This window comes from Haliotis rubra, unplaced genomic scaffold, assembly GCF_003918875.1.
Source record: "Haliotis rubra isolate DU_JTF1 unplaced genomic scaffold, ASM391887v1 Scf410, whole genome shotgun sequence".
NCBI lineage: Eukaryota > Metazoa > Mollusca > Gastropoda > Lepetellida > Haliotidae > Haliotis > Haliotis rubra.
Window position 1 is genome coordinate 508006 of NW_025767092.1, and position 144179 is coordinate 652184.

At 39.3% G+C, this 144179-nt stretch overlaps 3 protein-coding genes across 3 annotated transcripts; 2 read left to right on the top strand and 1 right to left on the bottom strand.

Moving 5' to 3' along the window:
- Positions 1-3224: 3224 nt before the first annotated feature.
- Positions 3225-3680, top strand: LOC124288060. The gene has a single exon (XM_046724629.1). It carries the CDS (start codon positions 3225-3227, stop codon positions 3678-3680), a length of 456 nt encoding a protein of 151 aa, XP_046580585.1.
- A 6211-nt stretch (positions 3681-9891) lies between these two features.
- LOC124288061 lies at positions 9892-10581 on the top strand. Its single transcript, XM_046724630.1, has one exon. The coding sequence runs from the start codon at positions 9892-9894 to the stop codon at positions 10579-10581; it is 690 nt and encodes a 229-aa protein (XP_046580586.1).
- A 21637-nt stretch (positions 10582-32218) lies between these two features.
- LOC124288063 (non-symbiotic hemoglobin 1-like) lies at positions 32219-94021 on the bottom strand. The gene is made up of 3 exons (XM_046724632.1): positions 92938-94021; positions 45287-45512; positions 32219-33723 (listed from the first exon to the last, which is right to left on the bottom strand). The coding sequence occupies exons 1-3, from the start codon at positions 93180-93182 to the stop codon at positions 33592-33594; spliced, it is 603 nt and encodes a 200-aa protein (XP_046580588.1). The 5' UTR covers positions 93183-94021; the 3' UTR covers positions 32219-33591.
- Positions 94022-144179: the final 50158 nt, after the last annotated feature.

Here is a 144179-nt window from a genome sequence, read left to right on the forward strand (position 1 = left end):
CTGTAAATGCAATGCACACTCGTGAAAGCTTGCTGCTCATTGACGGGAGATCCCGACGATCTGTGTCAATGGAAAAATTAAACCCACGTCGTTTCGTTCCTCCAATGTCATTTTATGTTATTGAGAATTTATGTGTCTATGGTGGTTTTGGTGGCGCTGGTGGTGATGCACATATGAAAGGATAGGAGTGGAGTTATGTCCATGTATACTCTATATATGTTCCTTTGACAGATATTGCTTTTAAATTCAGTTGACATATCGTGTTCCCAGGCTGTGAAGGAGCGGTGGGGTAGCCTACTGTTAAGGCGTTCGCTCGTTACGCCAAAGACCTGGGTTCGATTCCCCACATTGGTACAGTGTTGATGCCAATTTCTGGTGTCTCTTGTCGTAATATTGCTGGAATATTGTCAAAAGCGGGGTAAAACTAAACACACTCACTCTCAGGCTGCTATGTTAAAATTTATTCGTCCAAGTTTGACATTGTTGTCATGATTGTTGTAATAATTTCACTGCGATAGTCAAATGAAATTTGGCTAGTATCATTTTGAAATTCGTTCCAATGTCAGAGCATCCAGTACAATGTGAGAGTGAGAGCGTCAACCCTGCGCCATGTACTACATAATGGAAATATTGCAATATAATGCAATGTAACCCTCGCATGGATATGAATGATTAAAACCTAAATAAAGAATTTTATTTAATTGGTTTTGAATAATCAAAGACAATTACTTATCAAAGCCAGCTAATTGTTCCATGCCGTGTTCCGGAGCTATAAACCTCCACAATACTGCAAGTGATAGGATTACATTCCAACCAATTCCGAAAAGTGAGACAAAGACCTTAATTAAATACCAGTGTGGCCAAATTACATGAATACAGGAGTATGTTTCTGAGCCTGTCCATTTTCTCTGCTGTGTTGTGTCTATCTCGTACAAACTGTTGGTGTAACGAATACGTCCAAAGTGTTATTGTATCCAACTCGTCCAGGCTGTTGTTGTATCTGACACGTCCAAAGTGTTATTGTATCCAACTCGTCCAGGCTGTTGTTGTATCTGACACGTCCAAAGTGTTATTGTATCCAACTCGTCCAGGCTGTCGTTGTGTCTGACATGTCCAAAGTGTTATTGTATTCAACTCGTCCAGGCTGTCGTTGTATCTGACATGTCCAAAGTGTTATTGTATCCAACTTGTCCAGGCTGTTGTTGTGTCTGACATGTCCAAAGTGTTATTGTATCCAACTCGTCCAGGCTGTTGTTGTGTCTGGCATGTCCAAAGTGTTATTGTATCCAACTCGTCCAGGCTGTTGTTGTTGTGTCTGACATGTCCAAAGTGTTATTGCATCCAACTCGTCCAGGCTGTTGTTGTGTCTGACATGTCCAAAGTGTTATTGTATCCAACTCGTCCAGGCTGTTGTTGTGTCGGACATGTCCAAAGTGTTATTGTATCCAACTCGTCCAGGCTGTTGTTGTGTCTGACATGTCCAAAGTGTTATTGTATCCAACTCGTCCAGGCTGTCGTTGTATCGGACATGTCCAAAGTGTTATTGCATCCAACTCGTCCAGGCTGTTGTTGTGTCTGACATGTCCAAAGTGTTATTGTATCCAACTCGTCCAGGCTGTTGGTTGTTGTGTCTGACATGTCCAAAGTGTTATTGTCCAACTCGTCCAGGCTGTTGTGTTGTATTGTCCAGGCTGTTGTTGTGTCCACACTCCAAAGTGTTATTGTATCCAACTCGTCCAGGCTGTTGTTGTATCTGACATGTCCAAAGTGTTATTGTATCCAACTCGTCCAGGCTGTTGTTGTGTCTGACATGTCCAAAGTGTTATTGTATCCAACTCGTCCAGGCTGTTGTTGTATCTGACATGTCCAAAGTGTTATTGTATCCAACTCGTCCAGGCTGTGTATCTGAACAAAGTGTCCAGGCTGTTGTATCTGACATGTCCAAAGTGTTATTGTATCCAACTCGTCCAGGCTGTTGTAGATTCTGACATGTCCAAAGTGTTATTGCATCCAACTCGTCCAGGCTGTTGTTGTGTCTGACATGTCCAAAGTGTTATTGCATCCAACTCGTCCAGGCTGTTGTTGTGTCTGACATGTCCAAAGTGTTATTGTATCCAACTCGTCCAGGCTGTCGTTGTGTCTGACATGTCCAAAGTGTTATTGTATCCAACTCGTCCAGGCTGTTGTTGTATCTGACATGTCCAAAGTGTTATTGTATCCAACTCGTCCAGGCTGTTGTTGTGTCTGACATGTCCAAAGTGTTATTGTATCCAACTCGTCCAGGCTGTTGTTGTGTCTGACATGTCCAAAGTGTTATTGTATCCAACTCGTCCAGGCTGTTGTTGTGTCTGACATGTCCAAAGTGTTATTGCATCCAACTCGTCCAGGCTGTCGTTGTATCTGACATGTCCAAAGTGTTATTGCATCCAACTCGTCCAGGCTGTTGTTGTGTCTGACATGTCCAAAGTGTTGTTGATCTGGTAAAACTACCAGCGTGTTATGGCGACTAACATATATCGAGCGTGTTGTAGTGTCTCGTAAAGTATGAGATGCGGATACCTTGCGATTAAAGTGTTGCTGTGTCTATTAGGTCCTCTATGCTGTTGTGACAAACGCGTTCGGCGTGTTGTTGTTTCTAACACATGACAGCAGTGTTGTGTCTTGCTGACACCTTTCTCGTCTTTTCTGACTCGTAAAAAGTGAAAGTAACGCCATATGCATTGTCCTATTTGAAAAAATTAGTCCGAACCTATTCGATTTTGTCGTCAACAATCACTAACGTAAGATCCCAGATATCGTTAATATGCATTCGCTTTAAGACTTCACCGACATATATTACACATTGATATACGAGTAAACATGATCAACAACATACCCAACATTGTAGATGTGAATTTCCATTGTTGATATAGTGTATATGTATATTACTGATACAAATATACCGATCATTATTATCCACATCAATTGTATAAAAGTTTAGGATTGTCCAATAGATATAGAATATACATATTTAATTATTACCGAAAACTATCGGGCTTCATATTTTTCATACGATGCCCTAGGGCAAAATATCAGTTTGTCATGGTGACGTGACGTCGTGACAATGCCATGACGTCACGTTTCTTCTATGACGTTGCGTTCTGGTGGGTAGCCAGCCTATGTTTGAAAGTAGATCTCTATTTGGGTTTATTTTTCTCAATTTGCGACTTCGGTAATGAAGAATAATGAATTTCACTAAATACAATGAATACCCTTCCCCCTTTGTCAACCAGACCATCAACAACACCCTCGACCCAACAACCAAACCGCCCCGACAACAAACAGCCCCCTTCACCATCAGTCTCCCGTACATAGGATCAACTAGCCATCACAACCGACGACTCTTGAAGCAGCAAGTTGATATACACGTCACCTTCCAAAGAGGCAACAGCATCCAGAACCTCTTGCAGGCCACAGGAAGACCTAGGTCGTCCCAGAAGCAAGACCCCTCAGGTGTGGTCTACCACATAGAATGTGACTGTGGTGACTCCTATGTTGGAGAAACATCAAGGCCACTCACCCTCAGGATCAAGGAACACCAGGCTTCAGTTAGGAAAAATGATTCTAAATCAGCCATTGCCGACCACATCAAAGCCCATCCTAACCACACCATCAATGGGACAAGACCAAAACCATTGTAAAGAACCAGTCAGACTACAAAATTCGTAAACTTTTGGAAGCATTACATCATCAAGAAGATAGGACCCGCCCTCAACTGAGATGAAGGATACTACATTCCCAATGCCTACCATCACTTGATAAAGTAATCAATATATTTCTTGTGTACATTACCTGTTTCATTCCAACTATGTACATCAACCCCATCCATTGTATAAACATCCACCTGGCTTCCTATCAGTTGTATAAGCTCTAATTTAGTCCTTGTATGTCACCCTACTGGCTTCCTATCAATTTACTCAATCTCTCATACAAACGTTGTACATCAACCTCATCTATTGTATAAACAACTCATTCCTATCTACTGTAACAACAACTCCTGTATATATTCTCTCAATATGTTACTCATGTATCACTTGCTTGACAACGACATTAGAACCTATGTCGAAACGTCGCCTCCACAGAATAAAAGAAGTTGTATATCCATAATAATTGTCATTATTCTTCATCAACTCAGCTTCTAAACTGCCCATCAAAGAAGACTTCGGTAATAAATAGAATGTCAAATTCGTGCCCATATCATACTACGTTTACGACATTCGTGCCGAGATATCGGATATCCCTCGCTCTCCCTCGGGAAATACCAAGGTTTACCGACTCGTGTCGTAAACATAGTATGACATTGGCACTCATATAATACTCTCTATTACCGGCGATAGTGATGTAGTATCTTGTGGGCATTACCAACATAATGCTGATGTTCTCCGTTGTCGTTGGCGTAACCATTGCTGATGCTGTACGTCAATGTTTCATATTGGCATCAGGTCGTGTTAAACGTAATACAGTAAACTTCGGTTATAACGAACTCATAAGGTCCACTAATTATTCTATACAGTATATATTATAACCGCAGTTCGTTATGTACATTTCGACTAAAATATAAAAGTGGCTGGGATCCAAGATTGACTGAGTGAAAGTCACATGGGCAGTATTTCAGCCATATTGTGACTATGAAAGTTGTAGATTTGTAAAGTTATAAAAGGAAATAAAAACAAACGTATATACCTACCTGTCTGCAATGAACAGTAACATAACTAGTCTATCACAGATTTATACTTAAAACTAGCATATAACCATAAAACGCTATTTCTAACGGTACAATATAAAAATGGGCTATAGGTCGCCAACAACTGAAGGTAGATCACCATACCAGAGACTATGGGAACTTACAGCGCTTTTGCTACCTGCATGAACCCTAGCTGGATTTACATCAACCCTTGGCGATTGTATTACAGTATAGCCAAACATTAAAAAAAACATATATATTACGATTAAAACTGGGATCCAAGAGGCACTTCGTTATATCAGTGAGTTCGTTATATCTTCTAAATCGTATTCGTTATAAACGAAGACTGCTGTATAGTGGAGCTACCTTCATCATGGATTTCTGTGTACATGTATGTTTTCAATATAATTTATGTTTGCTGTTTGTCGTACGTCGGCATTTCTCATTCACATTTCTCTTTTCAACTGGCATATTGAGACATCGCTGTATTGATATTTAGTTTACGATGATCAAGGGAAAGCAGTTTATGATGTCATAAAGTGTCCGTGTCGTTTGAAAGACTTCTTTTCGTTGAAATGTCTTATTTTGTCCAAACGTCTTTCTCCCCAATAACCTGATTTAATGCTACTTTCACAAAACCAGATTAAACCCCAAAAGACTAGGTCAGGTCAACATTGTGCGGATAAAAGGAGACACCATGTAGTCTTCAATCTTATGCACTGTTATGAGCGCCTTGGGCACCGAAAGGGAGCCATTGATCTATGAAAGTGTAAGAAACTGTTGCCTGCCTTCAAACATAGTGAAGCATCACTGAACTGGGATGAGATGAACCGCTATAATATGATATAAAGATAAATAAAAACCATGGACAATAACTTTACTAATTACCCGTTGAATGCTACTTTCAGCCCATGTTTCGTAATGGAAGACGTATATGTCAATAAAAGCTGATGTTTCGCTCATGTCAAATACGGGAAAAACAACTGGCCAAAGAAAACTCCAATAAGTTCATTACTGTGCCTGAAAATAGGTTAGCTTGCATCGCCAGTTTCGGATCCTTCCGCCACTATGGGTTTTAATCACAAAACGTCAGTTGAACATTTATTTAAATTCTAAAATAAATTTTGTTTGGAAAATTGAAAATATACAAAAGTGGCACAACGTTTCAACTGGAAAATTGTGAAGTTTTGAAATAGAGTGAATGATCCTTATGAACACCTTGTTACATCCGATAAAACATATTGTCCATTCTAAAATAGAAAACATAATAATGTACATGCTCAGAGAAAGTCTTCAGAGCCAACAACAAAACGGTGTGTTGCCTGTTCTTCACGCTCAACTATATTACAACCTTTTGGCGGCGGCCTGTAAATATTCTTATGGTCGTAGAATTATATTACTTTGTCAAACCCCTCGAGCCATGATAAAGTGTGGACAAACCAAGGATCACAATGGGTAATCTGCGGGTCCTGGTAGGTGAGTGATGCTACTGTATAGTGAAATACTGGGCATAGATTTTCCGAAGCTCTCTTAGCGCTAAGATAGTCGTAAGTGTCATACATTAACACTAACCTACGACTATCTTAGCGCTAAGAGAGCTTCGAAAATCTAGACCCTGGGCCTTGAACAAATTTCATGAAAATGAATTGTTACGTACGTGTATGACCGTATCTTGTTTCTTTCAGTCGGTGAAGACTTTTATTGCTATGAAATTAAACAAGTAGAGGATATAAGTGAAACAGTGTCACGACTATTGATATTTTATATGTGAAGTGAGAAAAATAGTTTTACAGTTTCACGGGGACATCTGACTGAAAATTGGATTTTGTTAGATAATATGCCTAAACGGCCTACTTTCACGTTATTTACCATGAAAGGTGAAACTAATTAATATCGCGGGAATCCGTCTGTATTCTTAAGGCAATCCTGAATTCAGCGAGGCATGCGCCTAATCAAACGTCCAATGTCAACATGGTTCATTCCATCCCATTCTTCCTGCAGGGCAACTCCAAACTCTTTCAGAGTAGTCTGTGGTTGTTGCCGGTGAGGTATGCTCCGCAGAATCATATTCCGGACATGTTCGATGGGCGACAAGGCAGATGTCTGATATAACAGGTATACTTTTCTAAGAGGAGTCGGACACAAATCACCAACTCATTCCAATTAAATCAGGTGCAATTGTATATTTGTCAAGACTCGGGGCAAATGATGTTCCCATTCTGTGTTTTCGTATAATGGAAATGACAATGGCCATTGCTGCAACAGTTTGTGAAGGTACCCGGTTAAAAAGCAGCAACATTTATTTAATACAGGAAGACTCGATTACGCAGAGCCATATATTTTTGAACATTTGCTTCTCTTGTGTGTCATCATCAAGGTGGATGGGGGCGGCGGGGTGTGTGGGTGTATGTGTTTGTGTGGGGGAGGTGGTGTGTGGTGGTGTGTGGTGTGGTGTGTATTGAATTCATAGAGTTCATGTTATCTAACACTTTGTCTACTTTCCCTCCATTAATTCCACATGGTACAACCCTAACACACAATCTCGAAACTTGAAACTCATCGTTGAAAGCTTCACGAGACGAACACAGTTTAAATAGCTTTGTTTTAGATGGGCGGATAAGAACCATACCAAAACAGAAATACGAACTTTACATTATAGTACTTAAATTTACCATGAGATAGAAATAGTACAATATTGGTATATCAGATGCGTTAAACACATATGCAAAAGGAAATAATTTAAAAAGAAAGGAAACGATCAGGAAATAAACATACTGCGTTGAAACATCAGAGGTACATAACGAAATTATAATAGCTCAGCGAGTCTAAATATGATTTAAAACCGAACGCGTAGCGTGAAAAAAAATGAATCACAATCCAGTATGATTTTCCAACACAGTTATGTTAATCTCCATTCTACCATAAACTGTTTTATAAAGATTTTTTTTTAAATACACTATGTTGGAAAATCAGAGGTATGTAACGTGGTTATATACCCTTGAATGACTTTAATCAACCAATCACAATCTAGTATTTACTGAAGTCATGGTAGAACTCTTCATGTACTGAACTAGTAATTTCGTTGGAACAGTGACCAGGATACCTGCAGCTGTGCAGGTCTTCAGCAACCTATGCTTGTCCTAAGAGGCGACTAACACACGTCAATCAACAGCTTCATTCTCTTCCTATTGACATAACTGCGCTTTTCACAACCCGCGGCTTTTCCGTAGTTGTACTTCCTAATTGTATATTCGGAATTCCTATGTACATGTCGGTATTGTTTGGTGTTCTGAAGAGACGATAAACAAAAGTGCATGGGGAATGTAAAAATGCAGAAACATGTATGAAACATGAAGTATCATCAAGCATGCAACGTGAAGCATAATATTAACATGAAACAAGAAGCTTTATCATTAAGTATATGAAACACGTAGCACATAGTTGAAACAGTAAACATAAAGCACACAGTTTATAGCATGTAACATGAAGCATATGTATTACCATGAAATGTGAAAGTTTATCATTAAATATGAAACACGTAGCACATAGTTAAAAATACGAAACATAAAGCACATAATTTATGGTGAGTGAGTGAGTATGGGTTTACGTCACCTTAAGCAATATTCCAGCAATATCACAGCAGCGAACAACAGAAATGGGCTTCACACATTGTGCTATGTGGGGAATCGAACTGCGGTTTCAGCGTGACGACCGAACGCTTCAACCACTAGGCTTCCCAACCGCCCACATAGTTTATAACATGCAACATGAAGCACTAATTTTAACATGAACAAAAAGTTTTATCATTAGATATGAAACACGAGGCACATAATGTAAAACACGAAACATGAAGTTTCATCATCAAGCATGAAACATGAGGCATAAAGTTTTAAACATAAAACATGATTCATTAAACAGGACGCATACGTCCATCGCATAACAGAAATATGAATACCTATTGTCATACTTTATGGAAATGAAAGCTTTCATCAGCATGCTGTTTTCCCGGTACAGCATCTGACTTTATGGTTCAATGAATGTCTAATTCGCTCCCTGGCTGTGTCCCTAATGTACTGTTAATGAGTATCTGGGAGTATACATGTATTTCCAACCGATGGCAATGAGAGGTATAAACTAAGCTGTCGTGAGAGGTACGACCATGCCAATTTCTTAATGGGGCATACAAATAGACAAAGAGCAGAAACCACCTCGCTGGCATGATGACTCACACTTCTACACAAATGTACGCGCACAAGGCATCTATCGCGAATGAAAATATTTCCCTCTTTCGTTCAACAAATGGATGTTAGTTATGTGTAATGGTGGGTTGTATTGGATCTATATTCACAAATGGACTAAGCCGCCAAGGCTAATGTCCTTTTTACTGTTATCTTAACGTGTCCCTGATGGTGCAGAGGCATGGGATACTCACACATAAACACGTTGCAATATGAGCAGGTTATTTGATCAGCCGCTCATTACAAGCGCAATAACACAGTCGGTACAACACGGGCAGGGTTGACTACATTACTGTTACGGTAATGATGACTGTCATGCAAAGACAAACCGATATGCTTGAGACCGACGTTAATGTGTGTATGTACATACTTTGGTTGGGGAAGGTCGTGTCTGTGAAAAGTAGGAAACGTGCATTTATTCATGGCATAATTATCATTCTGTGTTGCGGCCTCTTGAGTAGGATCACAGTCGTTATGTAACGACCGAGAGACCAGCACGATACCACTGTTAAGGGATTTGTCTAGGGTATGATGGATGTGAAGTTAATTGTGTATGGTCACTATGACATTGGCTCAGCATATTGTATGACAGTGTTTGTAATTATAGAGGATACTCAATGATATAATATGAATAGAGCAATCGATACGGTTTAGCTGATATATGTTACGAACATGTAAAGAATGGAGTGGCGTATGTATTGCCTATGTAGATACATAAATCACTGTAAGCATCACTGATATAGCAACCTAATCTCTTTCGCAGGCCGATTTAAGGGAACCACCTTGATCTTTGTCCATGGAGATATTTCAACCCTCTTCCTCTTCTCCATCCCTCATTTCCTGTAACCACACAAAATCCTCCCCCAATCCGATGACCCAAACGTCCTTCTCCAACACCTGAACGCCCAACATCCCCGTATGCAGTTCACCATGGAATCAGAAGCTGACAACAAACTCCCCTTCCTAGATGCCCTGGTCCAGAGAGAAGGACACAGGCTCAACACCAGCGTGTACCGCAAGCCAACCCACACCGACCAATATATCCATTCCTCCTCCTGTCATCCTATTCATGTCAAGAGAGTTGTCATCGCGACCCTAACCCGACGAGCCAAGAATATCTGTTCAACACCCCAATCTCTTAGTGCCGAGCTGGACCACCTCAGATATGTTTTCACTAAATACAATGAATACCCTTCCCCCTTTGTCAACCAGACCATCAACAACACCCTCGACCCAACAACCAAACCGCCCCGACAACAAACAGCCCCCTTCACCATCAGTCTCCGGTACATAGGATCAACTAGCCATCACATCCGACGACTCTTGAAGCAGCAAGCTGACATAGACGTCACCTTCCAAAGAGGCAACAGCATCCAGAACCTCTTGCAGGCCACAGGAAGACCTAGGTCGTCCCAGAAGCAAGACCCCTCAGGTGTGGTCTACCACATAGAATGTGACTGTGGTGACTCCTTTGTTGGAGAAACATCAAGGCCACTCACCCTCAGGATCAAGGAACACCAGGCTTCAGTTAGGAAAAATGATTCTAAATCAGCCATTGCCGACCACATCAAAGCCCATCCTAACCACACCATCAATGGAACAAGACCAAAACCATTGTAAAGAACCAGTCAGACTACAAAATTCGTAAACTTTTGGAAGCATTACACATCAAGAAGATAGGACCCGCCCTCAACTGAGATGAAGGATACTACATTCCCAATGCCTACCATCACTTGATAAAGTAATCAATATATTTCTTGTGTACATTACCTGTTTCATTCCAACTATGTACATCAACCCCATCCATTGTATAAACATCCCCCTGGCTTCCTATAAAAAGTTGTATAAGCTCTAATTTAGTCCTTGTATGTCACCCTACTGGCTTCCTATCAATTTACTCAATCTCTCATACAAACGTTGTACATCAAGCTCGTCTATTGTATAAACAACTCATTCCTATCTACTGTAACAACAACTCCTGTATATATTCTCTCAATATGTTACTCATGTATCACTTGCTTGACAACGACATTAGAACCTATGTACCAAAACGTCGCCTCCACAGAATAAAAGAAGTTGTATATCCATAATAATTGTCATTATTCTTCATCAACTCAGCTTCTAAACTGCCCATCAAAGAAGACTTCGGTAATAAATAGAATGTCAAATTCGTGCCCATATCATACTACGTTTACGACATTCGTGCCGAGATATCGGATATCCCTCGCTCTCCCTCGGGAAATACCAAGGTTTACCGACTCGTGTCGTAAACATAGTATGACATTGGCACTCATATAATACTCTCTATTACCGGCGATAGTGATGCAGTATCTTGTGGGCATTATGCTGATGTTCTCCGTTGTCGTTGGTGTAACCATTGCTGATGCTGTACGTCAATGTTTCATATTGGCATCAGGTCGTGTTAAACGTAATACAGTAAACTTCGGTTATAACGAACTCATAAGGTCCACTAATTATACTATACAGTATATATTATAACCGCAGTTCGTTATGTACATTTCGACTAAAATATAAAAGTGGCTGGGGTCCAAGATTGACTGAGTGAAAGTCACATCGGTAGTATTTCAGCCATATCGTGACTATGAAAGTTGTAGATTTGTAAAGTTATAAAAGGAAATAAAAACAAACGTATATACCTACCTGTCTGCAATGAACAGTAACATAACTAGTCTATCACAGATTTATACTTAAAACTAGCATATAACCATAAAACGCTATTTCTAACGGTACAATATAAAAATGGGCTATAGGTCGCCAACAACTGAAGGTAGATCACCATACCAGAGACTATGGGAACTTACAGCGCTTTTGCTACCTGCATGAACCCTAGCTGGATTTACATCAACCCTTGGCGATTGTATTACAGTATAGCCAAACATTAAAAAAGCATATACATTACGATTAAAACTGGGATCCAAGAGGCACTTCGTTATATCAGTGAGTTCGTTATATCTTCTAAATCGTATTCGTTATAAACGAAGACTGCTGTATAGTGGAGCTACCTTCATCATGGATTTCTGTGTACATGTATGTTTTCAATATAATTTATGTTTGCTGTTTGTCGTACGTCGGCATTTCTCATTCACATTTCTCTTTTCAACTGGCATATTGAGACATCGCTGTATTGATATTTAGTTTACGATGATCAAGGGAAAGCAGTTTATGATGTCATAAAATGTCCGTGTCGTTTGAAAGACTTCTTTTTGTTGAAATGTCTTATTTTGTCCAAACGTCTTTCTCCCCAATAACCTGATTTTGAATTAATGCTACTTTCACAAAACCAGATTAAACCCCAAAAGACTAGGTCAGGTCAACATTGTGCGGATAAAAGGAGACACCATGTAGTCTTCAATCTTATGCACTGTTATGAGCGCCTTGGGCACCGAAAGGGAGCCATTGATCTATGAAAGTGTAAGAAACTGTTGCCTGCCTTCCAACATAGTAAAGCATCACTGAACTGGGATGAGATGAACCGCTATAATATGATATAAAAATAAATGAAAACCATGGACAATAACTTTACTAATTACCCGTTGAATGCTACTTTCAGCCCATGTTTCGTAATGGGAGACGTGTATGTCAATAAAAGCTGATGTTTCGCTCATGTCAAATACGGGAAAAACAACTGGCCAAAGAAAACTCCAATAAGTTCATTACTGTGCCTGAAAATAGGTTAGCTTGCATCGCCAGTTTCGGATCCTTCCGCCACTATGGGTTTTAATCACAAAACCTCAGTTGAACATTTATTTAAATTCTAAAATAAATTTTGTTTGGAAAATTGAAAATATACAAAAGTGGCACAACGTTTCAACTGGAAAATTGTGAAGTTTTGAAATAGAGTGAATGATCCTTATGAACACCTTGTTACATCCGATAAAACATATTGTCCATTCTAAAATAGAAAACATAATAATGTACATGCTCAGAGAAAGTCTTCAGAGCCAACAACAAAACGGTGTGTTGCCTGTTCTTCACGCTCAACTATATTACAACCTTTTGGCGGCGGCCTGTAAATATTCTTATGGTCGTAGAATTATATTACTTTGTCAAACCCCTCGAGCCATGATAAAGTGTGGACAAACCAAGGATCACAATGGGTAATCTGCGGGTCCTGGTAGGTGAGTGATGCTACTGTATAGTGAAATACTGGGCATAGATTTTCGAAGCTCTCTTAGCGCTAAGATAGTCGTAAGTGTCATACATTAACACTAACCTACGACTATCTTAGCGCTAAGAGAGCTTCGAAAATCTAGGCCCTGGGCCTTGAACAAATTTCATGAAAATGAATTGTTACGTACGTGTATGACCGTATCTTGTTTCTTTCAGTCGGTGAAGTCTTTTATTGCTATGAAATTAAACAAGTAGAGGATATAAGTGAAACAGTGTCACGACTATTGATATTTTATATGTGAAGTGAGAAAAATAGTTTTACAGTTTCACGGGGACATCTGACTGAAAATTGGATTTTGTTAGATAATATGCCTAAACGGCCTACTTTCACGTTATTTACCATGAAAGGTGAAACTAATTAATATCGCGGGAATCCGTCTGTATTCTTAAGGCAATCCTGAATTCAGCGAGGCATGCGCCTAATCAAACGTCCAATGTCAACATGGTTCATTCCATCCCATTCTTCCTGCAGGGCAACTCCAAACTCTTTCAGAGTAGTCTGTGGTTGTTGCCGGTGATATGGTATGCTCCGCAGAATCATATTCCGGACATGTTCGATGGGTGACAAGGCTGATGTCTGATGTAACAGGTATACTTTTCTAAGAGGAGTCGGACACAAATCACCAACTCATTCCAATTAAATCAGGTGCAATTGTATATTTGTCAAGACTCGGGGCAAATGATGTTCCCTTTCTGTGTTTTCGTATCATGAAATGACAATGTCCATTGCTGCAACAGTTTGTGAAGGTACCCGATTAAACAGCAGCAACATTTATTTAATACAGGAAGGCTCGATTACGCAGAGCTATATATCTTTGAACGTTTGCTTCTCTTTTATGTCATCATCAAGGTGGATGGGGGCGGCGGGGTGTGTGGGTGTATGTGTTTGTGTGTGTGGTGGGGTGGTGGTGGGGTGTTGTGTGGTGTGGTGTGTATTGAATCCATAGAGGTAATGTTATCTAACACTTTGTCTACTTTCCCTACATTAATAACACAGCCCTAACACACAATCTCGAAACTTGAAACTCATCGTTGAAAGCTTCACGAGACGAACTACAGTTTAAATAGCTTTGTTTTAGATGGGCGGATAAGAACCATACCAAAACAGAAATACGAACTTTACATTAAATTTACTTAAATTTACCATGAGATAGAAATAGTACAATATTGGTATATCAGATGCGTTAAACACATTTGCAAATGGAAACAATTTAAAAAGAAAGGAAACGATTAGGAGATAAACATACTGCGTTGGAACATCAGAGGTACATAACGAAATTATAATAGCTCAGCGAGTCTAAATATGATTTAAAACCGAACGCGTAGCGTGAAAAAAAATGAATCACAATCCAGTATGATTTTCCAACACAGTATGTTAATCTCCATTCTACCATAAACTGTCTTATAAAGATTTTTTCTAAAATACACTATGTTGGAAAATCAGAGGTATGTAACGTGGTTATGTACCCTTGCATGACTTTAATCAGCCAATCACAATCTAGTATTTACTGCAGTCATGGTAGAACTCTTCATGTACTGAAGACCGCCTCCGTGGTGTAGTGGTTAGAGCGTCCGCCCAGACAGCGGAAGGTCGTGGGTTCGATCTCCGACCGCTACATACCAAAATACGTTAAAATATGGTACTTGTTGGTCCCTGCCTGGCGCTCGGCATGAATGGGTACAACAAGGACTGGTCGGCTTGTAGTCTGTATAATGTGTCTGAGTGGGGTATTCTATAAGGCACTATAAAACCAGCTTCAGTCTGGGCTAGTACAAGCAGCCGCACATACACATACACACGCATGCATGTCGTCATATAAGCCAAATATTCTCAAGTACGACGTTAAACCCAATTTTACCTCACCTCATGTACTGAACTGGTAATTTCGTTGGAACAGTGACCAGGATACCTGTTAAGGTCTTCAGCAACTTATGCTTGTCCTAAGAGGCGACTAACACACGTCAATCAACAGCTCCATTCTCTTCCTATTGACATAACTGCGCTTTTCACAGCCCGCGGCTTTTCCGTAGTTGTACTTCCCTAATTGTATATTCGGAATTCCTATGTACATGTCGGTATTGTTTGGTGTTCTGAAGAGACGATAAACGAAAGTGCATGAGGAATGCAAAAATGCAGAAACATGTATGGAACATTAAGTATCATCAAGCATGCAACGTGAAGCATAAATATTAACATGAAACAAGAAGCTTTATCATTAAATATGAAATACGTAGCACATAGTTAAAACAGTAAACATAAAGCACACAGTTTACAGCATGTAACATGAAGCATATGTATTACCATGAAATGAGAAAGTTTATCATTAAATGTGAAACACAAAGCACATAGTTAAAAGTACGAAACATAAAGCACATATTTTATTGTGAGTATAGGTTTACGCCATCGATATCTTTAACAATATTCCAGCAATATCACAGCAGCGAACAACAGAAATGGGCTTCACACATTGTGCTATGTGGGGAATCATACTGCGGTTTCAGCGTGACGAGCGAACGCTTCAACCACTAGGCTTCCCCAACCGCCCACATAGTTTATAACATGCAACATGAAGCACTAATTTTAACATGAACAAAAAGTTTTATCATTAGATATGAAACACGAAGCACATAATGTAAAACACGAAACATGAAGTTTCATCATCAAGCATGAAACATGAGGCATAAAGTTTTAAACATAAAACATGATTCATTAAACAGGACGCATACGTCCATCGCATAACAGAAATATGAATACCTATTGTCATACTTTATGGAAATGAAAGCTTTCATCAGCATGCTGTTTTCCCGGTACAGCATCTGGCTTTATGGTTCAATGAATATCTAATTGGCTCCATGGCTGTGTCCCTAATGTACTGTTAATGAGTATCTGGGAGTATACATGTATTTCCAACCGATGACAATCGACTGAAAACGAAGCTGTCGTGAGAGGTATGACCATGCCAATTTCTTAATGGGGCATACAAATAGACAAAGAGCTGAAACCACCTCGCTGGCATGATGACTCACACTTCTACACAAATGTACGCGCACAAGGCATCTATCGCGAATGAAAATATTTCCCTCTTTCGTTCAACAAATGGATGTTAGTTATGTGTAATGGTGGGTTGTATTGGATCTATATTGACAAATGGACTAAGCCGCCAAGGCTTATGTCCTTTTTACTGTTATCTTAACGTGTCCCTGATGGTGTAGAGGCATGGGGTACTCACACATAAACACGTTGCAATATGAGCAGGTTATTTGATCAGCCGCTCATTACAAGCGCAATAACACAGTCGGTACAACACGGGCAGGGTTGACTACATTACTGTTACGGTAATGATGACTGTCATGCAAAGACAAACCGATATGCTTGAGACCGACGTTAATGTGTGTATGTACATACTTTGGTTGGGGAAGGTCGTGTCTGTGAAAAGTAGGAAACGTGCATTTATTCATGGCATAATTATCGTTCTGTGTGGCGGGCTCTTGAGTAGGATCACAGTCGTTATGTAACGACCGAGAGACCAGCACGATACCACTGTTAAGGGATTTGTCTTGGGTATGATGGATGTGAAGTTAATTGTACATTGTCACTATGACATTGGCTCAGCATATTGTATGACCGTGTTTGTAATTATAGAGGATACTCAATGATATAATATGAATAGAGCAATCGATGCAGTTTAGCTGATATATGTTACGAACATGTAAAGAATGGAGTGGCGTATGTATTGCCTATGTAGATACACAAATCACTGTAAGCATCACTGACATAGCAACCTAATCTCTTTGACACATTCGCAGGCCGATTTAAGGGAACCACCTTGATCTTTGTCCATGGAGATATCTCAACTCTCTTCCTCTTCTCCATCCTTCATTTCCTGTAACCACACAAAATAATGCTGATAGTAATGGCAAGCTCTCTGTAAATACAAATCTTTAGATATATTTGTTAAAATGCGAGAATCCACACTTAATTGCGCTATGATTTTCTTTGTTACTGGAATTTAATTAGAATGCATATTGCAGATGAATCATACCGTTTCAGAGGATTAATTTTGTCATCTCAAGGTCACTCGATATGCTCAAGGTCACTTCAATATGTTCACGATCATAATAGTTCTAATTCAATTCATGATTTCCTCAAATTATAATATCTCTCTCCTTATTCCATTCTTCATAATACTCAAGAAAGTTCAAGTTCATTTTCAATCCTAAATTTTCCAAAAGACAGAGACAGTTTCCCCAAATACTGAAAGTCTAAGTCCCAAGTTCTAATTTCTTTCCAAAACAGTCAGTTTTACTTCTAATTTCTTCTTAAAAACTACCAGATTAACTTAAACAAAATAAACGGTGACTTTGAGTTAAATTCACCACTTCTAAAAATACCAAAGAGAACAATAAAATTTAATTTACTGAGAAAATTACAAATGATAAATTCTGAAAAACAAAGTATTTGAAATTAATATCTTAACCCCCCCCCCGAAAACACTATTAATAATTCATTTGGATATACACATATATCGAATAACCTGATTCACGTTACGGGTTAAAAACCTTAAGTAATGACTTCCATTTCTGAAACATGAAATGCTTATTCATTTAAAAAGCAGTAGGTTAAGATGATAGAACGTTAAAATGATTTAAGATCATAGAACAAAATCTGTCTAAGCCACTTGAGAGCCTGTCTAGATAACATCATATTTTCCAGATGACATGGTCCAAAACACAACAATTAGAGTTACCCACCGATGGCTATAAAGTCTAATAAAACCTGTATAGAAACAAAGAGATGTGGGTTCAAACCCATGTATGGAAACGAAATTTTGTAAATTTACTTGTTTACTAAATAAAATATTCTAGAAATTAAAACTGAAACTAAAACTGGAGATAAAATTTACGAACAAAAATAAAACAACTTTTCCATTACATATTGAGTAAGCTGACCTACATTTCTACAGCAATTAATACAATTAATTCAATTTTATATTTAATAAATTCATTTAAGTGAATTAATGGGCGGTCAGGCTATTTGGCAAGAGTTGCCTCGTGATCAAACCCGCAGAGGTGAAATGACCTGTGAGTAGGCTAAGGACATGGTTGGTTTGTGGCATCACTAAGTGCAGTACCCTTGGTTGTCACATTTGCTATTGCCATACGATTTGTACTTCACTTGGTGCAGTACCCCTTGGTTGTCACAATCATTGCTGCTTGATTACTATATTTGATTTGTGGCATCACTTGGTGCAGTACCCCTTGGGTGCAGCAATCATTGCTGATTGATTCTCGAATGATATGTGCAAAAACCCTGTCATAAGAGACCTGAACTGCCATTACCTTAAGGGTCGGCGTTCAAAAGCTTCTCTCGATTTCCGCCTCTGTAATATTAAGTAATAAAGCTGCGCCCATTAATGCCATCAGAAGTATTTTGTTATATTTTCTTTGTGTGCCAGAAATTTCACTTAAAGGAACGTAAGCCAAAGGCGAAAGTATACTGCACGAAAAGCAACCTTCAAGTTAGTGGTCAATGGAGCGGAAGATCTGTAGATAGATGGTCTAAAAGAAACATTCCCATTGGCTAGTCAAGAGACTGAATGTGACAACCTAAGGTAGATTTCTATGGACTAAATTCCATACCTGTGATTCATTAGCTATCTCCTCCGACAGCGGCCTAACCCGAAGTGAAAAAGAAGCCAGTCACACGGAATTAATGAGAAAGTGAATTTCGAGGCCATAATCGCTAGACAAAGCCACACATCTGTTCAGATAGTTAATTAAGGACCATGAAAGCTCTCTTATAAAGTAGATCATGTGGCAAACAAAGGGTCAACCTTTGTAATCTTTAGTAGCAAAAAGTATTAAACAGTGCCTACAACTGGACAAATAAACGTCATCCATCAGAACACAATGCTATCACACCTCATAAAACAAATGTAACGAGTATGGAATACTTGTAACATAAAACATGTTACACGAAAATGATCTATGTCAGTACTGTTAAATGACACATGAATGAGCTCCATTATGGCGTTCATTGCCATCGTAAGATTTGTACACAATGCTATCACACTTCATAAAACAAATGTAACGAGTATGGAATACTTGTCGTAACATAAAACATGTTACACGAAAATGATCTATGTCAGTACTGTTAAATGACAAATGAATGAGCTCCATTATGGCGTTCATTGCCATCGTAAGATTTGTACGATTTCTGCTGATCCATGGCTGTCATTGTATATTGTATATGTATCTTAATTGTTTATTGTATGTTTTCCTTCAGCACTCCTCAGACTTCAAATGTCAGGTGTGGTTAACATGTCGTGTGGATGTTTCTATAAACTGATTTCTCCAAATTGCAGGCCATTATAAGTATTCCCGAAAAGAGATTCTTGTGTGTACTGATATTTCGAGAACATAATAATGAACGAGCTTCGATCAAGCAATAGCAGGACAAATTATGTTTCTTTTTATTTACGAGACTACTTGTACAAACTATTGGTTTGGCAATGAACCAAGATAGGTTAATGGTGGCTCGGAAAATTGACAATTTCTACAACAGGTGGAAGATTGAAGCACTAAGATCAACAGGTTGTATGACCGTATCCCGTCGGGTTTTGAAAGAATGCTGTTCAAAATATTGTTGTGCTCTTCGACTCATAGTTACTTTGTGTCTCTGAAACAGCTGACAATGAAAGTATACTTAGTCAAAAAAGAAACTTCACATTCTTTCTCCAGGGCACTAGAAAAGAACAAGAGATGGTAAGATGGTTAAATTGTTATTATTTCATTGCTGAGATCTGTGTGATGTACTCGATACACTGACAGTGCCATAATCAGTTCCATTAGGCTACACCGCCGTTCCAAAACATGGGTATACAGAATGTCAAGTCACAAGAACAAAAATGCGAAATTTCTCAGTTCAATATCGTGTATGGCCGCCCCACTGCCAAACACCGTCTCCTCATGGACTGCCTGATGCTTGTGAACACGTGGTTGGGAATTCTGCGCCATTGCTCTTACAAGGCAGCGCCAAGTTCCTGCAAATGCTGAGGTTGGTTCCTAAGACCACGAAGCCTTCTCCCAAGTGCATCCCAAACGTGCTCTATTGGATTAAGGTCAGGGGACCTCGATGGCCAGTCCATGACGTTGATTCCAGCGTTTTGAAGGAAATTTCGTGTCAACATCGCGGTATGCGGCCGAGCATTATCATGCTGGAACTGTAGACCTGGGCCATGAGCCGCCATGATAGGAACGAGTTCAGCTGTGAGCACCTGGTCGCGGTAAGCAGTAGCTGTGAGGTTCCACGGATGACCACAAGTCGGGAACGGTTGTTCCCACAGAAAGCACCCCACACCATGCAACTTCCGCCCCCGAATCTGTCGACTTCCTGTACACAACATTAGGCATACCGTTCACGACGTCGTCTCCAGACTCTGTGCCTGCCGTCCGCGAATCTGAGGGTAAACCTGGATTCATCGCTAAAGACGACTCGATTCCAGTCTCTCTGGGTCCATCGGAGGTGACGTTGGGCCCACAGCAGACGTTGACGTTGATGAAACGGCGTCAATATTGGCCCACGATATGGACGTCGAGAATGGAGATTGGCAGCCCGCAACCGATTTCGAATGGTCTGTGAGGACAGTCGACCTCTAAACATCTCAGCCCTGGTTCGTTTAGCCGGCAGAAATCTGTCACGTAGGTGACGTAGGACGATTTGACGGTCTTCTGCTCGTGACGTCACACGTGGACGACCCGACCTTGGGCGATCAGAAGTGGTGCCAGTTTGTTGTAGACGACCTCGCAAGTCATACACAGTACGACGGCTGCATCCCATTGCTCTTGCCACGTCAATAACTGATCTTCCCGCTTGCAACATGCCAACGGCACGTTCACGTTGCACATTTGACAATCGTGGCATTTCCAGTACCGTTAGAACTGTGGTTTAAAAGTGTTTTTTTCAATTCTTGAGGCCAATGCAAACACGTGCATATGAAGAAAACTTCGATGCGAAGATCACGTGATCGACTGCACGTGCAAAACCTGATTTGGCACTAATGTCATTTGCACGACGAATGGATGGGTTTGAGTGGGTTTTGCTAAGGTTTTTCTAGAGTCGAAAGATAGGGATCCCATTTCGGATACATAGATGTATCATCAGAGAAAAATTATTCATTATTTTTCAAATTACATTGTGTGAAGTTTCTTTTTTGACTCAGTATATATCTGATCACTGCGATGCACCATACTTTCTTCAGCTATTGCACTTTACTCTTATATGTCAACGCCTATGCCTCTTCTTGTTCTTGTTGAAGACGGAGATAAATGACGCAGTTTGACATGGCTACCACACTGTGATACATTATACTGACTCCGAGCCAACCAATCCTCATATTCCTTTAATGCCAAATGCCAGGGAGGCTAACAACAAGGACCAACAACTAAATCCTTTTTTGTGTGAAAACCATATGGATACTGACTTTCAAACGTTCACGTTCTGGGCGGAATTCTATCCAGTAAATGTTTATCATGTTTTCAGAACACCGAGTGTCTAACACATTGCGTCCTTATTTTCTCAGGTAATGCTGTGTGGTATGCGATTCCATCCGATCACAAACCGCAGCCTCTGAAGTCTCCTTTGACTGCCTAGTCTGCATTACGATTAGTACATAATTCGGTCAGCACCGACTTTCCTCCTCACCTCCTGGCGAGTATTGTGGAGGAGCCAGTTAAAAGGCTGAAGTAGCTTTAACTCAAGTTGAGAATGTTATCCGCGAAAGAACCATTTCTTGATCTTACCGCACGTCTCCCCACGGCCGTTTGTGTGATATGAGGACAAAACCGCCCTTTGCACAAGACCAATCGGGATAATTGTGCGATGGAAATTAAAACAAAGCAATATATTAGAGTGGAGTGGTGTGATATGTCAGTGGTCTTGTCTTGTTACCATTTCTTTGTTTCCCAGATAACAGAAAAGTAATGTAACTTCATAAAATCTTCTCATCGTTTCTGTGCGCCACCTTTCCCGAATCGTTAATTTCATAATGATAATTGGAGATGCGTGTAAAGTAGAAATGCTTAAGACACACATCTATTCGAATGAACAGTGAGTGAATGAGTTTAGTTTTACGCAGCTTTTAGCAATATTCCAGCAATATCACGGCGGGGGACACCAGAATTGAGCTTCACACAATGTACCCATGTGGAGAATCGAACCCGGGTTTTCGGCGTAACGAGCGAACGCTTTAACCACTAGGCTACCCCTCCGCCCTCGAATGAACAGAGTTTGTCAGAAGAATATGTCCTCTTATTTTGATAAAAGAAACAGAAAATTCAGAATTTTCACTCTCACATGATAAAAAGCCGTACTCCATGAATCTGCATTCTATACATCTTACATTTATGTTTGGAACATGCAATCTATATACGTGTATATGTTACAGTAAATATGTATAATCAGTAAATGTGTATCCTGATTTTTTTCAGTGATTATGTATATTTACTGATCCCGTCAGGGATTAGGTGTATTTACTGACATTTTCAGGAAATATACCTATTTACTGAAATCTACACTGATTCATTATATATTTACTGAAATGATGTTCAGCTCAAGAATGAAATGTAAACCAAGATTTGTTTGCTTGTTCACTTTATTAATGTCTCATTGGTAACTAAAGGGACTGGTCAGTTACATTCAGCACATCAGTTTTTAGTTTTACAGCCCAAGCTGGAATGGCCAGGTACCTAGAGTTACAAAGAGCTTTGAAACACCTTTCACTGCCAGCACAGTTACATCTCAAGAAACCCTGACAACCACAATTTGACTCACCTTAAACTGCAGCTTTGAGAGAAAATATCAGCACACGTGTCAGTGATGGAGTAAAGTTGAGTTGCACACAGATCAAATTGATAACCCCGGGCCCACTGAATATACAACGAAAAGAATTCAGTGAATATTCATTACTTTTATAAAAAAAGGACAAAGTCAGATTTGTTGGCTTGATTACCGATGAATACAAGCCTAATGGAAAGGATTTTATAATTGTCATTTTCCATTCCGCCCTCCCATGATAATTGATAAATATGGCGACAAAGTTGAAGAAAGAGCTCTTTTGGTGACATCTATTATCCCACATTATTCACCATGTGAATGTGTCATCGCTCTGAATTTCTTCCAATCAGCACGACCAAACGTATATGGTTCACGCGCATTTCTGAACCGTCCAGCAGTATAGTGCCATCAACACTAACATTGCGTTTATGTCCAATATCATTGGGAGTAGTAGTAGTAGTAGTAGTAGTAGTAGTAGTAGTAGCAGTAGCAGTAGCAGTAGCAGTAGCAGTAGCAGTAGCAGTAAAGAGACCAATGTGGAATATAAATCTTCGAAGACTATCATATAGGATGACTTCATTAAAATAAGATTTTTCCGATACCACCAGAGAAGAAGCATCAGATAAACTTTCTAATTACACGAAATATCCTGATCAATGTCTAAGCATTCAGTAAACCATATTTCATTTCTGTGTCTCGTTTGCGAATGTCATAGGGGAGATTATAATCCAAAGGATTCTACATTGTTGTTGATATTCTGATGAGGTGTTATAAAATCCAGAGAGGTATTGTATCGAGGTAAACGACCTGATTACAACCATACTAAGTCCAATATTACAAATATTGACTACTGATATTTCTTTGTCAACAGTGAAACTTCATCAGAAAGTAATACAATGTATCTCATACTAGGAGCAGTCTTTACATTACATGCACCTTATTGGTTGAATATATGTCATTCATTTTGAAAGAAGCCGGTATTCCGCTACATATAGGTGACTTTTCTGTTAAATCCAAACATCTGCCACCTTGACAACCAGTCTCGGAAACTGTAATCTAACTTTGTTATCCCAAGGCTAAAATGCATTGTAGCAAAGATAATGTCGTCCAGCGTTTGCCTGCAGTAACACGCTGAGTGCCATTACAATAAGAAGTTGTAACTCTAATTACACATATAATGTCCTTTCTGTGGAACTCCGTTCATTCCCGAAAAGCCGATGAGTAGGGCGAGTGGTGACGAAGGAAAAGGAAGTGGGTGCTCAGGCAAAAATATACTGGCAAATATGTTGTTAAAATCTCCTGATTTCCCATGTCTCCAAGGTGGGCTTTTTTGTTCTTGAGGAACGGTGGGGTAGCCTTGTGGCTAAAGCGTTCGCTCGTCACACCCAAAACCGAGGTTCGATTCCCTACGTGGGTACAAAATGTCAACCCCATTTCTGGTGTTACTTGCAGTGATACAGCTGGAATATTTTATTTTTGTTCTTGAAAATTATTCTTTTGCTTGCAGTAATATCTGCTTTACCCATGTTATGGTTGACACAAATGAAACAGTATTTTGTTATATACAGCTGTAATCCCAGTTCACACAAACGGGGCCTGTCTGAGTATGGTCCTTCGTTGCTTTCACCAATATTCTAGCATCGTAACTCTAGAAAACGCCAGAAATGGGCTTTACACTCCACCAGTGTGGAGTCAAACTCAGGAATCAGGTTTGATTAACAAACCTTATATATCAACCACTAAGATACCCGACTGCACCAATTCAGTTTTGTAAATAACACAGAAAGGCATATATGAAGAATATATGAGATTTTATTCCAAGTGTTGGCCATGATTAATATACAAATATAAACATTGTAGATTTACTATAATCACCTGGGCATTCTACTACAGTGATACAAAAGCCAATTCACAACAAGCGGAAACTTTTTTCGGGTATTTCGCATACAATATACTCCCATCAGAACGCTTCATAGTTGAGGGTTCGTGTCTCTCCAGGAAACGAACGACTATTCGATACATTACGATTGCTACGAGGACCTGCTGTACATATGAATTTGAACTCATATTCATAACACAAACCAATCATTATCTGTTCCCGAAACCACGAAATGGTTGCATGGACAACTTAAATGGCCTGATATATTTATGATAGTTTTGCTAAGTATCTCTTGAGCATGTGACATCGCAACAACAGGCAACAACATGAAAATTGAACCGGACATAAAGGTATATGGTCAGTACTCTATGGCATTCATTCATTATGTCTTAACAGTTTGCACTCAGTAACGCCACATAAAAGGTTTACAACAAATGGATATACGGTGAAGCCTTATTTTACGTTTTGACATGTATATATAGGATATTTTTGCAGTGTATGTATAAATGAATAGGATAATTGCTCTTAGCCATTGGTCTGTTACACATTTCGACAGGATCAGTATAACACTGTCTGGATGGTATTGTTTTTCAGCGTGTTCCAGTAATGGGCATTTGTTGACGTCAGATACCAGCGAGTCCTTTAATGATCACGCAGTTCTATTACTCAGTGTGTAATAGCATCGCGTGTGGACGGGATTGTCTTTTGTAAAATCCTTTGTCATCTACTGATCATTCGGATGAAGGTGTGGGTAGGAGTTTACTCATCTCCCAGACGGATGATCTGCTTCCGATAGTAATTACACATTTTCACGAAACTCGAGGGCTGCAGAGACATAAATTGCATACATCTGAATATTTGCTGTATTATTGGCTTGTTTTCTTAGAGCGTGTCTGGTAGGTTTTTTTTGCAGCAGTCAACGATCTTTTGCAGCAGTTGCGAAAAATATACATTTGAAAAACAGCAAGTGTATAGGTTCACACTTTTGTTCGCAGTATTTCAGGAATCGTGGCGTCATGGAGATCTAGAGTATCGCTAAAAAGAAGACGTGTATATCGGAGCATCATCACAGTGTTCTCAGTCGCGTCTAAGTACAACCTTGAACGTTTTGCAAGCGAGAATATAGTATTACCCATATGTCCAAGTGGACAGTCAGTGCAAATGTCATTCTCATGTCAACAAGATGCTTTTCGTCGCAAATCTTTCGTGCACCGTTATCGATGTTGCTTTACGGTAATTACAATCAATTTCATATTAACATAAAAACTACCTGCTCACTCGTATGGAATCGCATAGCTAACATGAAATGACTGATTGTACCGATGAGTCGATAGTCTCTTGGGATTCCTTCGCCTACACTGAACCGAGTTTTACATTATGAATCTGGTTTCGTTTGTCAAATTTCAGAATCTGCTTATTATCTTTTCTTACAATCGATCTCGGTGGACACTGTGCACTTGATTGATTGAAACATATTTTATTCCATTAAGAAACGGATTGGGCACAAGTTATCCAACTTAAATAAGCCCTCTCCACATAGTTACAAGTGTATATTACAAAAAAGTTCAACAAGAGGCAGACAAAGGGTATAGATATGTACAGACAGAGTTATTTAAATCGTTTAGTGTTATGGATGTAGATATGTACACTTTTAAAAACATTCTGATTTTCACTAAGCGAGAGACCTGCATTGCCATTTAAGATGAGATTAATATCAATACATGCTCAATTATTCACTATATTTTCTAAAGAGGTTAACATTTGTTCTCTTTGAATTATATATAATGGACATTCAAGAAAATATTGAAAAGCATTTTCACAATTATGGCCACACTGACAAAGTGCATCATTTCTAACATTAATTCTGATTAAATCATAATTAAGTGTACTTGTCATAGATCTTAATCTTGTATGCAAAACATTTAGTTTCCTTTTCCCATATGAGAAATATACGGGTGCACATTTTTGTTTCACATGAACTGCAGTTTTAAAAGACACAACAGATTTACAGTTTCTGATAGCTAAGGGGATGTTATTCCACAGTTTAATTGTTTATGGAAAAAAGGATAGAGTCGAATATCGTAGTCTTGTACAGGGTTGAGTGTAATTACTGGAGTTTCTTAATTCATAATTTGTTCGACTACCTACTACAGGAGGGAGTAAATCATAAAGAAAACTTGGAGCAAGGCCTGTATGTATCTTATAAAATAACGATAATTTTTTTCACCCTTCTTCTCTCAGATAGTAAATCCCATCCCGTTTCAAAGTATAATGATCTAGAAGAAGCATATCTCTGCAGACCAGTAACTATACGAGCCGCTTCAAGTTGTAACTTTTCTAATCTAGTAGATTCTTCAATAGAATACCCGTCCCATACTTCAGATGCGTACTCGAAATGTGGTCTTATGAATACAGTATATATGCTTGACAATGTTGTTCTATGCAGGAGAAACTTTAACTTTCGAAATGCTCCAATCATTTTAGAAGTCTTTTTAACAATACTTTCAATATGATGGTGCCAACCCCCATTACATGAAAATGTTAGTCCCAAATGTTTATGAAAGTCAACTGGTTATACATGACAATTGTCAAATTTCAAATTAATGTCTGTTTGGCCATCTTTTGTCGTAAATAGCATAGCTTCCGTTTTGTCCGGATTATAAGAAATTAGCCAGTCCTTTGCCCAATTACATAATATTTGTAGATTTTCATTCATTATTCTTTCCATCAACTGCTTTTCTTTTGACAAAGTTCCCAGTGACGTGTCGTCAGCGAAAAGCCGAGTTATACAATGTAGTTTATCTGCTATCTCATTTACATACACAATGAAAAGAAAGGTACCTAAAACTGATCCCTTCGAACTCCTGCTTTTAAAACCAAAGGCTTAGATAACGAGCCATGAACAGAAACTGATTGATTGCGACCACTTACATAACTATCAAACCAATCAAGTAACTTTCCATTTACTCCGTACCTCTCCAATTTAAGCATAAGCCCTCTGTGCCAAACTCTATCAAAGGCCTTAGATACATCGCAAAAGACCATACAATAGTGTTCTTTGTTATCGAGTGATATACATATTTGGTTATAAATTTCAACAAGTTGTTGTACAGTAGAGTGGCCTCTCCGGAATCCACATTGATATTTATATAACAAATCATTTGACACGAAGTAATTGTAAATATGTTTAAATACAACTCTTTCAAACAGCTTTCCAACACAACTTATAAATGAAATAGGGCGATAATTGACAGGTGCACCTTTCGGTAACAGTCCAAGGTCAAAACATCACTTTCAGATGTTGCATTCAAATGTCATGACCTGTAGTCCAGCAAGGCGTCTTATTTAACACAGAGTTTAGATAATGTGCAAGAAGGAAATGAATGAAGAAAGAATATATTCGTATCATGGTCCAGGAGAACCGCTCCGCATGTCCCAAAATGGCTGTCTAAAACAGAAGTGTGGACATCTTGTTGCCAAACGTGTCAGAGCTTAACTGTGTCACCCACACTCAAACAACGCAACTTGTCAGAGCTTAATTTGTGTCATCCACACTCAAGCAACGCATCGCATCAGAGCGATTTTGTGTTACCAACACCCAAATTTGTCAACGTATCAACGTAACGTTTTCTTTTTCTCACCTACACTCAAGCAACGCAACATATCAGAGCGGTTTTATAACCGAACTTCAGAGTGCGTTTTTGTTACCCTAACACAAGAAAACCAGCATCGATGTATTTCTTAAAATTCGAAATTGAAGTGAAGTTGTTTGATGTTTATATTTCATATTTGGGGAATGTTATTCACAGAAGAACAGCTGAAATTGATAAGGCAAAATATTCGTCAATGAACGTATCTCTATCGGAGAAGACAAATGACATTTACACTCAATCTGTTTGTTGAAATTACAAAGGAACAAAGGATGTAAACTGGAAACCAAGAAGTGTAAATTGAATCTTCGCAAGAATTGTGTTCTGCACTAAGGTATATGCTGTTTGATATAATTCCAAAGTCATACAGCGTAACGGCATGTATATAACATTAAAATGTACAGTTATCCTTGCAGCTTCAAACACATGACTGAGGGACTGCGATATATTAGCTCGTGGAGATTCAATGTTGTGTTAACAAGGGTATTTTTCACCTATAGAAGAAAACTTTTGTTGCGAGCAGCGTCAGTGTGTGGTTTTAAAATAGCACCACGATTGTTTCACTGCCGAGGCACTTCTAAGCGAGGCTTCAGTGAGAGTCCTCCACTAAAAATAACTCCATCACAAGGATCTCGTGATAACGAGGTTTCACGGTCAGTGTCTGCAGTTATGTCATGCGCAAGATTGACTTCGTATGTATTTATTGTACATGGACATAAAGATACATCACATAATTGTACACTTTTACAAAGGTTTATCGGTTTCAGTACATTACAATAATGTTTTAAATCACATGACTTAAATGAAGCATAGTGACTGCACTGGCGAGTGTAGATGTTACTTTGTTACAATGTCCTTCATCTACCTGATAAATCACACTATTTAACTATTTCAATGTTCACTTTCAACATAGGTCGGTTATTCTCACTATCATACAGATCTTGTCGTTTGTCTCATCCAATTGACTTCAAAAGAGTGTCATCTGTATCTGAATTTTGTAAATATCGTTAATACCGGACAAAAGAAAGCATACACGTGTAAACTTGATTTGGCCAAAAAAGACTACCAACATAATCACATTTTTATGGGCCGAAACAGTCGTCAAAGTACTTGACACTTAAGGTCTCAAACACATCTGTGAATTATGTATCAAATACAGACCCGTAGAATTTCATTTGTTTATGTTTTCATTTTAGACGTAAAATAACATGTGTGTATACTTTCCTCTGCCCGGTAGTTTACAAGAATCATTTATCTCCGAGGTACCATATGACTCGATCGATATTCAACAGCATATCTTCTTATCCAGATCTTTCAAAGGGTTCTCCTGCCATTAGCGCAACGATTTGTCATAATTCCACTGCACACCTCTGTCGTGATGTGGGTTTTTACTTTTACCCACCTGACGCTTATACAAATTTATATCACCTTCTCTGGCGTGCTCTTGTAGACGACCCTGATTGCCTGGGCCAGTGATTAAACCTAACTGAAACCTAATTGTGAAACTACGTGCCTCAGCCGTTTGGTGGTCTACTGGACATACGTTCTGAACTTCGATCCTCCAGTTCCTGATCCTTGACATGTCATCACATATATGATCACTTGATTAATACAAGGGGTAAGTGTTTGCGAACAAGGTCATTTATTGTGTTTTCTTTTATTCGTTGACATTAATTCCCTCCATATAACTGCAACACTAGTTTAGATGGCGTTAAAACCAACTACATCACTCTCACTGATGGACGTGTCACATTTTACAGGCAAATTGTTATACAAAGATGCGTTCCTTTGATCAATTTGAAACCTCAACAGGCATCTTGAATTGGGTTTTATGTGTTTGTGTGAGTTTGGTTTTACGCCGCTTTTAGCAATGTTCAAGCAATTTGAATTGGGTTGATTACGACACTTAAGTCATAGGTTAACAAACATTAGCACGCTTTCAGCAAGACAGCCAACCATCTCAGAGGTTAATAAATCTAAAGACCGAAAAATGTTTTGATGCATGCATCGCAAAGATTCTACAAAGGGTCAGTGATGGTGTTGTAAAACCGAGAATACCGCCAACATCTCCAATTAATGGGATCTATTCAAAGCAGGGAAAACGTCCAGTGGAATACAAGATTGATACAATGTTTAACTGAAGAGATAGCCTGATCTTGCAAAGGTCTGTATCTCGAAGAAATATGTCTGGATGTGTGGTTGATTGAGTGGCCATTCAATCAGTTTCACCACTTTCAGGCCAGGGTGATGTATGTTATCATCACGGATCAGCATATGGTTAAAGTAATATGTCTCCCGTAATTAGAGGTAGCGTCAATCAACGGACATACTGCAAAGTGGATATAGCCCTTAAGACTACCAGATAACATGCTACGTTCACATGGTACGTTCGTTTACCTCAATGTATTGGCTGATTCTATGCAAGCTCGTGTACAGGATTAAGAACCATTCATTTAGCATCTTGTCAACAACACGAACAGTGGCATATGTGAAAACAAAGAATCCTTGTTTGTTCATCAAATGGATCTGTTAGTGATGGTAATGAATAAATTGTTAACATTTTCAAATTTCCGAAATTACATGAAAACTAAAATAGCATGGGTTTTTATAAAAATTAATCATTCACGGGGTCAGTTTTGTTGTTCCTAAACAACCACATCACACACAATTTAATACAATTTGCCCTCCATTAGCAGAAGCAAATGTGCAAATTTGTTGTAGATGGAAGTCAATATGCTACAGTTTTCTTCAGTAATTGACTTGTTATGATAACAGATTAACCTTTCTGGGGGAAGTTTGAATAAGCAGCCTTAAACGTCGTTTAGTACGCGTCCTTCAACCCATGCTATGTTATATTCTTTTATCCACTAGACACAGAAAATTGGACAATATTTCGTATTTAAGGAAGCTATTTGGTTATCAAATATTTGTTTGTATCTGTTAACCTTTGAACGCATATCTTGACCCAATTACTTCAGTATGACAATCCTGGATTGACTTGATTATTTACAGACCACTGTCACATAGCAGGAATGTTGCTTGGAGCGGCGTTTGAAAACGAACCAACAAGCAAACAAACAGAATGATAATTCTGATGACGACATCCGCATATACTGACGGAAAAACAAGGTTTATATTTAAAGTGTAGCTGGAGCCAAACGCAGATCGTACTCCGTTACGAGCTTACTGGGACGACTTTTGGGTGTATCGCGTTTCGAATATTCCAGGAATGACATCTGGCGTTAACGAGCCTCTTATCACTGATATGAAGACTGCATATTACTACAAGTTCATTTGTGTTACAGAGACAGATATAACGGGCTTCAGTTCTCTTTGTCAATCACGGCTCTTGTTTGCTTATTGTGAAGTGGTTGTTGAGAACGTGATCTCCTTCCAGCGTAGTGCGACGTTTGAGAGTGTATGACTCGGTTTATTGTTCAGGAAGTCACGATCTGTCGTGGGCTCTTCAACAATATGGCGTCGGTTCAGGCACCATATATGACTTAAGCTGATAATTATCCATTTGAATCCTCGACTTTAAACTTTTTTACAAGTAACTTCGATATTTTAACATTAAATTAGAATAACTTTGAAGCTTCTTACAATTTCCGAACCGTTATAACTGTCATATGTTCGACTTCATGGCTAGTACATGTATAATTCTATAGTTAATTGTTATAGTTAAAATCAGTAGATTTTGATGTTTATATTTCATATTTAGGGAATGTTATTCACAGAAGAACAGCTGAAATTGGTAAGGCAAAATATTCGTCAATGCACGTATCTCTATCAGAGAAGACAAATGACATTTACACTCAATCTATTTGTTGCAGTTACAAAGGAACAAAGGATGTAAAATGGAAACCAAGAAGTGTAAACTGAATTTTTGCAGGAATTGTGTTCTTCTGCATTAAGGCATATGATGTTTGATGTAATTCTAAAGTCATACAGCGTAACAGCATGTATATAACTTTACAATTTACAGTTATCTTGCCACTTGCAGCTTCAAACACATGACTGAGGGAGTGCGAAATATTAGCTTCAACTCGTGAAGATTCAATGTTGTGTTACCAAGAGTTTTTTCACCCATACAAGAAAAGTTGTATTTTTTTGCCACGTCAGAGTGTGCTTTTAAAATAACACCACAATTGTTTCACTGCCGACGCGCTTCGCAGCAATGCTTCAGCGTGGGTTCTCTACTCAAAATAAAGTCCATCCCAAGGATCTCGTGATAACGAGGTTTTACGGTATCAGTGTCTTGACTTCGCATGTATTCATGGCACATAGATATATAGATACATTACATAATTATACACTCTTACAAAGGTTTATCTATTCCAATGCATTACAATAATGTTTTATATCACATGGCTTAAATGAAGCATAGTGACTCTACTGGCGAGGGTAGATGTTTGTTTTTTACAATGTCCTTATACGTACCTGATGAATCACACTATTTCACTGGCAAGATTCATATATAGAGGCAAAATAGACCCAAAACATTTCACGCCGTTTGCAAAGTTCATTACCAACATAGGTCGGCTATTCTCACTATCACATAGATCTTGTCGTTTGTCTCAGCTAATCGACATCAAAAGAGTGTCATCTGTATCCGAATTTTGTAAATAACGTTAAATACATTATCGGGCAAAAGAAAGCATACAAGTGTTAGCTTGATTTGCCTAAAAGACTACAAACATTATCACATTTTTATAGGCTGAAACAGTCGTCAAAAATACTTGACACTTAAGGTCTCAAACACATCTATGAAATCAAATACAGACCCGTAGAATAACATTTCTTTATGTTTTCATTTTAGACGTAAAATAACATGTGTGTATACTTTCCTCTGCCCGGTAGTTTGCAAGAATCATTTATCTCCGAGGTACCATATGACTCGATCGATATTCAACAGCATATCTTCTTATCCAGATTTTTCAAAGGGCTCTCCTGTCATTAGCGCAACGAGTTGTCATAATTCCACTGCACACCTCTGTCGTGATGTGGGTTTTTGTGTGTAGTCAAAGGACGAATATCCTGTATCCGTGTCTTACACCGTTCGTACATGTGAACCTTCACAGCAACATAGCCTCCTTGATAATGTGGGAAATGAGCTTGAAAAGGTCGGACCATGCTTGCTCAATCTCCGGTGTCCAACTCCCCTTCATGGCAGGTTGTATCGCCCACAGGAACTGAGGGCCAATCAGCTGGAAAAATGAGTTACATAATTAACATAAGCTTGTTATATATCAGCACGCTGAATAGGAAAACAGTCACGACCAAAAAAGCACGATAACAGTCACTCGACAGTTTTCCAACTACATGGCAGCGGTCTGTGATCGAGCAATAACAATCCAGTCTTGTCCAGACAGGCCAGTGATTGATATCATAAGAATCGACCTGAGCAATAGGGACACGATGACACGCATCAGCAAAGTCAGCGAGTTTGACCGTAAGCCGCCTCTTAGGACATTATGGTTGTTGGAAATCAATTCTAACCTGGTATCTTCCATGAAATATGAACGCGAAGATAGGTAATCAATGGTTATATTACTCTTTCAATCATCACTAACGTCAATGTGTCAGTAACTAGATTCCTTAATTGACTTTACTTTTACCCACCTGGCGCTTAGACAAATTTATATTACCTTCACTGACGAGCTGTGCCAGACGTTCATGATTGCCTGGCCCAGTGATTAAAACCTAACTGAAAACTAACTGTGAAACTACGTCTCTCAGCAATACGTCCCTCTGAACTACGATCCTCCAGTTCCTGATCCTTGACATGTCATCACATATATGATCACTTGATTAATACAAGGGGTAAGTGTTTGCGAAGAAAGTCATTTGTTGTGTTTTCTTTTATTCGTTGACATTAATTCCCTCCATGTAACTGTAACACTAGTTTAGATGGCGTTAAAACTAACTCCATCACTCTCACTGATGGACCGTGTTACATTTTACAGGCAAATTGGTATACAAAGATACGTTCCTTTCATGAATTTGAAACCTCAGCTGGCATTTTGAATTGGTTGATTACGACACTGAAGTCACTGGTTAACAAACATAAACACGCTTTCAGCAAGACAGCCAACCATCTCAGAGGTTAATAAATCTAAAGACCGAAAAATGTTTTGATACATGCATCGCAAAGATTCTATAAAGGGTCAGTGATGGTGTTGTAAATCCGAGAATACCGCCAACATCTCCTATTAATGGGATCTATTTAAAGCAGGGAAAAAGTCCAGTGGAATACAAGATTGATACAATGTATAACTGAAGAGATAGCCTGATCTTGCAAAGGTCTGTATCTCGAAGAAATATGTCTGGATGTGTGGTTGATTGAGTGGCCACTCAATCAGTTTCACCACTTTCAGGCCAGGGTGATGTATGTTATCATCACGGATCAGCATATGGTTAAAGTAATCTGTCTCCCGTAATTAGAGGTAGCGTCAATCAACGGGTATATTGTAAAGTGGATATAGCCCTTAAGACAACCAGATAACATGTTATGTTCACATGGTACGTTCGTTTACCTCAATGTATTGGCTGATTCTATGCAAGCTCGCGATCGTATACAGGTTTGATAGGATTAAGAACCATTCATTAAGCATCTTGTCAACAACACGAACAGTGGCATATGTGAAAACAAAGAATCCTTGTTTGTTCATCAAATGGATCTGTTAGTGTTGGTAATGAAATGTTAACATTTTCAAATTTCTGAAATTAAAACAGCTTGGGGTTTTAAAAAATGAATCCTTCGTGGGGTCACACACAGAATTTAAAACCATTTGCCCTCCATTAGCAGAAGCAAATGTGCAAATTTGTTGTAGATAGAGGTCAATATGCAACAGTTTTCTTCAGTAATTGACTGTTATCAGTTATGATAACAGGGGGAATATAGAATTAGCAGCATTAAACGTCGATCACTACGCATCCTTCAACCCATGCTATGTTATATTCTTTTATCCATAAGACATAGCAAACTTGGACAATATTTCGTGTTTACGGAAGCTATTTCGTTATCAAATATTTGTTTGTATGTGTTAACCATTGAACTCATATCTTGACCCAATCACTTATGTATAACACTGCTGGATTGACTCGTGCTCCAGACTTGATTACTTTACGGACCACAGACATATAGCAGGAATATTTCTTGGAGCGGCGTTTCAAAACGAACCAACAAGCAAACAAACAGAATGATAATTCTAATGACGACATCCGGGTACACTGACAGAACAAACAAGGTTTATATATAAACTGCAGCTGGAGCCGAACGCAGATCGTACTCCGTTACGAGCTAACTGACACGACTTTGGGTGCATCGCGTTTCGAATATTCCAGGAATGACATCTGCAATTCACACCAGCGCAATGCTTATCTCTGTCACTCAAATGCCGTCAACGAGCCTCTTATCACTGATATGAAGACTGCATATTAATACAAGTTCATTGTGTTACAGAGACAGATATAACGGGCTTCAGTTCTCGTTGTGAATCACGGCTCTTGTTTGCTTATTGTGAAATGGTTGTTGAGAACGTGATCTCCTTCCATTGTAGTGCGACGTTTGAGAGTGTATGACTCGGTTTATTGTTCAGGAAGTCACGATCTGTCGTGGGCTCTTCAACAATATGGCGTCGGTTCAGGCACACTATATGACTTTAGCTGATACTTATCCATTTTAATCCTCGACTTCAAAGATATTTTTAAAAAAACACCATTTTAACATTAAATCAATTTATAATATCTTTGAAGCTTCTTACAATTTTCGAACCGTTATTACTGTCATATGTTCGACTTAATGGCTAATACATCAATAATTCTATAGTTAATTGTTATAGTTAAAGTCAGTAGATACGTTTTCACATTCGCAAGGACATACATACTCACCTATTCAAATTCTGGTATCATGTATATCTGGGAGGGACATTATGGTATTTTTTTCGGCACTCAGCAATATGTCAAGGGAACCTGTAATAATCGAGCCTGGACCGACAAACAAGTGACCGCGAACATGGTTAAGTCGGGATACAATGACACACATTTAAGCAAGTCACCCAAACCAGATTCAATACGTTGATATGAAGATGTGAACGTATTTGGGAACATTGTTTAAGAGTTTTTATTGACAGTCGATTGAAACAACTGCTGTTTTTAAAGGATATGTTTTCTGATAACTTCAGATGAAGGTTTCAGAGTGAGTGAGTTTAGTTTTACACCGCATTTAGCCATATTCCAACAATATCACCAGAAATGGGCTTCGCACATCTACCCATATGAGCAATCGAACCCAGGTCTTCGAGCGAACGCTTTAACCACTTGGCTACCCCATCGCCCCTGTAGGCTTCAGATGTGTGTGTTCATTCCAAGGTGTTACAGTATGTCTATGTATCTGTGAATACGATTCCGATTATTTGAAAAGTTTTGCATGAATTATTATGCAAATGAACAATTTTTGGATTAACGAATCAACATTAACACCCATTATAATCAAATAACGTCATACCAGAAACACCCGGGGTATTGACACTCCGTTCTTACGAGGTTTCACAGTATCACTATAGTTCGGCATGAAATGCATGTGGACCCGGTTTTTGTAAATATCTCTTCATCCAATGACCCAATCGATCTCAAACTGTGCAAGTGGATGTTTTGTCAGACAACCTAATCACATTGTAAATCACCGATTTTATGCATTTGTATTAAAGAATCTGTCTATGTAACTGTCAACAAAATAAACAGCAGACCGCAGACTGCTTGCAGAGGGAGGGAGCCAATGACCTGTAACAGCGGCAGTGTTGGGTCATAAAGGTAAATGCACGTGCAGTTCATGATAGTTACCTGTGCACTGCACAGTGATAGACCGTTTGGATCATTCACATTGACTACTTCTAGCTGTCATCATGAAAGCTTATGCAGATGATGCTAAACGTTTAATTAGAAATGTGTTGAATTTTTTAAAAAAAGAGAGCAAACGTAGCAAACCAATTTATAAGGTGTCGGATTACATGAAACGTACATAGCTGACCTACATTGACGAACGTTGACCTTTATGACCCAACACTGCCGCTGTTACAGGTCATTGGCTCCCTCCCTCTGCAAGCAGTCTGCGGTCTGCTGTTTATTTTGTTGACAGTTACATAGACAGATTCTTTAATACAAATGCATAAAATCGGTGATTTACAATGTGATTAGGTTGTCTGACAAAACATCCACTTGCACAGTTTGAGATCGATTGGGTCATTGGATGAAGAGATATTTACAAAAAACCGGGTCCACATGCATTTCATGCCAAACTATAACTGCCTTGAACATGTTGCCAGCTGATGCAGTAAAGGTTTGTTGTTGGTGTTTTTAATTTTCTTTTCATTCTTTTGTTTTCTTCGGTTTCGACAAAAACGAAAGTAATCTGATCAAACATAAAACACACAGATATGTAAAAACAGACAGAGCCAAGACGATAAAGGAGACTGGTTTGTATATACGTCGCCTATTCCATGACATTGTAATTGTATTTATGGAGGTGGATCACATGAATACACAACCAAGTATCTATAAATGTATAAACTATTTCAAGAAGCAAGATTTTACGACATTTATTATTATCAATGTATACTCAATGTCTGGGAAATGTCTATTAGTTTAAAAAATAGCAACGTATTTTTGTAATTCTGCTGCCATTCTGAATGTTTTATCGCATTCTCATTACTTGGAATAACGCCTTTTTTAAGACATGACGTAATGATCATGAATCAGTGGCCTGAAACGGCACGTGCGGTTAAGCTATCTACCTGACAGACCTGGGCCATTACTCATAAGTCAGAATCTTTTCATTCAACGATAAAGGCTTGAAATGGTATGAAATAAGCCTTCTCGTAGTTCGCTTGTTTGTGGTTAACTTTCATCTTAATTAAAACATAGTCATTGTTTCCTTGTATCATAATTAAACGTGTATGGTAATATATAGTTATATCAGCAATGTATATAATGTGCGATCCGTTTCAGTACTTTGAACCATTGAAACATCTGCATTCCGTTTACATTCTAATTCGAAGCAATAAAAATAATTCTAAACGGGATAATAATAATAATGAGAAGAAGAAGAAGAGGAATAATAATAAGAAGAAGAAAAAACTGTTATGGTAAGTAGTGTTGGATGTTCAGTGACAAGCTGCTCAGAAAGGAGGTTAAAAAACTTTGATCATGGAGAACAGGTTGATGGGTGGCCTTGTTTAGCATATTGACTCCTCTGGACGTCTGTGTTCCTATACAAGAAAACACAGGTTAGACAAGGACTTAGGAAGTTACCTATGTTTAGCCAGCACTGAATGGGTACCCGGTAGAAAGAGATGGAACCGAGGGTCACCCATCGATCTACACTCCGTTGCAAATATTTGGCATGGACTCTTTGGGGCTATGTAGACAATGTTGCTCATACAGAGATACAATTTGCCTAATGAAATCTGCCAGTGACATTTTTCGGAGCTCGTACCCTATATAACAAAGCGAAATTCTCTGTAAACTGAAGATAGATATTTTTCTTTTCAGAGAGTAAGGTGATTTGACGGTCTCACTGACAATTAACTCTTTTCTTTCGACGGCCAGTTTTAGGTTTCGTCCCAACAGAACAAGCTGCACAATCTCAGTCTGCCAATAACGAGATCTGTCACCTGCAAATAGCGACCGTGCCTTCGACATGAAAGTACACGGATGCCGACATTTACGAAATCTGACGAGTGATTAAACTGGCATATCATAGAAAGAAGTTCCAAGAAGCAAGTGTCCTCTGCACGCTGTAGGTACTGGGAATATACGTTTTTTATGACACCTTTTTAAGTAATATCCTAGCATGATCACAGCCGGTGACACTAAGAATAGATACATCCCACAAAGACAGCTACTGAGTGTACCTGTACACAAACGTAAAGGAAGTAGGGCTCAAATAAAAAAAACAGATGTATCTGTTTCGTGAGGCTAAAGTAGATCATGGTGTCTACAATCAGAATGATAACGCCGATTGTAGCAGCGTTTCTTGCAGAGATCGAGGAGGTTGCTTACAGAGTACAGTTTAAGGAAAGAAAGCACTTGATTGGGGTAAATCTGAAATAATCTACAACAATTATACCGAGCACATATGAGAAGCAGATTTGCAAAATAATGGATCTGATTTTTTCATCCATATGATGGACAAAGGGTTCAGGCAAACGTGAAATTAATACCACTGTTAAGGATATGTGGTCTCCAGATTATCTTGTGTAAAACATTCAGCATTTCAATTATCTGAAGTTATTGTGATTATGTACGATCGATGCAAACCTTTTAACCTGTTCCCCAGGAACATGGTTGATTGATAGCCCACCGAGAATTGGCTAGGTATAAATGTAAGATACATGAGAAGAAATGTAATAATGATGAACAATGTACGTCAAAAGAAGTTTATCATCACAATTAACACAAGAGCAAATGCATAGCTTCTTTCTGTCGTAGCATTTCTACATGACACTGAAACGGCTTTAACAGGTACTATATAGTTTCCGTCAAATATCTTAGGTCCGACACTCTTTGGACCCAAGAAATCTTGAAGCGATTGATTTGGTCTTAACTTGGCTTTGAATGAGGGAGAATGTTTTACGCCATTTTCAGACATACCTTTTAAACTGTATAATATCACCATCAGGGATATTAATGGGTTTCACACAATCATTGTTCGTATACCCTTGCTGGAGAATCGAGACCTGAACATTCGGCGTGCCGAGTAAATGCTTTAACTGCAAGCCTATCCCACCAACCCAACATTATGTCAAGTTGTGACGTTATATGAGCATATTGTGGATGGGAACAGACGTATAACATTTCGGTGAATCCGTCAAGCATACGTATTCTAAGGACAATTTACCATAATCTTCAGAACGTATCTGGCATCAGAACCCATGCATAGAAAATGTATACGAGGTACCTTGGATCACTCTATTGAATTGAGTGAGGGAGTCAGATTTTACGCCGCTTTTAGCAGTATCAGAGCAATGTCACTACGGGGACACCAGATATTGGCTTCACATATATATGAAGGCATATTGGGAATCGAACCCTGATCTCCGGTGTAACGAGCGAACGATTTAACCACAAGGCTACCCAATGCCTCTCGCTGGGTTGAGTTTGGTTGTGTGTAGATCTTGACAGTTGTGCACTTAAAGACAATAATTTAACCTGAGTTAAAAACATTACCAACACCTTTACTCAGTAAACTTTAGACGAAAAATCTGAACTGGGACAGCCGTAACGATCAGGGTTCGCTTCAATTGGAAATAATGTAATAACAATACCGTAGCCCTTACGACTGGTTTGAAACATGGCTTTGTTTGCTTGTCGTATAAAACCAAAATGAACCAACGTTCGGATGTACCAATATATTATGATTGAGCATTCAAAACATTTCATGGCAAAGCAAATGTAATTATATGAAAGATAATTCAAAGAAAATCATCGTAAAGTCCTGATAACAGAGACCACCCGTCAGTATACGAAACGTCTTTGTCCTCCATTTCTTTTCACTTCTTTGCCCTGGCTTCGTCTAAATACCTTTCCACTTTCCGTGGACATTAATAACCACAGGAGTGAAGATACATTAGGAAATGGAATAATTCAATGGCAAAACATTGAATAGGAATTGACGTCGGCTACAAATACATGAAATTGTACATGATGGCTTCCGAACCATCTTCATAATTACCGTTAGAGCCGTTCCTATTAGAGGAATTCAAGGTGCCAGTCTCAACCTGATGTGAACTATGGTGAGTGGACCTTGCGCGTAATAAGGCTGTTTGTTAATAGCGAATAGATGGCTTGTCTCTAAAAGGGTTGAGTCGTTATCCCGAAGTCTTCCCGGAGCTATTAATCTTCATTTAACGGAACTCAGATAATAATGTCTGTTTCCAGGCATAAAGTCCAGCCTCAAGGGAGAGACATTTTGCCCACTTCCCATGTAGAGCCATTGAGAAAATTACTGTCGACGATATAGCTTATTGTCTCAATCACTCGCCATCAGAAAGCATATCGGCAGACCTGTGGTATTTCTTTATGGATATTACATCACGCTGATTGCTTTATATGCCATGGGTCTTTGTTCCTAGCGTGCACGTAATCAATTTAGGACATTTGCTTTTCAAATAACTCTTTGGAAATGCAAAGATACGTTAATAAATGTTATCAAAAATACGGGAATAAAAGCTTGTGATTCGGATATTATTTAAACAATCCCTAAGAGCGATGTTTTATCTTTGGAAAGGGAAGTAAACACAATTGTCGCTAATTAACTTTGAACGCCAGCGCCTTTGGCCATTCCACGGGGATGCGATGAAATGCTGTTGAGGCTTAGAATCGAGTACTCTCCGGTAGCTGCAGGTGCGAGCATCATTTGGGAATATCAACCCAGAGATGAACACTATGTCAGAGTATTCTTACCACTCCAACCTTGACACCAAGTCCTCTGTCACTTCGATATCAAATGCCAACCCGAGGCTTATATCGGGGCAATCTTTAAATCATTTCAGACTAATAAGAGTTTGGCATTTAAACTGAAGTTGGTGGTGTCCATAGGCTTTACGGCCATAACGTTTGAGAATGCCAGGAGTGAAACTGCCCAGGAAGAGATTAATATGGTAAGAAGTAACGCGGATGTAGTCACAAATATAGTCTTACCAACGAACAAAGCAAAAATCACCATCGGGAGAATCTAGCAATCAAGGGACAGGTGAACGTTTTTGCATGTGTTTGTGACGGGCTCTGAAGGTTGGGGTATGCTCACCTTTTCGCGAACATCTAGGTCCATCCGTCTTAGAACATCAGTGATTCTTTACTCGAATAGTCTATACTATTTTTATCATTGTTTGATCTAATATGTATCTGTCTGTAGATGTAATTTGCTATTTTCAGATGTGTCTAATGAACCTGTAGTCGATATTGTAGGTAGTGTTTTTCAGGAGAATGGTTTTGCTGCATGACGCTTAATGATCTTGATTTCCTGTTTACCAAGGTCAAGTTGGTTTGCGATGAAATAAATGAGATATGTTCTGTATGAATAACAACTTAGAAATGGATCGATGTCCCATCATTAATAATTATGATAATAATGTGTACTTCTATAGCACTAAATTTCATACACCAAGTGCATGCTCAAAGACTGCTGGGTGAACAGAGGCAATGTTGAACAAAGTCACTTGCCTAAGGTGAGACCACACGTATCACAAGTGCTTCGTTGTGGGGCAGGACCGAAGTCCTAGAAACTGTCAGGAGTCAAGCTGCCGAACAAGGTCACCAATCGTTGTTTAACGTGAACTGATATGTGACCTGAGCTCAATGCACAGGACCACACACCGCGACGGGGAATGACGACTTTCATATGGAGTATATTTGCATGTTATGTCTATTCAAAAGGTTTGCATGAACTCATGTGAACATATGCCTGTGCGTGTGGACTTGGATAAGTCAAAGTATTTACAAAGGTACCGTCAACTTCGACACAACGCCGTTTTACTGTAGTAATCTTCCATTTCACATCTACTAGGAAGGGAACTGTTGTATGTTTAACTGCTTTGTCATTCGTTCACCATGATCACATGGGTGGAATGTGTCCCCAGCATCCATTGCTGGTCGTGAAAGACGACTATATTGGAAACCTTTAGGGATTGCGGTTCAACTTGGCCATTAGCAGGAACATATAGGGGTCGTAAGAGGCGACTTAATGGGGTGGTCTGGTTCGGTGACTTGCAGTTGGTTGATGGTGTGTGAACGTATTCCGATGCCGCGGGTCGTAGCTCATAAAACCAATCCATTTAATATATTTACTTAAGACTTTGATACCTAACAATCCAGTTCTAGTTATTGTCAATGAATAAAGACAAATACCACCACGCCTTAAATCCTCAATGGTTGTAACGTCTCATGTTGCACTGAAACCAGGCCTATTTTTAAACAGACACGCCCTCTCTATCCCTCTTTCTTTTCTGTTTGCATTCTCTCACTAAATATTGCCTAATGTCATAGTGAAGAATATTGGACATGTGCTGGTACAGACAGTGATGGCAGCATCTGTCGCTAAAAAAGAAATGAACGAAGAACGTGCGTGACAATGCACTTAATAAATGATGTTAATGTTTATGTAACAATTAATGGTTCTCATCTGACTTGAGCTACATTTACTAATGCGATCAAAGTTTCTAAATCATCGATGAACATGACGGCTTACCAACCTATAAATGTTTGCCTACCATTTGCATGTAAACACGTGTGTCGAACCTGCTGACATTAGATACATGGAGACAAAAGGATATGACATTAACTCTCTCTGTTGATGGGTGGGGGCGGTTGAGTAGGCTCATGAAGACCCGGGTTCCATTCCCCACATGGGTACAATTTGGCTAAAAACGGCGTAAAGTCATACTCACCCACTCACTCACTCAGTTCAGTCTGTGCTTATGTGTTCGTTCACTTACGAGGAAACTGTCACTAAGGGAACAGTCATTATGTTATGTCAGCTGTAATGAGCACATGTGCATTTGTGGTCTAATACTTTCTGCTCCAGTGTCACGAGTGCTACAGGTAGTGTATCATAAGACGGAGCGACCAATATTGAGATGGCTGAGCCATTGCGTGGGATAGCATCACGCCCAAGTACAGGACAGATCTCATCCGTCATCGTAATCGACTCAAAGGGATTCATTATGGGGATAAGGCTATCAGGACAGTCGTGTGACATAGCCTATACGCGACGTCAGCGTCAATAGAACGTCCGGTCATCGGAACATGCACGTGCTCCACTGTCCAGCTGACAGTCCTGATCTCAGCAACAATGAACACCAGGTGGACAGAGACTGGAAGTCGTGTGGGCCCGGTGCACGGAATGTGTACCAACCTTTGAAGCTCTGCAAGAAGAGTGACTGCGAAGGCCAAGTGCTAACACCGGATTGATAGATTTAGTATGATTTTAGGCCGCTTTTAGCAATATTCCAGCAATATCACGGCGGGGCACACCAGAAATGGGCTTCACACATTGTACCAATTTGGGGAATCGAACACGGGTCTTCAGCGTGACGAACGGACGCCTTAACCATTAGGCTAGCACCGACCCTGCTACCACCGGAAGTATGGGCCAAAATGAGCAGATAGTGTCAAGCAGTCCGGCCCATTGTGCCAGCCATATTAAACCGGCAAAAGTATGCATTAGCACAAGTACCAAATCCATCAAGTGCAATTAACAGTAAGTCACATATACCATAATCATCACCCAATGTTTTACCCTTGATATTCCATATAATTCAGGCGACCACCAATTTCTTTCCAAAAGCATACTATAAGAAAACATCCCTTGCACCCTCAAGGTATCTCAGAGGTTTTCGTTCGCTGCGTACTGATTTATTTCACATAAGAAACACGTATGGTCTAAACTCCTCCGTGCACACTTCCTAAATATCGTAGCTCATATCCAATTATTGTTGTTTGTTTGTTTGTTTGTTATTTAACGTCACGTTCAGCAATACTCCTGCTAAATGGCGGCGGTCCGTAAATTATCGAGTCTGGACCAGACAATCCATTCAGTGAGCATCGTCCTACGCAACTGGGATACGATGACATGTGTCAACCACCTCAGCGAGCCTGGCCACCCGATCCCGTTAGTTGCCTCTTACGACATGCATCGGTTGGTGAAGACCAATTCTAACCCGGATCATCACGGGTCATACCTAAATATATATCAACAACAGTTATACTCACATCTATATAATCAACCCTAGCATTATACAGGACGTGTTTGGCGCCAAGGTCATGCAGGAGTTCTTCCATCTTTTTAGGCTCATTGATCCTGGCTAGGCACTTCTCGACGGTCCCCATCACACGGAGAGCATGGGCCTTCAGCTGGGCGCTGTGGCTGAGGTCTTCTTTTGATTTCCCCTTGAAAGGCATGAACACCTCTTGGACGTCAGGGTGTGTCTCGAAAAGCCTGTGCATAGAATAAATTCAAAACGTTAACAAAAGTATCAAAAATAAGTCAACGTATTTTCTTAACCCTTTAAATTGTAGTCAAATGTTGTGTGATGTTTGGTCACTGTTGATGGGTGAGGTGATTTGTGGCTGATATTTGATAGGGGCACATATGGCCATGGCGACGCTATTCGCTTTGTATCACTTCGGGCTTTCCATCCACATTAAGCTGACGCGCAGTGATATAAGTGAAATATTGTTCAAATAGAGTTGTGCATCGTCCGTTCCACTCAGTACCTTTTGTGAAAATAGCTGATAAATCTGGTACACAGTTGCTAAATGGCCGTGACAAAGTTCTTCCGTTGTATTCGTTTTGCTGTGAAAATCATTGACGGTTTTATGTACCATGATGATGGTAATATAATAGAATGCCATTTTATAAGTCTGTCATAACAAGTGGTTTGAGTTAGGTCACCGTTTTCCTCTGCTTTTGTGCACTGACACATTGAAGAAACGTAACCTGTTCTTTGGGTTAGGTTATTTGAAGTGATTAAAACGCCATCGTTGCATAATTTGATCGTCATGTCCTCCACGATAACGTCGTTCAAATGTAGTTTCGATTGTCTTCAGGAAGACATGAAGATTCTCGCTTCAGCACACACAGACCTTCTCCGGTGTCATTCGATCCATAGCAGTGAAATAATAACAATTACTGTGGAACAAGAACGTTTGTTCTGGTATTGAGTCGTTCGTCCTGATATGAGATCAATTGTTCTTACACTGAATCATTTGTTTTTGACGTGGATTAAATCACCTGTCATTTGTCTTTCATGATATAGCAAATAGAGAGCATTCGTTTTGATTCCGGAACTATCCTGAATGAAATTGAAACATTGCACAGATGTTACTACCACTATCTGTTACGATTCGGAATTCAATTTAGTTGTCATGGCAACAATACTGAAGCTATTAATGGCACATACAATGTTTGACATGTTGCTACTATTGGTAGGCAACGTAACATTTACGTTCCCAGCGCATCCTATTCATTAAAGTGTAAATGCAGAAAATCGTGAGATCAGTGTGTGTGTGTGTGTGTGCGTGATTATATGTGTGTGTTTTTGTGAGTGCGTGATTGTGATTGCATGTGTGTGCGTGTGTTTGTGTGTGTGCGTGCTTGCACTAAGTCGGATAAATGTCGGTGGAATAGTGCTTGCAATATGAGTTTTCAAGGTCCAGCCGGTCTTAAGCGCCGGGCGCCAGACAAGGTATTAATAACAACTGCCATCTTTTAATGTATTGTAATGTGACGTATTGTAAAGTCCTTCCACTGTGTTAAAATGAGGCGCTCTTCATGATGTTTTATCCACGGAACCGGTCAGGTGAGCTACCGTGTTTAGGATGCTACACATATAACGTACCCACATATTGTGATGAAGTGACTGTATATAAACACCTATTATCCTACCATGTGTTTTTGTTACCATCTAAAGAAATGTAACGAACGGACGATGCACAAACTAATTGCCGTCTGGATCATCAACACGGTGGTCTGAAAGCGGATATGAAGACTTTCTATGCGTCCGAACAATTGGCAGTTAAACATTTATAGGTACTATGGGGTTCATTTTCTTGAAAAGAACAACACATAAAAGACCGCATTATTTGCTTTCAAATACGAAACCCCGTGGTTTAAGACGACTCCTTCCAACGTTTATAATTACCACGGCCTGCAAGACCAACAAGCTGCTGACAAATTCCAACCTCACGCAATGTCAGTAAATGTATAAAAAGTAATGCATATGTTAGAACACGTCCTAAAACCCGATTGAGAGTATTAACAATAGTTAATGCAATATTAAACTTATAAAAGGAACACACAACGGGTGCATAAAAAGTACTGCGTATGTTAGGACACGTTGCAAAATCCCATTTAGAATCTTAAGAATAGTTAATGCAATAATAAACCTTATACGTGGAACCCACAACGGACGTCCACGAACCTTAATTGTCAATTTATGCTACCGAAGCATTGGTGACTCATAGTAAGAGAAACACGATCATAGATAAACAATATGCTTCAAACGCTGAATGGACCTTCCCCATGTATATATTCAATGACGTTATTCCCTACTCTGCTTGTTATCCTACAGCCACAATGACTAGTGTATGCGGTTGAGTATCTATCCTGATTCCATCACGAGGATGAATAGTGTCTATCTGTAGAACTGTCTATAGAGGCATGCATGGTATGGCGCCGGCTGTGAATAATCTTGAATAAATTACTCTGTTGTGACCCCGCAAATGCAACTTTCAGATCATCCAGCGTATGTACTCTGTCACAACAAGTTGTTATCTCACATCTAGCTACCTAGTATGAAATGTTTGACCCAATCAGACTATCTTAGTTGGTCGATTTGTTGTTTAACGCCACACTCAGCAATATTTCAGCTATATGGCAGCGGTCTGTAAATAATCGAGTCTGGTCCAGACAATCCAGTGATCAACATCATGAGCATCGATCTACGCAACTGGGAATCGATGACATGTGTCAACCAAGGCAGCGAGCCTGACCACCTGATCTCGTTATTCGCCTCTTACGACAAGCTTTGGTTACTAAAGACCAATTCTAACCCGTAGCTTCACGGGTTTTAACATCTGAAATGTACGGAAAGTTGTGCAACCTTTAAGAACTAAAGAACTGCTTCAAAGACCGATCCGATATCTCATAGCCATGTTTAACAGACCCCATGCCTAACTTCATTTTGCGGTTTCGAATAATTTTCTGATTCTTCTCGAATGAATTTGTAATCTTGTTTCGCAAATGCATTTGTTTTGATTTGGAGAGATGAGAAAGAAATGTTGTTTCTGCATATAATCGGTGTATATATTGGATACCATCGTAGCGTTAGTTCATAGCCATAGAGTATTAAGAACGTTTCTGATAGAACGCAGCAAGACGTAAAATGATGATAATTGAAGAACGTTAATGTTCAAAAAATATGTCGAGAGTAGATGAGTTCTTTATAAAATGTTCAATTATACATGGGGTTGGGGACGGAATGGGGTGTGTCTCTTATCGATGACAGATGACGCAGAGAGAGCCAATGTGCTTTAATAAAGCAGCACTGATGCAAGCACAGCCGGTAACAGTACTTTAAGTTCTCAGTTATGTCAATTTTATTAGAAATGATTGGCAGACAATTAAGGTTTGCACCTGAAATATGGTTTAAGATTCTTCGTTAAGAAAAAAGAAACGCGTATTTGAAAAAAACCAGACTTTTACCTAATTCTCATATGAATGTTCAATCAACCACCCCATCAAGCAGTATATTAAAGCTGGGAATTGCTTTAGGTGACACAGTCAAACAGTTGGAAAGTAATGAAATCAGGGTTTGTCAGATCGTTGACAGTTCACCATTTTATTGTTTTTGTTATCTAACTGCATTATATTTCAAATCTCGAAACACTGAAGTACAGTTTCTTGTCTCATCTCATTTGACAGGTGATTAATTTGTTGTGTCCACAATCGCTGCTTCGGTGTTCAAATTTCAAATTATTGTATCTCGCGATATCATTATTAGCGGAGAATTTGAATAGTTTTAGCAGTTGAGATGAATGAGCAAAAGAACAATGGTACCTGCATGTATAACAACAACGCAGCTAAAGCCACTGATAATAAGACGTGGGACGGTGCGATAGCATAGTAGTCAAAGCGCTCGCTCATCACGCCGAAGACCTGGGTTCGATTCCCCACATAGTAAAATGTGTGAAGCAGATTTCTGGTGTCCGCCGCAGTGATATTGCTGATATATTGCTAAAAGCAGTCTAAAACTAAACCCACTCACTGATAATATGACGTACATCGACACAAGAAAGTGGTCAACCAGCAGCATAATCTCCAGGATATAACCTTCAATGCTGAATAATAGACAATAAAAAAACAGACATATGCTCAAAAAGGTTGGGAATGAATATTTATGGTTTTGCAACGGAGACAGTGGTTCTTTGTACAGTTCGGAATTACAAATATTGCAGGATCCAAACCTTTTTGTCAAATATACATTGTGTAATGGAGATATAACCACTGGAAGTATGACGTGGTAGCCAAGTGGTTTAGGCGTTTGCTTGTCATGTCGAATTCCCTAGTTCGATGCCTGCTACTATGAAGTCTTTTTGCAGTGTCCCTCGCCTTGATATGGTTGGGATTTTGTTAACAACAACGTTAAACCGAACTCACCCACTCACTCACACACAAACTCATTTATCAACATACATAAACTCTGTCCTTTCTCTTAAAGCATCATTTTACAATTTGAGGTTTAATTAGTGTTGTTGTTACTTCGTTACACGAGCATACTGGGACACATATGACTGATGTGATATTAAACATATTTCATCGATTTCTACGTTTCAATTTCCGCTAACGGGAATAAATTTGTCCGGATATTTGCTTAATGATAAAACTGAAAGCAAACATTGCATATTTCCGAGAAGTGCCATATCAGGATCCTCGTAACAGTTGGCAGCACTCTCTAAAACGTTGGATGGTAACAGCTGCCCTGTTGCAGTCACCTGCAGTCATATGCACATATTGGGCCATTAAATAATATCCTGTTTCACCTGACGGTATAGATCTATCATTTATATTTCACCTCATGTAGAGATCACAGGTCGTGGCCTAATGGATAGAGTGTCTGTCTGGAGATCGAGAAGGCTGATGGTTCGATCCAAGGCAGAGTAATACCAAAACACTTTTAAAGATCGTACTTATTGCTACCAGGTATGGAACTCAAGGGGATAACCCAAGGACCAGGGGGTTTTGGTTAGTATAGAGTGACGAGTGGGGTATCTATGTTAAGTGCCGTATATGTATCTTGCGCTACAGCCGTCATTCGTCCAAACAGACCAAAGCACATACTGTGACGTTCAAAGCTATTTCACCCCACGTGTTCCTAAAGTTAACTCTCCTGGTTATAAACTGTTTACTCTTCTGGTTATATATTGTTAACTTTCCGGTTATTGACTGTTAACTCTACTGGTTATGTATTCTCTCATGGTAATAAAACGTCAACTTCCTTTTCAAAAAACTCTGCTTAAACAGTTATCTATGTTAAATATTAACTGTCTTGGTTGTAAACTGTTAACTCTCCTGGTTATATATTGTTAACTCCCCTGGTTATACATTGTTAACTCCCCTGGTTATATATTGTTAACTCTCCTGGTAATATATTAACTCTCCTGGTTATATTTTGTTGACTCTCCTTATATTATTAACTCTCCTGATTATATATTGTTAACTCTCATGTTATATGTTGTTAACTCTCCTCGTTATATATTGGTAACTCTCATGGTAATAAAACGTCAACTCTCCTTGTCAAAAACTGTTAACTCTGCTGGTTATTAACAGTTAACTCATGTAGTTAAATATTAACTGTCTTGGTTGTAAACTGTTAACTCTCCTGGTTATATAGTGTTAACTCCCTGGTTATATATTGTTAACTCCCCTGGATATATATTGTTACTCTCCTGTTATATATTGTTAACTCCTGATATATATTGTTAACTCCACTGGTTATATATTGTTGACTCTCCTGGTTATATATTGTTAACTCTCATGGTTATATATTAACTCCCTGTTATATATTTGTTGACTCCTGGTTATATATTGTTAACTCCCTGGTTATATATTGTTAACTCACCTGGTTATATATTGTTAACTCTCCTGGTTATATATTGTTAACTCTCCTGGTTATATATTGTTAACTCCTGGTTATATATTGTTAACTCTCCTGGTTATATATTGTTAACTCTCCTGTTATATATTGTTAACTCTCCTGTTATATATGGTTTACTCTCCTCGTTATATATTGTTATAAATCAACTCTCCTTGTCAAAACTGTTAACTCTGCTGGTTATAAACAGTTAACTCATGTAGATAAATATTAACTGTCTTGGTTGTAAACTGTTAACTCTCCTGGTTATATATTGTTAACTCCCCTGGTTATACATTGTTAACTCCCCTGGTTATATATTGTTAACTCTCCTGGTAATATATTAACTCTCCTGGTTATATTTTGTTGACTCTCCTGGTTATATATTATTAACTCTCCTGATTATATATTGTTAACTCTCATGTTATATGTTGTTAACTCTCCTCGTTATATATTGGTAACTCTCATGGTAATAAAACGTCAACTCTCCTTGTCAAAAACTGTTAACTCTGCTGGTTATTAACAGTTAACTCATGTAGTTAAATATTAACTGTCTTGGTTGTAAACTGTTAACTCTCCTGGTTATATAGTGTTAACTCCCTGGTTATATATTGTTAACTCCCCTGGATATATATTGTTACTCTCCTGTTATATATTGTTAACTCCTGATATATATTGTTAACTCCACTGGTTATATATTGTTGACTCTCCTGGTTATATATTGTTAACTCTCATGGTTATATATTAACTCCCCCTGTTATATTTTGTTGACTCCTGGTTATATATTGTTAACCCCTGGTTATATATTGTTAACTCACCTGGTTATATATTGTTAACTCTCCTGGTTATATATTGTTGACTCTCCTGATTATATATTATTAACTCCCCTGGTTATATATTGTTAACTCTCCTGGTTATATATTGTTAACTCTCCTGTTATATGTTGTTAACTCTCCTCGTTATATATTGGTAACTCTCATGGTAATAAAACGTCAACTCTCCTTGTCAAAAACTGTTAACTCTGCTGGTTATAAACAGTTAACTCATGTAGTTAAATATTAACTGTCTTGGTTGTAAACTGTTAACTCCCCTGGTTATATATTGTTAACTCTCCTGGTTATATATTGTTTACTCCCCTGGATATATATTGTTACTCTCCTGTTATATATTGTTAACTCCTGGTTATATATTGTTAACTCCACTGGTTATATATTGTTAACTCTCCTGGTTATATATTGTTACTCTCCTGTTATATATTGTTAACTCCTGTTATATATTGTTAACTCCACTGGTTCTATATTGTTAACTCCACTGGTTATACATTGTTACCTCTCCTGGTATATATACATAACATGACAATAGTATGACGAAAATGGAGTCACATCATGGTCATCATATCACAAAAATGTCATGCACAAACCGTTCGATTGATTCTCAGTCTCCATAGCTTATGGACATAACTTTCCCATTTCTCACAAGCAGCATAATATCAGTTAATGCCAGTTATCAACAATCTGAAACAATATCTCACTGGACCCATTGCAGGATGAATATATAATTAAGGGGGGAGTGTTAAGTAAAGGTCTTGGTCTAAATCAATTACCTCGAATATTGTGCAGAGGTAATTGACGTCTATTCATCGACATGCTGCCAATGTATCCTGCAATTGAAGAACTCTTTCGCGACGGCGAGGGTAAAATTATTTCGGACCATGGTATTCCTCTTTTCATGGCCATCACATCCATGGTAGCACAGCAACAAAGAAGGCAATTGGGAAGGACACAGGGTGACTGGGTCATTATAACTGGCCTTGAAAGGAGCTTACACTTTCTTGGCCATCAATCATCACACTATTCACGAGCTAGGAATTCCCTAAGCCACGTGTATAAAGGTGGGGCCTTGAGGGATGGCAATGTCATCAGGCAGACAATGCCTCTGATAAGGAGGTCCTCACTGTATACATGCGTGGTAGGGACCTCCGATTGTCATTACGCTCGAGTGTGGGCATTCACTGGACAGAACGTTGCTACATTGCACAGACTTACACTACCGTAGTTTCATATTAAGTCTGCATTTTGACTTAATTGGTTTTATTGAACCGGTTCCCTCCGTCTTGAATGTACATGACCCTTTAGTATCAGTATCACTACGTAGAATACATTATCTTTGTCGTATAATTTTAACCTCTGTGAATGGTATTGGATAATATCTATCCAAGAGTTCCGCCAGATCCAGCATTGATGATGGCGCCTGTGGAGATGTACGTAGCGAAGATTCTTTAGGTGTGAGCTCTCATTCCCTACATATTCCAGCTTAATGACTATTGGAAAAAAAGAAACCGATATCGTTAATTTCACCAAAGTCGTTCTACTCTCCTAAAATTACCAGGGCTCGTCTTTGGCTAGCCCTTATCGTGACATTTTAGAAATGGCTGCCGGAAGCAATAATCTAAGCTGTCAACCAGAGCTATAACACTGCAACGATCTCATGCGATTCACGTGATTCGGGAGCAACCGTCTAACAACGAGCCTGGGGATGGTTAATTTTGTCTACTTCTTAATGAAGCGGCTCCTAACATTTTGGTTCAAGTGATTTTAATTGACCAGTTGTCCCGAATTTAAGCCCTAAGATCGATTCTAATTCTCTAGTGTAGACTTCATGGCATATAATCTACGTAATGGCATGAGAAGGATTGGCTTTATCGCCCGGGTGCTCTAATCTTGACCCACGTGGATGGTATGGAAGCTGCCACTTGAGAACTCCCTCACCACAACACTATCATTTCTCCATCTGTTGATTCACCTCATTATTACACCTAATGACAAGACTCTATACTGCGTGGGCGTCTAACTATCACATGGCATATTTTTATCAATATCCATAATCACTTTGTGTCACTATCCTACATGTATCAGTAACAATACCTGCAACTGTCATTGATTTCATATTTGTATCCTACTGATGTTTCGCCCTAAATAGGAAAATGTATCACGTTACGCAACTCACCAGACACAAGCTTAAAGAATATATCCCCTTGTCGTTAGGTTCCTGCTTCCAAATAGGAAGTTGGAACTTTGTCATAATTAGTAACCGGAGAATACAGTGGGTTCTCTTGGGTTGATCGATGGCTTGCAGGAAAAATATTGTGATGACGTCAAGAATTATCGCTGGCGCCATGGACCCTTTCAGTACTCGGCTTGTATGACATTGCTCTTCCAAGATGTGGTGATCGTGTTTTCTCGCATGACTTTATATGATGAATGGTTCACCTCACTGTCAATGTATATGAGTAAGTGAGTACAATTTTACGCCGCTTTTGACCTTTGCAATATTCCATCAAGATCACGGCGAGGGACACCTTAAATGGGCTTCACACATTGCACCCATGTGAGAAATCGAACCGGTGTTCGGCGTGACGAGAAAACGCTTTAACCACTAGGCTACCCTACCTCCCAATGTAATTGTTAAGCAGGTGAGGGGCGGTGGGGTAGCCTAATGGTTAAAGTGTTGGCTCGTCACGCCGAAGACCCGGGTTCGAATCCCCACATGGGTACAATGTGTTAAGCCCATTTCTGGCGTCCCCCGCCGTGATGTTGCTGGAATATTGCTAAAAGCGGCGTAAAACCAAACTCAGTCAGTCAGTCAGTCAGTCAGTTAAGCAGGTGTGGTAAGACATGCTGCTGAATGATTATCTTCAGGTTCTACAATATTAAATGGCTCATCCCTGTTTCCGCCCAGGCGGAATAGAACACTAATTTCAAATTACATGTATTGGAATATGTAATTAGCCCCGAATACCAAGAATATGACTCTAACCAAACCCGAAGTGATTTGGAAACTAACCCCCTGACAGTAACACAATAGGAAAGTAACCACCTCATGGGAAGAAACAGTAGACTAAAACCCGCACTCCATCCAGTACGAAGAGACAATTAAGGTCCAATAAGACATCCCGTAGAAATAGGAAATTAACTTCCGTATGTCATCAACTCGGAACAGTTAACTTGTCCACGAAACTTCCGTATGTCATCAACTTGGAACAGTTAACTTGTCCACGAATACCACCAAGCAAGAACAGGAAACTATAATCCTTATATACTTGGTAGGAATAGTAAATTAAACCTAAACTCTTTATACGAGTTGTTTTTACAGTAGTAGAAGTAGTGAACTAAACCCATTATCAACCGAGGAGGTATACAAACTGATAACTTTAGGTCGTCTAGCATAAAAACGAAACTAATAACCGTATGGCACCAACCAGAAATATGAAGTTATATATACGCGATTTGCTTTCTTCTTGTCCAATAACCATGGCGCATTCAAGCACCGCCATTTCTCCGTAGGTTATAACCTTCAAGGTATGCAAGGACAACCATGGTCTAAGCATCGCACAGTTCGGATAACGCGCTTCGCTTTCTACAATGTCCCTGCATGTCCAATAATTTTGGCGCATTCAACCACAACCATAGGGCTAAGCATTGGTTGCTCTTGCGCATTCAAGGGCAACCATGGCCTAAGCATTGGCACAGCTCGACTAACGCGTTTTGTTGTCTACAACGTCTCTGCTTGTCCCATAACCTTGACCCATTCAACCACAACCATCGCCTAAGCATTGGCACAACTCAGCTAACGTGATTCGGTTTTCTGCAACGTCCCTGCTTGTCCCATAACCTGGGCACATTCAAGCACAGCCATTGCTCCATATATTATACCCTTGGCGCCTTCAAGCACAACCATGGCCTAAGCATTGGCACAGCTCGGCTAACGTGATTCGGTTTTCTGCAACGTCCCTGCTTGTCCCATAACCTTGGCACATTCAAGCACAGCCATTGCTCCATATATTATACCCTTGGCGCCTTCATGCACAACCATGGCCTAAGCATCGCTTACGGGGTGCACTGCTACCCTGTGGTCAAGTCGAAATGCTCTAGTAACAATTTAAGGAACGATTTTAATCTTGTACAGACTTATTTATGGTGTTACTTAGTTATACGTATTGCCGGGTGTGATATTCCTCACACTCCTTACATCTAGTAATCAGTGGTACCCAATTGTCCAGTGATTGCCTTGTTTAGGTATATAACTTATATAATGTTATAAGTCAAGCTATTCTTTTGGTCAAGTACCTACCTGTGTTCTAGGATTTCCAAGCAGTTTCATTCTCCAAGACTAGACTTATATGTACACCTCCATTGGCCAACGGATATATTTTAGGCAGACAGGTTGGTCAATAATGAAGCATACAACTTTATGGAAAACAACTTCTTGTTTATTGCATATATGGCGTTTCAGCTATTACAGATTCTTGCACTTTTCCCTTGATAGCGGTGTAAGAATCTACAGCGAAATGTCGCCCTATGCAATAAACAAGTTGTTATTCATAATGCTGTATGCTTCGTTATTGACTCCCCAACTTCTAGAATGCCGTTCAAACAAAAACCTTGGTCTCGGTGATTATTTCTTCCCAACCAGGCCGAGGATACTATACAATGCTGAGCTAATTAACTCCCAGGTGATAAATGGTCATAACTGATATAATTGGCTGTCCATGCATGTTGTCGATTTTCTTACTCAAAGAATGGTTTTAGCTCTCTTTTGTAGTAGCGGTTATACCGTTGTTTATCTAATCAGCTTGTTTGGCAGAGATCCTCGTCAGTGTTAATTGGGCTTTTGATCCCTTAGATCTTCTGTTTGTTTGTTTATTGCTTTATGATGCACTCAGCAATATTTAAGCTATATGGCAGCGGTCTGTGAAGAATCGAGTCTGGACGCGACAATCCAGTGACTGACAGCATGAGCATATATCTACGCAACTGGGATACGATGACGTGTATCAACTAAGTCAGCGAGCCAGACCACCCGACCTCGTCAGTCGCTCTTACGACAAGCATGGGTTGCTGGAGACTAACCCAGATCTTCATGGTCACCCTCAGATCTCCTGGCTTTAGTTACACATAAGCCTATGGCGTTTTACCATGTTTTCCACTGAGTTCATATTCCATGACACCCTAACCACAGGAGCACAGATCCGTGACGATGACTTTTAGTAGGAATACGATGCTAATCTCTACATGCCACAAAGTTGGAACAGCTAGCTAAACGCTTCATGTCACCTAGATGAACATACAACAGGAAAACTCGTCACGCAGAAGACCGGGGTTCGATTCCCACATTGGCACAATGTGTGAAGCCCATGTCTGGTGTCCCCCGCCGTGATATTGCTGGAATATTGCTAAAAGCGGCGTAAAACTAAACTCACTCACTCACTTAAAACAGGAAAAGTAAACCATTGTCCAAATATAACAACAGTACAACCTAGTAGGAATAGGAAACCGGCTCAGTAATTCCATCTAACGAGAAGAGGACACTAACCTCTCGGTGTACATCAATGTCAAATATGCCATCTCCTTTAACACGATCCCTAGCTGAAGACCTTTAGTTGGTTGTTTTTGCACGCAAGGGACGATCACGACCTCAGAGTAGTAGTTTATGCCCGTTTCGATAATTGCCCAGATAATTTTGATAAGGAAACAAGCGAAAGGTTTCAATAAGAACGATCGAAACTCAAGCCTATGATCAACTTAGCGTGACGGTAGCCACACACACATGAACCTTGGCAGATGGTATCTGAAGGACTGCCTCTATTGACTTATAGATAGAAAGACTCCCTCAGACATCTTTAAATGATAATCGTCCGAATTATTTCCCAATTTGTTTGCGCCATGAGTTTGTCTTTGTGAAATAGGACCTTAATGATGGTATTGTTCGGTGTCATTATTAGTTTTATATTATGACTGTCACGGCACTGACTTCAAACGACAAAGTTGAAACTGACACACATTGCATAACACCTGAAGTCAACATCGTATTGACATTTCGTTACAAACAAGCAGGAATGTATAACTGCCCCAAATTGTTTGTAATCTTATGTGAACTTTCCTTAAACATTAAGCGGTAGAGTTCAGAGTCACTTAGTAAAATATACTCAATCACCATAACCCTTTTACCAAAGATGTGTTTGGGATAGGGATTGGATTCGGACAGTGATATTAGCCACAGAGTCCAATCCAACCGCCCAACTCATGTTACATGAATCACGCCATCGCTCTTGTGACCTGAAAGTGACAAGTGTTTACCCATGTTTCACATCCAGAATGTTTATACGTGCTTCACATACACTATTGGTGCTTTTGCCTTTAAGAAATGCAAATGTGAAAAAACGGTCTTTCCACTGTAACTACATCCGCTACACAAAAACGCAAATTCATGCTGAAGTAATAAATATATTCTCAAAAAATGTGTGCAATAATAATGTCACAGATTTTCACAAAAACGCTGCGAACAATACGAAATCAGTGGCATTGATCAGTTGAACAATGGATCTCAAAACCCTCTTACCCTCACTTCAAGAAGTCAAGAAGAGAGCGTGGCTAGATTATTTTAGTTAGCCATTTGAATGCCATAAAAACCCTTGCTTAGAACGTTCAGAATATATCGTGTGATATGTCAGTGGTTTTATAGTCACGTATGGATTTATATTGATGATCAAACATTGGTATCTTACTTTCATCCTATGTCAGAATATATTATTATGGCTGGGTTTTCATGATTGTATGCTGTATAAGGTTGATTGTTAATGTTACCTGAGAAATTCCGTACTGAATACGAACTGGACAGATGGTGTATTAACATTTAATATCAACTTAAAATAACAATCGTGATCTTCATAGCGTATTTCGAAATGCCAGGAATATGTTAAATTTCATATAATACACTCCTTTGTGATTTGACCAGGCAGAACATATTTATAGTCACCGAGAAAAAAGACCTGTATGCTTTGTTATGTTCACGAGTTATGTTTAACCTTTAGAAATAATGTGACACAGTAAGTATTAGGAGAAAAAATAGAACTTCATCATTTAATGAGGATTTAGATATTGAAACGGATTTGTTAGTCGATTCAAACTATCTTCATACTGTTGTATAGCATATAATATTTCATCATTGTAATATAATATAATATATATATATATATATATATATTAGATTTTCTCTGATCGTATGTTTCTAACTGTTACAGGTGTAACGCATTGTGTCGGGCTTTGCGACTTACATTCATGCTTCCTCAAATACACATAAGGGCGACACCAGGTGTCAAGAACACATTACCAATCCTCATTCTACCTGCTTGACTAGCTATATATATATATATAGTACATCTGGACGTCACTCTGCACGTTTTTACTACACAGGTCGACGTCACTAATACGGTCAAGGTTACAACATAGGTCGTGGTCACTGCAAAGGTCGAGGTCACTACAAATGTCGAGGCCACTACATGTGTGGTGAGGCCATGTGCAATAGCGAACGAACGTTCAATGTTATTCCACCCACGTTGTAATCACAATATGTACAGGTCGATGTCACTATGCATGTGTATGGTTAGAGGTCCCTACACAAATGGAGGTCAATATTCAAATCTAGATAATTACAATGTGTAGATAGGCAGAGATCACTTCAAAGGTAAGCAGAATCCCATGACTGAATTATGTCATCAGCAGATGTATTGAGATAATGTCTTACTACAACTGAGCTACTGTTTGAAATACCTTTAGAATAGAGCAGCACAATCTACTTACCCATATGTGATCAGTATTATGAAACGGTGATCGATTATCTACGGTGATCGTCATTATCATGGCAGCTCTTGCTCAATGAACGAAAAAACAAAATAGAAATCATATAAATATTAGGCGTTTGTCGGTTAAGGCTTTTATGTGCGTGACAGAATTAAAATCAGGGAATGCTTACGAGAGAATATTTGGCAAAACGCATATCATGTTAAAGAAAAGATATTTGTTATGAACACCGATGACAATCGTCAGTCTCACAGAACTATGTATAATTTGCAAGAGAGAGAGCTTTCGAGAAGAACTAGGAGGACGTTTTAACAACAAATATCTGACGGTCATCCTGGACATCGATCAACGACGATGTGTTTTTCGGCATCGCAGCAACTACCACAATTTGCGTCAACTTCCAAGATGGCGTTTGACACAAGTGAACTGAGCGGGACCTACTTTCAGATCATAATATTTGTGGTTCGTATGTCCTCAGAGTTCATTAGCCATTTGGTGCCGCCTTCAGCAACATAGTCACACATAACAAACGTTTGTGTTCGGTTGTATAAACGAATTAGAAATCGGATATGAAGTAGTCGTGATTATCATATTGTTCCTCGTTGCTATGTTCAGGCGACACCACTGTCGACATATACATAGTAGAAAAACACACCCCTCCCCTTCCCAAGACAAAATGTTCAGACCCTCCCACTTCATTTAATCCAATCCCCTTTCACGCTTGTGCATATTAATTTGCTTTCACCAGTTGAATCCCATAACTGCATAATCATCCTCTGATTGTATTCAAAATTGGCCCATCTGTGATACTCTAGTTGTTTTACTGTCCTTTGTTGACAGGTGTTTATAATTTATTTTTAATCATTATATATCTCTAACTTGTTTTAGTCACAATATGGCTGAAGTATTGCCGATGTGACTTAAAATCTTAACTCACTCACTCACTCACTCAAAATTTGCCCCGATTACCATTCCTGGTAGATAGATTTGAATGAAGATTTGCATAAAGCGTTCAACGTCTACGAACAATTTCAGTTTGGGCTTTCATGCTACTTAAATGTGACACTACATAGTTTGATTCAATTCAAAGCAAGCCTTGGCGCACTCACTCATATTGTCATTTAACAGTGACAGTGGCTTTACTCCTAACAGTCTCGTTTACTCATTTTGAAGCAAATGGACATAATATTTCTGTTGCCTGAGAGTAAATGGCATCTGAGCCGCCGTTGGTTACGGCACGCCATGTTTCCTGCTACATGCCTGACGAGGAGTTCAAGGACGCGTGGTGATAAATGCAACATCTGTTCGAGAGTACTGTCAGTCTGCGCCCAACAGAACTGCAATCTGGTCAAAACCTTCAAAGAGTATTTCCATGTCCTTTCGTGAGCAGCTATTCCTGCATTATCTTAAATCACAGCATACCCATGAAGATTCGGGTTAGAATTGGCCTTCAGCAACCCAATTTACTTTTCCTTTTGCACCTAGGTTGCATGTAGATTGCATAACGCATCGTATTCCTACTGAGAGCCATCGTCACGGAGCTGTGCTTCTGTGGTTAGGGTATTATGAAATAGGAACACAGTAGAAATCATGGTAAAACGTCACAGTTTGTTATCAGCAGCTTATTTGTACCTAAAGACAGCAGATCAGAAGGTACATGTAAAGATCCTGGTTAGAATTGGTCTTCAGCAACCCATGCATGTCATAAGAGGCGACTAACGGGATCGGGTGGTTAGACTCGCTGACTTGGTTGCCACATGTCATCGTGTCCCAGTTGCGTAGATCGATGCTCATGATGTCAATCAGTGGATTGTCTGTCCAGCCTCGATTATTTACAGACCGACGCCATATAGCTGGAATATTGCTAAATGCGGCGTTAAACAATAAACAGACAAAAGCCCAAACAAACAAACCCCTGCACATCATCTGATAACATGCTACCCTTGGACCGCCTCCGTGGTGTGGTGGTTAGAGCGTCCGCCCGGAGAGCGGAAGGTCGCGGGTTCGATCCCCGACCGCGTCATACCAAAAGACGTTAAAATATGGTACTTGTTGACTGGTCGGCTCGGAGTCAGTATAATGTGGGGTATTCATGCTTCACTGAGGCATGGTATCTCAGTGGGCTAGCACTATAAAACCAGCTTCAGTCTGGGCTAGTACAAGCAGCCGCACATACACATACACACGCATGCATGTCGTCATATGAGCGAAATATTCTCAAGCACGACGTTAAACCCCATTTCACCTCACCTCACCTCACATGCTACCCTTTAAGGGAAATATAATAAGTATGAACACAATACACAAAAATGAAGTTTCAAATATTTTCAGCAAACATTTTGCACAATACAGTAATGGCATTTAGATTTATGTTTAGTGATTTACCTGGAAACGGCTTTGATCGAAAAAAAGAGTACATAGCTTACAGCTGGTCAGATTGACACTCAGAATGACAGTTATAACTCGAAGCGAATAAAGTGTTACAAATAACATACTTGAACTTTCAAGTGTCAAGTGATCGGTTTCATGGAACTTTAACTAGATGGGTATTGATTTTGTTTAGTGAGTCAGGAGAGGATTTAGTCGATAAGGATGCTGGGTTCCTGCAGCAAGAGCCATTTATCTGATGCTCAAGTGATGAATTAGAGGACGACATGTTAGTTTACATGCAGTTGAGCGCCGCGCTCGTTTCATTCCCCGGACACAATTATAATTTTACGTAAATAAAGTGAAATTTACTCTGTTATTATCAAGTACCTGCCAATAAGGTCTGCTCGGTGAGGGTATTCAGTGAGGGTTGTTTTGTAATCTTTTCTGATTCCTGAATTAACAAGGCAATGGTGAGTCGTTGAAGGGGGCGCAAGTTCACGTGTCCCTAAGACGTCCAGAAACCTAAACTGCTGTTTCACTCACCCTCTATATGATTCCAGGTTTGGCAGTTTTATATCGAAGTTATAACATATATTTGGGATTCCACTTTCTCAGTAAAGCACCAACTCTAGCACTTTTGTTAGGTTGAGTCACACCGGGATTCGAACCCACACTCCCAGTCATGCACCTTATCGCCAGCACACACGTCAGCGATCTAACACACTCAGCCACTACAAGCCAATCTAGATCACGTACTTTGTGTACACCTCTGACAAGTGTGCATTGGCACGGCTCCCACGGTCGAAAGTTTAGAAAGTGGTCAAATACCTAACATATTAGGGGCCTGACTCTGACAGTGATCGGATGACAGTCAACTTAACAAAAGTACTAAAATCAGTACTCTGCTGAGAAAGTGCAATTCCAACTATATCTGTTCATGTGAGTGACCAAATAGTACACGTCTAAGGTCTGCATCAGATGGGCTTGGCGTACACATTTATCTGATTGAATTGATAGACTACTGAGCGTTATTTTATTTAAGCGGCGTTGAAACTAACTTACTCACTCACTCACTCACTCATTTACTTTAAAATTAGAATATAACAAAGCCAGCTCAGGGCACCATTCCTATATATACCATAGGTATGTATGCACTTTCAAAGCCATTAGGTAAACTGTTATCTCTTGTCTCTGTTCTCTTCACTCAAAGGGGATTCAAAGGACGGAATACAAGGTTCCCATGTTTGGGAATTCAAAACACTACTTTCTCGTTCTATTTCTTGGGTATATTACGTGTTGATTCCCCTACTTGGGAGTTCAAGCACTTTTCAACCCTTGTGATAGAACAATGCTTCCTGCTCTCACTGCTGGCGTTAAAAGTTAGCTTAAATGTGGTGGTTACAATTGCTGATCGAATGTCATTGCACACCGACGCTGATCACTGGCCCAAAGACGACAGCTTCTTAACTGTCTTAATATGGCTTGTCTACTGCTGTTACGACTTAAAACCCGCTCAAGGGCATTTGAGAACAGCAATATATTTTAAAGGGGCACTCATCTATGGCTTCAACCCGACAGTCTAACACTGCCACCAAGGTCTCATTAGCTGCCGCGAAAGGATTTTCCGCGCAGTGTGACAAGAGACTGGGCAGCTGTCTGTGATGACACGGACATAAACTTTGAGATAATGTTTATACGCATATACGTATACCAAAGGGCGTGTGTTCATTAATTTCTTCAACCTTAGATGTCCATCAGATGCCGTTATTTGAAAATATCCTAAAAGGTTTTAATTGGATTTTGCAAAAGTATCCCATGAGTGCAAGCATTTTCGGATATCTGACGATATGATGATCGAAACTGACTTGGATCACAGTTCCGTGTTTTGAACCATGATATTTAATAATGTTATGTAATACTGCCATGTCAATTGACCTATAACATCAAATAACACACATTTAATTAATTTTTTTAAGCTGTAAACTAAATAAACCAATTTTGACACTGATATTATCAAAACATCCACTTACGTAAATATGTATGTGCAGTTGTTAACTTTAGTACACAGTAAATATGTGTATATCCCAGATAGCATTCGGACGTTGGCCCAACGTTGGCAATGTTGGCAAAACCATTGCCAACCTTGGGCCAACGTCTGAATGCTATCTTGGATGTTATCATGTAACAAAGAAGTTCCACTCTGACCCTTCAGCTTTTAGGCAGCTAACTTCCATGCAATACAACCATTACGATTCTGTTATTGGCATCCATGTTTGGTGTCATTTAGAATTTCTCGTGTTTTGGGTAATTACTCAGCAATATAAAGTCAGGCTTGGTGTGGCAATGCATAACATGGAAGGATAACAATATATGGATGAACAACTTCTTTTTTGCATTGAGAGCGACGTTTCGGTGTAGGTTCTAACACCGTTACCACGCTGGCACTTGCTTCATAACGGTGTTAGAACCTACCCCGAAACGTCGCTCTCATTGCAATAAAGAAGTTGTTCATCCATATATGGGCATCCTTCCTTACAGCTACAACTTCTAAATGCGTCTCAAAGAAGTTAATGCATAACATGCTATGTAAGAGGCAGGTGAAACCACAGCAAAACAGGAACCATCAGTAGATTTTTAAAAATCCCTCCGATAATACGTTGATTGAATTATCATTGTTATCATGCATATAGGATGTGTCTAAAGTTAGTGTCTGTGTATGTAGGTTTACTGACGCAGACTGAGATCAGCCATAAATTGTCGTAAAGTGCGCGTGTTAAAATAACATCCTTTCTTCGCAGGATTAACCGACAATCCTTGGCTAATTGTTGTCTAATTACTTTATTCATTAAAGAAACATGGAACACGTTTCTTTGCCAGCTGCAGATAGATTTGATATTGTTCATGTATATGTGGTTATTGAGTGAGTGAGTTTAGTTTTACGCCGCACTCAGCAATATTCCAGCTATATGGCGGCGGTCTATGTGGTTATTGATAGACACATAAATGGAACATGGTAACTGCCTGAAGCTATTGATGTAAATTTTGTCTGTTTTAATGTCGATATTTTGCATTTTGTTTTCATTCATTCATTGTAGCATTCTACTGAATCATTCAAGTTCATTTTCGTTACTGTAGTCACCAGTCAAGACTTCTGGGATATCATCCGGATACCCATTGGCAAAAAACAACAAAAGCAACAACCAGTTCCGATGAATTGCTCCATATCAAATGTAAACTGTGCTTCATTTAAAATGGTGCAAATGTTATATAAATGAAAATAAAAGCATGATATTTGGTTACTCGTGTAATCAATGTTTTATCATAACAAACACACTGACAAAACTCATACCAGGTAACAAGAAGCAGCGTCAATCGCTGGCATAGGGATGGTTTAGCAACATAATTACCAAGGTTAACAGTCTGTGAGGCCTTTACGTTAATACAGGTGAGAGAGTTGCGGTACACTGAAGCGAACAGACAATTGAAACCAGCTTTGAGGATTTTGTTCCAAATGTCAATCAAAGATCGGTCCAATGAACTGTATTTTCGGATGGTTCTGGTCCGGTCGTAGGCGTCACCCCAAATGTAGAAATCAAGGCTTTTTTCTTCCGTTGGTAGATATGGCAAATCGGACACTCGTTCAATTACGTTCTGTCATAAAGAAGTGGTAAAATTGAAATGCAAATGTGCCCAATGTTCTTATTGAATGGCACATAAAAGGTGACGAACAGTAAGGATAAATCCAACGAGTTAGTTGTACACATGGTCTACATAAGCAGGTGGCTTTGTTCAAAATATGTTTCATTTACACGTAAGTGCTCGCGTTCTTGATTAATGCATGCATATCTACAAACGTTTTGACGCAGTCATATTAAAAGCAATATTATTGCATGAAAAGTGAAATAATGTATGACAAATAACCGACTCTCATGTGCATAATGTGTAATATGTAGTTTCTATATTCTCAAAATTGTGTACTAGTATTAACATTGCAGGTGACTGTCGTGACAAATTGCTGATGGCCATGAATGCAATTAATAAAAACATCTGACTCCGTTGACTTAGATGCTTGATCTGCGAGCTTTGTCACTTCCAATTTGTTTAGCCTCATTTCTTGTCACAGAGCTGCAAATACCCAAAGGTATTGACATGTTTAATTTCTTGCTCTATACGGCTGCCATAACAGATTCTTTGTGATCCTGATACGAATGAGGTTCCATTTCCATGAAACTAAGGCCATACTTGTTGTTTTGTTTATAGGAAGCTATTAAAGCTTTGACATTTATCCATCCAGGCATCCATCTTATGAATTCAACAGTTATCTGTTGTTCTGTTGCCGCAAATAAAAGCTACCTAAGGACAAATCAAGTTCTATGGATAGTCAACTTCTTTATTGCAATTGATGTAACATTTCGGTGTAGGTACTAACACCGTTATCAAGCAAGTCATCACTTCCCCTATACAACTTCTAAAATGCCTCTCAAAGAAGAAAAGGACAGTTATACGGTGTTCTGTTGGGTTCTTGAGCACTTCCATCATTTATCTCTTCGTGATTACACGCAATATATCTCAGTAATCGTGATGTGACAAATGAACATGGTTTCAACGTTGTTCCTATCACTCCAAGACAAATACGTCTGTAACTGGTATAAACAAAGTCATATAGCGTATTATGCTGTTGTCATACTATATCATGCATCTTATCACAGATAAATTGGTTTCAAATCATGTGTCTGACTTTATACGAATCAGAATTTGATCGCTTGCATTGACGCAAAAGAACGGGTTTTGTTACTGAACGTATTGTGTGGTTGAGAAAAAATCCGATCTAAACACTGAGGCTGATTTCGTATTCCAAGCTTCAAAAATGCACGTCCTGCTGTGATACGTGCAGCCAGTTGGATTGAAACATAAACTTTAACTAGCTTATTTCTAAATTTAGAACCGATCGAGAAGGCTATTTGGTGAATTATGCACTGACATGGTTATTTCCAAGGATTTAAATCTTTCGGGAGAATTGCATAATAGTAAATGCAATCTCATATTGAATCGATATCAGATGAAAATGTTGTGCTTTCTACGACACAATAAACTATCCTTTTTCAATAACACGCAGTATTTCAAATAAATCTACAGCTCTGATAACTGACAACACATAAAAGTGTCAATGATATTCCACATAACGTCACATATTTCTTACAGTAAATCCGAGACAAACCGGGTTGGCTTTTTAGTGGTGAGAATTTTGCTCTAAAAGATGATGACAAATGAACTGGTTCAGAAGGGCTGTTGACGCGATTGTCGGGGGAGTTTCTATTCCTGTACATCTGATATGCATCTCAGATAAAAAGCACCTTAACCACTTCCGAGAATTGGAATGCACAGTGACAAGATCATTGATCCTGTGCCTGCTAGCATCTGACAAAACACAGAAAAAGTACGCCAAAATTAGGATTAAGGATCTTTGTCGCAACTGACGTCAAGAGCACGTGTTTAAGGAAACCAACCGACACTGAAGAGACAAAATAACGTAACACGTTGATGTCAATGTCAACACGTATACCGAAGCATGCCGTACTTAAAAGACGGAATAGGAATCTCGCGAAATTGATTTCGGTTATGTGTGAAACGTTATGAAGACGTCGTTTAACCTGCAAAAGCGAATTAAACATAATTTGATGTTTGAATCACAGATTCATTTTCGCTTTTGGTTATTGCTTGTTGTGGTATGGGCAAAATGGCAGAGTAAAAGGAATTGATAATATTTAGATTTGACGGTTAGTTGGTGTAGCTAATTCGTACGAGAGATCAGAGTATTAACTACGTGGCATGGCATGCTATGTTTCCCGCAGAGGGTCATAATGACTACTTCGTTGACGCGGAATAAGAAGCTGGCAAGACCCTCTGTCTCTATCTGTGCAGTCTTCAGGATCAATTGTTGTCTCAGGAAACTGCTTCCAGCGACTCATTATTTAGTAGAATGTTATCAAATGGTTCATTTGACCATGAGGAAAAAGCTTGCTTTGGACTTGGTTTGACGAACTTATAAACGCTGTCCAGGAATAGATTTTTCGAGCATGTTATTAGCCACTGATCGTCAGCCGGTCGATGTTTTAACACGTCTGAAGTAACCGTACTTGTCCACTAAGCAATTTTTGTCCACAGCGATTTGATTTGTTGTGTGTACCGTGTTAGCTGTATATCTTCCATTCATTCAAAGCTTGTCTTCCTCGATTTCTTGCAAATATAACCTTCCTTATTTAGTTGAAGGATACAAATAAGATGATAGTTAAGTTTCATCAAGCAGAATAATGTCGTAAAGAGTAAAATCAATATTGATGGTAACATTTGGCAACGTCAAATAAAAAGCATAACTTTGACTTCGTATTCATGTTAAATGTTAAATCCATTGCTGTATTTATACCATGCCATGACACCTAAGAAATGTCAGCAGTTTGTAATCAATTCTTGTTATTCTTGTCCTCCAAGAGACGGGATATACAGACAATGATATCCAACAGTAACAGCATGATCACTTAGATACGTGATCTTCATAATACCTTTGAAATTATGGATGGAAATGTAAGCACAAAGGCTTGGTTCCACCTTCCGTTGGTTCCTTTCCCGAAAATGTGAATTGATTCTAGACTGCATATTAAGCATGACTATTACACGGTCTTCAGCATGTGAGTGACAGAAGTGGTTCAGAAGTTGACACTACATCTCCCCGCCATATGGAAATCCCAGTAGGGTAAGGGGCCCGGGCAAGGCTTTGATTAGTGGGGACTACAGCATGACTGGTATTGATACCCCATTACAAGAGCCAACCTCCTCTTTAACCTCCCTTTCATCTCACAAGCTCGCAAACAGACTCTCACAAACCGAAATGCCTTGTATTTAAGCATCAGTTCAAGGTGGATTTCCTGGTTAATTTCTTTGAGAAGCTTTGTGGCAACGGAAGATGGTTATCAAAATAGGGAACGGGCGTTCCTGGAGGATTGCCGCGTGGATAACTTCATCGACCAAAATCATTGAACTTGCAGTTACATAAACGTGGGCATGGAAAATAAGTACTGTTGCAGTTGGCTGTGTAATAGTGCAAATTTCGTATAGTGTATTGGCACGAGCTTGAGGGGCAAGGACAACGGTTATGCCATGTCCATCAAAGGGAAATGCAATAGCATTGTTATTGTTGTGATCTGTTGGGCAAAGGCTACGGTTGTATTCATTCCAGAACCAGAACTGTTGTTGCACTTCTCATATCATATATCTTAGCAGTTATCTTCCCATATGTAAGGTAAATCTACTATATTTTCAATCACCACCCAGAAAATACAACTAGCTTTCGTGGTGGTAAAGGGCGAAAAGGGAAACAAGAAAAGACACAAAAGACCACGGATCCTCTGTTGACTCGAATCAACATGACGTTTAATACAGTATGGTAGGGTATGGTATTAAGTGGCAATGGATCACTTCTAGAAATCACAAGACCATTCACCATGCATTCATATGACAACTCGCCAAAGAGCCGATCCCGGAATATGTACTGCATGTTATCTCATGATTTTCAAATTTTACTAAACACACTGGAACTAAAGTTACAAACAATCCATTTGTGTCCAGATATGAATCTAAGTCAGTTTTAAAATAGGCACGTTTATATCATCAAACATATGTTCTGTGCATGTATCTGGTATCCATAGACGGCTTCCATGTCACCTTATATCTGTGTGTGCAAATATGAACCTAAGTCAGTTTTGAAATAGACATGTTCATATCATCAAAAATGTGTTCCGGGCATGTATCTGGTTTCCATAGACTTCCTTTTCACATTAAGACTTGAATGAAGAAACCGATCTGAGTGCTTGTATGTTCTTGTTCCAAATTTTATACAACTGTTACACAAATGAAAGTACTTACGCTAAAATTAGGAACATTCAATACAATTATGAACGGGTAGAAATGTACTGTCTTGTACATTTATATATCCTATCCTTGTATGCACAATTCATTTGCCATTCAGTGGCTTCATTTTGCTGAAACAACGTAGGAAATCTATAATATCCAGCATCCTACGTGGGCGGGACAAGTCTATGAAAGACAACGTTATTCTTCAGTTTTCACAGAATGGTTCTCTGTTATAAACCATTAACTTTCAGATCCCTGAACAAGACTGCGTTTTTAGTCATTAGGCGCCTACGAAAGGTTTTACACTGTCGGAAAAAGATACCTTGTTTATTTATATACATTTATGCTCCTTACCTTCTATCTTCCCATTTGGTTGCTGCTTTCTTCCGTTACAATGCGCCTGTGTTTTATTTCAAAATATCCAACAACAAAAAAGGACTGACTGACATAATAATTCTGTATTTGAAATTTCATTTTTATTCTTATCAAAGGAGTTTTTATAAGGCAGCTAACGGATCTCTGTTCGTTCATTTGGTACAACGCCAAGTTTAGATACGTATGAGCACTGTGAGATCATAGTGTTGAGAATGTATAAACATTTGTTCTTGGGTAGACTAGGATAAAGCACACTGTCAGCACTGCATCTCCTCACAGTGTAGTTTATCAGTAAACAGGCACATAACGATGACGGATGAATAGCAATCTGGCGTCGTATCACTTCACCTGATAAACAATAGGGGAATTAATGCAGCCAAGTTTCAGATAAGCTGAGCCACAAACCTCAAGCTATATGATCATACTTGTCCCTGAATGAGAGAATTTCCATGTTTGTGAGGCCACGTGGATCTCCTACTGGAACCACCCCAGCGATATGATATGGCGGTAAAACCTTTAATATCTTAACCTTGAAGTCAGACACTTAATCCTCAACGTAACCTTTGTAGATTTATATATGCTCTGAGATCCCATATAAAAGGCGTCAGATGGCAAAAAAAAAGAAATTAGCTTCCAATTGCCATGGCTTTCAAGGATTTTCTGTAGTTACGAATGTTCCTTGTGCGCGTGTTGTGAGTCGATCTGCACATAAGCCGACAGAGAGACTGTTCTTTGACATTTTTGAGGCTGAGATGGGCTGCTCCTGCTCCATCTCTTAAAACACTAACAATAGATGTAGACATCAAATTATCAGGATTAGTTTGACCATAGCCTTGCGAGGGTCCACGCTCTAGGCCAATGACCCGTCATTACCCTAAAGTATGCTGTGACAGTATATAGCTGCTTATTGAATGTCATTTGGAGGGCTTTGTCATTCGTATCTGCATGGTACGTTCATGATACATCAATACTGACACAACTGGGGCCTTGAGAAATGAGATGTGTAATTCGGAGGGAGAAGTCATACTGCAGATCATCATGAAGGGACCTCATGGCCACATTGGATGAGTGTACGTGCAGTTTTCAGCTGAAGGTTCTTACTGACATTCTAATCGTCTTCTAATCATGTTGAAAAAAACATATTGTTTTGGTTCTAGTATAGCGCAGTGTACATTGGTGCTACGTATGGTTCAACCTATGTAAATGTTTCCAGGAGAAGTTTGATAATTGCAAAGAAAACCATGTCTGTTAGAAGCAGCTGATAGGTGGAGGTGGCGGTTTAGGTTAGGGGTGGGTTTGGGTGTTTGTGTGGTTGGTTATCAAAACCAGACTGTATTATTAAATCTGGGAGAGTAAATGCGGATGTCAATTTCCATATTTTGTTTTCGTGTCCATGTAGATTTTAAAAGATGGACGTCACAGAATGAACTGCACATCAAGAGAAATCCATGTCGAGTTCCAGCACCTCCTCCACACCATAAAGTTGATCGCTCCAGCCTTGGTTATTGATCACGTGTAGAAACCAGATGGAACGACCACAGTAATTGGGGTGGTAACACGTCCCTTCATACAACAAATATGACTGATACGGACTGAAGATAACATAGCCGTCTCTCAGGTGACGCTGTGATTGAGTATTTGGGGATGAGCTTTGCCAGAATTACAATGTGTAAAAGTGGTAACACTCAACGCACACGACATGCGAGACTCCAATCTATCATTGTGCATTAACGCTGCACAATTGCTCATTTGCCTGGACTATTATCGCTGGTTTTTATTGATGGTGTGTTACATTATTTAGAAGAAAGGAATCCAAAAAGTAAATTGAAATTGTAACGTGGTGAACGTCCATCCTGTCCATCCTTCTGCTGTAATAGCCATGTTCAACCAGACATGGATTTCAAAACGTAAACGGAAACTTGAACGCGGAGAACGTCCACTCTGTCAATCCTTCTGTTGTAATAGCCGTGTTCAACCAGACATGGATTCCAAAACGTAAAGGGCGGTGTGATAGCCAAGTGGTTAAAGTGTTCGCTCGTCACGCCGAAGACCCGGGTTCGATTCCCCACATGGGTACAATGTGTGAAGCCCATTTCCGGTGTCCCTCGCCGTGATATTGCTGGAATATTGCTAAAAGCGGCGTAAAACCAAACTCACTCACTCACCCTCTCAAAACCTAAACGGAAACTTGAGCGTTTAGAGAATGCCCATCCTGACCATCCTTCTGCTGTAATAGCCATCTTCAACCAGACATTGATTTCAAAACGTAAATGGAAACTTGAACGTGGAGAACGCCCACCCTATCCATCCTTCTTTTGTAATAGCCATCTTCAACCAGACATGGAATTCAAAACGTAAACGTAAACTTGAACGTGGAGAACGTCCACCCTGTCCATCCTTCTGTTGTAATAGCCATCTTCAACCAGACAAGGATTTCAAAAAGTAAACGGAAACTTGAGCGTTTAGAGAACGCCCACCCTGTTCATCCTTCTACTGTAATAGCCATGTTCAACCAGACAAGGATTTCAAAAAGTAAACGGAAACTTGAGCGTTTAGAGAACGCCCACCCTGTTCATCCTTCTACTGTAATAGCCATGTTCAACCAGACAAGGATTTCAAAAAGTAAACGGAAACTTGAGCGTTTAGAGAACGTCCACCCTGTCCATCCTTCTGTTGTAATAGCCATCTTCAACCAGACAAGGATTTCAAAAAGTAAACGGAAACTTGAGCGTTTAGAGAACGCCCACCCTGTTCATCCTTCTACTGTAATAGCCATGTTCAACCAGACAAGGATTTCAAAAAGTAAACGGAAACTTGAGCGTTTAGAGAACGCCCACCCTGTTCATCCTTCTACTGTAATAGCCATGTTCAACCAGACAAGCGGATTTCAAAAGTAAACGGAAACTTGAGCGTTTAGAGAACGTCCACCCTGTCCATCCTTCTGTTGTAATAGCCATCTTCAACCAGACAAGGATTTCAAAAAGTAACGGAAACTTGAGCGTTTAGAGAACGCCCACCCTGTTCATCCTTCTACTGTAATAGCCATGTTCAACCAGACAAGGATTTCAAAAAGTAAACGGAAACTTGAGCGTTTAGAGAACGCCCACCCTGTTCATCCTTCTACTGTAATAGCCATGTTCAACCAGACAAGGATTTCAAAAAGTAAACGGAAACTTGAGCGTTTAGAGAACGTCCACCCTGTCCATCCTTCTGTTGTAATAGCCATCTTCAACCAGACAAGGATTTCAAAAAGTAAACGGAAACTTGAGCGTTTAGAGAACGCCCACCCTGTTCATCCTTCTACTGTAATAGCCATGTTCAACCAGACAAGGATTTCAAAAAGTAAACGGAAACTTGAGCGTTTAGAGAACGCCCACCCTGTTCATCCTTCTGTTGTAATAGCCATCTTCAACCAGACAAGGATTTCAAAAAGTAAACGGAAACTTGAGCGTTTAGAGAACGCCCACCCTGTTCATCCTTCTACTGTAATAGCCATGTTCAACCAGACAAGGTTTTCAAAAAGTAAACGGAAACTTGAACGTTTAGAGAACGTCCACCCTGTCCATCCGTTACCGTAATAGTCATGCGCAACCAGATAACGATTTCAAAAATCAAAAAGTTAATAGTAACTTTGGCGTTTAGAGAACGTCCATCCCTTCCATTCTTCCATGTTCAACCTTAGGTAAAGCCTAAATATCAAATGTCAGCGAAAGAGAATAGCCAGTCTCGTTTGGATAGATTCTGGTGGAAGTATAAGAATGGATAATAAAATGGGTTATGACACCAGGTGTTTGCAAAAACACATACTGCTTTACCGGTATCACTTGATACACAAACAGTAAAATACTATGTCTGTGTTTGTTGCCAAATTCCTTCCAACAGTTCAGTAACTGTCACGTTCTCCTTTAAGAAAGAGTAATGTGTAAAAATACATTAAAATAATACAGTATTATTAATTTAATTACAGTAATGTAACTACTTAATACAGTGTAAATAGATAAAGAATAAAGAATAAAGAAAACAGTTACAGTAAAATTTGGACCGAACTGTCACAAACAACTTCAAACGCAACAATCAGCTAGTGCCAGGAGTATCAATTACGGTACGTAATCTTCAGAGATAAACGTACAGGATTCCTGACGCCATCATAAAAGCCGGCGTTTCGTAATCCGGTGTTTTTGCTAAAGATGATACATGTACGATTGTAAGATGTTTTCGGTTTGGCGACAACTGAGGTGATGGTAATTTGGCTACCATGAGATCGGTTTCCTGTTTTAACGTCGATGTTTTTAGGCTGTTACAAGGCAGAACCATCGCAAACTATCAGACGTACTGGCAAGAAGTTGGTTTAACGCTGTTTTTAAGAAGAATATTCTACAGTAGTTATGTCAATGTGTTTTACATTGTAGCTTATATATTAACGTGGAAGGAAAGCCCTAGGTGAAGCAGACTTGAGATGATTATCACTATGTATATGGTGAACCCCACCAAAACAGGTATGGTTCTGACAAACTTAGAAACATAATAGGGGATTCGACCCACAGTCGTAGCTTTTGGGCATGCAGAAAGGACGACTAGGTCACCCACGTTCAATACTGTCATGGTCCACAAGTTCGTGTTCGGATGAACTTAGTGGTAAAGTTCTAACTTTATTCAAGTGGTACTCGTTGGTTTATATCGGATGTATTCAATAGTTAAACACTGAACATTTATGAATAAATATCGAAGACATATATTTTTTTTGAAGCAGGGGGGAAGGGGTTAAACATGTGCGTCAGTGTCATAACAGTTTCTGAAGTCGGGAACCCGAGAAGATCCAAGATCTCCATCGACCCATGCTTGTCGTAACGGGATCAGTTGGTCATACTCGCTGATGTGCCTCATGCATGTCATCATATCCCAGCTGCGTAGATCGATAATCATGATGTCAATAACTGGATGGTTTCGATTATATACAGACCACCGTGATAAAGCTGGAACATTGCTTGGCGTGGCCTTAGACAGCAAATAAAATAGGCTCTGACGTCTGGGCATTTCTGAAACATGCAACTCCTGTTACTCATAAAGAATCTCCATCCTTCCTCGTCTTTGGATCAATCCATTCAAAGATAGCAACCGTTAAACATCCCCGATTTTCTTTCTTTAATATTAATTATGTTGTTTTGCCCATATATATTTGAAAATACAATAACTACTCAATTCTTGTGACATTGTAAAGAGATGCTCCATTATAAAGGAGATCATCAGTAAATTGATCTTTATGACACACAGTCGTAATATTTACCAAAAAAGCATATCGATTTCTTAAAACATGCAATCAACTATCTTAATATGACATGTACTGTCATGATATGTTTTCTGGGGGATGTTTCAATTATTCACGTTGTTGACGTTAAGTCATTGTCAGGTGCTGTTACAGTTACATGAGTAGGATCCAATGTCATTTCGAACAACGTTGCAATTAACGCACAGCTTTGAGTAAACCACATGGCGATTAATCATACTACATATTTGTGGATTCAAACACTTGCGTCTACTTTACAATCGAACATTCTGCCAGATTCGCAACTCAAACTGATCATTTATCATCTGCCCAATGGATTTTTTCAAGGGAAATGCATCTAATACCATATTCATCGATAACACGTTACATCCATTTATAGAACTATGTGTCATGTATACAAGTATAGATCTAGATTTAGGTCCACACTCGTGGTTGAAGCGCTTTTTTGCGAGTGTCTTATTTTTTTAAAGTATGAAGTAATTTCCGGCTGACTGACAAAAACGCCAAGAAACTATCTGACAAAAATTCCTTGGCATGTTTTTATTTGCGTATACTTCCAGTACCAGCTGATATGTGATATAGTGGTAAGAGTCTTCATAAAAATATGGATATGATGCAGTCTAAGAAAACACATCCTTAATTGCCATAGTGATCACGACACGGGGAACGGACGCCCAAACTATTAGGCTACATGTTAAGTGGACCCTTTTGAACGAAACGCCGATCTGAGATTCAATTTCCGATATCTTTTTTATGGCTCATTATTACTATTTGCAGCACCACATCGACAACGTTTATTTACACAACGCCATAGCCTTGTCTTGCCGTTGTCGTAGTTTGGCACAAAATTATGTCGCTCAAAATTGATATCAATAAGATATTTTATATGCTGATCTAGATCCCCTGTAAACTGGGGACATGCAGCGTGACTTCTGTATACATGAGCTGATTTAATTTTCGACCTTTACTGCTCATTACTATCGTATTCCGTTGCAACAGTTTGCGTTTGAATATACTATCATGACTGAGCTAATCTGTGACGAAAATAGATGCGTTAATGGGATCTGTCTTGAAGATGATTGCTACTGAGTGACTCCGATGGGGCGGTGGTCGAGTGTGCGTGTTGCAACTCGTCCCTCTTGTAATAGGGATGGAACACGCATGCATATAAAAGCATCATCATCAGTTGCTGCCATGATTTCCACAACGGGGTTGTGTTGCACAGATGCCGATAATTTGACACGGGACTCATTTCATGTATATTTAGAGCTCATACCAGAGAGTATACAGAAAGGTTCTTTCCTATTCCGTGTGTGTACTAGCAAAGAACATCATTTGTATCTGTTATTACATACGCCGACGGCCAAATGAAGCATTCTCCTTAGCTCAACAACTATTTCGAATTCTGCCTACAGCTTTATAACCACAGTCTTTATTTGTTTTTCATGTTGTTTGGCATGATTTGTTATAGGTATTTATTTGAGGGTGTAAAACCTAAGGGAAAATGTTTATGATAATATATTCTCAACCAAGTTCAGATCAACAATGGGAGATGTATGTGTTTGGCTGGCTTGAACTTAGACTAGGGGTATGTATTAAAATAACAGCAGAAAGATATCTTTCTTATTACATTTTTATCACGTTAGATTCACTCCACAGGCATTGCATTATGATCGGCTCAACGTCAGGTGCCCGTTCGACAAAGCGATCTTTGCGCTGAGGTGACTGTAACTCACATACTTAACATTAGCTTACGATCGTCTTAGCTTTGAGCATAGAAGCCAAGACCAATGATGCACAGATGAATGGGTATGTTTTTTTGTTTATTTATTTGTTTGTTTAACGCCGCATTCAGCAATATTCCAGCTATATGGAGGGTGTGTGTAAACAATCGAGTCTGAACCAGACATTCCGGTGATAAACAGCAACAGCATTGATCTACGCCGTTGCGATACGAGGTCATGTGTCAACAAAGTCAGCGAGCCTGGCCACCTGATCCCGTTAGTCCCCTCTTACGACAAGCATGGGTTGCTGAAGACCAATTCTAACCTAGATTTTCACGGGCTGAATGGGTGTGGATGGATCCATCTGTTGGGTGTTTCTTCGTATTCTTCAATATAACCTTCGAAATACCGTTCCCGCCATTTCTTTGATTCAATACAAAGTGAAGCTGATGCAACAGTATCGAAATCAACTTACAGTTTGTTCAGTTTCACGTAGATCATGAAACATTGAGCTGTGTTAGTTCTTGCGATTACAGTGTAACAGATATGAAAGTCTACTATAGCTGTATAAGTCCGTATTTACTTCCAGTTGCAAAGTGGATTCATGTAATTTGTCCTCTAATGATAATGCTGCGTACTGGCAGTGGTTCATAAATGGTTCCGAAAAAGACCTTTGGGAACTACAGAGTGTCAGGACCGTGGGGTCATCGGGGTCAGTGTTGTACCAACGCCCTGTATCATCCCACGGGCGTCCCTCACTGACCACTGTAAGTGGACATTAGCTTCACTCGTACTCGTAACGAGAATGAGGTTTAACCTGGCGGCTAAAGCACGTAGTGGTAATGGCTACTTTATTGGCTGACGCGTGTAAGCCGTCAGTTTGGCGGAAACAACGGCTACATGACGTTGAAGAGATCATAGCCAATGGTGTATTGTTTCAAAGTGCAGTACATAATGTGACGCTTGCCATATGAAAACCGAAGTAACTAGTCTTGCTGAGAACATGGTCAGAACAACGTATGTTGTAGTTGTTTACATCTATGAGACGAATGGACGTTTTTAATTGTTCTATAGTACTTTGTAATGGCTTCAAAATCAGTCGCCTCTTCTATGATGGGGAAACTGAATGATATTGTCCAAGAAACTGCGACTTGGCTCAATGATCTAAAGGTACACCTGATGTATGCCTTTTGGTGTTTGTACTAAGACACTGACAACAAGAACCTGTCAGTCTTACTTTAATGGCTCACAGTGGCCATGTGCTACACCATGCTCAGACGGATTGTCTCAACTAATTTGCCAAGGAGACAACTCTCTGCTCTTGAGACTGAAAACCACTAGTTAATATCTCTGTATCATCACAGTACTCGGAGCACCTTTGAGGTGGACTGGTAAACGTATAGAGCTGGCCTGGACGTGGGTGATGTTCATTGTTTGCCTCCTTGATATTAATCTAGCATTGCTCATGGTGCTAGATATACACTTACGTCAAGTGGTTGTGTGTTTGAGTCCTATGGTAACCCTTTTATGAGCCATGGTTTGTCAGTACTACACCGTTATGGATGTGCTTCCTGGTAGTAACAGTCATTCTTGCTTTCATCTCCACGTTACAACTTGTTTCACTGATAATTCTCACAATTACCTAATTTAAATTAGATTTAAACCACGCAATTTGGTTCATCGCATGGCATCTATGGACGATTCAGAACATTTTCATATAAATTGTCCGTTAACAACTGTTAGGTATTGATTGTACATCAATCATTAATGTCACTACTGCCGAGTCATCAAGAAACATACGAAAGAAATGCATATGTTCCTGGCACTGAACATCGACATAGGGATTGATTAAATTGATTTCATTTGTATCTCTATACACTAACGGTGCTCTCTATTCTGAACACATTATACCGGACAACGTATCCATACTGATTACCCTAACCATGATACTCTTCATGACTGAACCGCATACATAGAAAGCAAAGGCATTAAAACCTCAATGTCAGAAAATATCCAGCTCAATGCTGGAAATTAATTAGATTTCATTCATCTCTTGTGTCATCATTGTCCGACAGGATCTAGATGTAGTTTGCTTTTATCGGAAACCTACCCCTAAGCTTCTAGAAGTTTGCCTGAAAAAAACTGCCCTCGATATTGTTTATTTATCGACAGCCTGGGGTGCGTGTATTCTATTTTGGAGAGCATCTGATACCTAATCGATAAGGTTCCACGAGGGAGGGATTGTACCCAAAGGGGATATGAGGGAGGGGGTCCAGCGAGGGGGAGTAATATGTGAAGCGTATGAGACAGAAAGGAAGGAAACATCTACGTTAATGGGTTTGCTGCCTGAAACAAGACTCGATGACAAATTTCATATCCGGATCAGTGAAGAATAAGAGAAAAATATCACCTGCCTTGTACTGAAAATAACGATTAATGATTTACGCATGACAAACACATCCCATATTACAACTTATCTGACATTTCATTCAAACGATTTTTGTAGCTTACTAATACTCAATTGATGCAAAGCGAAGCCATATTCGTAGACCTGTGCTGGCAAGCTATTAAACTGATTATTTCTTTCATGTTACACACTTTAATGGAATACCTGGTGTCATCGGTGATTTTCAGTGGTCCATTTATATAATATACATGGCAATTGTGCCCTTCACACCAAATAGTATCTGTTAGTCAAGGATAGTCAAGACTTGGTGCTTTTTAGCTCTGGCGTGTAACATTATACTATTTGGCATTGGAGGTTATCAATAGTTGTATTGTTTTCGATACAACAACAGAATATCAGAAGACGTATTTGGAACATCTATAACATCGTGTATTCAATTCCATTTCTGGACGTCTCTGTGAATTAGCTTGTATTCTGAAATCGCTTCTTAGAGTGGGTGAGTGATTGAGTGTGTGAGTGAGTGTGTATGGTTTTAGCAATATTCCAGCAATATCACGGCGGGGAACGCCGGAAATGGGCTTCACACATTGTACCCATGTGGGGAATCGAACCCGGATCTTCGGCGTGATGAGCGAGCGCTTTAACCACTTCTGCAAAACTAAATACTGGTATGTTTCAGTGACGAATCACGCTTTCTGCTTGAGTGCCTTTACGAACGAGTAGGCATCTTCGAATGAACGTTTTGCACAGAGTTGTGGGTGTTTCATGGTGTGATGTGGAGGAAGAGAGTTGGGGGGCTTATCTTACACACAGAAATTTGACCTTGTGTGCCTTTCATTGCAATTTCACTGCCTCTTCAGAGACATAATCTTTTCCATGCCATCCAAATCGCCCGACCTCAACCACATCGTGCATTTACGGGATGACCTTTGCCAATGCGTACGTGAACGTAAACCACTGCCCCTGACGTTAGGTCACTTGTCAGATAGACGGGCCAGAACGCCACACAGTCGGATCTAAACATTATTCAGTTGATGCCGAGACGATACAGGGCAGTTTTGGGGGCTCAAGATGGCCACATCAGATTTTGAAGTCAACGCCCAACTCGGAACGGACGCCTTCGATTTTTAAACTTTTTATGACCTACACATGTTAAGTGACATTTGATCAGATATACTGTGAAATTCGGATGCAATGGATAGATAATCCTTTGAAGTTAGTCGAGGTGAGGTGAGGTGAAATTGGGTTTTACGTTGTGCTTGAGAATATTTCGCTCATATGACGACGTGCATGCGTGTGTATGTGTATGTGGGGCTGCTTGTACTAGCCCAGACTGAAGCCGGTTTTATAGTGCTATCCCACTGAGATACCATGCCGCAGTGAAGCAGGAATACCCCACTCAGACACATTATACTGACTCCGAGCCGACCAGTCCTTGCTGTACCCATTAATGCCGAGCGCCAGGCAGGGACCAACAAGTACCATATTTTAACATCTTTTGGTATGACGCGGTCGGGGATTGAACCCGCGACCTTCCGCTCTCCGGGCGGACCCTCTAACCACTACACCACGGAGGCGGTCTGAAGTTAGTCGATTAAATTCATGAAAATACACTCTGTGCTTCTTTGCATATATTATACGGCGGTAACTGCTCTTGAACAACGATATACTCATGCCAATAATTGTTGTCACCCCCAGCCTATTAATAAAATTGAAGGGGGTGACAACCATTATTGGCATGATTATATAAGGTTTTCACAGGGCTAAGATTGCTCTGTAAGTGGTCCCCAGGAAAACGCCCTGTTCATTTCTTTCTCATATGTATTTCTAAGTTGAAATATTCCAGATACTCAATTAAGCATGATAACATTAAACCCGGAATTAAAGTGCTTACAGAAACCTAATTGATGACAGGCGACAAAGCATGACCAATCGTCTTAGGTGACCCTTAAGCATCCTGGAAACACGGCGTCGAATCCAGTTTCGACCTGATAGTATTTTCAGGTGTGACTGCGTCATACCCAGGTTTTTTATCACAGAAGTGAACGTCAAACACAACGATTACTTCGGACTCTCCTCGCACACAAAACCGTGATACTACAGCAATACTGCTCAGAACGGCGTTACACTAAATGCACTCATTCATTTCACTGAAACATCGCTGCCGTGGAACAGTTTATTGCCCTACTGGTAATGATAAATGGCGGGTGTAAATGTATTTAATTCAATACATTTTATCGAACGGTTAAGGTACACTGAACGTAACGCTTGCAGTTAAATTACCCATTAAACCCATAAACAAGCACTAACATGGGAAGATGAAATCTCACTTTCGGATCATTACCCACGTGAATATTATAAATAGAAACGTAGCGTATCTTCCAGAGATAATATTCTGACAGGAAGCATGTGCCATAATTATACATAAGAGCTACAATTCTTTGTTGAATATTGATAACGGTTGGTTTGAATTATCATGGCAGCATTTGACCTTCTTCCCTGGTTCTGTCTAGTTGTTTTAAGACGACATGAGGCTGTGCGTACTCGCGTCCGACGCCATCCCGAAGATGTGGCATGATGAAAGACCCGAAAGATGCTTTCTGTCTCCTCTTAAACCATAGTATGAAAATAACCAAGTGTGCAATCGAACATAAATATCACCGAGACCGATAGAGTGTCTCTAGCAAACTCTTCATGTGTCATCTCACAGGGCTGAAGATGGAGTGAGAATTCCTTGAGGTTATGCTTGTTTTTATTTCGGCTGCCATAGCGATTGATATCATTACCAGCTAAACAGAGGCAAAAATATGCGGCCATCTCGATATTGACGAGTGATAACCAATGGCCGTGCTGCACCATATATTGAGGACGTAATATATTGGAGATATATGGTTATGTGTCACCAGGATGTTCCACTAATGCATTTTCCATTCAAGCCTATTCCATGTCTAAGTATCCAGTGTCCTTCGTTTGCTCCATTAAACATATTTCCTTTGCTTCATTACACCAAAAGGTCATAAACATGTGTGCAGCAATAACGCAAAAGAATGTATATTTATTGATGAGGCCACATCTGGACCAAAAGGAGTTATGATGGCTCAGTTGTTTTTTACGCCTTGGACCAGTGTTCCATTCCCTTCATGCGTCAAAGGCTGTGACACCAAGGGTAACACATTTGTAGAGGATGACTACGTATCAAATGACAACCAACATCTTCCTTGACCAGAAACATTCATACACAACAGAATAATACATTAACCAGTCTGATTCAGCCGACACTACCTCAAACACAGCACATCCGTCTTTTGACGTTATTAATTTGGGAAAGCAAACATTATCTACAGTAAGTAGTTAGCGTGACATCAACAGGGGACGGAAGAATCATGGTTGACAGGGAACGACATTCATTAACAGAGTGTTACTATGGTAAGGCTACAATGCAAAAGGAATTACAATATTCTGGCGTAAGCAGACTTATGATAGCTCGCTCACATCGATAATAGAGTGTTTATTTGCCAGATTAATCTAAACATGGTTTCTTTCTTGTCCAGGATGTAGAAAATGTCAGATGTTTCTGGGTGTCTCCGTCTTATCTTATAAGCCGATGATCGACTGCAGTGTTTAGTTTGGCTATTTCTATTAACTTCAGTATTAGCGAGTCTTGTGTACGCCGCCCTAAATATACATCCTTTAGAAGATCAATATAAACTGCTGGTTCTAAAGGTTTTATTCATGTTTTATTATCACAGTGTAAATGGAACTGAAAGTCGTGACAAAGACTTACAAATAAAAGTCTTCGGCTATAATTTATCACCGAAAGTGATGAAAGACTGTTTATCTTTGTTCTTGAAAGATAAAGTGCTGCATGTTGAAAGTTCTTTTGAAGAAAACGGTCACTTTAATCGTTGTTGGCGTGACTCATTTCAGCTTTGATACGATGATTTACAATAAAGATGCAGCATATGAAAGAACACAGGATGGACAGTACTCATGATATCACGATGAGGCCTCGTGCTGCCTCCACGACCATCGACCGAAAATATTACAAAGTAAGAACACGCTATGTCGTAATACCATTAGATGGCCAATCGACTCAAGATCGCCCTTAAAAACTTTCTCACGTTTGATCTATTTCGAGAATGTAAAAGTATAACTTAGTCGTGTCAGTGTTTAGATGTCATACATGTAAATGTATGCAAGCAGGAAATCATCAATGAGGATTCTAACTTTTGACGTACTTTCTTCTACTTTACTGACAATAAAGCTACTGTGAAAAACTGCATTCCTCTAAAAGATATGTTCAGCGTTGGCGGCTGTGTGCTGGGAGGGATTTCCATGATGTCAAACACCTTTCTACATGTTGAGTTGAACAATAATTTTATATTCGTGTTGGTTCATTGTGATAACACTTACAATGCGTGATTTTACGATATGATTCTCGAACCAGTTTACGTGGTAGACAATGAAAAAAACTGCACACTTACGAAAAGTAACATAAAATCGTATTGATTTTACCAACACCGATATTTAAACCGCTTTTCTTAAGACAATATAACTGTAACATTCCCAGAATTAAATGTCCAAATATCGACAACAAAATACATGCTGTAATGAGGTCGCGACGTTTCCCAATTTCGCGACATCGAGTCAGAAATCACTTTTTCTTGAATATCATGGGCAAGCAAGATGAAGAATGTAGGCCGAACGGATACCATCCTTGGAAGTACGATACGCATTAAACTTATTTTGAATTTTAAATATCCATTATATATATAATAACATATCTAATGTGTCTACATGATGACTTCGCATTTCACGACGGACGTACAATGCTTCTGGGAGTACCAGAATAGCGGTTAACTATCAAAGCGTTCCGTCAGGATAAATATAGCCATTAGGAGCAAATGTGTCGATGGATGAGATAGTCATGACTCCGAAATAGATCTGGACAGGTATGTTTGGTTTGATGTTGTGTCAGCCATTATCTTTGGTTTGAGGAAGATGAAGGCTTCTCCAGCTATTCATAGGTCTGCGACAGATATCAGCATAACCGAGCCAGTATATACTCATGCCAATAATGTTTGCCACCCCCTTCAAATTTTTTTATTGGAGAGGATGTGGGGGTGTGGGTTTGGGTTGGGGTGGGTCGGGGGTGACAACCATTATTGGCATGAGTATATATATATATATATATATATATATATATATATATATATATATATATATATATATATATATATATAGATATAGATGTTCTCAGACATTTAGACATAGATTATAGGAATATATGGTTTTCATATATACTACCCAATAAAAGTTTAGACTCTCTTAAAGCACTCACTATATGTTATGCATATATATATATGGTTACATCGAATCAAAATCTAGTTTAGAACAGTTGACTGAAGTAAGTGGCTACATATGCACAAGTGAGTCTAAACTTTTGCTGGGTAGTATTCGTCTCTGTGTTTAGTGCATCCGACTGACTTTTCAATTTGATGACTGCGTGAGCGATTTGGTGTGTATTAGGACAAGGCTGTTGAATAGTATTCAACGAGGCAGGGATATATTGATATATTGAGAGTTTCTAATTATTTTCTGGCTACATATGTGTCGATGGTTTGGCTATCACAAGCTCAATAATCTGTAGCTGTGTTTTGATTCTCTCCATAAGACAGAAAGACCACCAATTAGCAAGGACGTATATAGGTATCGAATATCTTACTTTCCACAAACCAATGCTAACTTTAAGCTTATTTTGGAGAAATTACTTCTTTAGCCGTGAGGCATTTGCGTCTCCAGACTATGCTGAGTTTAATCCAGGATATAAGTGATAAAAAAGCAAGGTTGATGAGTCAACCAAAAAAATCTCAAACCTCTTGGGTTGTTGGAATTGTCACTTTTTTGGCTATACACGACATCCTGCTATTAAAAGAGTGTCTATGTTTTTTATGCTTGGAAACAATTGCCATGTAAGTCTCAGGTGAAGCAGGTCATTCTACACAATGCGCACACTGTAGATTCAACATGGCGGACGTGCATTGCAAGCAAGCAACGATTTGGGATTTAATTAACCGATCTGAACAGACGTTGCACCATGAGTACTCTAAGAAAATCCTCTATACTCTTGCGCAAGACTATTGATATTTTTTTTATTTCACAAGATGATTAACCAGCATGCAGCTTCTCCTTCTTGCCATCTCAAGAACTCTTCAGGTTGGTTGCCTCTCAGCATTCATCCAGCCACAGGGTGGTGCATTCCAGACAGCAAGCTGAAAGTATGGAACATGTCTATCCCGTTAGTTAGTAGGATCAGACACTACATTACAGAGGACTGTGGCCAATGGCGCTATCTGTGACAGCAAGGGCGTGTGTATTAAGACATATACTCACGGCCGTGACGTGTTAAGAAAATAGGCTTAAGACACGTATTACCTTGCAGTGGTTTAGATGAGACACGAGTGGCAACTTGATTACTCGATGATGTTTGGGTAAGGATATCGCCTGTGTGGCCATGGCGTGAAACGTCTTCCCTGGGCCCCGAGGCACGCATTAGGACAGTACGAAATGTTAGTTCCATAATAGTTCCTGCATTTTCACGTTACAACATCAGCTCTCTGGATCGCCATCGGCGTTGAAACCTTACACGATAAGACATGTTTGTGATCGGTTTAATTTTCTGTTTAAAGCCGAACTGGGAATACGGTTGGTATTCCTGGGGGAAGAAATGAACATATCAGTACCAAGACAACATGTCAGTTCTAATATTACGCTGAAGGTAAAACTAACTCCTCAGTAAACATAGTCTATCTCGTATATACAGTTCTTCTGCCCCCTTTTTCATCATCGTCATCATCATCATCATCATCATCATCATCATTATATCACCAATTGGCCCCTGGTTGAGCACAATGCATTCTCGAATAGCTGCAATCATAGTGAGCGCATGAATGAGTAAGTGAGTTAGTTTTACGCCGCTTTTAGCAATATTCCAGCAATATCAACAGTTTAGTTGAAACTAGTGGGGCGGTGGGGTAGCCTTATTTAAAAGCGTCCGCTCGTCACGCCGAAGACCCGGGTTCGATTCCCCTGGATGAGTACATTGTGTGAAGTCCATTTCTGGTGTTCCCCGCCGTGATATTGCTGGAGGCACCCGTCAAAAACAAATGTAAAGGTCAGTCAGTTGTTCACCTGAAGAAACATGCTTTTACGGGTCGAAGTAGGGAACCAGTTTTGTCAAATTTGGAAATGTCCTCCACATGCCTACCTTGAAACGTTTTGAAAGGTTTACTGACACCTTGTAAACTAGATCAAACAACTTCTTAGCAAACGTCATATGACGTTCTTTGAAATCGTCATGATAACAGCATGCTTGATTGCACTTCATAAGTTTTGAAACAGAAGAGCAAAGGCTAGAGCAGTTATATTGCTCGACATAAAAATTGAAATTGGGAAAATTGACTATTGGAAAGTTGAAGAACTCCCTCTCGTCATGCAACATTGTGGAGATTTTTTGTCAGTCTGATTTTTTATGCAAATGTATAAATATGAAACACATGAAGCGGCCCCACTGGTCTGTTTAAATTGATGAAGGAGAATTGACTTTTTGATTATTATTGTAATATAATAGATCTCTGATATACATGAAGTTACAACCTCGTGTCCAAATTAGTTTGTTTTGATTTTGCCAACCCGAGCAGAAATTCTGACTCATGTTCATAAAGAAACACAGATGCTAAAAGAACTGGCCGAACTAGGAGTAGGGATATATTTGTAGGAACTTTTCATGTTGAATAAATCGGTATTCATAATAATGATAATCATGCGCTTTTATCATTTCTCAATGCACAATGCATGCTCGATGCTCCCAAACAATCTAATTATTATTACCCCGGATAACCCAAGCTGCCTGTGAAGCGCTAGATGTTAATGGTTACATGACTTATCCCACCGGGTACCCATTTTCTGCTCGGTGAACAGAGGCAATTTTGAACAAACTCACTTGCCTAAGGTGAGACCATATGTCTCCATGTGCTCCGTTGTGGGGCAGGACTGAAGTCCAAGAAACTCTTAGGAGTCAGGCTGCCAAACACGGTCACCCATCCGAGGACTCTCCGTGCCCAACGTGCTTAACTTCAACTGATTTGTGACCTGAGCACCATGCACAGAACCACACACCTACACGTGTAATAACAAGAACCATGTTATAAATCACAGCTCTCATATATGGCGAGTGAGTGCGTGAGTTTAGTTTTACGCCGCTTTTAGAAATATTCCAGCAATATCACGTCTGGATACGCCAGAAATGGGCTTTACACATTGTACCCATGTGAGGAATCAACACGGGTCTTCGGTGTGACGGGCGAACGCTTTAACCACTATTCAACTCCACCACCCTCTGATATATGGACAATCTGAGGGTACCTTTTCATTATGTATCTGACTGTATTCGTTGGTACCCGTATATCTACTGATATCTTTTAATTGTCCCGATATATAGCCTACTGGGTACCTCAGAGAGTCTCCGATGCCATTGATTCTTTATATCTACTGATGACTAATCTTTTTGGCACCTGAAGTTGCACCTTTTTAATTCTCCCCCTTAAAGAAACAATGTTGTTATGCGTATGCCAGAATAATAGACACCTTTTACACTTTTCGTTTTGCATGAGATATGGATCGAAATATAAGTTGTTCACTGTGTCGAGGGGGACATGGGTACCGAACACCTCAATGGTAATTTTGAACTGTTTGAAGCACGGGTATCGAATCATAGCATGGAGTGCCAGACGACAAGAAAAACAAATTTAGAGTTATCTCCCTTCAATCGACTTGCATTTGCAAAACATCGGTAATTTCCGTACATCATACGTGATGCAATGTTATTCGAGATAAAGAATTACTACTACGAAGTACCAAATGAGTCCGGCATTCCCAGCGGGGAACATATAAATTGTTACTCGCTTATAAGCGGGGTACATTGAAAATAATAGAAGAGCGCTCAGCCAATCAGAAAACGACATTTATGTGTGATGCAAGATAAACACTGATGTTCACGTATATACTCCTGTGTGTTGGCAGACGGATCACATATCGCTATCAACAATACTTCATGACAAAGAAAATATAAGGATTTTCGCTCTGAAACCATTACAAATCAATTCAAATGATTCCGTGGTATCACATCATTAAACCAAGCTAATGTTTTTGGGAAGCTTAAAAAGTAGGCCATTGTCAATAACGTACCACTAGTTTATGAATGGCTGATGTTAAAATGGGTGTGGCTTTAGTAGCATCGTTGCGCTGTATGATATTACCCATTTCAAACAATGTACATTTTTTCGGGTTTAATGATTAAACAAGCAGTCTGTGAAGCTATAACGGTTGGATGACGTATGTTGTTGCAAGACTTAACACCAGTATTTGTCTGACGGTGTATGCATGGTGCTAGGAACGTTTGATGTGCACACCTTGCTTGAATCCGCTGTTCCGCTATACGGTCTTTCACAGCATTCGCACGGTATTTGACGTTTACACCTCCATAAACACAACTTAAAGACACATTGTAGTCAATTCTTAAATAAACTACTGAGCATGCACCTCGCTGGCTTATTCAGACATGTCATTTGTGTCTAAACTGATTGTACAAGCTGGAATTAAATCTTACACCGTCACTTGCGTCACCACACTGCCCTACAGGTACCACCAGCAAGGAAGTAGAATCAACTGTGAGGCTCAACCAATATTTGCTCATACAATATTGGTTATAGGAAATTGATAACCTCCCCATCACTTCGGGCGTAAATGCATCAAGTGTATGGACAAGCAGAGGGTAGCTAGATCGCACAGGCCCTAACCGCAATGATGTTCTGTTCAAGAATACGACGTCAAGACTTTATATATGTGTGAGAGCACACAATGATTAACATGCACACTTCTCAAGGGTATGAAACCGTCCATGAAAAAATTCGTCACATGTTTGAGTCCATGGGTACAAACTGCTAGTTATATTAAGGAAGTTAAATACGTGCTCTGTGTATGAATGGATGTGTGTATTTAAGAATTATCAAATAAGTGATAATCCAAGTGTCATTCTGAATATTGTTCTGAATAATCCCCATATTTTTCAGATGAAATCAGAAGCCTTTCTGATTTTTCGATAGGGGTTATCTTTACAACCACTTATCAAATAATTTGAACATGGCAATGAGCGTGACAATTTGAAATACATATGATTCAAGCCATCTGATAATTTTCAGGTAATATATGACTCAGATTTATGACCCCTTAAATGTGACATCATACACGAACTCATTTTATTCAGATTAATTGGGTCTACACCATATAAGAGCAATGTAAATTACCACGTTATATGTCATACGCAACATTTCATCATACCTTGGACTGAAACGTAGTTGTCTTGGAATGAAAAAACAAATATGCTCCTGATGGCATTTATCCGCTGACATACGTATCTGAAGGCATACTTTATTGGGTAAACAGTCGATGACGACATCAATAACTCATCACTTGGTGACTCATCACCACGAGAAATTGCAGCTGAAACCTTGCCCCCAAAAATGTTTGGTCTTAACAAACTTTGTGTGGTATAACAATATTATACTGTGTCGTTTTATTCGGATGTGTGTCGGTGGAAGGAGTATTGCAGAATACGTTACAACGTATTCCAAGTGGCATTATACTCAACTCACTCTGTCACGGAACAAGGTGGACAGAATTACTATCCTCGTTATGTACACTTGGAAAAAGCCGAAGCTCCATCCCTTCCTTATTTTCACATATCTCGTTCCGTGTAAATATTTAAAATATATTAAATATTTACAATATTTACAAATGACATTGTTTCGTCTAATATTTAAGATAAGGCTTAAGTGAGCTTGCCCATTCTATTTAGATATAACATGGAGTAAAATTTCACCAGAAAAAATCATCATATTTCTGGAGACGGTCGCAGATACTCAGACAGAACATATGGTACAACGAAGCAAAGGTTGTGGCTGAAAGGTTAGTCAGTTAACCATTGCTATGATGCAGTTGCAAAACACGTCATTAGAAAATCGATTTCGTTTTTGTCTTTTTCCTGCATTCAGCATGTTACTTTCCGTCAGAGAGTTTATACACTCTAAAGCTGATTCTATATGGAAATATATAGTAAACGGTGTATAATACGTTTCAAAGTATATTTGAAGAATGCTGAATACTCATTTAGGATTCTGTTATGTCTGTGTATGTAGATAAGGCATATCTGGTGCAAATGATGCATTCACAGATGAATGGCCCTAATTGATATGAAGTACACTAAAGTGGGTTTCGGAGGACACTTAGAAGATGGTACAATCGGGTCTACAATCAACTAGCAAAAGAGTGAGTTAAAATTTATCGTCACATCGGCAATATTACAGTCATATTGTGACGAGAGAACCTTATATATCAAAAACAAATATTACAAAATATAAAAAATGGGCCACAGATCCCCAGCAACTGATGCCAGCAAATGAACCCAACACACACACACACACACACACACGCACGCACGCACGCACACACACACACACACACACACACACACACGTATATCACGCAATGACACAAAACACATATAAATGGGACATTGGAAATATGTAATACTGTGACAACTTGAAATACCATTCAGTGTGCGTTACAACCATGTGAAGAATGAGAAAATAATGCTTTTGCTCTGTCTTACAAAGAAAAAACCAAATCAATAAACTGCCAGCTATAGAGACGAAGAAACATCAATTCAGGTACAACAACCATGTGCTGCAGGCACTGACTGTGTTTTTCAGAGGCAGAGATCAAACGTCTTGAAGAATTGTGTTTCTTCTTTAGATATTGTCCATTCGCTAGTACTGCCACTACTATGTAAGGTAAGCCAGTGAATCGTTCACTCATGGCATGTTCTACAGAATTGTGACCTTAGTCATCAGGATACGTGGTGTTTTGTGTCAGATGTAACAGCTTCTGATTAATGGACATCCACTGGTCTGTGTTCATAATAGTTATTTTTTTCTGACATACGTAGTTTTAAAATGTAACTTTAATTAACTTTCCTTTTCAAAGGAGAATTGGATCCGTGAGCATTTTAGAGCTGGTAGTACGTATTATCCCCCGCGCCAAATAATCAGTTTACTGTAGTGAGTCATTGTATTTAGACTTTTACATTAAATAGAAGTAACGAATAGAGTAATGGAATAGAGTATATAACATTTCCAATACCTAGCCAAGTTCATACATCAGGCATCATGTCCTTTTATGCTAGTGTACTCGCATCTTATGTACGTGCCATGACAACCCACTGATGACCTGATACAGCGTCTAGAAACGAGGATATATAACGTCTGTCTTTCGCTATTTGACGGTCCACTGCAGTCATTTACTTCAGTGATAGAATGACTTATTATGTGTTTCAAATGTAATCCGGACACACGAAACTTTGAGTACAATTTAATCAGTGTGGACCACGCTCTTTTGGCCAATCTTCTCCTTTCAGCTGAGTTTTACATGAGTCATTAAAATGTAAAGTCACTCACTCATTCATAAAAACAAACTCGTTTTTCTGTCGGTTTACCGAATGAGTAAGTTCAAAATAATCACTATACTGTCTACAACATATTGAAAATGTCTTCCTTAACTACTGCTTTTGATAACCGGATTGCGTCATTTCAATATCTCAGAGTCTAATTAATGTAAAGATTAAAAAGGACCTAAAACAGGACAATTCGATATCGTGCCTGAATTAAGCAATATCAATAAGGAATGCGAGTTGGCTGAGTTAATACTTGTGCCTTGCAACTGTGTTATTTCTGTACTGGTTATCAGAAGTAGATTCCCTACAACAGTCGATATTCTGCTACGTAAATATAGCTCATCTGTTCGCCTGCTTTCACCAATCCCGATAATTAGCCGTTTGACCAAGATTCCACATGACATGTTTGTAATGCAAACAACAAGGTACAATCAAATACATCGTTTTGAACTCACCTCATAAACATGACCACACCGACCCTGGCAATGTCTTTTTGAATGATCTGCCAAGTGTCAAGCACAATCTCTTTCTGTCTCTCTGTGAACTCGGGTCGCTCTTCAGGTAAACCACGAGGGGATGGGACAGCCTGCCCCTCCCCAGTATCCTGGGGGAGGTATTTCTTACCGCTCCCCCTTGACCGTTTGCTATCTGAACGTATTGTCATAGATTTGAGTTTCTTTGAATTAAAACATCCCATCATTTTCAAGGCAGGTTGTCCGCTGGACGGAAAACTGTATCAGCAATGTGTATCCACGTGGTGTACACCACAACGTCCGATGTCAGGTTCACAGTCACATCATAGTGACAATTAATCTTCAAATACCACCATTGAACAAACACCGGTATTGATCAAAACACGCGGTTCCTACGTCAGGCTCGCACAGAAACACACTGTGTCATCGCCGTCTTCTCACGGCAATAATAAAGCGATCTCCCTTACCGACTCCACGTTATGGGTAAAATGGATACACTTGACAGCAGCACAATACGATATGATTTGCTATTTCGCTGGTCCTTCAAACCTTCGCAGAGTAATAAACATGTTCAGCGTCATCCCATTACCGCATTAACTCGACCACGACATAATAAACTCGGACCTACTGTTTGCCGTTGCTTGGTAACTTAAGCCGTTTTTCAACAAAACAGACTCTCCACGAAAAGTTGAACATCCGGTATATTAAACCAGCGATCAGGGAGACATGTTCAAAGAAAATGACAGCTTCTTTTGTTTCAAGTTCACATGCAGCAGCATCGGTCCATCGTGACTACAATCCTTCAAGTGGCAGGCAAGGCTTTCTCCTAGCGGTTGGTTGCATACCTGTGGCACTGAACGAGACTCGGCTCCATTACTCCGGCAACGCTATCAAATAATGTCGTTCTTTCTTCACGCGGCAATTCCAGCCGAAGAACGTGTTCTCGGAAACCAGCCCCTGCCTGCCCGCTGTTGTTAATACCCAGTAGTGGCATCTGCCAGGTCACCCGGCCTTTAGATTGCCTTGGGCAATACCGACTTGTTTACCTGTTGCTGTGCACGCAAGGTTTATATCCCACCTGTGGATAAGGTCATCATTTAATTCGCCGACCTCCTTCGTAATAAACCTGGGCGGCGGGTGCAGGCACGTCCGGATCTGTTCCAGGCCTAGAAATTCTTCGAGACCTGCTTTGAACGAAGATAGGGAAATTGATAAACTTAACCAAAGTGTGAATCAATTTACACGAGGTGTGGTGTTAACGCTGCAGCGCCCATGTCTACTGGAAGGTTGGAATCAACAGGACGCACGCCACATGGCTACACGCAATTACGTTCAAGATGGAAGAACCCTTAGAAAGTATCCGAAACGTGTCCCTGGAAACCAACTAAGGTTTTAAATGTCCACCTGATACTTCTTTCCTCGGGCCTACTTACGTCTCTGCACTTCCAGCTGAGTGCAGGAATGATGGTCCCGTTCTGGTTGTTTCTGGTGCTGACTATGCAAAACATAGTGGCAATTTTATGAATATCATAACGGTGGAATCAACATGTCTCAATACAGTCGAACCTTCTTCTATACGTATTATTGATATTGACAAATTCGGCTTCGGTGCTTGTCCTCGAAGTTGGCACCTCTACGTTCGATCAATATTCGCATTCAGAGGTTGACGGACAACTGCTGTGTTTTAATGCCCAGGTTTATTATTGAGTTTGGGCGTCCCTCAAAGCGGCCATACATATTGCTCTTACGGAATGATGGAATATGAAAAACAACAAGTAATAGCATTGTGAGCTAAGAGCAGTTAAGCATGGCACGTTCAAATTCATTACATTATATTTGAGAGGGGCAGCTTTTAAAACATTCATTCGGGCCATCATTACACGGAACAGAAAACGGTCACAAGTTTAGTACACCCTGTCATAAGATTTCTTAGCACCCCTACCCACTATGTTTAATGACGATATCAACATGCGGTCAACGGGCATGAGACTCTTAATACTTTTTTCTGCACTTTTTGAAGGAATTGCTTTTAACATCATGACGGACAGTATGAGTGAATGAGTGTGTTGAAATTAAGCCTCAGAATTTCATGTTGGGAGGCGTTGTGGGTATGTTGTTCGATTCTGGAAGCTAAGGAACGCAGGGTTTAGTGTTCAAAGGCTTGATCGGGGCCAAGTAGAGATGCGAATCAGCGAACTGTGGTTCTCAACGAATTGTGCTGTCTTATGCCATTGTTCTATTTGTTCCGGAACGGAGGGCACTCAGTATAGTTATTATGTAAGTGATTGAATAAGCCCATGAAATCCAAACAGGACGGGACAGAGTAGGAGTGGAGATGTGGTCGCGATAGGTCCGGCTATCACACCGTCTATTACGCACGGAACCTTATCAGCATCCAACCGTTGATTGTTGATAATGATAAACATGATAATTAGCAGTAGTACGAATGCAAAAGCTTTCTCTCTTCCTTCACACTGGTTCATTTTAACGCTCGTACCTAAAGACCGTTCCTACGAATGGTTAAACAATGGTAATATCTATGACCTCCAATATGACATGCCGTCGCAGAAATGTGTACAAGTATACATTGAACCCACTTGAAATTGAGGGGGTGGGGTAGCCTTGTGGTTAAAGCGTTCACTCGTCACACCGAAGAGTCGGGTTTGATTCCCCAGACGGGTACAATGTGTCAAGCCCATTTCTGGTGTCCCCCGCCGTGAAGTAGCTGGAATATTGCTAAAAGTGGCGTAAACCCAACAGTCACTCACTCACTCACTTGTAATTACTGGGAACACTTTGGCAGATATATATTTCATATCATAATATACGTAATCCCATGAAAAATTGTAATCCACTATTTCATTCTTGAAAAGCAACATATCTGTGGGGAAACTTCTGAGGCTTTTTTTCGAATTATTTCGACAGCATGTTAACACGCACGTGGATACATAATTGGATCATTTCGACACACTTGACCCAGATACTATAACAAGTGTCAAATCGCCTCCTCAACCACTGAAATGCGACGGACTTTAATCTTCTTACACTGATGTTTCCGATACCGATCTACGCCCAGGCCGAATAATCAATCGTTTACGAGACTAATGATTGATCCGACTACATTCGCCAAGAATATGTAAACTTACAAATATTCGAATGCTACAGCTCAAACCTGTATAAATGGTTTGTTTTAGGGATGAATACTATAATAAAAGATGAACTAACATGCACATTTTCCAAAGCTCCAACGTCAGCTTAGAACGTGTTCGACCCGTGAACATCCGGGTTAGAATTGATCTTCAGTAATCTTTATTTGTCGTAAGACACGACTAACGGGATCGGGTGGTCAGGCTCGCTGACTTGTTTAACACATCTAATCGTACTCCAACTGCGTAGTATGATGCTCATGCTGTTGATCACTGGATTGTCTGTTCTAGGCTCGATTTGTTACATACCGCCGCCATATAGCTGGAATATTGCTGAATGCGGCGTAAAACTAAACTCACTCACTCACTTAGAACGTGTTCAGGTGACGTGTGTCATCCGGGTTGTAAACGTCACGTTTAACCGTTATTTATTTATGAAACATATGCCAACTACTCGCAAATAAAACTGACATTTGTACGGGAAATCTGTGTCAGATCGACCACCTAACTGACGTCCTATACTTGTAAAGTGAAACGTTGTCGTACTGAAAAGCTTGCTGACATTTCTAGATACGCAAATCCTCTATTTAATCAAGCTCAGTACTGCACTGACAAGTAGTCTTAGCGCATGATCAGAAATAATATGTGTATCATTCGGAGCTAATGCTGAAAGAATGTCCATACCGTTAAATTTCAGGAGAGTAGGCACAACGATTAAACAGTATTGTCTTGAGCACACATGGCTCTATTCGGTAGGTTGGGAACTGACAAACAGGCCTGAAAACATAACATCATCTCAATGACCTTTTACGGAATAGTCTCGGCTGAGCATCCACGCAATTCGAATCCATTCTCATAAATGCGACACTGTTCTTTCTATAGATTTCCATAATCGTAAGATATTTCCGCTAAAGGCAAAGTCAGTTTTACGATCCTGACTGTGTCACAAGCACGTGTGCGGGGATACCTGGTGTTGGGTGTGTTCTACACCAGATGTGCATGTTTTCTTCAAATATATCGCGCAAAATCAGATTCGCGTCCTTTTCATGATCAATGGACGTGCGTTTTCATACAATCTAATAAACGAGCTATTTCAATCCCATATTTATTCAGATATTTTAACGACCGGATATTAGGTTGAATGTAAAAACCTCCTATTATCTCCCATCCGAGTGATGGACTCAAGACGTCACAATGGACTTCCAAATGAATCCTACTAGTACATATGATTAATAGTTCTTTATGGTTAGGACGTTGCAATACATTTATCATGTACTTCCGAATTCTTCGCGCTATGCATTCTCGGGAAAGCTAATTTAAGTAAACATTGTCCTCTGTTCGCTATATGTATAGGTAGGTAGGTAAGTAGGAAGGTAGGTAGGTAGGTAGTTAGGTAGGTAGGTAAGTGGGTGGGTGGGTAGGTAGGTGGGTATGTGGGTGGGTTTTAGGTTGGCTGTCAGGTAGGTAAGTAGGTAGGTACGTAAGTAGGTAGGTACGTAGACAGGTAGGTAGGTAGGTACGTAAGTAGGTAGGTAGACAGGTAGGTACGTACGTACGTAAGCAGGTAGGTAGGTAAGTAAGTAGGTAGGTAGACAGGCAGGTAGGTAGGTAGGTAGGTAGGTAAGTAGGTAGGTAGACAGGTAGGTAGGTAGGTAGGTACGTACGTACGTACGTACGTAAGCAGGTAGGTAGGTAGGTAGGTACGTAAGCAGGTAGGTAGACAGGCAGGTAGGTAGGTAGGTACGTAAGTAGGTAGGTAGGTAGGTAGGTAGGTAGGTAAGTAGGTAGGTCTCAAGCTAACACACAACGATTTCTCAACGTTGTGACATTAAATTAAGAATGTGATAGCTTGTGGTTTCTGTGCAGGTGATGTTTACAGTGTTGACGTAGCATATTCACTTAAAGTACAGAACAGAGAGGAGTGCTGATTCCAACAACTGTGTCGATACGAAGGTATGCACGATGCAATAAAAAATGTAAACATCTTCCAGAATGAAAATAGTGAAATAAATTTTTTGCTTGAATTCAAATCATTGGGTTTGTTTTGCTCCTATGATCCAATGACACCAGACATCTCATTATTACCAGTGTTTGTTTATATAAAAACTAGATGTCTTGTCATTAGATGTTTATGTCATTTGGGTTTTATTTTCAGATGAGACATCAGAGGCACAGACAATTTTGCAGCTCTCACTCTTGCCCTCAATGTTGATTTCCTGGGGTAAGGCCAAGAAAAATTGTTTTCACATCATTGTGTTAGGCATTTTTGCAGGGCTTGTTGGTTATAAATTTGAAAATCAATTACTTTATAATCTTGTTTGAAATCATTTGTGATAAATATGGACTTGAATTTTTTTTTGAAATATGCATAATGTAGTAACTAATTGTTTTGAGAAGTATTTTAGATTTTCGTGAGACAAAAACTAGCTATCCTGAGGTGTTTCGAGGATAATGCCCAAAGTGAATACAGTTTGAAGAATGTATCGCATCAGATACGCCAGAATGCTACCTGTGGTATTACAATGTCACAACGTTGTGACAACATAAATAGGAGTGAACAGAATAACGTTGTATGGACGTACTATCATTACGGTCCCACAACGTAAAATACCACGTTATCGTAACGTTCTTATAATGTTGCCATAACATAACGACGACGTGAAAATGACGTCACGTCAAAACGTTGTGACATCATAAATGGGAGTCCACAGAATAACGTTGTGCGGACGTAATATATCAATGGGTTGTACGGTGAGTGCGTGTCTTCCACCACACAATGTGTTGTACGGTGAGTGCGTGTCTTCCACCACACAACGTGTTGTACGGTGAGTGCGTGTCTTCCATCACACACGACGTGGTGTACGGTGAGTACGTGTCTTCCATCACACACGACGTGGTGTACGGTGAGTGCGTGTCTTCCATCACACACGACGTGGTGTACGGTGAGTGCGTGTCTTCCATCATACACGATGTGGTGTACGGTGAGTACGTGTCTTCCATCATACACGACGTGGTGTACGGTGAGTGCGTGTCTTCCATCACACACGATGTGGTGTACGGTGAGTACGTGTCTTCCATCATACACGACGTGCTGTACGGTGGGTGCGTGTCTTCCATCACACACGACGTGGTGTACGGTGAGTACGTGTCTTCCATCATACACGCCGTGCTGTACGCTGAGTGCGTGTCTTCCATCACCCACGACGTGGTGTACGGTGAGTGCGTGTCTTCCATCACACACGATGTGGTGTACGGTGAGTGCGTGTCTTCCATCATACACGACGTGCTGTACGGTGGGTGCGTGCCTTCCATCATACACGACTTGCTGTACGGTCAATGCGTGTTTTCCATCACACACAACGTGTTGTACGGTGAGTGCGTGTCTTCCACCACACAACGTGTTGTACGGTAAAAGCGTGTCTTCCACCACACAACGTGTTGCACGGTGAGTGCGTGTCTTCCATCATACACGACTTGCTGTACGGTGAGTGCGTGTCTTCCATCACACACGACGTGGTGTACGGTGAGTACGTGTCTTCCATCACACACGATGTGGTGTACGGTGAGTGCGTGTCTTCCATCATACACGACGTGCTGTACGGTGGGTGCGTGCCTTCCATCATACACGACTTGCTGTACGGTCAATGCGTGTTTTCCATCACACACAACGTGTTGTACGGTGAGTGCGTGTCTTCCACCACACAACGTGTTGTACGGTAAAAGCGTGTCTTCCACCACACAACGTGTTGCACGGTGAGTGCGTGTCTTCCATCATACACGACTTGCTGTACGGTGAGTGCGTGTCTTCCATCACACACGACGTGGTGTACGGTGAGTACGTGTCTTCTATCACGCACGATACAAATGCAACAACTTGAATTCCTTCCTCTGATTCCCTGACAGAAATATAAAGGATGACGCTGAATGCCACGCTAATAGCCTGTTACGGTAAAACGTCTTCCTGCAATTTCATTGCATTTCTCTCTATGCATGTTGTCAAAAGCTGAAAGTTGAGAAGATCAATTTGATCACATCACGATGAACAAACGCAAATAAACAAGAAAGTAATTCATTACACTGAGGTTCTTTATTATCACTGTAATTATTCCAGACAATATAACACACGTAACAGATAACTCTGATTTGTCCATATCGAATTAACGATATTACACAATTTACCTTTGTCATACCGTTTTATCGGTGCTGTTTAACGCAAAATAGAGGGAATCCTGTCACGAGAATATCAAACACGTCTGTGGCGTCCTCTTCATTTGGACCCTTTTATTTGGTCCATTTTATAGCCCTTTCATTCCAAATTGATACCGAACTGTCATTTACGTCAGTTTAATGTGTGCCGCTCGAGGCAATGAACACTACATCTGGTCCATACGTTGAATCATTGCGATTCGTCAATAAATTATCATAGCATCGTGGTTTGAATCCTAAATTCGCCGTTAAACTTTTAGTTTATTGCTTCACAAAATGTAATGGACAAAACCTTAATCATGATCTCAAGAAATCTCCATCGTACGATTCCAACGACCCATGAGCATGTCTTTACAAATCACTATTAAATAGTAATCAAATGTGAGCCATACAGTTGATTAGTTTTGTGTGGTTATATTTCATGGCATTTAGATGAGATTATGTTCGTTCTTGATACATTCCCCTCAAGTGCTAATCCATAATATGCAACAAATAGTCATTCCTGACTGAATATAGCAATTAATGAACCCGTGAAGTTGTTAACCACCGAGGATATTGTATTATAAATAGCGACGTCTATCGTTTAAAGGGTGGTAGTTTAAGGATAAATTTACAAATATAGTGAGTGAGTGAGTGAGTGAGTGAGTAGGGCTTTACGCCGCTTTTAGCAATATTGCAGCAATATCACGGCGGGGGACACCAGAAATGGCTTCACACATTGTACCCATGTGGGAAATCGAACCCGGGTCTTCGGCGTGGCGAGCAAACGCTTTAACCACTAGGCTACCCCACCGCCCCTTACAAATATAAAACGTCGGGTAGGTACAGCGTTCAATTGTTAGAACCATATATTACATAGAGTTTTTCTGCTGTTGGCTATTGCGTTAGAATTGACAATCAGAGATCTGTACAATTTTGGGGGGTAATTGTTATTATTACCTAAATCATGAAACTCGTTGTCAAAACGGGGCACAGCTGAGGCCATGCAGAAGTGCAGGCAGTTTTGGTTGAAATAATTGCGAACAAATAGTCGGGTTCCGGGCATGTAGACTTCTTCGGCTCTGTGTTTTTTCACCAATCAAACTATGAAAAATATAGCGTCCATATTCCTACAGCGGTTGGAAGGATGAAAGTTTGGTTCGAAAAGGTATATTAAAAGAAAACATGTATGTATCAGCTGCAAATATACAAACAGTAGTCAACGTTAAACTTACTTGTGACATACACGAGCAAGATGTTGAAGGGGTACATTCCAGGAATATCTTTTTTGAGAGATATACTACATTTTGATTATAAATTTAATATGAATTTATGATTCCATGACAAAAAGGTTACGCTTGACCCTCAGATATCTCATACGTAATAGGAATAAACGCTAAATATTTTGCTACCATTCCTGAAACAGAATGGATTTATCATCTACTTCAATTCTATTTAAGACGGTAGGGTAGCCTAGTGGCTAAAGCGTTCGCTCGTCAAGCCGAAAACCCAGTTTCGATTCCCCAAATGGGCATAATATGTGAAGCTCATTTCTGGTGTCCCCCGCCGTAATATTGCTGGAATATTACTAAAAGCGACGTAGAACTAAACTCATTCAATCACTCTATTCTACTATTAACCTAAATACACAATGATATGGAAACACATATTGTGTCAACAGTTTTGAAAAAAATAATTTATGATATTCAACTTTTATAAAATTATTTACTTCAATCGTTAATGGATACAGTGTTTATTTACAGCAAAAACACATTTAAGTACGTATGTTGGCCTGCTAATCTTTTAGTAATCAAGAAAGGGGCCTTTCTTAGGGTCGACATTTGATTACTGGTTGAATTGCACTCCCTAAACTTTGACGCTATTTAAAGTAATCGTTTTATCTACCATTAATGGGGGCGGTGGCGTAGCCTAGTGGTTAAAGCGTTGGCTCGTCACGCCAAAGACCAGGGTTCGATTCCCCACATGGGTACAATGTGTGAAACCCATTTCTGGTGTTCCCCGCCGTGATATTGCTGGAATATTGCTAAAAACGGCGTTAAACCATATTCACTCACTCTACCCTTAATGGCAGAGACACTGGCTTCTGCAACAAAACCTCTAAAATACATAATTGGCATGTTTGTGGGAACACTCATCGAAACATATGCAATTCTATGCCTTTATAATCTGTCATCTTATCCTAGTTCCGCATCTTTCTAAATAAGGATTTTTACACAAACATTATAAATAACACCCTTATTTGCAGAAAAACAGTTGTAAATAATCTTGAAATGACGTAAAACTGTTCCGAATTGTTGTCAAGTTACAGTGATGCATGTGGAGTGTGCAAGTAAAAATGTGCTCAAATCAAGTGACATCTTTATCAATCTAATGCCATCCTAGATGTTTTATCAAATATACTTTGGAAGCGGAGAAACTTGCTTCGACGATTAATATCGTATAAGAAGTAAAGAGTCTCGTAATATAATACTGACTCCAACCCTGCTCTGGGCAGCATAATCAAGACTGGTCAGCGTACAAAACGCTATTCTGGAAATGTAGACTGTTCAATCAAATCTCGTTACTGACTTCTTTAAGGCAACGACCTGGTATTACTGAACTTTAGACCGGTTGCCAAGTATGAATTGTGTGTGGCAGGGTAATAACCCCAATTTTAGATAATCTGTTTCAGACATTCAAGGACATAACCATACCTTAATGTCAAATGACATGATATATACGCCGGCTCTTCGGTGTGGGATAATGGAGAATATACGCATTAATGATAATTTCGATAAAAGTGTCTCTGAACACTGATCATGAGTTTCAGCGATTTCGGCTTCAGAAGTTGAATTGGTATACCATTCATTGATCGCCATTTCTTTGATTTACAAGAACATGTTTGAATGTGTTCTGCGTGTGCTGTAAAGGTGAATTACATGCTCTGGTATCGATGGTGGTTGAACAATAACGATGGGCACGATTGGTGCATATAGGTACCAGTTCTTGTTCGTTGTCCTCAGATCCCGTGGTGGAATCATATTTTTAATGTATTCGATGGTTGGTATGTCAGGAGCAATGTTACGCTCATGAGTTTCAACGTGCAAGTCTACGATCAGCGTCACTACTGGTCTTCCTGTTTACAACAGGGCGTAGGCTAGAGGTTAATGCATTCGCTCGTCACGAGGAAAACAACCGGGTTCGATTTCCCACGTGGGTACAACATGTGAAGCATAGTTCTGGTGTCCACCGTTGGGATACTGATGGGATATTACTTAAAGCGGTGTAAAACACTTGTCACTCACTCACTCCTCTCATGCTTACTATTTCTCCTATGAAGAGCAAAAGGAATCGGATTTTAGTTTTGCGTGCTTATTTTGTTCAGGTGAACACATGTCTTAACCTGTCTTTGCGTGTGCTCGTGACCAGTTGGTGGCATTAACGAATTTGATAGGGATCCTTAAGGACATGCCTTAGTCAGTACACCAGGGTCACTGGGATGTTGAAGTGTCAATTTTGTTATTATTTAAACCACCAAAAACCTGAATAAAACAGGAATAGAAGAATAATTAGAGTAACTATACAGTTATATAAAGCATGATTGTCGTTCAGAAAGAAACATATTAACAAGGAATTGAACACAATTGGTGCCAGAGAAGATGCCTACTTCTTGCCTAATTGCATTCTCCCCAAATTCCACACAGATGAAGAAATCTAGCATGTTACATATTTCTTTCTCAGTTGAGTCCAAACAAGATTTGCTCTGTTTTCTCAAAGTGCGATGAAGATAGTGATACAACTATATCTATCATCACCGCAGTCATCTATCATGATAATGTTCAGTGGAACAAAATAAAATAGTTGTCTTATATTAATATTGGCCAAAATATTTTTTTAGGTAGACTATGATAAGTGCATTCATGCTGGAAATCATTGTCTGTACATCTATAATTCTGTAAGTTCTAATGACTGACTGAGTTTGGTTTTACGCCGCTTTTAGCAATATTCCAGCAACATCACGGCGGGGAACACCAGAAATGGGCTTCACACATTGTACCCATGTGGGGATTCGAACCCGGGTCTTCGCGCGGCGTGATGAGCCAACGCTTTAACCACTAGGCTACCCCACCGCCCCTTAAGTTCTAATGAGTACTAAAACTGCTCCCTGAGAGAACTCATCGTCAGTCTATGAAGACAGAAGATTAGCTGGAGTGGACAAGACTAAAACTGCTCCCTGAGAGAACTCATCGTCAGTCTATGAAGACAGAAGATTAGCTGGAGTGGACAAGACTAAAACTGCTCCCTGAGAGAACTCATCGTCAGTCTATGAAGACAGAAGATTAGCTGGAGTGGACAAGACTAAAACTGCTCCCTGAGAGAACTCATCGTCAGTCTATGAAGACAGGAGATTAGCTGGAGGGAACAAGACAATGTCTAAATGGAACAACGCACCGGACCAACACAAACATGGTTGGAGACATAATCCATGAATGTCACGTTTAAGATGTCATATCTAGAAGTAGGAAAACAGCTCCCGCTCTCGGTTCAGCAAAGCTTAGTACTTGCATTACCTTGAAACAGGCTTGTCATTAACGACTTCCATTATACAGATCTGTCAAATCGGATGATACGGGAAATGGCTTCTTGGCGTCCCAGCATTCCCTGATTTGATGATTATATATTTGTATCGCATATTTCCCATTGATATCACGGTACGTATTTTACCGAAATGAATATTTAATGCCAACGAATGCTGTCATTGATAATTGTGCATTCTACATATCTCTAATGTGTACATGCCAACGGTCCTATGATATTATCAGTTTGCATTCTACATATCTTTACTGTTTAAATGCTAACGGTCTTATGATATTGCAATATGCATTCTACACATTGTCAATGTTTATATGCAAATGGTCCTATATAGTTCTCTCATCTGCGCGTAATTCAAAGAGGAAAATATTGTTTTCATATTTTGAGAGTAGATCTTGTTGTTAAAAACATCTTGTTGTCTGTAACCTTTCAGGGTTGGATTGTATTTAGGGTAACTGATTTTTTTCGACTGTATTTTAACACTACCTGGACGTATAACAAAAACAATGTGCGAAACAAATTCACTTCGGAACAGATCATCACTATTCCAGTTCCATTCACCTGCAACCCCACCAAACAGACCTCTTTCAAGGGTTGATACAATACATATACATCTTCCGAAACCCTATCTTCCTGGAACGTATACATCTGCTACCTAGAACGGGGACAGTTATACGAAGAGGCAACCTTCCTTAATAATTCCTTAAATCATTGTTCTCCGCGATTTCACAGTGAACCTTTAGTCGAGTTGAGGCTGATTTAATCGTAAACAACGCTGTTTATATTGACATGTGCGTCTGTGATTCAGGCAAAATCAGAAAACAAATGATCCTTCTCAATTTCATGGGTACGATTGTTCCTTGTTTAGGGCCAGTTTCATCAATATGATGGTGTTCTGTAAATAATCGTGTATGAAACCGACAACCCTGTAATTGACACAAAGAGAACAGATCCAAGCGTTGGGGATACTTCATGAACTTTACCACCCATCCTTCATACTAAGCCTGGGTTGCTGAAGACCAATTCTAACTCTGATCTCCATGAAGTCTTTGAATGGCATTTAAAAGCGATACACATACGGAAGGAAGTTGTGTTCCCCATAATAAAGAAGTTGACATCCATTAAAGTATCTTCCTTCCGATCTCCATGGTTCTCATGGGTATGTGCATTGTATACATGTCAACTAAAAGTAGATCAGGCTCATATTTATTAATTGGTAATCATTTATACTTGTAACATTATATCATTACATGCACCTGAACTTCATAATTACATGTTCTCATTTACTGGAGAGTTAACCTAAAACGAGTATAATAGACAATGCACATTCACAGCTGTCATGCAACATTTCGCTGTTTTACGCTGACAGGTTTGTCGAAACGTTCATTGTTTTCCACTACAGGCAACTAGCCCACGCTGAAAACTGTATTTCTTGTTCTTCGGTGCATTGGTAGCAAAGCTTTGTCACCGTGGAAATATACATCTCGATCTTCATAGGTTCACTACAATTGGTTAAAAACTTAAGAAACTGACATCTCGATCATGTACGAAAAAACAACATGTTTATGCTGGACTTCTTCAAAGAAAACATGAATGCGAATTTTATGAATATAGAATACTGGCTAGAGGGTTGATCAAAGGACACAGTTGTTCTTCCGTTTGTGCGTATCTGTTGACGTGGATTATTAATCATAAATTCTGGCAAAATCAACACTGAGACATCTAGTCAATACGTCGAACATACATTTTAAGCTGCAGGTGTATCGATGATCTGACCTGTTGGACACAACAAAGTTAGAACAAGTATATATAGATGACAACTTCTTTTATTCTAGAGCACGACGTTTCATACTTGAAAACGAGACAAGAACCTATATCGAAGCGTCGTAATTCTAGAATAAAAGAAGTTGTCATCCATATATACTTGTTCTATCTGCCTTCCAACTTCTAAAATGCCACTCAAAGAAAACAACAAAGTTGTTTGCAATTTGTTTATCAGTTTTAGATATGTACTGTAGTTGTTGTTTTTTCTTTGTATATTATCCATAAAATCTTTCTTATTCCATTTTTCACAAACGTGTGAAAACAAGTTGTGGATAACACGTATATTAGGTACACGTGCAATAGACACACCGGAAGGACATGGCAACGTCCCTCTGAACAAATCTAAAACTTGAATCACGCACAAACATTCACTTCAAGGCATTGTCCGCAGTTATGCAAAGCAAGGCGAAAGCATTATATACGAACTCTAAAAAATGAGATGTGGCTAACATAGCTATGCTCCATTATATATATTTTTTTAGCCTTATGTTTGTTTTCAAAGTGTAAAGATATTTAAAAGGAGAATGCAGTTACAAAATTATCACATCAGTCATCAAGAACACACTGATCTATTAAGACAATCAAAAGCACAAGAATCGTTTACAAGTTTAAAAAATACAAACACACTGGAGAACAACTTTCCATCACATTGGATTGTGCTGTAAGCAACGCCAGAGAACGAACAGGCAAAATCATGTTTCGATTATGTAAGTATGGAACGCCACAATCATAGGTATACATCCCTCAAATGATTAACAATTTTGGAATAAAATCTGCTCGTTTTGAGAAATCAATTCGCATACACTTTATAGAGTGATGTTATTGAGAATATACAGTCACGATCAGCTTATCATAAATGGAATTATTGTACTAGAAATTGATTCGGTAAATACAACAAAAAAGTTAATTTAGAGTGACGCCATGACGCAAATCGTGCACAATGGCATTTTAAATCCAGCCTCTTGGTCACAATATTCCAACTATATGGCGGCAAATTGGGAATGTCATATAGGACCGTTGGTATGTAAACAATAAGACCAGACAATCCAGTGATCAACAGCAGAGCATCGATCTACGCAATGGGGATACGATGACATGTGTCAACCAGTCAGCGAGCCTGACCACCTGATCCGGTTAGTCGCCTCTTACGACAAGCATGAGTTGCTGAAGACCAATTCTAACCAGGATCTTCATGGGTTGGCTACAATGGAAAACACAACAAGAAGTAAAGTAAAGCGCATTACTCTATTCAAAATTGCACCTTTGTATACACAATCCCTGAATCAACGAAAATCCCCTTCTGAGTATTCTGTACTTATGTCCTTGAATACGGCATTTCGTAAATTGAGGTCATCGTATCGTTGTTGTGAGTCAACACTGGGGAACACAGGTCTGAACGTTTTAACATGAAAGTAAGTTCATTTGCAACGTATATTTTAAACGATTTTTTCATTAAATCATTTTCTGAAACAATGCATTTGTAAAATAATAGGTGCAACATTTCCGAGAAACAATTACAGAAATTAACCAAGGCACCATGCTGATTCACAATACTATACAAAAATATGCATAAAACACGATGTCATATAAACGTGTTATCTTCATTCTACTACGTTTATTTAAATGTTATCAAATTAACCAAGGCTAAATAAGAAATAATATCGATGCCTGCAGTAGAGATGTTTTAGCTTTAGCCGTTTAAGAGGCCATCTTTGATTTACGTCTCCACCAGGGGGCACTGAATACAAGATTTGGACGTACACTATTGTTGCAATCAACCCTGAGTAAATACCGTGGTAATTTGAATAAACTGACAAGATAATCACGACACATGGTGTATAGATGAATATGATTCGAGATTACAGTCCTTTTGACTGCTCTCATGAATATCCTACTCCCATGGTGCGCTGCTGTGCTGAACATTATCCATAACCTGATGATTTCACGTTCGTTCGATGTGTAAGTGTTCCAATTTTGGTGCTTTTAACCCTAAGTACACAATAATTTCTTCACACGCAGTCCAAGAAGGTGAACACCCTACGCAAATTTCTGTCCTGCGTTTAACCGTTTCTATCATGATGTCAGCAAATAATTTTGCATCAATTTACAAATTTCTTCAGATAGCAGAGTGGATATTTAATACTTGCCAAAAACATTCTCGGTACGTTGACAATTTAAACTTTGTTTGAACGTTGTTCTGTCGCTAATATTGACAAATATACTACAAACACAAAGTATGGGAACACTCTAAAATCTGAGAGTCATATATAAACTTAAACGTCTTCTGTTGCGAGACTTTAATACTGTCTGTAGCTTCTTTTAAAGGAAACTTTGCCACAAGCTGCATGAGAAGTGTGTCTTCAACATGCAGTAGGCTGTTTTGTTTGGACGTTTGAATCAAACATGGTGCTGGTCTGTTTCAGAACCCGTTTTTCGCTGTTTTTGACAATGTTTCATTTCACTCAAACTCAACGAATATTGAATCAATTGCTTCACTGCATGTTCCAACATGTCGTTTATAGTGCCTATTAAGCACACAAAAAGTTGCATTTACCATAGAGTATAAACGACCTCACCACGTTTAAGTTTATATATGACAATCAAATTTTAGGGTGTTCCTATACTTTTTGTTTGTAGTATATAGTGTCCTATACATGAGCACGTTCGCTATCAATTGCAATACCTTTAAAACGTGAAACATTTAATTGTCTAAAACAGCAGCATTTACTGCCTTTGAATAGACGTACTGCCTTTTGAATGAATTGTTTATTCTTTGGGTCGCGTATTTTACAACTATTTCAGGACAAATCCTCTTTTACAATCCTCTATTTGCCATTTGTTAGTGAGTGAGTGAATTTAGTTTTACGCCGCTATCACCAACATTCCAGCCATATCACGGCGGGGAACACCAGAAATGGGTATCACACATTGTACCCATGTGGGGAATCGAACCCGGATTCTCGGCGTGACGAACGAACGCTCAACCACTAGACCACCCCACCGCCCCTTGGCATTTGTTAAATATCGGATATTAGTATTACGTCATTTACTTTATGTCTTTGAAAATTGTGAACCAAACGTGTCATCACTCATAGTGACATGTGTATAAATCTGTATAATAGTGTCGAGTTAAAAACTACCTCATAGTGTCTCAAAAGAAAGTATTTAAAGCAAACATGTTGCTCAAAGTGAAGCTCTTTTCCCTTACTCACACCGTAGTCTCAATATCACAAGTGTTCTATCCGACATGGCACGGGTTATCAAAAGCAACTAAAACGTCACATATGTATAAAGAGTATTAAGGACATGTCTTAAAATATATAGAGAGAGTATTGGATCTACCTAAACACCTCTTCATTGTATCTCAAAAGGTTAAGGCAAACAGATTGCTCAATGTGAAGCCCAGTTTTCTTCCTGAACAAATGCCCTATCACAAGTGTTCAGTCCTACCTGACCCCGGTGGTTGTATATAATTACAAGCATCTAACCTGTCACTGATTACAATAACGTGTTTATCTCCTTAGAATAGTAGTATATCCCTAAATAACACTTTCTAGTGTCTAATAGCGTTAAAACAAGCACGCTGTCCAAAGTGGAGCCCATTTTCTTTCTCTAAAGATATACTTTTTCACAAGTGTCCAGTCCGACTATGACCGAGCTTTCTAAATCTACTTAACCGTCTAAGATGTACCATGACTCTGTTCAGAACAGAACTATATCTAATTACAACCAAACATCACTTTGCATTGTCACAGTACATTGAACACAATATGACCAGTGCGCTAAGGTGAAGCCCTATGTGCCTCAGTATTATCAATGTGTCTATCAGGCAGTTAAATATATCATAAAATGTGTCTACATCTACAATATTAAATCCACCTAAATGCCACTTATTAATGTCACATTTAAAGAACATCGCATTTAAAGATAACTACCCAGTTAAAGTGAAGCCCATTTCCTCTACATTCCCCAAATAGCCTCCGTCAGAAGTGTTTGATCTTTTTTCGGTCCGTTAAGGTGAAGTTGTTTTGCCACTGTTTGTCGTATTTATAGCAAACAGGTTGGTTAAACATGGGCGCGGGCTGTCAGAAATATCTAAAACCTTTTTCTGGAAACCAGTTTTAACCCGGATCGTCTCAGGTCATCTTAATTATGGATCTTGAGGTGTGTATGACGCCTGAAAAACGATTAATCAAACACATACGACAAAAAGCCTTTCCATATTTGTAAGAATATCAACTGAAGACGTAGTCAATTGAACTTTTCTTACTTCATCATGAGCAGGTGTTTATGACTGATTATCAAATAGTGAAAATTATTTACTCGAAAAAGGTGAGCGTATCCTACCCATTAGTGCAACCCGTCATAAACACCTGCAGGGGCATGACAACTGTTCATATGTAACAACCACTGGTTATCTGATGCATCTAAAATATAACTTTTGCATCATATCTGTCAAATGCGTCAAATTTGAAACATCTAGGCAGATTTAATCCCCTATCTATCAAGTGTATACGATCATGTTTTTAACACTATAATCTATACTACTCACACTTTGCTAAGGATCATAGAAATTCTCAACTTTACTTAAACGTAGATCTATAATTTGAAATTGTATCCATTTAAAACTGGATAAATAATAATATGGTAACCACTTATTAGGAAAATATATAGTCACTTTAAGCTAACCTTATGCACTTGATATACGACTAACAATAAAAATGGTTTTAATGGCACCAATCAACCATTTTGCAAATCATGGAACGAGTCATTGACAAATGAACAACACATGTCAATAGATATGGGATCCACAAGATGCAATGACATACTGAAACCTAGGATGCATGCTTCCAATAAGCTTAGGTATTTAAACCAAATTTGTCCCCACATAATAGTTTTCTGTTGAATCCATGATCCTAAGCAAAGTGTGAATAGTATTTTACAGCAAAGTGACATATAAAATCAGCATGACGAAAGAGATCAATATTTTCATGTCTACAATGACTATCATTAATTGTTAGGCAGGTGATGAACCAACACGTGGTATTGAGCAAGACAGACCCGGTGGTGTTTAGCGTGCAGTTATAGAGACTTAATCACATTGCCCATTTCATGGAAAGAAGTTGTAATGATAAAACGGTAGATTTGTATTGTTTTACGTGTAAGCTGGAAGAAGTTGCAAGGATAACACCGTAGATATATGTGCTGATAATCTATGATTTTAATCATCCGGACCATGCAGGACCGAAGACAGGCCAAAAAAGTCTGATGAAGGTTTCTAACTTCTGAGAATTCAGCAGAAGAAGGGTTTCACCTTGAGCTACTTCTTTGTTTTAGATACTACGATAGGAGACATTATGATAGGTGAATATACCACTCTATTAGAGATGTTCAGTTCGTAATACATCGGTGACGTTTCAGTTGCTTTTAACCGTCAGGGTCAAGCCGGACTCGAACAGTTTTAATATAAATTATTAAAGTGAGAGTAGTGGTAAGATGGCTTCACTTTGAATGATGTGTTTGTTTTAAGCCGGAGAACGGTACCATTGTACTTCAGTAGATATAATGCTGTTCTATCTGTGTTAGCACGCTTGATGGTACATATGCAGCATTAAAAGTGCTTTCGCAGCCAAGGCGGACCAGGCACCTGCGACAGAGATTTTCGTAAGAAAATACAGTAGAAGTGTTTCACTGTAATGGTTTGGTTCGCTTACAATTTCAATGACCAGTCATGCCTAAAGGTGACATTCACTAATATCTACTTCCAGCTAAGAAATATGATCCTGTGTTGCAAAGAAATATGATCCTGTGTTGCTTCAGCATCAATCGGAAATAAGTAAATCCAAATGCTGTTAATTCAGGACGTGACATATCATAAGCTAAGTGTGAAACCTTTTCACATACAAATACCAAAAGTAGAGTTAAATTTATATTCTCAAATAATTCAAATTCAAATTCGTGGGAAAAACTATGCATTTGTGAAAGCGGAAGATTTGCCCGGATATGCAGTTTTCGTTTTGATATTCTGCAGTCGATTTTTAGTATAACCTGAAATTTGGGCAGTCATATATGTACTGAAACGCAATAGAAACGCCACGCCGATAGATGTTTCTTAAAGCACACTATATAACTCCCTCTAATTAACAATCAAAACGGAGAATTGAGTTCAAACTTGACAATTATGGTTAACACATTTTCGGGAATCAGATTTAGAGTTCACACAAACAAAACCACCAAAAATGGTACCATTAAGATACCTCAGAGTCCGTATCGTGTGTGGCCTCCATGGGCATCGATGACGGCGTTGCATCGACTGTACATGGAATGAATTAGTCGGTTGATGAAGGCCATAGGCACTTGGGTCCATACTCTGCGACATGCCTGATCGAGTCCAGTCGCAGTTGTCTGCCTTGGTTGGAGGTCATTCAGTTTTCTTTTGAACCTCGTCCCAAAGGTGTTCTATTGGACATAAATCCCGACTGAGTGCAGGGTTTGGATGCCATGTTGTCTTAGGAAGTCCAATGCTGCTCTGGTAGTGTGGGCACGAGCGTTGTCTTGCTGAAAGATGTGATTTCTGTGACGTCCAAAATGGTACCACGTGGGGTCTTATGACTTGGTCAATATAGCGAACAGCTGTCACGCCATTTTCTCATCCTGGACAGTTGTGTTTGGAACACAACTGTCTGGTCCAGACCGATTGCACCCCACACGATGATGCTTGGACCATCTCACGATTCTCTTTCAACAATACACTCATTGGAAAACCGTTCCACACGCCTTCTCAATACTCATTTCTCTCTCTCTCTGCCATCGACTGTCGGAAGACAATACCGGCTTTCATCAGAAAAAAGTACAGTTCTCCATTGTTGATAACGCCAATGTCGATGCTGAGTTGCCCATTGCAGTCGGTTTGGGCGGTGACGAGCGGTGAGGACAGGACCGCGATATGGTCTGTGATAGCAGAGGTTTCTTCCGCGCAAACGTCGACACACTGTATCGGCACTAATGGGTCTGTTGTGAGTCCCAGTGGTTTGGCGTGCTGTTTGTCATACGGAACCTTATACCACGTCTGCCTTTATGTACGTTTGGTCCGTATGCTTTTTCATCAGAAAACACACTGATGTTGGTAATAACTGTCTATTTGGAGTGAAAAAAGTTAATGGTACAATCATAATACAAACACCACCTTGTAGGAACAAAATTTTGCATTTGATTTGGCAAGGTGACGTTTCTTTTGTGGCTCAGTATATATGGCAGGTGTTTTCGAATCGAATGTTTCAACACCCATAAAAAACTGCATGATATACCATTTGGAGTTGTGGACTTTGGCATATTTCTGTTCTCTCGTGGTGTACGATAAACAAAATAGCGGAATTTGCGTACAAGTCAAAACGTTGATTACACTACAGTCTCGTTTGCTGCTGACCTGGTTCCTCCTGTTGCGCACCTTAATACAATAACCAGTCCAGAATTTTGAGACCAATTCATTCACCTGGATACATAAATATTACTCAGTATTATTTGATACATCTAAGCACTTGTATATTGCAACACAACGCTCCTTCTAATCCTTGCAAACACGTCGTGCAGCGTGCTCTGTCGTACAGCGTGCTCTGACAAACGGAAATCTGGAAATCGTGGAAATCTCAAAACGAGGCTCTGCCGTTAGAAAAGTTTGGCGGTTTGGTACGGACTTGATATTATATCAATCACATTGTGCGTTACAGAACTACACTGAATAAGCACTAAAACACATAACAGGTGGAACCAGTGAGCCAGATGAATTGTGAATCATTTTACGACCTCATCAAACAGGGGCAGTCTGTGACGTCTTAGTTAAGGTCATGCTGCCTAAACTTCGACATAAAATATGGAAATACGATGTTATTAAAGTTTAAAATTAAAATTAACTTGTAAATACCATTTTCTAATGAAACAAGGAATTGGAATTCAGTGTAACCATAGTTGTTTGTGGTGTCTCTTTTCACTTTCACACGAGAAAATTCGGATCGGCTGAAAGGTAATTGTCTGAATAGGTTAATGAGACTCATGTTTCGGTTTGTTATGTTTTTCCAACATGATGCCAGGAAATATCAGCTCGGCATCAAAATGGTCAACAATGAAATAAACCAAGGTCGATAACTGTGTGTTTGTTTACGTTTGTTTTGTAATCTCGTTAAGCTCAAATTAAAAGTATAAGTAGCTGACGACAACGTCTAACCCAGACCTTCACCATTCTGGTATTACAATATTATCAAGTGCAATTCTTAACTTATGAAAAATACAATGTACCTTAACGTACAAATGCATTTTACTTCATTTATGATCAGTTTTGTTAAATATGAACACATCAATTAATTAATTGATATTTACAGTTCATTGATGCATACGTTTATATGTTTATCTTTTTCCTGGCATTGCTTTGTTCAGTTATATATTGAAACATTAATATCTGGAGTGCCGATGACAAATGTATCTCACTCCACAACAACGTGTGTGCAACTTACTTCTAAAACCGCGTGAGCCTCGGTGGCCCAAGCCATACCTTGTTGATACTAACAACATTGTGCCCAAGTTCAGGAGAAAACGAGTGAATATCATCACGTGGGAAATAATATCATTCTCGTGTTAAGTTTCCCTGTTAACAATAATATGCATATGACGTGAAGACGAAGTTCAATCCCTTTTTCCAATTAATTATTTATAAAAATTCAGATGCTTTGTCACATCCTCATCAGTGAACCGAGAACTCTGATTAAATACTCAATGTTTCCATCACAGTTGTATTGACGATGTAATGATTTTAGCACTGATAACTATCCTACATTCATAAAACTTCGATTATGCCACAGGTAATTTTTAAAAAAGAAGCTAATGGCATTATTTCAAACAAGGATTTGTAAACTGTATGGTTGTAAGGAAAGAAAAACATTTTTGTAACACGTTGATAGACATGAAGTCCTGTATTTACTACACGTGAGAAGTCAATGCCAGAATTAGCGTAAACCCTGTACAAATGTGGTTTTGTGAGTCTATAACAGCGATAGGTTAGGTACATGTCAGAGTGCAGAGCGGTAAGATTGGTATATGTTCAAAGTAAAAAGAGTTCCTGGGAAAGTGCATTATTTCTTATGAAATGACAGTCCATTCTTCCTATAAAGACTGACGTAATTAATGATGATTCTGTTGCCCTTCTTGGCGTAAACGTCCGTGTCGCTAATGTCACAGGTGCTCAGTTGGATTGAGATACGGTGATCTTTGTTCAGAGCGCTCAGGAAATCCGTAACCCCTGCGAACCGCCGGGCATTGTCATCTCGAAAAAGTGGCGTCTGGTGCTTGCTGAGTAGAGACACCGTCAGCATGTAAGATCGCGTCCCAATGGTCAACAAGTGTTAAGCTTCCTTAGATATGAACAGGATCTGTTCTGTTCTCAAAGAAAATGTTTCCCAACATCATGGCACGCAGCATCCAGCGTAAGGATCATTCAGCCGCCTGTACACACAGATCTGCCTATATCTCCTTTGAAGAAGATAACGGTAAACGCTATGCCTGCATTTGTGAAACCACAGATGATTTTATCGACACCTTTGCAACCGTTGACGCCGATTCCATTGAGATAAAATATCGATACAGAACAGTCATCCTGCTTGGATTCAGGCAGCGCGTAAACAATTTGGGACAATCCGATCAGATTCGGACGTACACCAAGAATGGTGTAGCGTACGTTGCACTGCCTGATCTTGTGAAGGACCCGTATGTATTGACCCTTGGTTGCCGTGGTGATGCCGGGTCGCCCTGATCATGGACGATGTCTAACTTATCGCGATATCGTGTCATTGAACTGAACTTACATGCCATTGATGTTTATAATTCGACAGCTTCAAGTTTACCAAAAGCTCGTATTCCTATTGAGTCTTGGCGTGGTTGTTTTAAGAATTCACTTACTTTACTTGAATGATTTGTGAAAAACTCATGTCATTACAAACTTCTTCTGGAAACACGAGACAAAATATTTTCTCTTGCAAACTGCTTTTCAGTTTCTCAAGAATGCGAATCCTACAAGTGTCAATTTAAAGGTCATCGGTATTAACCCTATAACAGACAATGAAAGGATTGTGTGACATTATATCAGCCTGTAATACCTTCAATCCACGAAATTAAATCTTGAAGCAGTTGATCCTATGCACATTTCGTTGCTGTTAAGAGTGCATTTATATAATATAGGTTCACTCATAAACATGTAGGATGATGAGCCAAAACTGATAAGGCATATGTCCAACAGTCTGGAATCTTGAGTAGAAATATTTGCCTTTCAGTTTTTTTAAGATCTTATTTCTGTAAATTTCCGGGACGAATTATTTGCTCAACCAACTTGCCAATCTTGTTGTTATTATTGGGAACAGACCAACGGCGACACGTCCCTTCATACTGATTGCCAAAATCGCTTTGGCTGTTTCTTCATTGTAGAACGCTATGTCAGGTGCATTTCCGCACAAGCAGCGATAATTCAAAGAATGCATCTATTGTAAAAATGTAAAAATATGTGGCAATATGATTATCTTGATTATCCATTGCAGATGATGTGGAGATACAACTAACCTGATTCAGTCATCTTGAAAACTCTAATGTCAGTGCATTTGTGTGAAAAACATCTTCAAACAGTGACATGAGCAGTATTCTCGATATCTTAGAGTCTTCCACTGTCATTCTACTTGATAACGATGTGTAGTCGCACTTTGAAGTACTTAGTTGTGAAATAATCCAAGATAGCAGTAAAACTTCATAGGCAATGAACTTAAGTATTTATTTTTGGTAAAGCCAGTTGTCTCTGATAAAACAGTCCCAGTCCCTTTCGCTTCAAATGAGTGTTGTGATTGCAGAAAATATTCAGATATTTTTGGATTCGAGTGAATTAACCTGTATAAACTAGTTGCAATACGAACTATCCGTTTACAAAGCAAAGAGTAACACAAACTTAGTTCCATTGGAAAGTGAGTGACTTGGTTTTACGGGGCTTTTAGCAATTTTCCAGCGATGGCATTTCGGGGGACACGAGAAATGGGCTTCACACATTGTATCCTTGTGAGTGAGTGAGTGAGTTAAGATTTAAAGTCACATCGGCAATATTTCAGCCATATCGTGACTAAAACTAGTTCTAAATTCATTATACATACATATAATATATAAAACCCTGTCAGCAAAGGACAGTAAAACCACTAGATTATCACAGAATGAGTTAAACCTAGCTAGCATATATCTTTAAAAGTACACAACTTTTTTTGGACCACTAGGCTACCCCCACCGCCCCAGTTCCATTGGTAGATGCATAGATGTAGAAATGATCCCATTTGACTAAGTCTTTATTACAATTTGTAATTTCGAGTGCTGATGAGCAAGTTCAATACCGGAGCACCAGAGATAATCGACACGGGGTGGACGGGCTTGACATGAGATCGGACGACATTTCCAAGGACTGTCCACTTGGTCCAAGGGGAGCTACTCACATGGCCTTGTGGCGCTGCTTAGCTGCCTCATGATCTTTTGATACCACGAGTGTCAGAAACGCACATTATATTCAGTCAGTTCATTCCTGTCACAGGGAATAACTATAAACCTAGAAATGTCTAAGAGCCTATGGGGCATCATTCATTTCTAAAACGAAGCTCAAGGTGGAAACAAGACGTTGGGATGAATGCCATAATGGTGTGAAAATAGAGTGCAACTGTCCTACTCTATATATTTCAAACGAAGTTGTTCATGAGTCCTACAATAGGTCATTCTTTAGAAAACTGCAAAATCTGAAAACAAAACATCAATTGAAATTCTTTGTAACACAATAAGCTTAAGATGCACGCATACTACTGTGTTTGTGTCTGAGAAAATTTAGTGAAAATAGGAAATGTCTATCGGGAGTTGACTTATTTGACAGCCGAGTAAACGTGTATAGTTACAATGTGCTACTATTTAAAGCCCCCTTTTGTATTACCAGCTGATGACCAAAAATAGTCAGTCTGCACGAGATGTTCTTATACAAATGTGTAACACAAATCTATAATATTATCTATTTAATGTGACATCTCCATCGACTGGGTAATAAATCGTCAAAGGAAGAGAACTGAAGGTACACGCAAAAGTAGAACAACGTGAATGTAAGCTCCCTGCACTCGAAGAACAGATGGCAATAATGGCAAAATCTTTAGCTGTGGTCTGTTCACTAATTGAATTTGCTTCAAGTCCATCAATATTTCTCAAAGGTATTGTCCGGAAAGCAGTCCCCGTAATGCATAGTCAGTTTCATTGATCTTTGTTGATTTTTTTAACGTGGGAAGGAGCCACGCAGTCTAAATTTCCAGTGAACGAGTACATACTTTTTGTAAATCCTGAGGACATGTTTGCTCCGTTTTTGGTAACTAGCACATAATCAATAACACGGTTAGACGTAACGGAATGTAAGAAGTAGTTTCGTTGATTATCCTTTTTATTCATTTTGATAATTATGATAACTTCAACTTGAAAAAACACGTGAGTAGTCATACAGAATATTTTCATGAATTTAAACAAAAAAACAAGAGAAACTTGTGTCAATTATGAAACAGGTTTTCTGAAATCAGGTCACTCATGATCACGAACGTTACAGGATCTTACATTATCTAATAAAAAACCCCACTTGCATGAGGTTATGCAAACTCTGAGTGGCGGATGCAACCGGAAGTGAAGGTCATTTTCTTTTTCAGTAAACACCTGGTGTCATCAATGATTTTCAGTGATCAATATTTAAGATTTGTAGCGCTAATTTGCTTCCTGCCCTGTGGAATCGTATCGGCTGATAATGGAGGACAAATATGCTCTGGCGTTGACGTCTTGTAATCAAAACACTTACCACTTATTAGTTACAAATGAATTCCATAGCTAACATTGCCCGTATTGTCATCAAATATACCAGGCTGTTAAATACCAACTGTGCTGGCACTAAAGACGGACTAAATGCATTGTAATCACGATATCCCTGTTCATGGTACTAAAATAGGGTAAGAACAGTTTGTGGATTGAATGTGGCCAATCGTCAGTAGTTATCAGTTTTGAATCGATCTCACATTAGGTACCTACAGCTTTGACACCTTTGACCAACTCAATTTAAATTTGATTTATTGAAAAGTGTTTCCTTCCTTTACGGGGAATTTTATGAATGCTAATTAGGCCTTTGAAGTGATACACATACTGGGTGTCACAGCATCACAGCATCACAGCATCCATTCCATTCACCAGTCTGATGAAGTAAGCATAATATTCGGAAGTTGACATCCATAACCTCTCCTCCTTGCGAATGCTAATCGTTTCATCTGGAAACAACCATGGTATCCTTTCAGCGAGTCACTGCACTTGTTCTTCGAGAATTTATGTGAAATCGGTATATTTTACGAGCGCATTTTAGCATGCACGACATCACTGTGGAGAGCATTTCTTCACCAAAGATTAACGGATATGTAATGACACAAGATCGATATATTTAAGCATATGTTACCATGGACTTCATACATGTGTTGTAAACATAATCAGGAATTGTCAATTATATATGCCCTAGGAATCACCATAGTATTACGATACCATCAGTCTCACGACGACCCCGTCTCACAGTAAATTTACCAATGCAATATTTTAATTTCTCCTTAACAAATCGTGCCTCGACATCTAAAATATATGGTAATTCTACCAAAGGCCTTTAGACTTATAATAACAATTTGCCGGGAACTTAACATAACATAATTCGTTTGAAGCTTAAATCCCATTTGCCACACATGCTCTGTTTGGAATCGATACAAGCAGTGACATTCTATCATTCATTAAAGTATTACAAAACAGAACTGAAACTGTCCTTATATGAAAGAAACACTTTCAAACACCACTTGAAAGGCGATAACTCCTGATATAATGATTTTGAAGTTGATGTGGATTGAAGATAACTTGAAGTTGATGAAGATTGAAGAGTAACCTGCCTACCAAGGTTCATTACCCTTGTCACAGACATCCAGGGTTCACAAAAAGCTGCAGCCACTAATGCTGTGTCAGTCCATCATTTCATTACCACCGTCACAGACAATAATCCACAAAGAGCATAAGCCAAACAGGCAATGTAAAACGCCTGGTATACTGCACTACCAAAATCACAAGGATCCACAACGCATACTAGCCAAACATACCCTTTACCACATCCTACCAAAGCATTACCTTACTCACAGACAAGGATCCCCAAACACAACAACCATACAAAGCCTGTACAATACCTGGTCCATCACTTAATTACCACAGTCACAGACAAGAATTCACAATATCCAAGCATACTCTGTAACACACCTCTTCAGTTAGTTCATGGCGCGTGCAGATCCGGGTTAGAATTGGTCTTCAGTAGCCCATGCTTGCCGTAAGAGGCAAATAACGGGATCGGGTGGTCAGGCTAGCTGACTTGGTTGACACATGTAACGATATTATCCCAATTGCGTAAATTGATGCTCATGCTCTTGATCACTGGATTGTCTGGTCTAGACTCGATTATTTACAGACCGCCGCCAAATAGCTGGAATATTGCTGAGAGCGGCGTTAACCAACAATCCAACCCAATCAACCATTACTTCATTATCACTGTCACAGACAAGGACCCAGCAAAAATACCTCTTGGTACAAAACCTTCATTCGTCTATTTGGGAAGGAAAGTTCAAATGACGATGCCTGTTATAATCTGTCGGCTCTTTGACGCACAAAGAGATGACTGTATATCCTAACCAGGGGTCCCTGTCACGACATAATCCACTCCTGTTCTCATTTACAAAAATGTAATCTCTTACTCTAATGTCTTCCTGTGTCTCGTCGAAGTCTCGCAAAATAACGATTCGTGGTGACGGTTGGATTTCCTATTTTCAAAAGACATAAAAAGTTCTCCTTCTTCGTAAACTCATTTCCCAAAGTAGCTGCAGACGTCATTTGGATGGGTATTTTTCAGACGAAACTATTAAATGTTAAATGAGGAAAACGTCCGGGACTTTAACAACGCGGGGACTTTCCGACTGCATGGCACTTGGTACAAATTTGAACCATGTAACGGTTATTCTCTTCAACGATCCACGTTAATGCTGCCATTCATACCTGCATATACGTGCACCCACGGCAAGACTGTCCAATTTGTTCCTTACATCACCTGTTACCAAATTATTGGCACTTTACCGTTAATGGAAATATTTCAGATAAAGGGGAGACTTCACATTAGGCCAAGTCCCTTGGTTCTACAGAAGTCATCCAAGAATATTGGCAATACAGTCCATGACTATTGTTGACCAACACTACCATTGTGGGTAGGAAAAGAGATTCAGGCGGACTTGTCCTAACGACCCAGACCCAATAAATAGCCAACAAGGCAAGAATAAAACCACTCGTGTCCTCGGAACAAGTAAATAAAGCAAGTAATCGTACTGATGTGGTTTGGGCCATAGCCATTTTGGTCTCTATGGAACAGACAAATCTATGGAGACATCGTGGCAATCAGTGACCAGCCACCATTAGCGTTGCTTCATGGACCATGTTTATATGGTCATCTCGCACTAAGTAATATTGACTTCAGCTGTGTATATCGTAAAGGTCTCGGTTTATGCTGTGACCATTTGATGTTTTCGCACAGAGGCATACATCATCACGTGTAATCACGGGGCTATGTGTCTCTGGTCCCATTAGTGCAGATAGAGTTACATATGTGGTGCGTCTGGTGTCTTTAATGCTAGGGATAAGAGGCAATGTCTAAATGATATCCTTTCCTTTCATCTTTGACACCTACTACATATTGAACTGTGAGCAATGTAAGACAATGGTGTTTGAACACGGTTTCCAAATACTGTTTGTAATAGTTAGATATATAGATAGATAGATAGATAGATAGGAAAAAGATAGGTTTATAGACAGACAGATTTCATTACATATGACCAAAAATTAGTTGTTATGTAATCATATCTCAAATTAATACTATCAAAATGCTTCATGAAAGAAGATTTTAGATTGAAACTTGAGAGGTATCGTTCTGAAAGCATTCGGTATGTGTAATGACCAAAATCCCTTAAGCGCCTGTAAAATGTTTCAGTTTATCATTCCCTGTGACACTTTTTGTTGCTGACTCCGGTTGAGCCTCGTGTTCAGATGCGATCACACGTGATTCGACCCCAAACAACACTCACCCACCACACATCACCAATGTCGCATGGAACGTTTTAGACTTCAAAAATAATTCCTAACTGCTCTTCAATAATGAAATGGCGGACATAATTCATTTGAATTCCGACAGAGGAAAAAATTAATAAGTGGCAATTAAGCAGGTCCTTTGAAAGGAGAACACCATTAAGAGAGGAGAGCTTGAATGTTGAGTAGAAGAACAACATTTAATATAATTTTATCTTAGCAGCTGTCAGTACGTCGGGTTTGACCAAATTCAACCATTGTGGTACTGTACAATAAGAAGCTGTATGACGTCATTGATGAACACAACTGTTATTCAGCATGCTACATTTTATGTATATGTTTTCACCCCTTATAACAGCTATGGACCCAGGTGGTGTATGTTTCATATATTCCCTGATAGACATCATATCTGGATAATGTTCAGTCCGGAAAAAATATGCTTAATTGATATTAAGATTTTGTAAAAGTTTGACAGTTTGTTTTTTTTAGTTGACATTATAACATGATCATAAATCAATATCATACTCAAAGGCGTAATTTAAATTAGAAACAACACATGGAGTAAAATAACAGAGTTATGTGCTGTCATCGTACCTCGCCATGAGATTTCTCCAAAATCAATATTTCCTCTCAGTGTCACCCGCCGTGATATGGGCTATTGTTAAAAGCGGCGTACAACTATATTCACTCACTACTCTCAGAACGGTGCGGTGGGGTAGCTTAATGGTTAAAGCGTTCGCTCGTTGTGCTGAAGACCCGGGTTCGATTCCCGACATGGGTACAATGTTTTCTGGTGTCCCCCGCCGTGATATTGCTGGAACGTTGCTAAAAGCGACGTAAAACCACACTCACTCATTCACTCCTCTTAGAGCATACCTGCTGTGATTGCGATCCAGTCCGGGGATAACTGCGCCCATTAACTGTCCAGTTAGACATATAGAGGATCCACTGGCATAAGGGGAAGTAACTCGCTGCGCAGAAACCCTAAAAATGTGTCACAATTTTCGGAAACCGATCGATCATAAATACCAAAAAGAAAGCACATAATACGTATCACAATACAAGTAAAGATACTCTTTGTTAACTATCCCCAAAATATGCAGCTCTTTCCAGAAGGCGTAGATAATATGTCATGTCATAACTAATGTAATAGTTACCACGCAATAGCTAGGTTTAGTAAACCCTCTTCCACCTACATACCAATCGATAACCGAGAAAAGATTCATGCCTTCTGTTCCACAGCAATGGTCAGTTGACATAAGTCATGATTCATTACATTAATGTATCGAATGTGTGTTTGAGACTCTGGGAGGAAGGGTTGACTTACAAGAGTGGGTATTGATATTTTATTACCTAAACTGGTCCAGCTTGATGTGTCAGTGATATACCGCCTTACACAGCGCGTTGTTTATGCGTCTGTTCTGAGACTCGAAGGTGCAATAAATACGTACTTTGTTGAACGAGGTCACTCAGAACTAGACCGCCGCCATATAGCTGGAATATTGTTAAACAACAAGCAAACACTAGGAATTATCATTCGTTCTTTAAAAGGAGCATAGTGCTATTACTCATTCCTTCGATAAGGCTATCTTCAAGAAATATATTTTTGTGTTTTTAATGTTGTCATAATTAACTCTAAAATGTTTTCAACGAGGAACTCCATGGTGCTGTTGAAGCGCCTTAAGATCATTTCTCCTCACAATGTACTAGAAGCCTTCCTCTTCATGAAAATACTAAATTCTTGATATACCTGGAACTGTTAACATAATTCACAGTCGTCTGTTGAACGTAATGCCCATAGCTCAACCAGCGTGGTGATGGTGTTTAAAATAAGTGATGCTTGATAAGAACTAGTACGTTCTTTAGGGGCAAACACATCTGAAGGCCAGACATGACTTGGGGCGATATATGATGAACTACACTGGGACACGAGAGTATACTTGGATCAGATGTAGCAGGCGGTGTGTGAGTAATGTTGGGTTGTACAGAGTCAGACGGTAACTGCCCGGTAATTTATATTGTCTGAAGGGTCCATTACATGGCTAGAATGACAAATACTGGTGGTTACCTTCTGAACGGCTCAGATTCTCCGATTTCTTAATGTGTGTTTGTAGGTCGTTGAAGTATCACCAAGAAGGATATAATTCGACTATTACAGTGATTATACATAATGTAATAGTTTGTTGACCACTTTGCTATCGCATTCTACCACATGCAGGTTCCACTACGTCAATATTGGTTTGTTGGTTTGCTGTTTAACACCGCATTCAGCAATATTCCAGCTATATGGCGGCGGTCTGTAAATAATCGAGTCAGGACAAAACAGTGATTAACAGCATGTGTCGATCTACTCAATTGGGAACCGATGCCATGTGTCAACCAAGCCAGCGAGCGATCCCGTTAGACGCCTCTTTCGACAAGCATGGGTTACTGAAGTTTCATTCTAACCCTACCTTCACGGTTCTTTTCCTTGAGAAGAACTGACTGGCTCATATAGGGGTTTGTAACGTATGTCACTGGTAGGGCGGGACACGCTAACGTTGTCGCGAGTACCAGCTATCCTAACTATTTGATATTTTTTATAAATACACGTACATGGCACAGTAGGAACCCGATGCAGTGGACTCCACTTTTAATGGGAATAAATGATTGAGGAAAATGGTTTTGTAGCATACATGTAAAACCAGTTGTAAAATTAGTTAAATTTCTTACTACTTAACGAGTGAGTGAGTGAGTTTAGTTTTACGCCGCACTCAGCAATAATCCAGCTATATGAGCATCGATCTGCGCAATTGGGAACCGATGTCATGTGTCAACCAAGTCAGCGAGCCTGACCACCCGATCCCGTTAGTCGCCTCTTACGACAAGCATGAAGATGCATTCTAACCGGGACGAAAATGCGCATCCTGCAAGAATATGCTGAAATTCATAAGGAATAAAAGACCTTAACCCTTTAATATCTAGACCAACATCTTCAAAGGTTAAAACATAGTGCCACCTTTTATGACCCTCTGTGTAGCAAAATGAACGTTAGTTTTCTATGCAGCTCGTATAGCTCAACACTAAATCTAATGTGTGCTTTACGTACACTGGTGAAGTGAAGCTTTAACGAGTTTTACCCTTGATGAAAATATTAATCCATTCCGGAGATAGATGCTTCCCCAAATCAATATAAATTGTATTTCATGCATTTTCAGATAACCGTATAATGTGAGTCATCCTTAGTGCTGCAATGAATAGAAACGAAGGTACATAAACTGAGCGAAACGCTTAGCATTTACAACAACACGTTTTGCAACGGATGATGTAAACTAATATTTAATTACTTTTGGAGGGTTCGCGGAAACTTTTAAAACACATTCACGTAATCTAGTATAGGTACCCTGTAGTTGATATATCAAAATCTAAGCATCTAATTGGTTTCAGACTTGCCATTTTTTACCGAAATGTGCTAAATCAGAAATTTCGTGCTTAACCTCGCCCAGCTTCTGCCTAGGTGTATGACAAAACATCACTCAGGACACAAAACATGCTTAGAATCTGATTTTCTAACTCACAATATGTTTCAATGACACTTAAGAAATCAGACGGAACGTTTTGAGTTTTGATGTTGTTTATTTTGTAATTGGTTAAAATGTCACAGTAGAAGCAATTTTCACAGCCATTAATGAACTCAGCATGACAGGAGGCCATTCTTAATTTGTACGAGACCGATTTCATGTAATCTATTTTTCAGTCTTCATTTAAATGGTCATTGAGAGTGCGAAACACATTCTATTGACAACGAACCAAAGGCCACTGCAGTCACACGTATCTCTAGCCAATTGTTACGCCGTCGCCACCTCAAGCATCAGCTGCCTCCCCCACCCCTCAACCTCTCAATGACATCACGCAACGACTGTCTGTCACGTGAGAGGCCCTGAATAGTGTCCAAGATAACGCTGTTCGGGGGGAAAATCAAAATTTAAACACACTTGCGTTTGGAGAAAAAGCTCAAGTTACCGTTAGGAGTGAAAACACGGGAACTGTCCTCTTTAAGCTACTTGTAATTACAGACAAAGAAAGCTGATGTAAGTGAAGGCGGTAACGTTCTTGCATCATGATCTGAAAGTGGTTGAGGGTTTGGAGCAAGGTCTCACATATATGATTTGCAACCTGAAATTAGGGAACCATGCACACTGTGTGGTCAAGTCATCCCCGATGTCTCTGTTCTCAACCCTCGGGTTTCTGTTGCAGCCAGCAGTTACGATAAACAGTTTTGCATATTTTGTGGAGGGGAACCATCGATTTGAGATTTGCCGACAATGTGTTAGACATGTACATTTTCAAAACAGATACTGGCATGTAAATTGAGGTACAAGACTTGATTCTTTATGGAATTAGGAGAGTATATTCTGGTTCCATGTCCAGTAGCATTCCATAGCTATTTCCATTTTATTAGGAACTATGAATCCAGTGTGGTGTATGTTAAAAAACAACAACAATTACACGTTGGCATCGGGTCATTTACCACGGCACCCGGGTTAGAACTGTCTTCAGTTTGTTGTTAGGGTCAACTAACGAGGTCGGGTGGTCAGGCTTGCTGACACGTCGTATCGGTTGCTCATGCTGCTGATAAATGGGTTCACCGTTGTCTGTTCCAAACTCGTTTATTTACAGAGCGCCGTGATATTGCTTGAATATTGCCAAATGTGGCGTTAAACAAACAAATATTTTCAACGGATAACAAGATGTAAAATAGAAAAAGGACACAGTATAACTGGACCTTGCTAATATTGGCTCGAACATTTTGAAACACTTTCTAATAGATATTCACACCACAGAGTCATTATTTATCGACCATGGTGCTCAGTGCAAATAGGACGGATCGTGTCAGTGATAAAGCAACCGACCTACTTTTAGCGACACAAATATTTAACATACACCACAAAACCCTATCACTTAATTTGGAAAGCAAGTAATAAAATGGTCGCTGCTGTCAGCACTTATTTCGTGAACATGGTTTTATCGTTATTTTTGGCTGCCTTGCCACACACAATTGCTAAACTTGCCCGCGGGAGTGCAGTGGCCTAAGCGCAAGTTCAATACTTTTATTTTTCGTTGTGTGTCCTTTTCATTTTTGTGCCTTGTGTGTATGTTTGTGGAGGATGGGGAAGGGTGGGTTTGGGAGATTGATACATGGTGTGGCATATGGTTCAGACATGGTCAACGATGGTACCGGACATTTAAGTCTTCTGAAATACTTATATACTATAGCATTTTAAGACATGTTATTGATTATACTGATTGTCTCTTGGATTTGGGTTTCTTAAAAATATGCTTCATGGAGTACCACGTGTTAAATTCAAAAGGTCAATACATATTAAATATTATCATAAATGATCTGCCTCTTTTTAGGCTCACTGCTGTACATAAAACCAAGAAATCACAAACATTGAGGCTTCTTGGTTTAGTTTGTGTAACACTGCATTATGTCAGTCAAACAACAGCCTATCAGCTCAGTTTGGAAGTGAAAATCGATGTGGGTGATCACTGCGGATCTGAATTCCTGATGCACTACCATTATGATTATCGGAATGACAAGGAACAAGAAAAAATGATCGTATGTTGATAATTGTCCCACTCTGTTCGTAAACCAGGTGGTTCGAATACTAGTTGGCCCTGATTATATTTTTATCGGCACCAGTCACATGGTTGCAGGTTTCACCAAAATGGTAACTGCCTGAGACCTGCAGTACTTATAAAATCAAATATAAAATCAACTCACACCCTCTCTCAGTTTGTCTTTATTATTAGTTTTGTTTTTCAGCAATACCACTTTCCTTTATCAATGCTGAAAATGCAATGATGTAACTTGCTATAGTCTGTTTGGGTCAAAATCAGACCGATGAATTGCAATCTAACTCGAAAACTACTAAACATATAGTACTCAATGAAACACTGATCAACATCAAAACATCAGACCAACTCTGTGATTGTTTTTACAGAATTTATGTCCTAAAAATATAAAAGTTGTTTAACAAACTATCATTAAAGTCTTGACACAGTTCGCTATTTGTTACCAGGGAGGGGTACAAAGAGAGGAACAGAGTCGGGCGGTAACAACCGGGTAATCTATATTGTCTGATGGCTCTATTGGATGACTTGCACATCAAACACAAGTCGTAGCTTTCCGAACTGCTCAGATTCTCAGTTTCAGGTCGTTGAACTCAGAAATTACCTCATGGAAGCCGATATTGTGTTTCGACAGTCGATGGCAGAGTGAGAGTACGGTGGAGGCGTGGGGAACTGTTTTCCAATGTGTGTATTTGCTGAAAGAGGCTCGTGGAGTGGTCCAAGCATCATGGTGTGGGGAGCAATCGGTCTAAACCAGTTAGTTGACACCGTGGTGTTTCAGAATCTTGGTCTAGGATAAGGAAATGACGTGACAGCTGCTCACTATATTGACCAATCTTAAGACCCCACGTTGTACCAAATTTTGGACGTTACAGAAACCACATCTTCCAGCAAGACAACGCTCGTGCCGACACGACATGACTTATCAACATGTACAATCCTGTATGGTGTATGATCTCTGTCTAGTAATGTATGAATGGTTCCTACTCCATTGATACTTTGACAGAATGTCAAACCAACCAAATAAAGCTATGGGCAAATGGCTTCTATTACTTACAGCATCGACTGATGTGCCATCACCTATCAACATGTACAATCCTGTATGATGATGTTTGTGTGATATGAATGCGGATAAACAGTAGTAGAAAAAACCCACAGAGAATAAACATGTTCCTTAATTTTGCGTATTTTGCAAATGTGACAGGCCCCTGCATTTTTACTTAGTTGCTACACCGACAGAATGTACTAAATAAACTCTCGGTTTTTGTGAATATGCCTCTTTGATATCATGTAATGTCCATAACAAAACTCTTCACTAGTGTGCAATTACTTCTAGAACTGCCTAGGGTTTAGAACTATCGATCAAACCTCCAGTATTTTGCCTTATGACTTTCAGTTGAATACACTTGGTGGCAACCCTGTATATTGGCTACCGACTTACAAGTATGTTGTTGAGGGACTCGCGAAACAAGGCCGTTCTGGATGCCCAGGGAACACAAAGCCATCACACAATTTCCAAGTCAACGATGAGGGATATCATGCCCAAGATACAATGAATGTATATATTTTTTAATGTTTTAAAGAGTTTTAATGAAAAGCACTAAATCAGAATTTCTACCCAGCTTCAGACTTTGTGTGTGACAAATCATCACTTACGTCCAACCATGTCCAGAATAATCTTTCGTAGTTAAAAACAAGTTTCTTCCACACCTATGCAATTATAGCCTTTTTATTTAATTCTCATACTTTTGTTTCTTTGTCACTCGTAGAAGCAAGTTTCACAGACATTAAATCTACTCAGCATGAAAGGTGAGAATTAACAGTCCCAATTCTTCATTCGTGAGAGACACAGGTTTCAGGTAATCTTTTTGTCTGTCAGTTTTAAAATGGTCATTAACAAAGGGTCGGTTGACAACAAATCGGTGGATACTGCAGGAAGACACATCTTCAGTCATCGTTACGCCGTCTTTACCAAGAGCATCAAGACCTCTCTCTGAGTGACATCACGCAACACCTGTCTGTCGAAGGAGAGGTCCTGAAGAATGTTTAAAGTAGTGGGCTTCATGGAAATGTAAAACGTTCAACACTTCAACGTTCGGCGAAAAACCTCAAGACACCGTAAGGCGTGTTGAACACTTTTTGTATGAATACAATTGAACAGTCCTCTTTAAGATCCTAGAAATTACAGACAGGAGAGTTAATGGAACTGAAGGTGACACTCGTCTTGCAGCATGAATTGACTCTCTGACTGGTGTTTTGGAGCAAGGTCTCCAACATATTAATTGCAACCTGAAACGAGATAACTAATTATAGTTTACAGTTTGATAATAACCAATATTACTGCTGTTGGCCAATATATCATCATTGACGTTATTACTATTGCCACCGCTGTTGTATTATATAGTGCCTTGTACTAAGATTGAAGTTTGTACTGCTTACCTGTTGCGTTATGCCATAAGGACTATTTTGAAGTAACTTGCACTGATTTGCCATCCTACTTAAAAATGCACCTTTGAGTTTATAATATTCCTTTGTTGTGTGTTGTTCTGCATAAAATTCTTTAAGGTATAAATATTTGGTTAAATTATTGTTTCAGTTTGTATATGCACAACTCACAACTCGCAAATACCTATTTATTGATTGTGGTGCTACTTAATAATGTTAGGTTATTTCTTTTTAATTTGGATTGTAGACCCCCTTTCTTGTTATAAAGGTATTGTTGTTGTTGTTGTTTTTCTAATGATACTGTTCATATCGACAATATCAATGTTGTAAACAAAAAGCTAACCTGGTTTGAGATAAATCCCTGTGATGAATATTTATATGTTGACGACCATGGGTTTAGTGATAATGTGTTGTTTTCTGAAAAAAGGGTGCGAGGCCATACACTGACATATAGTGTCTGGCTATGGGTCCTTCACATGATAATATTATGTCATATACATGATAATTGCTCTGTCTTTCACCCATATTCAAATTATACGGCAAACGTCCATCTTACAGAGATAGCATTATGCATTGACCGTGTCCTGTTGCAAAGCCATTGGTTAAGGTTATCTCCCAATTCACAGACACCCATTTGACAGACAGTCAACTGACAGACACTGAGTTAGCAGGTTAATTAGGGTAACACCTACGGGCATAATGGAACAGTCCACTGTCTAGTGAGTCGAGTAGGGTAAGCCTGAAACAGGTTCGTTACTGAGAAGTTTGATTGTGTGTAAATAGAACTTTGTTGTGATTAAATGATAATCTGTCTTCTCTTCTCAAGACTATTTTTGCTATCAATAATTATCGAATATAAAAAATAGATTCTGCTTTCCAGTTAACGAGAGACCTGCATTGCCATGTAAAATAAGATTAATACCAGACAATTTTAACAATACTTTCTAAAGATTGCAACAGTTTACTTTGATTAGTATACAATGGACATTCAAGAAAGTAATGACAAACATTCTCACATCCATTGCCACATTGACATGATGCGTCATTTTTTATATCTATTCTAAATAAATCATAATTAAGTGTACTCGTCGTATATATCTTAATCTTGTGTGCAAAACATTTAACTCCCTTATTCCATATGAATAGTATTTAGGTGCACACTTTCCTTTCACGTGGATTTAAGATATAAATGATGCAACAGAGTCGCAATTCCTAATAGCTAAGGGAATATTATTCCATATTTTAACTGCTGATGGAATAAAACATGATGTTGAGTGCCTCAGTCTTGTACATGGTTAGCTAAACTTATTGGAGTTTCTTAACTCATAGCTTGTCCAGTTGCCTACTACAGGTGGGAGTAAATCCTGAAGAAAAACTGATGTTGTTCTGTTTAGTAGGAACTTTAATTTCTTAAATGATCCAATCATTTTAGATGTCATTTTGACAATGTTTTCGATATGAAAATGCCAACACCCGTTAGACGAGAAGGTTAAACCGAAACGTTTATGAAAAAGAACTGTTTTTTAGTACATTCAAAATCAAATTAATGTCTTTTCGGCCATAAATAATATAGCTTCATTTTTCTACTTGCGTTTTTATTTGGACTATTCCATTAAAATGTGTAGGTAACGGGTAGTAGCTAATCTGTTCATTAAACCGTAAATGTTGTTGTTTTAAGGCGTCTGCGAACTGCCTGTCTGCGTAATGGGAGGACACCTTGGTTTATGTACAAACTCGATTATATGCTCCGCTGATTGAGGTGAACGTTTGAAATATTTCAATTTATTTTATTACTGGAACTGAATAGATGTTCATATTGGTTTATGTTCATATCGATGTATTTCAAAGGGAAGGTTCTCTTTGTTATCACGCCAGTACAGGCAAAAATATATCCCGTCCATAAAGTCACAATCTTAGAGTACAAAGGTATGTGTTTCTTTTGTGATACTATAGGTGCTGTATTTTTTGTGCATCCATTATAAGTTGTTCACTGGTCACGAGGGGTGCATGGGTTGATGTACCCTCGATAATTGTTTATGTTCGGGAACATAAACAAACATCGAGGGTACATCAACCCATGGGCCCCGAGGGACCAGTGAACAACGTATTTATCTTACCGAACACCTTAATGTGAATTCTGAATTTTGAACATAAACAAACATCGAGGGTACATCAACCCATGGGCCCCGAGGGACCAGTGAACAAAGTATTTATCTTACCGAACACCTTAATGTGAATTTTGAATTGTTTGAAGCACGGGTACAAATCTTTTTGTAGCCATCGCTAGATTTTGCTGACAAGAAAAACAGATTTAGAGTCATCTCCCTTCCATCGATTTGCATTCGCAAAACATCGGTAATTTCCGTACATCATACGTGATTCAATGTAATTCGAGATTAAGAATTACTACTACGAACTACCACATGAGTTGCCATTGACAGCGGGGTACATTGAAATGTTACTCGCTTGTAAGCGGGCTACATTGAAAATAATAGAAGAGCGCTCAGCCAATCAGAAAGCGACATTTATGTGTGAGGTAAGATAATATGCTGTACTGCACGTTTAGTCTATTATCATGCAAGGTACCTTGTAACATTCGCGATGAGGCTGAAAAGTTCCAAATTGCTTCCAGTGTCTCTTGATGTGCGTCATGCCCAAACATATGATACATTCGAATGATCAATACACATAATATATAAGCATAAAGGATTTACCCCTACGGACTATCTGCAGTACATAAGGCCACTTCAACATATCACGGACATTCTGGCGTCTTACTTACTTGTGAATTGGTGCAGTATTTCAGTCATAAAACAGCGTGTTGGTTCGCGAGGGAGTAAACGCAGGGAGAGCAATAAAGAGCTACATATGATCCTGTCATATACACTGCCACTATCAATATCAGTATTATACAGAACAAAACAAAGCTGTACTTTGCTAAGAAAGTGTAATCCCAAATATGACATATGTTACATTTGACAACTTTTTAAATGGCATTGTGTAATCATAGCTTTCGGCCGTTGGAGCCGTGCCAATTTACACTTATCAAAGGGGTACACAAAGTCTGGAGTCTAGACTGCCAGTTGTCCGACTTCCATTTTGTGGAAGTCGCGGTGGCTGAGCGGGTTAGGCGGCTGACTTTGTGTGCTGGCGATTAGGTGCCTGACTCCGAGGGTATGGGTTCGAATCCCGGATGGGACTCAACCCAACAAAAGTACAAGAATATGTACTTTACTAAGAAAGTGTAATCCCAAATATGACATATGTTAAAGACAAATTGATGTAAATAATGACCCTACTATGTTAACACTCTGGTACCCAGTTGGCCATGAGTATCTTTCTTGATTTTACAGCACTATATTCATGCTTGTAGGTTCACCAAAGCGGTAAATGCCCGAGACATGCAGCACTCAGAGATATCGTCCCAGATGAAGCTGACTATCAAATAAGCATGATATAACTGGAACACTGTTTAAAGGTCACATGCAACGTAAAACACAACTTTGCAGATTCTGATACCTTTCGGTATGGACTTACAGTAACAACTGATCAAAAATGCAAATTCAACTTATAAAGTTGAAAAATAACGCAATGAAAAAAAAACCGCGTTCAAACGATTCACTAAATTCACCCCAGCTGGGGTGAAAAGTGGTTTCAACAGCTGTGCTGCTCTGCGCTGCCCTGCGCTCATGGCGCATGCGCAGTGAATAGGTTCGCGCAGCTTGGAAGCGGGATGTCCGGATTATAAGGTCGTGAGCAGGAGTAGTTAAAGAAATAGTAAATAATCTACTCATTACATAAAAGAACCTTGTTATGGATCTAGATCTACTCAGCTTTGTTTCAACCAGTGAGGCGTTCGACATTTCAACACGGAAAACCCTCACGAGGACTCGGAGTAGGCTTTGATGCGAGCTATTTTTCTAATGTTTTGCTGATATTTTAGAGTCACGAGCTTTTCATATGTTATGACAGGAGATTACCGATTTAACCGTTTATATAATTTCATTTGACTATTTTACCACACGTTCTTCTTACCGAGTCACTTTCTCTGTTCGATACTTAACATCAACGTCATTATTTAGCATTGTCAGAATTAACTATGATATAGATGTGCCTCTGTCACAGACAAAACTCAGTGTTTGTTTTATTGGCACATGTGTGTCTGCCTGCCTGTCTGCTAATGACAATATGCAATACACAACTTCGATCACTGACCACACGCAATTTGAACTTAACACCTATCAGGCTATGCACCATAAACAAAACGCATTGATTTATGGCTCGTCCACCCGAGTTCTGTCTTTGTCACATTATGTAATTACACAGACAGGCAGGTGTGATACTTGTACACATGACATGTTATGGTGCCTGTTGATTGCAAAATGTTATACACAAAAAATGAGCATGTATTTACAAAACCCAACATCTCTATACAGACACAAAGAGTGTATCGGCAAATGAACCAGCCAATGAAAGACTTCGTTCCACTTAAGTGCACGCCCACCCGCTCTGACTGGGTTCGGTATCCCGGGTGCTTCGTTTCGAGGGAAGTAAACCCAAGTACAAAATATTGCACTTTTGATTTGCGATTGCACGCTTATTATTTTGTTTATTTGTTTTTTTCATAATCAGCAATGTATATTATATGTCATGAATAAGTTATAATTGTGTATTAGTTATGTTTTTGGTTTTTTTGGTTGCATGTGACCTTTAAGGCGGCTTTAGAACCAACTCACCCCTAATGTCAGTTCACGCTGATTCTTATTATTTGCTTGTCACCATAATACCATAGCGAGAGCGTTTTTTTCTTAGCAATGCTCATAATGCAATGGTTCAAGTTTTAGCAAGTGATTACTATTAGTCTTTACGCAAGTCCACACTGATTATTATTCTTTGTTTGTTACCATAATATCCATAACGAGATCATTTTTTTCTTATCAATGCTCATAATGCAATGGTTCAAATTTTAGCAAATGATTATAATTAGTCTTTACACAAGTCATAACAATATTTCTCATCGGTTTTCAACATTTCATAGTTACGAATTTAATGAATTTGTTCTCGAAGGACAAACTCGAACGGTACATTTCAGATGACCGAAAAGTATTGAAATAATTGCATCCATGTTATGTTGGAAGAATGCAACTGTGTTGTCTGGGCAACATGCCTTTCGAGACAAGCACATATACAAACAAAGACTCCTCGATGTAGTTTCTTTACTAGGACAATACAGCAAGTAATTAATACTGAAAGGATTCAAAAGTGGGCAGATATGTGCAAGCGTGCAACAGTGTACACCAACTTAAAGTTTAAAGGCCACGTGTTCTGTATAGGAATTGACTCAGATGTACCTTTTACTTAAATGCAAACAAGCGCGACACCACAAAGAGCGACACTGATGGAATATAAACGGTCGCTCTGTCTGTATGTGTGGGATGGAACTAATTGGTATGCAATTAGTACACAAGACATATCTGTGTGACTGCAGCATTTCGATAAGAATCGGATATTGACACTTGAATTGTTGTCCCTCAATTCACCTTTGTGGTTGATAGATGGTAGACCAATATTTGCTTTGTTAACCCATTAGGAATTGTCTGACCACTCAGCCCCTCGAACAGTGAAGTTTGGAGAGCCTATGTGGTACATAATTTGGCTTCCCCACTGAAATAGACTTTCCAAGTGTCAATGAAATAAGGTTGTTAAAACAAGAGGGAGGTGGCGAATAGCGGGATCAAGTTGGGTTGGGTTTGGTCATCGTTCCCCAATTTCAGAGATAAATGCGTTTTATGTCAATCACCGGAAAGCTGAAATATTGCTGAATGAGACAGTAGACGAACAAACAAACATACAAAATATCTTGAGTGATGAAATCAGCCTTCATTGCGATTCCACGTGGTTGGTATCTGTGTAAAGGGGGACCGAAGAACACTTGTGCAGCTACAGTTAGATAATATGATTTCATTTGGAAACTCATTACGTCATTAAGAAGTCTGTGTACTGACGTCTTCCTCATTATAACAGACCCCAAACATCCCAAGCCACTGCCTTGATGACTGCGCCAGCTTATAGACATGCGCCTCCAAGATAAGGACATTTCACCTGATGAAATACTGTTACACTGTGGTTGAGTGTTACTAAATTGAATATATCCTGAATTAGTCATACTTAAATACGGCTGCCCCAGTGCAAAGGTAAAAACTTACCACTACAACTTTACTGGAAATATATTTAGATATTTTGGGATCGATAATTGTGCGAAAAGTGTTTCCTAATGCTATTATTTCTCCCACTGGAGAGTGTCAATGGTGTTGACTATTCGATTATGCTTTGGGAAGCATGGACATTGGATTACATATAATCCCGGGGATAATAACACTCACAATCTAATTTACCTGTAAATTACCACGTAACGAAACGTGAGGACATTTGCATTTTAACTCCGCTTCAGTTCGTCTCTACTGTAGCTCACGTTTTCATTACATTTAAAAAAGTAGACATGGTTCTTCACAACCATTACTAGACTCTGTCCCCTAGTCAACTAAAGTATTTACAAAGAAAATGTTCCTCATTCACTATTCGATTTTGAAGGTCTGTGAATACCCTAGCCTTTGCCTGGTAGATATCCAGTACCCGATATGTTCCAGGTTGTACATATTCATGACCTGACCTATATATAAGACAAATGGGTACGATATGATTATAGTGGTAGCAAATTCGATATACTTAACTTCTCATAATAAAGATGAGGAACAGGCATAGGTAAGATAGCAATTTTGATTAATGATATTCTATTACCTTCTCTGATCCATCTCGATGCCCCAGTGATACACCGACGCCTTACACAAAGCACGTCTTTTTTGAGAATAATAATGTACATTGATGAACGAGGTCACTAGGACCTCTCATTTGTTTGTTATATGAAGTTGTTGGCTCTCACACGGAATGACACATCCCTCCATGTGACAAATATATCACCTTTTTTGTCTTTTCGATGTTGTAATAAATAATGTATAAATGTCATTCTGCCCGGAACGTCATTGTGCTATTGAAGCATCATAAAGGTCAACATTTATTTCTTCAGACAATATACCAGAAGTCTTCCCCATGATCAAAATATTGAAAATTTTATGTACCTGGGTTGGAGGGTTTGAGCCATTGAACGAATAATTTTATCAATTGCAGAGACAGATGCGTTCACAAAATCAATAAGGATTATATTTCATCGCTGGTCAAATAAGTAACCATACAACTAAATTATGCTTCCTGATTGCTGCAATGATACCATATGAGAGTACATAGGCAGATGGAAATACACAGTACATTTAGAAAACAACAAATAGTGTAAAGTCACATTTCATTATTTTTAGGGGTTGGTAATTGTGTCCTAAATTCTGGCCACTATGTAGTTGGTGTATACAGCAACTGAGCATCAATTTGGTTTCCGGCATTTCCTGTATTTCCTAAATGTTTTAAATCGAAAACCTCGCCCTTTGCCCAGCTTCTGCCTTCGTGAATGACAAAGCACCACACAACGTCCAGAAGCTGTTTTCCTGCTTCAAAACATGTATATTTCACACTTTAACTGATGAAGCTGATTATCACATTCCCATGTGATGTTTGTGGTACAATGGTTAAAGCGGCTATAAAATCAAATTACACACTCTCTATTTTCGCCTTGATTATTATTTTTGTTTTTCAGAATAATACCCATAGCGATGTCATGTTTGCTCTATTGATGCTGATAATGCAATGAGGTAACTTGCTACAAGTGATTATGATTACTTTCTAGTCATAACACTATTTCAAAATGCATGATTTATCACATTAGTACACCGAGTTTGCGTTTGATACTGTGGAAGGGAGAGTTACAAAAGTGAATAATGAAAATTTATTACCTACTCTATTCCATCTCGATGCCCCAGTGATACACCGAGGCTTTACACAAAGCGTGTATATGTGTCTATTCCGAGCCATCAAGATGAAATATCGGCTTATGTTGTTAAACGAGGTTACTGGGACCTATCATTTATTTGTTATATGAAGTAGAAGGCTATTACATGGATTGACTCATTTCAGTGGTATGACCGTGTACATGATATATATCACCTTTGAGTGTTGTCATAAATAATCTCAAAAAGGTGTTCATCAGGGAGCATCGTGCTTCCTTTGAATCGTGTCTGAAGCCGACATATTTTTCTTCTGGTAAAATGGGGATTGAGTATTTTACATCATACCTGTAAAGGGAACGGTTCCCATCAGTTAAGAAAGACATAGTTGTTGCAGTCGCGATGCAGGACGGTGAGAACGTCAACCAGCAGCTTGTTTACAGCAGTTGTTGCTCAATGGCTTCTTCACAGACAGAAAATATCTGAAGGCCAGACATGACTTGGGGCGGTATATGATGAACTACACTGGGATACGACAGTATACTTGTATTACATGTAGCAGGCGGTGTGTGAGTAATGTTGGCTTGTACAGAGTCGGGCGGTAACAATCGGGTAATCTATATTGTCTGATGGGTCCATTAGACGACTTGCACATCAAACACAAGTCGTTAATTTCCGAATTGCTCAGATTCTCAGTTTCAGGTCGTTGAAAGATCACCTAGAAATATCGTATTGGATTATTTTGGCAACCAATGATTATAAAATGTACGATTGTTTGTTGATCACACCACCATCGCTTTCGAACCTGGTACAGGTTCAACTCCAAACATATAGGAGATACGAATTACAGAAACACAGAGAATATACATGTTCCTTAATTTTGCGTAATTTGCAAATGTGATAGGCCCCTCCAATTTTACCCACAGTTTGTATCACCTATTTCAGCACGGCTCCCTTGGGAGCTGCATAAATCGCCTTACACGCGCATGACGCGTGTCGTTGGATAGCTGTGTTTCACTTACAGAATTTAGTAAATAAACTCACGTTTTTTGTGAATATGCCTTTTTGATATCATGTAATGTCCACAACAAAACTCGTCACTAAAGTACTGTCGGAAATAGAAAAAAACTGTTTTTTCACATTTATATTTACAATTTAGGTGGTTAATATGTGAAAGTGTGAAATATCTGTTTAACTAAGTTCGGCCTAACTACAGTCTCAGTGGTAGAGAGATGGGAAACGCTAAAAAGGATTTTACTTTGGACATATTAGTGCAGAAATGAGCAATGCGAGGTTTTTCAAAGTCAAAAGAGACTTATTTGGAGCAGACCATGGCTTTATGCAAATTAGTGTGCGATGATAGTGTATAACAAATGACACTTTTTGAATGTCCATTTTGAAATTAGACTTAGCTTCGATAGCAGACGTAAAAAATAACAACTTTAATACTGAAACTATTAAGGATATAGATACCATTGAGTCTCACTATCACTTTAAAAGAAACAGGTAGGAGGGGTCGTCTCAAAAGCAAAACCAAGACGGGTGTTGCTGACGGTAGTTGGGGTCGGGCTTGGGGATTGAGATATTAGCTAAGATTAGATAATCAGTAGAGACATATTCAATACACATGAAAAAGCAAAAAAGATATTTGAGATGACCCCTTGTGTCTGTGGGCAGCACGTGCATTCCATGCCAAGTGAGTTGACGGTCCGTCGACATACCTGGCTGAGCGACCTAATTGCCATCAATAGTCTGATCTATTGTTTTCAGCAGCTGTTCGTAGTTTTTCTAAGTTTTGCCCGATTTTACGAGTAAACATGCTTTTCTGGATACCCTTTTACGCATCCCACTGAACGCCCAGTTAGGCTGATGTGGGTTATTTCGACATATGCTATTTGCAATTGTGTAAATTTTAGGGATACAGAGTAACAGCCTAAACAGAGTTTTTTTCCGACAGTACTTTAGTACGCAATTGCTTCTACGTATGCTTGGGGTTTAGAACTATCGATCAAACCTCCAGTATTCCCCCTTATGACTTTCAGTTGAGTACACTTGGTAGCAACGCTGTATATTGGCTACCGACTCACATAAAGTATGTTGTGGAGGGACTCACGAAACAAGGCAGTTGTGGATGCCAAGGAAACACAACACCATCGCACACATTTCCAAGTCATCGGGCCGTTGGGGTAGCCTAGTGGTTAAAGCGTTCGTTCGTCGCGCCGAAGACCCGGGTTCGATTCCCCATGTGGGTACAATGTGTGAAGCCCATTTCTGGTGTCCCCCCGCCATGATATTGCTGGAATATCGATAAAAAGGCACCGTAAAACTAAACACACTCATTCACTCCAAGCCATCGATGAGGAATAACATGCCGAAGATATCATGTATTGTTTTACGGTTTTTGTTTGTATTTTTTCAGTTGAATGTGTTTGCATCTGGTCACAACAAAGGGAAAAACACACATACACACACACCTTGTTATAAACATTTGGTTGTTGTAGAATTATGATTATGGAATATGGCTATATACGGAATATATTTATTATAGAATATGCCTTTCGTATGCCTTTCGTACAGTCAGCTATCATATGAATGTGGAGATGAACATCATTAAAGGTTAATAGTATTACACATCAGAATGAATCTGAGTCTGAAGAAATTCGCATGCCAATACATTAATATGTGCTTTACCGACATCTTGTGACACAAAGCGTCAGCGACTTGGGTGAAAACTGTACTCTATCTCCATTCTGGAGACAGATGCTGCATAGAATGAATAGATACGGTACATACGTACAAAGCATGGTGGAACCACACGGTACCTTTACAAAGATACAGAATTCAGATGGTATGTATAACATATAATTTGTTTCAGGCTTTCCATTTATTTCTGAAAAGCACTAAATCGGATTTCCTACCCAGCTTTTATGTGAGACAAATCATTACTTACGTCCAAAAATGTCCAGAAATCAGCTTTTGTATTTAAAAATGTTAAAACGATTCTGTCACACTTCTGAAATCATAAAGCTGTTTTGAATTCTAATACTTCTGTTTCTTTGTCACTTGTCGAAGCAATTTTCATAGACATTAAATCTAGTCAGCATGAACGGTGAAAATTTACAATCCCAATTCGTTATTCGTGAGAGACGGGTTTCAGGTAATCTTTTTGTCTCTCAGTTTTAAAATGGTCATTAACAAAGGGTCGGTTAACAATAAATCGGTGGACACTGCACGAAGACACATCTTCAGTCATCGTTACGCCGTCTCTAACAAGAGCATCAAGACCCCCTCTCTGAGTGACATCACGCAACACCTGTCTCTCGAAGGAGAGGTCCTGAAGAATGTTTAAAGTAGTGGGCTTCATGGACATGTAAAACGTTCAACACTTCAACGTTCGACGAAAAACCTCAAGACACCGTAAGGAGTGTTGAACACTTTTTGCATGAATACAATCGAACAGTCCTCTTTAAGCTCCTAGAAATTACAGACAAGAAGTTGATGGAAATGAAGATGATACTCGTCTTGCGGCATGTTATGGAGCAAGGTCTCCAACATATTAATTGCAACCTGAAATGAGATAACCAATTGTAGTTTACAGTTTAATCATGACCAATATTGCTGCTGTTGGCCAATATAGTATCAGTTGTTGGCATTGCCACCGCTGATGTATCATATATTGCCATTGCACTGCGATTGAAGTATGTACTGCTTCCATGTTGAGTTATGCTATTTAGCAGTACCTTATACTGTTTGCCAAGCTAATTAAATAATACAGCCTTTTAACTTATAAGATTCCTTTGTCGTTTGGTGGTTTTACACGGAACTATTTACCGTATAATCTTTGGGTTAAATTGTTGTTTCTGTTTGTATATAGACAACTCACATCTATGTCTCGCAAATACTTTTTCTCGATCATGGGTGCTAATTAATAATGCGACATATTTTGTACCGGCGTTACTAAACAACCGGCCTATTTACCGCGCCACAGATATGTCAAAAGTGTCACAATACCCTATCCCGTAATTTGAAATGCAATTGCTATAGTAATACAAAGGACCACATTGTTAGCAGATATTTCGTAGGATTATGGAAAATTGTTTTGTCGCTATTATTGGGAACATTGCTTGCCATATACACCTTCGAAACAGTGCTCTTTGACGTCAGTCAAGCAGCAATTTGTGGTGGTCACATTTTTACGTGCATGCTCCTCACACTGAAACTCTTCATGCTCACTGATTGAATTGTAAAATTCACGATGATAATTTTCAACCAAAGATTACTAAAATGCCTTGGCCAGTGTATTGGCCTCAGCCAATGAGTTAATCGTTTGTTTTGAGACAGCGTGTATTATGTGTGGATGTGGGTGTGGGTGTGGGTTTTCGTTGTATTTTTTAAAGGTATTTTTGTATGAATTTCATTATCACATTTTACAAATAGATTGTGCATTGAATTATGATCTTTGTGGTCAAGTGAATCTTCCCAAATTCAATTAACAAAACATGTCGTTATAAACAAGATAATTCAATGTAGTACATTGACATTCTTATCCAAGATATAGTTACGATTCAGCATTTATCGGGACGTCTTCCACTTATACTGTCTTTGTACTTTGGACTGCGGACCCCATTCACTATCATAAAGGTTTTTCTCTAACGATATTGCTCATATGACAATATTAATATTGAAGACAAAGTAAAAGCGTGCCAGGTTAGTGATAAATCCCCAGGACGAATATGTGAATTTCGATGACCAGGGATTTGGTGATACTGTGTTGTTTTTTAATTTAATATGATGCACAATCATCAGTTGGTAACGTCGATCTTACGGAGATACATTTATGCATTGACAGTTTTCTGTTTCAAGGCCATTTGTAAGTGTACAAACTCGATTATATGCTCAGCTGATTGAGGTGAATGTTTGAAATATCGCAACATTCATTTATTTTATTACTTGAATTGAATAGATGTTCATATTGTTTATATACTTATAAGGGGATTTCAAAGGGGAGGGTCTCTCTCTTATAACGAAAATGAAGGGACGAAATTTCTCCTGAGCATAATGTCACAATCCTGTTGTTGTGATATTGTAGGGCGAGATAATTTTCAGTGGATTCCCTTATGCTGTATTCATTATGATTCAAGGTGTTTTGTAAAGATTGAGATACGACTGAATAGTTCCTAGTTACTGCAACTGTCCCTGCGTCATGCAAAGACATCTGTTGAATTCAAAAGATCAATACACATAAAATATTATCATAAAGGATTTGCCTTTACGGACAATCTGCTGTTCACAAGATTACAATAATATACCA

Excerpts from the sequence above, each read along its gene's own strand:
- LOC124288060 (XM_046724629.1), top strand. The coding sequence starts at position 3,225 with ATGAATTTCACTAAATACAATGAATACCCTTCCCCCTTTGTCAACCAG.
- LOC124288061 (XM_046724630.1), top strand. The coding sequence starts at position 9,892 with ATGGAATCAGAAGCTGACAACAAACTCCCCTTCCTAGATGCCCTGGTC.
- LOC124288063 (XM_046724632.1), bottom strand. The coding sequence starts at position 93,182 with ATGATGGGATGTTTTAATTCAAAGAAACTCAAATCTATGACAATACGT. Across the intron at positions 45,513-92,937 it reads GGTGTGGTCATGTTTATGAG|GCTTTTCGAGACACACCCTG; the intron begins GTGAGTTCAAAA and ends TTCTATGCACAG. Across the intron at positions 33,724-45,286 it reads CTAGGGTTGATTATATAGAT|CTGATTGGCCCTCAGTTCCT; the intron begins GTGAGTATAACT and ends TCATTTTTCCAG.